Below are 144,179 nucleotides of genomic sequence, written 5' to 3' on the forward strand. Positions count from 1 at the left end.
TTAAAACATATAAAAGCTTTATCTGGATCCTATAAAAATTTACAGTGCATTGAAATTAGAATTCCACTTTGAAATTTAATGCACTTAAGTGGTATGTGCTGATGGTAGTGGTACGGGTTAATTCCTCTATGAACTATTTCATCTATGATACTTAACCTATTTTTCTGTATCTTCTGGAATCTGCCATATATTTTTCTTTAAAATTAACCACTTTATTTTGCTTTTTAAATATAATGGCATGGAATTGGACATAATTGTCTCCCCCCCCCTTTTGTTTTTGTTAGGGTATTGATTCTTGTATTTAATTGGCTTAGTTTCTTTTTGCACCAAAAAAAAAAAAAAAAAAAAAAAATCACCATTCAGGCTTACTTACTCTGTATCTTCATTTTCTTTTTTATTACATTAATTTATTTCCTATCAACTCCTTCATACTACTTAAATTTCTTCCATTTCTCTAAGAACAATGTTGAACACATTTGACTATTTTTGGACTAGAGTCCCTTGAAAGAATCAGAAGTGAGGAACATAGGAAGTTATGAAAACTGAGGGAGTTTGGCTATGAAAGGGAATAGAGAAGTGCATACTTAGAAGCGAACATTAGGTCTAAGTGACACTGTACATTTGGAATTGTTTTTAGGTGGGTAGAGTTCATCTTTTTGCAACAGGAGGCAGATGGCATGGACTGTCCAAAATGTGTACGCGGTCACTGTTAATGGCCCACTTGAGGTATGTGGTCATAAATCAAAAATGAGTCCAGTTAGCACAGCTGTTCTCCTCTGGTAACATTCTACAGCTTGGGTATACATAAGACAGGCACAGTAGGAGACTCGGGCTTGTCTTGGGTTGGGGTTCTGTCAAGTAGGTTTAAAAAAAAGAAAAAAGAGTGCATGCATGAAATTCTGCCTAAAATTCCATGGGGTTCATGAACATGTGGTAGATGCAGTTTTTGCAAGATAATCCAAGACCATAATACAAAACAGCACGAAGCAGGGAAATGGGTTTCTTAAATGCTACTCAGAATTTGATACTTGTGTATCAACAAACAACAGCTGAAGCTTTGCTAGGCAGGATAAAAAAAGCGATCTTTCTCACCTCCTTGTACTAGCAATAATTTCTTGTTGGCCTTTGGGGATGGGACCCTATTCACCTCTATTTTTCTCCTGTTGGAAGGTATATGAGAATCTCTCAGGGATGCAAGTGTAGTGGATTTCTTTATTTAAGCTTACAAAATACATGCTTATAGAAAATTAAAACATTATAGAAATATATAAAGCCAATCATGAAAGTTCTCCCACAATTTTACTCCCTCACAAAGCCACTGGTAACAATGTGGTATTACTATTCCATTATTTTTTATAGCATTAACAAGTTATTCTACAAAAAATGCTTCCACAACTTGTTTTTTTTACCTAAGAGTAAAGTTTGGACGTCTTATTATTAGTCCAGACATTCCTCACTCTTAATGGATAGAAATAAATTGCATGAAGGTACCATAATCTATTAAACCATCCCTTATTGATAGGACATTTGAGCCAGTTTTAATAATTAAAGAACAAAGGTGCAGTAAACTTGCTTGTGTACACTTGTCAGATTATTCCTATTAGGCAGTTTCCTAATCTTTTTAATGAAGAATTAGCCAAATGGTTTGAGCATTTTCAATATATTCTGAAAAACCCCCCTCTTAAAGGTTATAAACTTATACTCCCACCTACAGCATGCAAGATGGGATACTGGTATACTTTAGAAATGCTTATTCAAAATTATGGTGCAATTTTTTTATTTTGAAAAAAAAAATCTGTATCAATTGTTCTTGTCACTGTGTTTTCTAACTACAGAAAGTGCAGTTGGACACATTTTGTTGACTGACGGGGTATCAGGATCCTAAGAGCAGGGTTTCGAAAACTCGTATTTACCACAAGGAATAGGTATCAGCAACTTAAATAACACTTTTCCAGAAAGTCTTCAAAAAGGCTGCAGCCCTTGCTTGCCACAGCTGCAAATACCTCCACTGGTATCTCATTAATTCCTCCAGGTTTTGATACCTATATTGGTATCCTACTGCTTGGGGAATAAATCCAAACTCCAAATGAGCTTTCTCCACCACCAACCAGCTGTACTCGTTACTCAACTGCAGCAGACAATTCTTTGCTCCTAGAACACATCCCAATTTCACAGGTCTGGTTTCATTCACTGTTATGCCTCATCCTAGGTATTGATACCAGTTTCCCTCTCTGCCCTCTCAAGGCTCAGCTCAAATACCCCGGACTCTGTGAAGTCTTCCACAGTGCTCTCTGGAAAAAAGCGATGGTCTTTTCCTCTGTGATACTCTGGCTATTTGCCTTCATTTCTATTACAGCATTTCTATAATAAGCTACTAGGGTCTTGGAGGACATACATCTTATACTTGGCTATCTCCTGAACAGTATCCAGTGCAGAACTTTGTAGAACATGCACTCAAAAACTGTTTGTGGAATAAACATACATAAGTAAAACTTCAAATCCTTTAATCCCCAATTATTAGTCACAGATACTAGTTCTTAAAGGACTAAAACAAAAACAAAACCCCCCCAAAAAATGCAACTGCTCCCCTTGAAACAAGTCCTTATTATAGTAAGCAGTTTTGTAAGTTTTTTTTAAAAAGGTGTCTTTTAATAAAACTGTCAATTCTATCTTTAGAATAGTCATGTTCAACAAACCTACATATGCTTGATATCTGCATCTTACTTCCTAGGATCTCTATTTATTTTGGAAATAATAACACAGAGGGGCAGTTTATTGTAAAGTATGAAGCAGGAATCATTTAAGCATGTGAGTTTCTGCTTTATATTCCTAGCCAGAGCACAAAATGACTGGATATCCTCATCAATACCACGCTTTTTAAAAAAAAAAAAAAAAAAAGAAAAGGGAGCCACCATGAAGATAATGCCATATTAAAATCTCTTTCTCTTGATAATTTCTGGCTTCCAGCTGACTGGATGAGTTTCTTCTGTCTGGAAATAGAAAATTAAAGAAGTTAAAACAAAGTATTATTAATTTGCTTTATATTAATAACTCTCTTCCTAACAAAAATAGGCATCTATTCTAAATTACATTGGTTGGCATTACATATTTAGCAGTTCTTTAACAATTTTAGGAATAGCTGACAAACTTTTGACATCATCTGAACCTAATAAAGGATGAATGGGTTCACTACAAATTCAGTTCATGGTTTTTCAACTCTAATAAAATTGCTATTTAGGTACTCTAGTAATACCAAAGCTTATGATTTTAAAGTTAATTTGCATAGGAATTTATTTGTTTGTGGTTATTCTTGATGTAAGATTTTCCCAATAATTATAGTAAGGATAAAATTAAAACAGTCTATGGATTCGCTGGCATCAATGAAACCAATACAGAAATCTATGAGCAGACATTATTCGAGATGACAAATACTTAAATACTATAAAGATTATTTTCCCTTCTGATAATTTTTTAAATTTTTTTTATGTTATGTTAATCACCATACATTACATCATTAGTTTTTGATGTAGTGTTCCATGATTCATTGTTTGCGTGTAACACCCAGTGCTCCATTCAGTGTGTGCCCTCTTTAATACCCATCACCAGGCTAACCCATCCCCCACTCCCCTCCCCTCCCCTCTAGAACCCTAAGTTTGTTTCTCAGAGTCCATAGTCTCTCATGGTTTGTCTCCCCCTCCGATTTCCCCCCCTTCATTTTTCCCTTCCTGCTATCTTTTTTTTTTTTTAACATATAACGTATTATTTGTTTCAGAGGTACAGGTCTGTGATTCAACAGTCTTACACAATTCACAGCGCTCACCATAGCACATACCCTCCCCAATGTCTATCACCCAGCCACCCCATCCCTCCCACCCCCCACCACTCCAGCAACCCTCAGTTTGTTTCCTGAGATTAAGAATTACTTTAAAATGAGAAAGCACTTGCAAAATTGGTATGGTTGATTTATTTTACTTCAAAATGTATGTGAAATAGAAAACTTACCGCTGTATCATCCTCTTTATACACTTTAATGGTTTTATCAGCTTCAGCTGTTAGTAACCGACTTTCAGACTGATCAAAAGCACAAGCAAATATTCCTGATTCACTGTCCAAAGATCCAGGCTGCACAGCTGCATGAACTCTCTGGAAATTGTAGCCAGTTCTCCAGTCCCAAAGATGCATAGTGCCATTGTCAGCTTAAAGGAAAAAATCTAATTAAACGTGGTAGCCTTTCAACAATTCAGCTTGGCAAACATTTAAGCACCATCCATGAGTCAAGCACCATGACCATAAAGACTAAAGTTGTAAGACACAGGCACTCAAGCTTCTCTTAATATTGGTTTGTCTACTTTCATTTGTGCCTAATTCAGAATTTATTATAGAGCTCAAAAAGCACCACAAAATGCTATCTAGTTCTGGAATACACAACCAAAATTTAGGCAATTCTCAGCATGAATACATTAGATTTATCATGTGGGAACTCAAAGAAGACTAAACCATGAAATATGCTACATGTATTACAAACACACATGAACACACATAGGAACATCCAAATACACATTAATCAGGCAAGTTGTGCTGTAATACTTAGGTGGGATGGCTTAGAAATTTTACAAATGTTTACTCATTTACAAAAAGAAAAAATGACTAAAACACATTTATTATTAAAATCTTATTTTACCTCCAGAAACAAGCACTCCATCAGAATTCACTGTCAACGTGTTAATAATAGCATTATGACCAGAAAGATTTTGAATAAAACTTCCATCAGGGAATTTCCACTGTTTTATATTATCTGGAGAGCCAGATGCAAATGTATAACTGAAATAAGATGAAAAAGAATTCGTGATTAAGTAAACCAAGTTAAATAAAATGGTGAATTCAAAAAAGCTTTTTATGGTTGTATTCTACACATGTACTTATGGATCTACAGAGTTGTAGCAAAATATTATTGTCGTACCAAGAGGTAAAAATACAAAGACATTTGTTCCAAGTCAAATCTCAAATCAGATCTTCAAATTATTTTAAATATATTTTAAGTCCTAGATTAATGTTTCTCATTTCCCCAATGCTCTCCACTGAGCTAAAGCCACAAATGTACAAACCCCTAAACTCAGATTAAGGACAAGGGGTTATGAAACTATCCTGAACAGAGCAAGAGAGGGAGAGATGGGGCTATAGGAAGAAAGGAAAAAAAGGAAAGAAACAGAGGGCAAGAGGAAGAGAGAGAAAAAGGAAGTTAACGAGGGGCGCCTGGGTGGCTCAGTTGTTAAGTGTCTGCCTTCGGCTTGGGTCATGGTCCCAGGGTCCTGGGATCGAGCCCCACATTGGGCTCCCTCTGCTCAGTGGGGAGCCTGCTTCTCCCTCTCCCACTCCCCCTACTTGTGCTCTCTCTCTCTCGATGTTGTCTCTGTCAAATAAATAAAATCTTAAAAAAAAAAAAAAAGGAAGTGAACGAGAGGAAGAAAGGGAGTGAGGAAGACAGAAAAATGGAGGAAGAAGGAAATAATGGATAAGGGGGAGAGGGAGGACAGAAAAAAAAATCAATGTGACCAGAAAAGGGTCAGGGTGATGTGATTTAACTAACAGGTTGTGATCTTATGCCCCACTTCTATGGACACCCTGATTATAATGTTCAGGGTTCCTACTATTTTTTTCTATGTATACTACTTCCTCTTTAAGAATTAAACTATTCTATGTAGATCTCAGTATCCAATAACATTTCTGTCAAACACTAAATCCATCTTCTATTAGCCTCTACTTTGACACGCAGCTCTTAGCCATATTGTCTCATCTGCTATCATTTTTCACCTTGTGGAAAATTTTCCTCATCATACATAGGTCATGAAGCAAAATACTACATAGGAAAAAAATGAAAGAAATGCACGTTCGTAAGTGGCACAGGCCTGGAAATGACAATGGCTAAACGACTACCAAAGTAGCACTAATGTTAGTATTTCCATACTTACTCTAGAAATGGAAGAAAAAAGAGAAGCTAATTAATACACTTACTGTCTTGGATGTAAAACCACAGCCCTGACTGATTTTTTGTGATTTGTTAATGTGACTCTTGTTTTTCCAGCCACCAAGTCCCATAATCGTATTGTAGTATCATGGCTTCCTATAATGAAAACACATATCCACAAAATGCAGATCAGGAAAAATAATGCAAAAATCAAACATAAAAATTATGAATCAGTCTTCCATAGACACATACATACTAAATGAAAAGTCATACTAACTCCTGGCTCATTACTTTACAGCTCCAAACTTTTAGGTTGGTTTTAAATTTAACGCTAAAAAAATGCAGTAAATGCTTGAAGCACTGTCAACTGAACAGCTAGAACAAATGCAATTAACAAATACAGCAAATACATGATATTACCCCTCATGGAGGGGAAGGAAAAAAAACAAACGATTTTTAATTAACAAAATGCATCAAATGAAGAAATTATTTTCTACTCGTAAGGTCTATTATTAATCTTAACATTAGCAAAACAAGACTCAAACCAGCTCTAAAGGTTATTGGTCTCTGGGTATTTTGTCTTTTGGCTTCAGTTTCCTAGACAGTAATTCTGATACTATGAAACAATGTCTGAATCTATCTAACAGCACCATTTTCTAGTCAGACATTACATGATATTGGGTATGATATATTCTATGATACATAGAGTATGAGATAAAAACAATCAAATGAAATGTTACCATAGTAAATTTCAAATGCGCACAGAAACAATGTACCTCTGCAACAAAGCCAGAGTCACCGGTGAATATGAAAAGTGTAGTAAAATCATGATGCATTCTGATCAAATACACTGTAAACTTAGAAAGTATCAATCATACCAGTAATAATCTGTGGTTCTGCAGCTTGACACCTCACCGTAGCAACTGCATTTGTATGTCCGGATAATGTATGTACACTGGCTTTAGTTCTCACATCCCAAATCTATAAAAACACGAGGGACATATTGTCAGAGAGAACAGGTATTCATATCTCAGGCAGGTAACTGCACCAATTCAAAGCTGCGAATTTACCAGACAACTGTGCCTGAATAGAATGAAAAATCGTTTCAAAGAAAGATAATGATCTGTAAGCCAGATGGGGAATGTAGATAGGAGGCAGCTAACAGGAAAAAAAAAAACCTGAAAGATCAGGGTGCTGAAAGTATAAGAATGGGTATAATGAGACTACTGAAGGAAATAGCTAACAGAAACTGTTGCAGTGATGGAATGGAACGTGTGAGTGTCCCATTTCAGAGGCAGGGCATTCCCAATAATAAACATGATGAGGCCAGAGAACTGAAAATGAAAGTGGAAAAACATACGAGTCAAGAAACTGAGGGACAGGGCTATTGCTGGTCAAGGCAACTATCTTGAATTCTCTAACAAATAACATATGACTCCATGACCAAATATGCATAGTGTAAGATGCAATATATTTACAGAGAAACACAAAGCTCTATTCCATTTACCCGTGCAGTTGAATCACGACTACAGGTTACCAGCACATCAATTGTTGGGTGCAAATCCAAACCATACACGGCACTTAGATGTCCATGATAGTGCCTTATAACCTAAAAATAAAGCAGAAAAGTTAAAATCTCTATCATTATAAAGGAAAACGGTGGTTCATAATGTTTTAAACCCTTAACTCCAAGCTTACCTTATTATATTCAAGATCCCAGCATTTGACTTGTTTGTCTTCTCCACAGGAGAACAGGTAAGGGCTCCGCGTACTTACTATCACACCACGCACTGTACTAATGTGCCCAGTTAATGACAGTTTTAATTTGCCACTAGCCAAGTCCCAGATCTGCAATCAAAGAATATTTAATTTTCCTTCTTAATTATCCCAAAGCAAATATTTAGATTCTTAATGTTAAATTTAAATATTCAAAAAGTGAAAGTTATAAACATATAAAACTTTAAAAATTTGCAAAATAATCTCCCACCAATCTCCTCCCTTGTTAAGCAGGGGAAAAAAGAATTAAAAAACATGTTGAAACTGGGAAAATATTTGCAATAAATGACAAAATCTTAACATATAAAAGGATATCACAGATAAAGTATGAATACTATATTAACTTAGGCAAAGATGGCAACAACTTAGAAAAAAAACAAAAAAACAAAACCCTACAGAAACAACCTAAATGTCCATTAAAGGATGAATGGATAGAAAAAATGTGGTGTCTATATATATTTATGTATACACACACAATGGACTATCATTCAGCCATGAAAAAGAATGGAATCTTGCCATTTACAACAATATGGGTGAACCTCAAGTGCATTATGCTGTGGGAAGTAAGTCAGACCAAGAAAGACAAATACTATGTGATTTCACTGATAAGTGAACTCTAAAAACAAACAAAAAAAACCCAAGCTCACAGATACAGAGAACAGATCAATGGTTGCCAGAGGTGGGGGTGGGGAGTGGGTGAAATGGGTAAAGAGTCAAAGGTACAAACTTCCAGTTACAAAATAAGTAAGTCATGGGGATATAATGTTCAGCATGGCAATTATAGTAATACTGCACTGCATATCTAAAAGTTGTTGAGAGTAGATCTTAAAATTCTCACTACAAGGAAAAAAAATTCTGTAACTACGTATGGTGACATGTTAACTAGATTTGTTGTGGTGATTTCACAACATATACAAATATTGTATCATTATGTTGTACACCTAAAACTAATATTGTATACCAATTATACCTCAATAAAAAAATATATACATGTTGAAAAAACCTAAGAACAGCTTTATTAGGTATCAAAAAGTTCAACCCCACTAGAAATTTTTTATGGACAGTTTTTAAAAGATTAGATAACCATTTCTGCTTAACACGTTAGTAGATATTTTTAAAGATACACAATCAGTGTGTTGAAAAGGATCCTCTCATACACTGCAAATTATCAATTCACCCATTTTGGAAAATAATTTGTACTTTGGGTGTCAACTTCAAAAATGTTTGACCCATTAATTCCATTTCTGGGAATCTGTCATAACAAAATAATTTAAAATACAGCAAAAAGCTTTAGGCACAAAATTACAGCATTGTGATAGTGAAAATCAAGAAACTGAAAACTTCGATGTCTAACAATAGGAAGATTACAAAATATCTAAATGATATATCATGAAACCATTTAAAAAAAGTTCATTTTTTCACAATATGCCTCTGATATATTAAGTGGAAAAAAAGCAGAGTACAAAACTACATATCAATCATGATTTTTTATTTATGTATTTTTTTAATATTTGAGAGAGAGTGTGTGCGCACAGGGGAGGGGTGGGTGGAGCAAAGGGAGGAAAGAGTCTCAAGCAGATTCGTGCTGAGTAAGGAGCCGGAGATCAGGACCTAAGCTGAAACCAAGAGTCGGTTGCTTAGCTGACTGAGTCACCCAGGTGCCCCATCATGATTTTTTTAAATATATACATTTATACACACAGGAAAAAAGCTCAGACGGAAATGTAATGACACATACGCACAGAAATAAATACTAAAAAGAAATTCGTTCAAATTATCTGAGTGTTGGATTATGTATGGGTTTGTGTTCTTTTATACTTTTCTGTATTTTCCACATTTTTTATATATAAGCATGCTTGAATTCTGCAATCAGAGGAGAAAAAAACTTAAATATCAAGGAATTAGTGGTAGGTAGTCAGTATGTACTATTGGGAAAAACCTGTTATTTAAATACCACTTTCCAAACATATTTATTTGGAACAACGAACTGATAAAGATAGTAAGTTTTACTCCATACTCAGGTCTAAGAAATCAGAGGAACTCCAACAGCAACTCCCACCTAGGAAAATAAGATTAAATTTACGTAGCAAATAAAAAGTCGTAATTTTTTTTTCTTCCTCCTTCCTATTACCTTTATAGTTCTGTCAGCAGATCCAGTTACAAACCACTGATTCCCAGGTTCTACAGCAATACAGCGAACCCAGCCAAGATGCCCACTGATCACCTGTATAAAACAAAAGGAAGAATGGGCAGACTCATTACATATAAGTTAGAGTTTATTCAATTTCAATTTATGACACAGAAGTCAAGTTTATCCTCCTCATATCTTCAAATACATTTATAAAATTATTTGACAATTAGATTTTAGAATTACAAATATTACCTTCAATCAGTAAATAGATACACACAAACTATGATATAGCTATACAATGGAATACTACTCAGCAATAAAGAGGAATATATTAATACATGCAACGACCTGGAGGATTCTCAAAGGCATTAAGCTGAAGGAAGTCAGTCTCAAAAGGTACATACTGTGTAATCCCATTATATAACAAAATTGAAAAAAACACAACTATAGTATGGAAAACAGCTGAACAGTTGCCAGGGGTACGGAAAGGTATGACTATAAAATAATAGCACAGGAGTGCTTTTTGAGTTGATGGAACTTCTATATACTGATTGTGGCAGTGACTACCCAAAGTTCTACATCTATTAAAACTTATTAGGTCTGTACACCAAAAGAAAGTCTATTTTAGTGTATAACTAGAGAACTAAAATTCAACATACGTGTAGCTATGGTTTCCCTACCATATACATTTCATTTTAGATCTGGTACATTTTGAATTATTTTAATTTAATACAATTGAAAAGATAATCAATAGCGCCAAAAAAATATCGTTACATGTTGTTCTTCCTCCTGGCCTTCAGATTAAGTACTTCAAACACTTAGAAAATTTATTTCATCCATTCTCCACGTTTTAATAGGTTTCTGTCAACGTTTTATACTGTATCCTATAGTGTGTATATATATATATATATATATATATATATATATATGCAGTATGGTAGTATACTATAATATGGTATAATAGTATATATATATGTATGCATATAGTATATATATACACATGTATATATATATATATATATACATACACACACACATGCATATATGCACATGGTTTTTACTTAAGTCTCCTTCCTAAGATGTCTTTTAAGATTGTGCCTAAAACCCTTCCCCCATCCCATCTCAGATCAGTTCTCATATTCACTCCTTTTCGTCCTTATTCTATTCCTGAGCTCTCGGTAAGTGGAAAGCAATCATCATTCCTGCAGTGGAATAACATACAGATTCACTCACCCTGTAGAGTTTCCATGGTGGGTGCCACTGGGGTTTTGGCATCGTAGGGGCTTTTTTAGCCATCAGTGCAGAGTTCTTGGCATTGCCAGCCTCCATGACAGCCTAGATAGAGAACAGATTACATTATCATTAAAGACATCACACCTAACATGTCATGTTCATTCAAAAAAGAAAAATTCAGAAAGGAGATTTGTTTTTTCCTTAATTGAAGAGGAAAAGCCAAAATAGTTGCATAAATAGAAAATGATGTCATAACTGAGACTTCTAGTCAGAACTGTATTTTCCGTATGTTAATTTTAATTTTAAAAATCAATTAAAAAAATCTCAGAGGCAGAACATTAGAGTTAAGAGCACATACCACTGTGCGTGGGTTCATGAACGCCGCTCTGCTAATTACTAGCTAACTGGCTTTAGGTAAAAATTATATAACCTCTGTGCCTGCTTTGTAAAATGGAAAGAACAGTGCCTACCTCAGACAGTTACTGTGAAAATAGTGTTACTACTCTGTAAATGCTCAATGTAAGCTCCTATTATTATTTGAGTAATTGTAAGTGGATTAATGTCATTGCCTTTCATTGTTGTATTTTAACATTATCACTTAATAGCAAAAAGAGAAACTTTCTTCCAAAAAATATTTAGTATTTTATTTTTTAAATTTAAATTCAATTAATTAACATATAGTTTTAGTTTCAGAGGTAGGGTTCAGTGATTTATCAGTCTTATATAACACCCAGTGCTCATTACATCATGTGCCCTCCTTAATGCCCATCACCCAGTTACCCAATCCCCCCACGCCCCTCCCGCAACCCTCAGTTAAGAGTCTCTTATGGTTTGCCTCCCTCTGATTGCATTTTGTTTTATTTTTCCCTCCCTTCCTCTATGCTCCTCTCTCTTATTTCTTGAATTCCACATATGAGTGAAATCAGAGGATTACTGTCTTTCTCTGACTTATTTCGCTCAGCATGATACACTCTAGTTCCATCCACGTCATTGCAAATGGCAAGATATCATTTTTTTGATGGCTGAGTAATATTCTATTGTATTTATACCACTCTTCTTTATCCATTCATCTGTTGATGGACATCTGGGCTCTTTCCATAGTTTGGCTATTGTGGACATTGCTGCTATAAACACTGGGGTGCAGGTGCCCCTTCGGATCACTACATTTGTATCTTTCAGGTATATACCTAGTAGTGCAATTGCTGGGTCATAGGGCAGCTCTATTTTTAACTTTTTGAGGAACCTCCATACTGTTTTTCAGCTTGCATTCTCACCAACAGTGTAAGAGGGTTCCCCTTTCTCTACATCCTTGCCAACGTCTGTTGTTTCCTGCCTGACTTGTTAATTTTAGCCATTCTGACTGGTGTGAAGTCGTATCTCATTGTGGTTTTGATTTGTATTTCCCTGATGCCGAGTGATGTTGAGAATTTTTTCATATGTCCATTGGCCATCTGTATGTCTTCTTTGGAGAAATGTCCATTCATGTCTTCTGCCCATTTCTTGACTGGATTATTTATTTTTTGGGTGTTGATTTGATAAGTTCTTTATAGATTTTGGATACTAGCCCTTTATCAGATAAAACTTCCATAAATATCTTCTCCCATCCTGTAGATTGTCTTTTTGGTTTTGTCAACTGTTTCCTTTGCTGTGAAAACCCTTTTTATCTTAATGAAATCCCAATAGCTCATTTTTGCCTGTTTCCCTTGCCTTTGGAGAAGTTTAAGTAATATTTTAAAAGGTATTCCAGCTGATATACCATCTACTATGGTGAGCATCCATCCATCCACCCCAAAAATACTTAAGTCCGTAAGTTCCTACCATCAAGAAGCTTATATTACCTCCTCCTTAGGAGACAGAAAGCCTGGGCAGAGATCTATGAATGGAGGCAAAAGAAGAAATGTGGTGGGAAGACCACAAATTCATTCATTTAGCCTGCAGTTACTCAAGTGACAGCATGATAAAATAAACTAGATATTTTCAGTTATTCTTTTTGTTAATTACTTTCACCAGTTAACATTAGCTGCCATTTACTTACAAATAGATAAACTTCCGTATTTCTAAATGTTCATTTATAAGATACTACTTCTACAGCCTACGAATATTACATTACTAACAGTACTCAACTCAAACTGTGTAAACCAACTTAGAGTTTAAAAAAAGAGAGATTTTCATATCTAACACATACTAATACAAGTTTCACAATAGCATTCCTTGTATTTTTAATAGTGGACAATAAAACATCACACTACCCATACCAAAATACATATTAGATACAATGTGCAACAGACACAGAATTTAGAATTTTAAATTCTAAAAAATATGCAAAATCACTAGCAACTTAAATTTTAGGGCTATAAAACATTAACTGGCTCAGTCAGCTGCTATTTACTTAAACGACAAGCAAGGAGATTTTTCATTTATTTAACATTTAACCTCAGACTCTTGGAATAAAGGGAAATAAGGCAACGAGCTCCAAAAGATGGAAACCTGCAGCGCGAACGGACACAGAGAAACTTACTGAAGTCATCCCTGCAGGCTGTGAACGGTCAGAAGCTCCTGGATGTCGGTATTCACCTCCAGTAGGTGCACTACGATTTGCATCAACCCTGAGGCAAAGGAAGTATCACATTCTAAGTAATTAATTGTCTCCAGTCATGTGTTGTGCAGAACCAACTCTTTAAATTTTTGTAAGCAATGATAAAGGAAAATGTCACGTAACACATAATTATAAAGAAATCTTAAAAATGAGAAAAAAATGTAAACAACCAATTATGCTTTCAAAATCTCTGTAATTATACCTGGTCTGAGAAGAAGGTAATGCCACAGCTAAGGATTGTGCGGCTGATTCACTTGGCATTCTTTGGATCTTAGTATCTGCTGTCAAAGCAACCCCTGTTTAAAAAAATAAATAAATCAATTCCTTCTAGTAGCTATCTTTGATTTCATTTACATGGGTTTAAAATAAAATACTGGAAGAAAACATGTGATTATCTCCAGGTGGTAATATTACAAAAATTTCTCTTATGTTTTGTCTTTTATTTCTAACTTTTTTATAATAAATATAACTTAAAACCACATAACTCAAACTTGACTTAATCACAAGTAGCTTGGTCTTAACATACCCAAGATAGTAAAGTTAAATTTCTATTATCTCGGAACAATACCATAAGCAGTTCCCAAATGTTTTCAAGAATGAATGTAAATTACTAAGCAAGAGGCACCAATTTACCTGTACTTTCAACATGGTAAATCCTATCTTCTAAAATTACTAGAACCTAGATATACTAAGCTTTTTGTCCTCCACCCCATTATACTAGCCACTCCATTTATGTGCCAACTGTCTATACACACAGACATCTAGTAGACATTTCTATCATACCTGCTTCTATACTAACACTTCTATCGCTTTTGTAAGTTTAGTGATAATAACATGTCTGTTTAAACCTCCATATAAGCATGGTTTAGCCTGGAGCACTCTTACTAAGTCTGAATTCCTAGCATAGCACCTGAAAAAATGTAGGTGCTTAAGAATGTTTGCTGAATGAATGCGTATGAAACTGAGTATTAATTAACTACCATCTAAAAAGCTATGCCTGGATGCCTGGCTACTGAGCTTGTCTTGCATTTTACAGGCAATTAGAATCATATTATTGGTTCATTCATGGAAATGTCTGTAAGATATTTTCAGTATGTAATAGCTCACTTACCAGGTCCTGGTGGATATGGATGTGTACCTGTCACCAAATATTCAACTTCTTGTCCTTAAAAAAGGAAGAGGAATCATCATCAATGGCAAATTTATCATATATATATATATACACATATATATATATATAAATCTCTTTTAATGAGTATTAAATTACCAACTGAATTTCCCAAATTTTCCCAACTAAACCCAAACCTCAGAACCAAGATATATTGATTTTTGTTTTGACTTCTGAGGACCATGTACACAGCTATTTCCTTGACCATTTACTAATATGATGTCAAAAAAGCTGTATAATTGTAATGGTGTGTACAGAGATCATCCTATCAAGTAACAACCCACTCTCTGGTTTTTCTTCCAAGCAAATGATTTCTCTGTGGAATCTTAAGATTATCTTTATTCACTGCAGTGTCAGTGCTTAATATCACTTTTCTGAATGGTAGCCAAAATAGATGGTCTTTTCATGGATTAGAAATTTTTCTTTTAGTCTCCACTGTGACCTTCTCTATATCCTAAGAATTTCTGCCATTATTATTCTACCCCTTTTTTTTATTTCCTCTAAGAAAAAATCCACCAACCAATAATCTCAAATCACACTCCAATGAGAAAATCAACACTTCCGCTATAATACCGGTATAGTTGTTCAATAGGTTACGGCTCTAATCAGTCCTTTTGGGACAGGCACTAAAACATTTCATTTTTCCATTTTTAAAATATTAAAGTCCTGACATTTCTGATAACACATACTTACCTTGATTGGCAGGATACTGTTTATGACCATATGAATCCGATGCATTCTGAGGACATTTCTCTTTAAAATTTTCTTTTGAAGTAGGCATGTGCAACACAGGACCATACTCATTACGCAGCTTGATTGCCATTTTCCGTTTGTGACTATTTAAAAATTATGAACATAAGAATGTGTCTTTGAGTGCTTTAAATATATTAGCCAATGGAAATATATTCATAGATAGCCAAGAAACACAAGTACTTAAAAAGCTTAGGTTTGCCTAATCATGTAGAAAAAATTCTATGAAGTTTTTAAAGTTAAATAGTATTTTAAAAAGCTCGAAACTTCCAAGTGCATTTCCACACTTTTGTTCACAATCCACCACATAGCATCCATTAAGTCTAAGTAACATTTTAGTTTGTTAACCAATAAATATAAAACCTTTCATGATAAATTATCCAGGGTCTGACTTAAAAATATATAGAAACTAATATATCCTTTTAAAAACCTCAAAGTCAATATACTTTCCTTCAAATGTGTAAATATAAAAGTATAGTAAAAGCTTCTATCATAACCCTTACTGGATGTATCTAAAAAGATTAATTAGAACTAACCAAAGTACTTAATTAGTCCAGTATTTTTAAAAGAAATGCACTTATTATATTAATTTTAAGAACAGCTCACTTTATAAATTAAATATAGACGCTTGTCTTAGGAATTAAGTAGATTTTAAAAGGGTAAAGGACAAAGAAGGAACACTGCACATAATGCAATCCCAGACTGGAGCTGGAGATGTAGAACCAAAAATATGCCACCACTCAAAAATCTTCATCATACTAACGAGAAAAGATGGGAGTAGAGGTACTGGCCAGGTACAATTTCAGCTCAGCAAGGCTCTGAGAGCAGCGGGAAGCTGAAAGCACATACAAAGTGATTGATTATAAAATATAACACCTAAAAGGGACTCTCCTAATTACTGGGTATTTATAAATGCAATTAATTAATGGGTTTTTTACTGTGAAAGACAAGGCCAAAAAAAAGTTAAATCAGCTTAAATCATGCCCAAACACCATTCATTACTGAACAGATATCCTATGTTAGTACCACTCACTAATCTTTAAAGGTCCCCCTCTCCCTGCTCTCTTCCCCCAACATCAGAAGCTTAAATATTCTAGCAACTGAAAAGGAACAATACCTACCTCTCTTCATCCAAAGGCACAGGTTTTCCATTATCAGCTACAAACATGTCATGGGTTCTCTTCAATGACCTGAACACAAGTGTGTGCACAGAATGTTTCTGTACCTCCTAGAAAGAAAGAATATAATCACATACCTAGCTACAAATTACACATACCATAACCTAAATTAAAGTCAAATTAGTTATACACTTTACATGTTTAAATATGTAAAAAGCTTTGTACCACTCACCACAGCTATTTGTAGCAAGCTATAGGAGTCAAGTTCAGAGAAGAAGAGGAAACTCCTCATTGGCCAGAGTCCCAGGTATACCAATTAGTGATGCCTGAGCTTAGTCATTTATTCAACAAATATTTACTGAGCTCCTACCATGTGTCTGGGAGGTACTGTCTTAGAAGCTAACAAAAGAATGATGAAAAGGCAGCCATGGTCCCAGTTCTCAAGAGAAAACAAAAATAAGCAACACATTTTGATAAGTGCTATGAAGGAAACAAGCAAGGGGCTGGGGCAGAGAAAAAACTTAAGATAGTTATGAGAGACCTTTCTGAGGTGTTAGTTAAGCAGAGAGTTAGCCTTATGCAGAATAGAGGTAAGAACAATCCAGGCAGAGAGAAAATGCCATGTACACAGGAGTTTGGTAACTGCAATGATGGCGGGAGCTGCAAAAGAATTGTGTATGTTCGTAGGAAGGTGGACTGTGATGCTGAGATGAGGTTCCAAGGGTAGACAAAAGTCCAGACCAAGTTAAGGATTTTTTTTTTTTTTTAGGATCACTGCAATAGTCTATCCTTTTGCTCTAAAAAATCGGGCCAATAAAGGATTTTAAGCAGAAAAAAAAATGAACAACCTACATTTTTAAACAGATCAATTTACGGGGGCGGGGAGGGGGAGTGAAACAAAAATGGAAGCAAGAACACCAGCAGGGAGCAAATGCACTTGCCCGGAGGAAAGATGATGTTGGTCTGAATTAAGGTGAAGACAGTGGATATGGACAAGAATCAAGAAATATTTCTGAGATAAGACGGACAAGGCTGGCTAACAGAACAGCTGATGCAAAACTTCAAAATGGCAGGTTTTCCTGGGGAAGAGCTGAAGGAAGGCACAAAGTTAACACCAGAGAGGACTGCCAGTCTTTTAGGACACACAACCACTGACACTACTCTGCAGACGGTGAATTCCAGGGGTCCAGAAGCACTGCCTCCGGGGGCACTGCCGAGCTCAAGAGTCAAATAAGAACTGTAGAAATTCTCTCAGGCTTCTCGCCCCCGGGGGTAACCTCCAGCGAGTGCTCCCATCCGGCCTCCCTCTATCCCTGAAAACCTTAACAAGAGACTACCGGCCTCGGCCAGAGAGCCTCCCTTCGCAAGCCTCTACCTTCCTCAAACTCCAAACACCCTCGTTCCCCCACGCCAGCCGCCAAAAACATTCCAGATGCGAACGACCCCTCAGCGCTCGAGTACCACTTTACCTCCACCATGATGCTGCCGTGTAACGCGCCGCTCCACGAGACAAGAAACGCTAGTCAGCAACACAGAAACCGCCGCCACAACTGTGCAGTCCCTTCCGGAATCGAGTGCCCTGGCGCCGGATGTAACGCAATCCGCGCACGCGTACTGGTCGTCCGACGGCCTTCTGGGATCGAGGGGCGGGCCTTTTTCTTCGGGGGCGTGGCCTCGGCCCTGCGGTAGGAGGCTCTTACCACCTCGGACCTTAGGGTCTTTTACGGATCTCCGAGGAAGTCTTGAAATAACGTTTTCTGCCTTATTGTCAGACTGAAACAGTTTGGTTTAGGGATGTGGTTGTTTGCGCTGTGTTTCCCGAAATTAATCCTTTTTTTTTTTTTCAGCGAACCTAAGGAATCAGTGAGTGCTAGGGAGGGTCTGGTGAGAGCGAATCCCGGTCAGCCCTAAAACTCTTCAATCGTCCTGTCCTCTGGTGCTCACCGCTGTGATTTACGTCGCCTGCTTCCACTACTTGGCTAAACTTGGCTGGAAGCATTTTGACGCCTTTGTAGCCTTAGCTCCTAAAGGCAATTCCACTTATACTGTCCAGTTAACACTTGTTGAAGGAATATTGTAGAATAGTTTCAATTTGAGAAAGTTTGCAAAGATTTTTTGTTTTAGCATTATATGGCAAAACCCCAAATTTATTTTATGCTGCATAGATTTTTTTTTTTAATCCCTCAAAACTGCATAATTTTTGGCCACCTCCTACTTGTCTGCTAGTTAATGTGGCGTCAACAATGCCAGGGTACAGCTTTTCAAAAGCTGGTGGAAGACACAACTGAAGACTTGAGCCATTTTTATTTATACACATCCTGGTGCCAAAGTATCGGTATTTTATCTTGTTTTTTACTCAGGTAAAATGCAGTTTTCTATCAATCCTGCCCCATTACTTTTCTACGTAAAAAGAAAAACTGATAGAGATGGATACTTGTAAACTTGATAGACAAACATTTCACTGGCCTTGCTTGTTCCTTAACCTAATCAATTCCACTGATCTTCTCCCCAGAGCATATAGCATATGCTTTGAGAGGGGAAAAAAATCTTATCAAAAGTATAGCAATGTGAATTGATAATCTCATTAGAAATTCATTGATTTTTAATTAATCAAAAACATTAAGGTCATGTTTCTACTTGAAAATACAATCATCTTTGAATTTGAGTGTGAGTTTGACCTACTAATTAATTTTCTGTAACAGTGGCCACTGGTGGTAGGCCTTGCAAAGAAATTCCATAATTGTAAAAATATGTACTTGGGAAGCTATACCATATTATAACTTTCCCATAGATATAATAACTATACAAAACAATTTGATTTTAAAAGGCAATAAAATTATAGAAATGTAAACAAGATTCTAATATACCTATGGCAATATAATAACTGTCTAGTTGGACCTATTAACATGTTAATCATCCTGGAAAAATTTTATAAACCCAGACTCATAAAAGCATTGTAATAGTTGAGGTAAATTGCACTAGATTGTGCTTCTATTTTATTTTTTTTAATTTTATTGTTATATTAGTCACCATACATTACATCATTCGTTTTTGATGTAGTGTTCCATGATTCATTGTTTGCCTATAACACCCAGTGCTCCATTCAATACGTGCCTTCCTTAATACCCATCACCAGGCTAACCCATCCCCCCACCCCCCTCCCCTCTTAAACCTTCGGTTTGTTTCTCAGAGTCCATAGTCTCTCATGGTTTGTCTCCCCCTCTGATTTCTCCCCCTTCATTTTTCCCTTCCTACTATCTTCTTTTTTTTTTTAACATATAATGTATTATTTGTTTCAGAGGTACAGGTCTGTGATTCATCAGTTTTACACAATTCACAGCGCTCATCATAGCACATACCCTCCCCAATGTCTATCACCCAGCCACCCCATCCCTCCCACCCCCCACCACTCCAGCAACCCTCAGTTTGTTTCCTGAGATTAAGAATTCCTCATATCAGTGAGATCATATGATACATGTCTTTCTCTGATTGACTTCTTTCACTCAGCATAATACGCTCTAGTTCCAGCCACATTGTTGCAAATGGCAAGATTTTGGGTTTTTTATGGCTGATTATGCTTCTTTTAAAAAGCTCTGTTGAATCTATAGAATTATATTATCCACCTAAAAGTTTTAGATAGACAAACAGAGCTCAGTGACCCACCTATGTAGCTCATGGATCTATGAATTACCTGTTTTGTATGCAAATTTTATATTTATATCAGAACCTGAGATTTTGTTTTGTTTTGTTTTTTTTGGTGAAAGAATCCATAGATTTCTTTGGATTCCAAAAAAGATCTAGGGCCCAGGAAAGGTTAAGAATCTCTGTCCTGTAGGATTTTGATGGACTCCTGTCTCACATTTAGGTCTTTCATCCATTTTGAGTCTGTTTTTGTGTGTGGTGTAAGGAAATGGTCCAGTTTCATTCTTCTGCATGTGGCTGTCCAATTTTCCCAACACCATTTGTTGAAGAGACTGTCTTTTTTCCATTGGACATTCTTTCCTGCTTTGTCAAAGATTAGTTGATCATAGAGTTGAGGGTCCATTTCTGGGCTCTCTATTCTGTTCCATTGATCTATGTGTCTGTTTTTGTGCCAGTACCATAGTGTCTTGATGATGCTAAGCAAAATAAGTCAGAGAAAGACATGTATCATATGACCTCACTGATATGAGGAATTCTTAATCTCAGGAAACAAACTGAGGGTTGCTGGAGTGGTGGGGGGCGGGAGGGATGGGGTGGCTGGGTGATAGACATTGGGGAGGGTATGTGCTATGATGAGCGCTGTGAATTGTGTAAGACTGATGAATCACAGACCTGTACCTCTGAAACAAATAATACATTATATGTTAAAAAAAAAAAAAAAAGAAGATAGTAGGAAGGGAAAAATGAAGGTGGGGGAAATCGGAGGGGAAGATGAACCATGAGAGACTATGGACTCTGAGAAACAAACAGGGTTTTAGAGGGGAGAGGGGTGGGGGGATGGGTTAGCCTGGTGATGGGTATTAAAGAGGACACGTACTGCATGGAGCACTGGGTGTTATACGCAAACAATGAGTCATGGAACACTACATCAAAAACGAATGATGTAATGTATGATGATTAACATAACATAATAAAATAAAATTAAAAAAAAAAGAATCTGTCCTGGAGGACACCCAGGGCTGCCTTATTTGAGCAGTAGGGGTCACTGCTGCTCTTTAATAATGATAGGAGGATTTTTTCCCTAAGAAGGATTTTCTCTTATCTTTATAAGGATAGGAGGAGTTCACCACCTAAATTATGGTGAATAATTTATTAATGTAAATATGAAGTCTGTGTAAAACCAATAGTACAAATTTTAAGAAAGGGCCTCTCTTTATTAATCTAGTTTTTTTAACTCACCAGTATACGAGATACCTTCATTCTCTATCAGATATTTGCGTCCTTTGTTTGCCCTTAAGTAAGTGGGAGGAGGTCACATGAGTATAGATTTCAGTGTCCTTTTCATCTTTTCATCAGATTTTTCATTGAAAATGTTTTCTGATTTTTTATACTCATAAAAAGATGGATATTATTTCTTCTTGTTACTCTCAGTTTAGAGGGTTAAATATATATAATCTCTGTAGACACTACTCTCTTTACATACAATATTCTTTAGATTTGTTTGACTCAATATGTACTTTTCCCCATGAATTTCAGATTTTAGTTCTTCACTAATTCAAAAGGGAGGAATGGTGGACGTTATCATTTCTTTTTTAATTTCTAAGGTCAGAAACAGTTAAAAAGAATACTTGGACATTTCTTCCAGGAGTTTGGTCTTCGTTTATTACAATGCTAAGAATGGGCCCAAATGCTGAGGTAGTGTTAGCAAGTGGTTTCTAGAACAGAGTTAAGAAGAAAGCTTCTGGAACCACAGGAAACAGTGAGGGAGCTATTCTTATGAATAATGCCTGGAAAGGCCTCGTCCGTAATAAAGCTGCACTGTCAGTTATAAATATCTTAAGCGAGGGGTGTGTATGTGTGACAGAGAGAGAAGGGAAGTGTTGCTTATCACAGTTTTTGCTCCTACTTTGTGAAGTCCCATCCCATGTCATAAAAATAAGTGCCAAATTGAACATGATCATGACTCATATTTTATCTTTTCTTATGTTTCTATTTTGCAAAAATGTGTCAGTGTTTTTGCTGACACAGAAAAAAAATAGCAATGTGACATTTCCAGATTTCTCAGCTGAGTTCATATACTACCATGCTTGATGGTAATATTTGTTTAATTATCTTTGTTCCCCAATAGACATATGGGGTGAGTATGGTGTGATATTCATTATCACATACCCAGTATTTGGATAACTTGCAACTGGTAGACTTTCTTTTTTTTTTTATTTATTTTTTTTTATTTTATTTTTTTATTTTATTTTATTTTTTATTTTTTAAAGATTTTATTTATTTATTTGAGACAGAGAGAATGAGAGAGAGAGAGCACATGAGAGGGGGGAGGGTCAGAGGGAGAAGCAGGCTCCTCGCTGAGCAGGGAGCCCGACGCGGGACTCGATCCCGGGACTCCAGGATCATGACCTGAGCCGAAGGCAGTCGCTCAACCAACTGAGCCACCCAGGCGCCCTCAACTGGTAGACTTTCAATATTTGTTGAATGATTGGGTAAGTAAGGTGTTAAAATTTAGACACTTAAATGTGGGGATGGAAGGCTCTGAGACCTTAATTTTGATGTGGGGTTGCAGGTATGAAATCTGTAATGAAAGATACTGTGTGTCATTGTATGTGTATATTATGTGCTGAAAGATGAACTGTTTCAACTAACAATTAATTTAATATTAACCCTTTTCTGTATGAAAGGCAGAGAATTGCTTGAATGAGGACAGTCTATCTTTCTGGTCATTGTAAATTTTGTGAAAGTGAATTATTCTCCACTATATTTAGGTAAGTTAGTGCCACATTTTATCTAGTTTATACAGTTCTGACATTAAACTAAAAGATACTAATTTATTTGCAAAAATATATTCTTTTTCAAAAATGGGTTTAGTTGGCAGAAAAAATTCTTGACATCAATAAATAAGAAGATTAGGCATTTTGAGTGAACATTTTCCTACTATAATTTAGGCATTTTTAAGCTTTCTTTTAAAAATGAACTATCAAAAACTAGCATTATGTTTGTGGATAAACTTTAAAAACATTCTCTTAGTCACAAACCAAGAATTCCTGCTATCACTATTATTATCCACACCTATATTTTTCCTGAAAATATTAGTTATGAAGTTAGACAAAAAGAGAAATACATGTGTAACATGGGGAATAATGAAGTAAAGCTATCTGTATTTGCAAATGACATGACTGTATACCTAAACAAACAAACAAACAAACAAGAAATCAACTGGAAAAACTACTGGAAACAACAAGAGAATTCACTAAGAGAGCGGAGTACAAAGTAATATTCAAAAAATCAATAACTTTCATATATACAGTTAAAATATAATGGAGGAAATCATCTTATTTATAATAGCAATAAATGAAAAATGTGGGACACACCTCCCAAAAAAGATTTGAATCAAGGAAAATGGACAGTTATTCTTGGATTGGAAAAGTTAAAATTATAAATGTCTGCTATGCCATTAATCTAATCCTGAGCACATTTTATGGAAAATACTTTTAATTCAAGAAATAGTTATTAAGTAGTGAAAGATTTTTTAAATGAACGTTACTAAAATACCCCAAAATAAAATTAAAGTTTTTATTTTCTACAGATTTTACTGCTGGTACTATATACTTTAAGTATAAAAACTTTAGTGATTTATTGCATTGTTTGAAAACACAGCTTTTCCTTCTAATGTGAAATGTATGCTTAAAACATAGTCTGATTCCTAAAAATTTGATTTTAATTTTCCCTTGGGATTAGTTCAGCAAACTCCAGAAGCCATTTCAGCTGAACTTACCAAAAGATAACAGGGGAATGGGTACTATTAGAAGGATATCAGGTGTCTCACAAATTTGACAGAATAATCAAATGATCAAGTTTAGAGGTTTTCATTACTTCTGCTGCCAAAGTTGGTAGGCTCTCTCTCTGCTATGAATGTGACATCAGGTCAGTCAACGCAATTCTTTGCTTATTTCCTTTGAAAACATTAAATTGGGGGAGAGAAGCTGATAGGGCTACCTGAGGGAAGGAGTCTACCACCAGCTCAAGCATCTGTGGCTAGAGGGTCAGGGTATCACTCTACTAACAGGACCACTGGAGCCCTGTGTTTCAAGGCTCATTCCAGGAGAAGGGAGCAGCACTCTAACAGGTGTCCGTTATAGCCTTGTGGTTTTGAGTATCAATGTGACAGGAGCAGAAGAGCATCTCTGTCTTTTCTCTGGCTCTTCTGATTGGCATGGGGTGAAGAAAATGTGCTGGTGTTTCCCCATTGCCATGCTCTATACCAGCTTCCTTCAGGAAAGCAAACTGATACCTTTCAAGTCAATAGAGGGAGACTCTCTACAAGAGACAGTGCTAGCCCCTACTCTTCTTCCCTGCAATATGCTTTCCCATTGCAAATGGCTAACCAATTACAACTGTCACTGCAATACTGGTCTCAGGCTTGCCCAGCAAAGCTCTGGTCCAAGTTAGCCTCCAGCTCTTGCATATTAATTTTGTCTTGGATAGTGGTTCTCAAACTGTAGCTCAGGATAAGACAAGAAAAATACACAGAGATTAACAATGATTTAGTATAGTTTCTCAAAATGGCTATTTAGACAAAGAGAATCACTATTTTATTCATTTAATCATTCACTCATTCATACATTCATAAACTTGTTCCATAGATATTTACAAAATACCTACCATGTGCCAAGTGTTTGACATAAACCATACAGTCATTCAAACAAGTTTCAAGCCCCAAAGCCTTTTCCTTTCAAGTCCCTTTTCTCTCTGACAGAGGTTGGGTCCCTTAGTTACTATTCCCAAAGCCTCATCTTTCCCTGACTTAAGCTCAATACATGTTATTACAAGTAGTTCCTATTTTCTGTCTTCCACTGTAGACATAAAGCTTCATGATTAGAGGGCACTTGTCTATCTCGTTCACCAAAATACCCTTGAGCCTTGGCATACTACTTCCCACACAGTAAGTGCTCTATAAATATTTGATGAACACAAATTGCCTTGTGTTCTATAGACTGGGCTTGACATGAATTGTAAAGGTATCAACAAGTGCATTGACAGTCAGTGCCCACAAGTCTGCTCCTCATGCCAGAGAGCTGCTGGGCAGGACAGATTATTTGTAATCTCTGTCACTGATTTACTGGCCTTGACTTATGTAACGGTATCAGCTAATACGAAGAACACTGCACTATTGACCTGGAAATATAACTGAACAAATAGTACTCCCTTGCTCCTCCACCAATAGCATCAACATTTTAAAAAATTTAAGTATCTTTATAAGCAGAATATCGGCAAATATATTTTTTCTCTTTGAAAATATGGTAATTTACTTTGTAAGATTAGGCACTTTAGAGTGTTAGTGTGGCTGTGTATAACTCAGTAGGAAAAAATCTCTCACAAGAACTGGAATTTAAAAAACTCCTAGTCATTATCACTGCATTGGTCATGCCTTTGACACCAACAAGAATAGCCACACCCACACCCATAGATCAGAGTACAAATAAAGGCTAAGAGCGAGTGAGCTGGTCTGAGACAGGATAGCCCCAAGACATGGGCTGGGCAAAATAACAACAACAACAAACCAACCAACCAAAAAGCTCCTGGTAAATTCTTTATAATGCTTAGATTTTGTTGGGCAATAGGGCATAATGGGCAGAGAGCATGGACTATAGGCTCAGACAATCCTGGGTCAAGTCTTGGTTCCGTATTTACTACCTGAATGCCTTGGGTAGTTGCTTAACCTCTCGGAGCATCAGTTTCATCACCAAAGAACTTAGTGGTTTCAAGAATGAAGTACGACAAATGATTATCAGGACTTGGCTTCTGAGGCATGGTTCAGGGAAAGCTAGTCACTCATTCATTCTCCATTTTTTTATTGAATGCCTGCCATGTCAATCTTATGCACAAATGTGTCCCCAGCCCCTAGCATACTACCGGTCACATAGGAGGCTTTCAAGAACTGTTTGTGAAATGAACATTAAGTCTCTGCTCCTATGGAACATACATTCTGGTAGTTTCCGCCCTCTACCTTCCTGTTGAGGATGGCAAGAATGCCAGTCAGAGTAGGAAAAAGGTGGGAATTTAAAGGAATTTTCATTTTAATGTACAAGATTCTATTAAATGCCAGAAGAAACTTGAAAATCCATAAACTTCTGAAAGTTAGATAATGGTTCTATTACTAGTTTCAGTGCTTGAAAATGAAGTACTACTCTGATAATGTTACCTTAAAAGAAAAAAAAATTGTTTTAGTCTTCTTATCAGATAGTCTTTTCAAATCAGCAAGAATCTGAAATCATTAATATAAGACCCTGTTCAGATTATTAAAATGAGCTTTTTCTCAGTTACATTTTGAAGAGAAATGTTCTTGCATCTTTTTTAAATTAATACACACATGTATTTGCTTTTATGGTCAGATGTGTATTCTTCTAAGAAAAATTAAAACTAAGCTAATTTAAAATACAATATTAACTCAATATTGATTAATAGGACACAAATTTGGAAAAATCCAGAGAGGTAGTTTACTTAATTTAAACTCAATACTTTGCTTCTATAAATTCGAGCTAAAAGAATTTGGGGGTGCAATCTCTGCTGCTCAGAGAAGAGTAATTTAGTGGGTCTCATACCATTATCAAGAATCTGCTTCCAAGCATGATTTATAGATGAAGGGATTAAGAGGTACAAATTTGCATTATAAACTAAGTCACGGGGCATGAAAAGTACAGTGTAGGGAATAGATTCGATAATATCGTAATAACTGTGTATGGTGACAGGTGGTTACCGCGGTGAGCATTTCCTAACATATATATAATTGTAGAATCACTATGTTGTACACCTAAAACTAATATAATACTGTATGTCAACTCTACTTCAATTAAAAACATACTCTCCTGATTTAAACCTGGATAACCTGCTATCTTTCAAAAAATTATTTTTTAAATGTCACGAGAATGTTTTACTTTCCGTACTCAACACACACACACACACACACACGTACACACAAAAAATGCTATAAAGCAACACAGTTTTTGGGATTTATTTGTGTTGTTGACTTTGAGTTCCCCATTGATTCTTGTAGGAGTTGCTAATCCTGATTGCAACAAATAAATAAAAAAATGAGAGACAGGGATTTGGTGGCTTACAGGAAATAATGACAGGAAATGGGCCACATTTAGTGTCTGAGCCTCTATTTGAAATAGATGTATGAAGCCTTCACTAATGGTAAAATAACATTGTCTTTATAAACAATATAATATACTGTAAAATATATATAATGTAATATAAAAATAAATGTTAATTATGTGTCCAATCACAATAATGATGATTTTGATTTAGGAATCTGTGCTCTCTTAATTATTTTAACAGTGTTTGGAATTTTCTGAACACTTTAACTTACATTACTAAAGGACAAACTGTGGAAAGAAGTGAGAGCAAAAAGAGAGGTTGACATTTTCCTTTTGATGTTTGTCTATCAGAGTATAAGGCATGAGTTATTAATTTTCCTATTCTGATTAACGTCTAAAAGAAAGGTTAAACACATGGTGATATAATATTATTCTTAATGTATTGGCCTCTTAAAACTTAATTACATGATTGCCTCAAAGCATAAACGTTTGTGCTATACTTTTTGTGAACTCACAGTTTTAGTGGATTCCTTGTGAGTAGGTCCAAATTTTCGTGCTTAGATGAAAAATGTTTATTTCTTCACACATTCTTTGTGAGCATGTGCAGCATCTACACTAATTTACTGGAAAGGTGATACACATTTCTTTGAGGAATGTCCTAATTTTCCCTCGTATTGTCCAATTAAGAACTGTGGTGTTTCTAAATTCAGCCAACAGAGAATAGTTGTATGACAAGTAAATAAGTCTTGCTGGGAAGATGTTGCTTAAGTGATAAAATGGTTCAGCCAACAAGTGAACCAAAGCGTTAAATATTAACTAAGGAAGGTAACCATTTCTAAAGTGATATGTAACAAAGGACGCAGCTATATATAGGATTGAAGATCTCTCAGTGAAGTCCACAAGCAGAGGACGGTTTCTTGGAACTTCCGAAAATTTAAAACCATGAAGAATCTATTATTGCTACTATTGTGTGTTTTTATTGTTAAGTCACAAGCTCAACATTTTGACTATTTGGTGACTATTTTAAACTTATTATATTATTACTAATATTATTAATATAAAATAGAACAATGTAATCATATGAATATCTTAATGAAATTAACCTCGATTTTAGTTATGAAATTGAATTGTTAATCTCAGGGACCCATTTTATTTAAAGAATGTTACATAGTATTTCTTACATAAAAACAAAATAATAATTTCTTGTTTTCTGGTTTCTTACCTTTATTTTCCCAGGATGAAGGAGACGGAGCTGAGGTAAGATTGTTTTTCTCACTTGTTATCCTGAGTACTGTGATTTTCATTTCTAGCAATATGTTATTACAATTATGAGGACAAATCTGAGGATTTTGCGGACGATAAAATAATGAAAAAGCAGTATTTTAAGAGAAAAAAGCTGTGGTAGATTACTCTTTGGTGAAGGAGAGTAATACATAGCTCCTGAAATTACTGGTGACTTATGAATGAAAATTGTAAACTAATCTAAAAGCAGAATAGACCAAATACAGTGATATAAAATGAAATAATTGGGTTTTTTCAAGTGAGAAAATCTAAATCATAAGTAGTGTTTATTGTTATTAATAGTTATCAAACACATAGCTCAGTATAACTTATTCATTTGTGGAACAGTTTTTCATCAACTACTATCTTTGCTGATTTATTTCTCTTGGTTTGAAGATAACAAAATATAGAAATGTATTTAGGGAGATAAATACTTAAAGGATTTTAATTTTATTCTCAAATGAAACATGATCAAATTTCTTGTATATAACATAGTCTGTCACACTAGAAATAAAGAGTATACGATAATACTTGAAGGTAGTGATTTGTTCACATCATTTGTTGAATTTGAAGGGAAGCTAAGTTGTTTTAATTATCAAACCATACAGATAAAAAGATAGTTGTCTGGTTAATTGCATTAGGTAAGAAGAATGTAAAGAACGTGTAAGAGTAAACTTTTATAAATACTTGGCTAAGCACTTTTACATTTCTACTCACCAGCTAATCCTTACAGAGATAGTTTACTAGTTTAGGCTCCCAAATGGATTTTCTAGTTTTTGTTATTTCACTAAGTGATCTTCATGAAACTAAATATCCATAGAATTTCTTTAAATATTTTTAATTTCCCTTTCTCTGGTAGAGCTAGACCATCAATGCTACCTAATGGCACTATGAAATAGAAAATATTTTCTTCTACTGTAATTTGATTTGCCATAAAAGATGAGGCACATTTCATAAAATTCCTGGTAGAACAGACCAGGACCACAGGAAATATGTATATTTTTCCCAACTCCTAACACGTTATTATTTTTATTACAATTACACATATCCCAATACTATAGTGATTAAGCAGGGAGATCTGGAGCCAAATTGGCTGGGTTGGAAGCCTTGCACACTCTCACTAAATGTTAAGTATTATTATAACTTAATGAATAAATGACAGTAAAATTCAAAATAGAGTCATTGCATGACTTCTAGGCTCACAGAATAGCTGGAGAGTTTAGCTTCTGCTTCACATCTAGTCATTTGTTAATTTGTAATTAGTGTAATTTAAAAAAAAAGTGTAATTGCTAACAAAGACTGAAGGACAATATAGTTAATCCCAGCCAACACTTTTATATTGCATTGCATATTTTCCACTTCATTACCTCCAATGTAATATATTTTAAGTTAGCAAATAATTTTAACTGCATACCTTGAGAATTATTTTAGATATGAGAAAATTATGGTGTTTGATAAAGAAATCATGTAAGAAATTTCAAGAGAATGGTTTAAGCAATAATTTCGTGGATATAAAATAAGAATAAGATTGGAATTAGTGGAGAAGCCTTTTGAACTGTAGTATCTATTATGTGTTATTGCAATAAAATAGTGAGTACTTACTATGTGTCAGGTGCTCTTTGGAGGGTGTCACATGTGAAGTCGTTTAATCTTTACAATCATCTTATACAGCAGATACTATTATTATCCCTATTTTACAGATAAGAAAACTGGAGCACAGATACCATAACTTGCCCAAGATTTTGTAGATAGTAAGTGGTAGGGTCAAGATTTGAACCCAAGCAGTCTGGCTCCAGAGTACCTTATTCCTCTCCAAACATGCTAGAGTCAAAGATTGTCTTATTACAAATAAATCCCAAGTAAATTTCACTTTGAATAAATCTGTATTGCCTCTTAAATATTGTTATATAGGAGTAAGCAAATTAATCAATTCATGAAAACTGAAAGTGGGAAAATAATGAACAATGATTACAGGCATTTAGTAATCTGGATGGCTTGAGAATATTTATTCCTCCTGACAGTGTAGATGCCTTACTATTTTATGTATTCCAATGTATAGGTATCAGGAATCTAAGGTCCTTACTATTCACAATCTGATGTAGCTTTATTTTAAGGCTTCTTTTTAACAAAACTCCCTCCGGGGCAATAGCTTTCATGCGGTTTTTCTTTCTATGGTTACTGAGGAGACCTAAGCAGCCTATTGATTTACCAACAATGACTAGCCAGTTGATGGACCTTAAGCAAACCATTAATCGTGTGATAACCTAAATTATAAATAGAGTGTATTGGAGGGGCACCTGGGTGACTCAGTCGTTAAGTGTCTGCCTTTGGCTCAGGTCATGATCCCAGAGTCCTGGGATCGAGCCCTACATCGGGCTCCCTGCTTGGCGGGAAGCCTGCTTCTCCCTCTCCTACTCCCCCTGCTTGTGTTCCCTCTTTTACTGTCTCTCTCTCTGTCAAATAAATAAATAAAAATCTTTTTTAAAAAAAATTGAGTGTATTGGAATAGTTAAATGTCAAATCTTTGATAACACTTTACATTTTATTTCTGCCTGGTTCCCTGAAGGCCACTGTGAATGCCCGTGGTCACCGGCCCCTTGACAAGAAGAGGGAAGAGGCTCCCAGCCTAAGACCTGCCCCTCCTCCCATCAGTGGAGGTGGCTATCGGCCTCGTCCAGCCAAAACAGCAGCTGGCCAAAAGAAAGTAGAAAGAAAAGCTCCTGATGCTGGGGGCTGTCTTCATGCTGACCCAGACCTGGTGGGTGCACTGATGTTTCTTGTCGTGATGGGTCTCCCATGCAGAGAATGCTTATCTTCATCATGGCTTCCTAATGTTGTCTTGACCCACATCATCATCATTATTTTGTTTCTTTATTTTGTACATAACTACAAAACTTACTAGGCCTTGGGTTAAGGGTTCCTTTCTAGTCTTCTTTAGTCTGAGCCCAAGATTGTAAAAATTATTCTTAATTTTGTATTTTGCCCACCTCATTTGTTCAGGTGGTAAAATTTTCATAGTCCAGTTTTATTTATTCTATGCTAAGGACTAATTTTAATCTTCATAGGAATATGTTGAGGACTCTAGAATTTCTGGACCTGTATACAGAAAATCAAATTACAAGTTGTTATATTGGCTAATGATATCATTGAATTTTCACCGTGTACTATTTTCACAAATACCCATAATCTGAATCCTTTATCTAATGCCTGCTATTTTCTTTGTTTGCAGGGAGTGTTGTGTCCTACAGGATGTCAGTTGCAAGATACTTTGGTAAAACAGGAAAGGCCAGTCAGAAAAAGTATAGAAGAGTTAAGTAACGATGTGGAGTCCGTGTCCCAGTCCTCTGCTAACACCTTTCAGTATATGACTCTGCTAAAAGAGATATGGAAAAACAGGCAGAAACAAATAACAGGTAGATATCCTGTGTTTTATGTTTGATACTGCTATAAAATTGGAACTTCTTGAAATGCCATGGGAATGCATGATTCTGAGATCAACATTTCTAGATTAGCCTAAATAACATCCTACTGCTTTCAGTATGAGCCTGATTACCCTAAGGTTCTCACTTAGCCACCTTTAGCAGCAGCTTGCCATATAAGCACCATTTAGCACTTCTTCTCAGCTAGAATCATTTTCTATGAAAAATTTACCATGAGTCCTTATTTTCATTCTATAAGAAATTTGTGAATCAGGAGACAATATTCAGAGTCAAATTTAGCATTTATAGGTTTAATACTTCAGGTTTTGAATATAAGAGGGTAATCTATGATGTACTCAATGGTATTGCAGATAGCGCTACCAAATCTTTGAATCTTGAGATCTGAATGTTGAGTGCTATTGGGTGGGTGGTTAGGAATCAGCTAGTGAGTAAGCCTGGCATAGGCATTTCAGTGAGTAGCTTATCCAAATTTGGACATTTTTCAAAGGTATCATGACATTCTTCTTATAAATTTCAAGGCTCTACTGTCCTTATGTGAGATAAGGACATAAATAAGTAAATCAAGTGTATCCAATCCATATGATGTTGAACTTCTGAGGTGGAAGGCCTAAACACTGCTTTCTCCTCTTTTCCTCACCAGAGAAATAAAGAACATTTTGTATTTATTATTAGGCATAATTTTTAGCTTACACCTAAGGTAAATTACTAGTATAGTAGCTAGACTTTATGTTAATTTGTATATGTCACAGGCAAAATAATTTTCTCTAGTACAACTACATGTCATGATTGCCTGACAGTAACTCTGTGTCTATTAACTTATTCTCAGAAAATCAAAATCACGACTGTATGGTTGAATACCTGTAGTTTTTTTATTGGGAGAAAGTGCTTACCATTCCTTCATAATTTCATTTTTCCAGAAAATGAAAATGCAATAAACGAGTACTCCTCAGAGCTGGAAAAGCACCAATTATATATAGAGGAGACTATGGACAACAATGTCCCAACTAACCTTCGTGTACTCCGTTCAATCCTGGAAAACCTGAGAAGCAAAATACAAAAATTAGAATCTGATGTCTCGGCTCAGATAGAATACTGCCGCACTCCATGCACAGTCAGTTGCAATATTCCTGTGGTGTCTGGCAAAGGTAACTAGTTAATAAACGTATTTCTAGAGGCTTCCAGAACAAATACTCTCTAAAAAATAAGAGAACTTCGAAAAGCTTAGTGGCTCTTCCCCAACCAATCCTAATGACATAAGAGCACATCATGAAGATATCCCTAGCATGCTGTGTTCTGACTTAGCCTAATGTATTTGCCAGTGTTTGATGAACAGGATGTAGTGTAATGATGGTGGTCTCTCCACCTGGCTAATGCGCATGTTTGCTTGGGTAGGTGGCAGAAGCATGGGTGGGCGTAGGAGTTTCTCCATCCCATGTGTTCTGGCAGGTTATGTGTATCCTAGGACATGAAAGGTGGAGAAGGGCTTGTTTCATCCCCTTGGGAAATAGAACTCAAAAACTGAGTTTGATTTTCAGTAAAAGGATGATTCAGTTTCTATAATTTATTCTCAAATGTCTTAAATAAAACATTCCTCAGTAATCTGTGTCATCAGTTATCTTATAAAATTGATGACTAAAGATCAGGGAGTTATGTTGTGGTTCCCTGAATGTATGTTATCTTATGTTTGCAGAATGTGAGGAAATTATCAGGAACGGAGGTGAAACATCTGAAATGTATCTCATTCAGCCTCACAGTTCTATCACGCCGTACAGAGTATACTGCGATATGACCACAGAGAGTGGAGGTAAGTATTCCATAGTTGTTCACCTATTATGCTGTAATTATTTTGAAACCATACAATGCTAAAAAATAAGACCTAGCTTTAACATACCTAACAATGAGCCATTTGACTTGGAACTTAACCTGATATTTAAAAGGTTATAAAATATCTATGACTCACAATTCACAATTTGGGGGTAAGATAAAGCACTTGAGATCTCCAAAGATTTTAAGTTTTCCTTTCATATTCATTTCCTTATTGTATCCATTTTGAAGCACTTAACATAGGTGGGCATAAAATAAATTAAATAGGCGAGGAATTCAGACATTCTCCCCAAAGTGAGATTATTTGTTATTGGTGAATATGTGCCATTTTTGTTTCTTTCAACCAAAGGATGGACAGTAATTCAGAACCGTCAAGATGGGAGTGTTGACTTTGGCAGGAAATGGGATCCATATAAACAAGGATTTGGAAATATTGCAACCAATGCCGATGGGAAAAAATACTGTGGTCTACCAGGTAAAAAGTGGGAGTACAAAATAAATTATCCTGTTGGAAATTTTTTTTATTTCCATTTAAAAACCATAGTGCTGGGAGACTGTTTTTAGGAGGTTAAGAAGAGTTTACAAAAAGATTGTGAAAACTAAAGATAAGGCAAGGAAGGCAGTTTTTAATTTCCAGAGGTGTTGTTTTTGGAGAGACTTAATTTTATTTTTCCTTTAGGTGAGTATTGGCTTGGAAATGATAAAATTAGCCAGCTTACCAACATGGGACCCACGGAACTTTTGATTGAAATGGAGGACTGGAAAGGCGACAAGGTGAAGGCCCTCTATGGAGGATTCACTGTACAGGATGAGGCCAACAAATACCAATTGTCCGTGAGCAAATATAAGGGAACAGCTGGCAATGCCCTCATAGAAGGAGCTTCTCAACTGATCGGAGAGAATCAAACTATGACCATTCACAACAGCATGTACTTCAGCACGTACGACAGGGACAACGATGGCTGGTATGTATGATGTCTTTCACCCCTGCTTTAAAAGCTGCTACGAATGTTGTGATTGGGATCCTCAATGGCAGCTCATGTTATTGATAACTGTCATTTCTTGGGTGCTTCCTGGGCCCTAGCCACCATACTAAACTCTTCATGTGTCACTTTCTAAACCATTTCTGCTATAAAGTTGTCACTATTATCCTCACTTGATGGAGGAAGTTCAGAGAGACAAAGTAACTTACCCAAGGTCATACAATGATAAAAGATGGAACTGGAACTAGAGCACAGTTACCTTCTGTGTAGTGAGCATTTAGATAGGTTTCTCTGTCTGTATATTCTAAGGTATAGTACATTGGAACCTTCATTTTGTTTTCCAGGGTTCTCTAATACTAAAGGAGCTGAAAGCTGACTTGTCAGTTTAAAGAAACAAATGCAGATGAACTTGTCACCAGGCTCAGTTCTCTCTCTTTCTTGCTATAGGGCAGAGAAGGTCTTTTGTGTTTTAGTTTGATTTTACTTATAAAACCAGAGTGAAAGAGTACTGTGCACAGCACTCTTCTGTGGGTATTTTGCAAAGAATTAACTCAACAGCACTGCAGTTCTAATGACCCCAAACATTTCCTTTCAGGGTAACTGCAGATCCCAGAAAACAGTGTTCTAAAGAAGATGGCGGTGGATGGTGGTATAATAGATGCCATGCAGCCAATCCAAATGGCAGATACTACTGGGGCGGACATTACAGCTGGGACATGGCAAAACATGGCACAGATGATGGAGTGGTATGGATGAACTGGAAGGGGTCCTGGTATTCAATGAAGAAGATGTCTATGAAGATCAGACCCTTCTTCCCACGGCAATAACCCCCAAAACATAAATTTTTATTCTTCTATATGTAACACATTTTTGTATATTATGTCATTGGAATATTCTTTCACACACTGTATCCCTCTGAAGCTATCAAATGGTTGTGAGTGTGACTTTTTGGGAAAAGTATTTAGGCTAAATGACATTAAAATGGCACATGAGTTTCTTTTATATTCTTCATTTGTATTATCTCACTGAGAACTAACTGAAACAATAATTGTGGACAGTGTTCGTAATTTCAATTTCAGTTGATTGTAGAAAGTTTCAAATTAGGAAGAGGAATTTTCTGTCCTGGTTCAAAAGTCCGCTTTAAAGACTATTTATTTATGTAAGATCTGTCACACACAAAAAAACTTTTGAAAAGATTTATTAATTAAACCAGTCTCTGTTACAGTAAATTAATGTATTCTTATTTTGTAATCCACATGACCAATGAGTTAGGCTTTGAACTTGTGAGAAAAGAGGAATAATCACAACTTTAAGTAGCTAATAAACTAACACTGAACATATGAAGATTCAAAATCTCACTCTGCATCATGGGAAAACCACTAATCTGCCATTTAGCTAGACTTTGGGATCAGAAATCTCAATAGGACAATGAGGGTTCAGTCTTCATCATTTGTTTTTTGGGAGGAATAGTGGGGTAGGAAGCAGCAGTTGCCTATTTCCCGGGAAGTTAGGCCTATTGACCTCAACTGGATCTTTGGTTTTCACATAACACCAGAACTACAGTAAAAGTGGGTTTTCTGTTCTTTCCATTTCTCCCCAAGTAATGAGTATATCAACTCAATATTTCCTTTATCTTCTGTTCTCCCATCATTTCACTCCAACTGCCCTGGGCAACCCTATGCCCCCCAGACTCTCCTTCCCTAATGTAGCATCATTTCCACTCATTTTTATAGAAACTTGTAGTCTGGAAGCTCATCCTCTTACCCTTGCATCTAAGCAGAGGTTATTAATTTCTATCATAGAAATGCTGTCACTCTCTTAATTCCTCATCAAATCCAACTTCAACTTTTACCTGGTTTCCCTGCCATAAGTCCTGTCTCACCCCTACCTATATACTCTGTTACTCTGCCATCACATATATGGTCCTAAAAATAGAACATTCTGACCAAGTTATCTTCCTGCTTAATGTCAGCTTTTGTTACCTAAATACTAAAATCCAATTTCCTTGACTGGGAGTGAAAATGATTTGCTATTTGGTCCCAGCACCGTCTCCTGCCCCCTTCACTACACATCTACATTCTTGTCAGAGTGAATTTTCCACCATCTCGGAGAAGGTTAGGCCCTTTTATATGATGTTTCCATTGTTAATAGCATCTTTCCCCCAACACTATCTGACAAATTACTGTTCATTTTTAAGCCTCAGTTTAACTGCAATTTCTCTGTTTTACATCCCTTTCTCCTTTACTAATGACGAGCTCTTACTCATCTTTGATTCCAGAATTATCAGCCTGTCAGAAAACGTGACTTTCATAAGTTCATAAATATTGGATGACAAAATTCAGTGATTATCAAGATCTCGGATAGCCCCCCCCTTTTTTTATAGAACCCATTTTCCAATAAGTCACACACAGAAACTTAACACACAAAATACTTGAAAGTAGAACTTTTGCAGCAAGACTGAATATAGCAGAGGCACCTGGGTGGCTCAGATGGTTAAGCATCTGCCTTTGGCCCAGGTCATGATCTCAGGGTCCTGGGATGGAGCCCTACATCAGGCTCTCCGCTCAGCGGTGAGTCTGCTTCTCCCTCTCCCTCTGTGATCTCTCTTGCTTTTGCTCTCTCTCAAATAAAATAAAGTAAAATAAAATAAAATAAAATAAAATCTTTAAAAAAAAAAAAAAAGACTGAGTAGCAAATGCCCATGGAATCAAGGATGGGGAAAGGGCAGGAGCCCAATCCGAGGGCAGTATCCTGCAGACCTTTGCTCAACCCCTTAAGGACTCACGGAAGATCTAATGAGCTTAAAATAAAGCCACAGATAACAACAACAAAAAAAACATTAAAGTAGTCAATTTGATGGTCAATTCTTAGTTAATGTGCAAATTGCAGAAGCACAGAGACCATTCCTGGATGGTGTGTAATATCTAAGTTTATCTAGAAAGAAGTAAGTTTTCTTAAGTTATCATTTGGTAAGAAATCTTACATATCTCGTTTGGCCTATTCAAGCATCACAATTTTGAATATAATATAAAGGTAGTGTCCTCGAATTAGAATACATAAAACAGTTTCAAAAAAGATTAACTCATGACTTTTATGAAGATAATAAAAAGATTAGTTGGAAACGATTAATCCCACACTGTGGCATGAGAATCATATTTTATTATACGACTAAGACAAAGTATGTAAAAAAAAAACTAGAAAGGCTATATGTACTTGGGATATAAACTTCCAGTTCCTCTGCATCTAGGAACCAAGGAAACCAGCCAACCAATGTGACTAAGGAATTGTCTTTTAAACTGAACACAGATTTTTCCACATGGGCCAAAAATGTAGGGTTTGTGACGTACCGCCCACTGCAGTAGCTTAGCTGACATTGTTGTTGAACCATTGCACACCAGACATCGTGCATGTTGACTGTCTAAACCTGCAGAGCTTATTTACAATACGGATATCCCGGTATCAACCCGGATTTATTACATCAGAGGCTCTACATAGGAAAAGCCTCAGAATCTGCATTTATAAATAGATGTCCCCAAGAGACTCTGATCCGATCTGAGGTTAGTGAAGTTCCCTGGATGGGTCTTGTTCTGATTCACCAGCTACTAGAGGTTAGATTTTAGAATGACTGATACAAGCTACATTTACATTAGCCTGAGACTCCCATCGTTCTCATCCAGGCTTTCTTTCACTCAAATGGTGACCATGAGGCAACATTTAGGGCAAGTTGTCATCTTTGAAATGACTGTGATTTCATAGGCGACCACCTCCTATGTTTAACACTTAACTTGGGTTTAAACAACACGGCCTCAAAAACTGGAAACATTATTTCTACTCTGTTGTCTCTCACCTTATGTGATTCTCAAGGTTGTACTTTTAGTGTTTTTCAGTGTAAAAACAACTTAAAAATGTTACCTATCATTTGTCCATTGAGCTGAAATTGATTTCTGAATTCCATCCCTCCCGTTACTGGGGCACGTGGCTTGATGCTCCCTCCTTGAGCTTCCACTGTTCCTCAACTCAGCTCTAAGGCGCAATGTGTTGGTGCATAATTACAGCTAAACTAGCAAATGGAATAATTTCTGTTTGTTTTAACAACATTAATTGTGGTTTTAAGTAATTAAATTAGTACACATTATTTGCAGACATTTTGGGAAATATAGGAAAGTAGAACTGCTTATAATTTCAACCTTAACAGGAGAGCAGCTACCATCCTCGTTTATGTTTTTCTTGTGATTCTGTACATGTGTTAGCACTTGAATTTTTCACATTGTGTCATGGAAATGTTTCCATGTTACTTAATATTCTTCTTTAATGTTATTTTCTATAGTATTCTTTTTAATGACCATATAATTTTCCATCACGTGAATGTACTCTAATTTTTAGCAAGTCCCTGTCACTTAAAATTTAGATATTTCTGACCTTTTTCTAATAAAGATAATACTGAAGTTAGCATCCTTCTACATAACTTTATATATATATATATATATATATATATATATATATATATAATCTGTATTATATATAATATATAGTGTTATCTACTTTTTCTACAATAAATTTTTAGAAGCCGAGTATCTGGAGGAAAGAAAGGGGTTGGTGTTCTGGAGGTTTTTAAAATATATATATTGCCAAGTAACTCTCCAGAAAAACGATATCAATTTACTTTGGCAGACAGAATTACAGGTGTTTGTTTTTATTTTTCTTCTCCCTCACTAATGCTGAATGTTGTAATTAAAATTTTGACAACTGCTTTAATTTTCATAGCTTAATTACTAGTGCAAGTAAGAGATTTTTAAAATGTTTAATGACCATTGGTCTATCTTCTTTTGAGAGCTACTTTTCATGTCCTTTCGCTAGTGCTACTTTTCTATTAGCATAAATCATCTTTTATATGAATTCTTAACCATTCTTTATGTACATAGGATAGCAATCAGGAACATGATATTACCCTCTATTTATTCAAATATTTTATTTCCTAAGTGATTAGACTCAAAGAGTCATATGCTTACAAACAGTCTTGACTAGAACCAATACTAACCACTACACCCTGTCTCTCTTCCCAGCCAAGCTGTGACCAATAGGCGATAAGTTTTTTGTTTTTTTTTGACTGAATTATATTCATTTCTCCAACAATTTTTTTATTTTGAAAAGTTCCAGTCTTACAGAGAAATTGCCAGAAGAGTTTAATGAATACCTCTATGTCCTTCACCTAGATTCACCAATTGTTTGCTACATTTGCTTTATCTCTCAAAAGGAGATACTTTTAAGCAGTGTTGTAAGAGCTTATGTAGGCCTCTAACCTTGAGGTCACAGACCTATTGTAGGCAGAATCAAAGGTGGATTTAGCAAATATTTTTCAGAGTGCTATGTTGCAACCAGCACATAGCCACCTTCAGCAATGAGGTGAAGAATAGGCTGACCATCGTTTAGTAACTATTTCTCAGCTCAAACCTGGAATGTTATCTTAAATTTTCTTGCCTCCATGGTTTTGAAGAGTTGCTTTTACTATGTGGAAATGGAGGACATAATGTCCTGCTTTTGTATAAGAATTAATTTGAATCTCTCCTCCCCAGGTGCAAATTCCCCACCATACTACTCCCTTCTATGATGTTTAAGGCCCTTGCCATCCCCACCCCCAATTAATTAAGGACTTTTCTCCGTAAATGAGATTTACAAAGTACTTGAAATTCAGTTAAAAAGAGAATATAGATGAATTAATAAACGTATGAACAACAATAAAAAAACCATATGAATAGATAAAATGTGATAACCCCAAAGTGGTTTCTGTGCAGATTTTGTTACTTACAGGCAAGTTTTATAATACTCATAGCTACCAAAATCTGAATGTTGCTACTTCTCAAGCTGTTTCAGCAAATAGTAAATGTTATACTACTTTACTCAGGCATAAAAAATATTTAGTTTATGATTTTTGCATTCTGCATGTACTTATTCTTTCAGACTTTTCTAGATACGATTTGAGGTTAGTGAAGCTCCCTGGATGGGTCTTGTTCTGATTCATCAGCTACATCCCTAAGGTCTGCTAACTAAATTGGAAGTGTGTTTTATTGGTTATAAGGAGAACCCATGACAGAATGTAATTAGGTCAACAATAACACTGGGAAATAATTAAAATTAAATGGTATGGGTAATACAGTTGACTCTTTGAACAATGCAGGGGTTAGGAGTCCAGACCCCCACACAGTAGAAAATCCAAGTTTAACTTTTGACTCCCCCAAAAATGACTAATAGCCTACTGCCAACCAACTGTAACATAAACAATTAGCTTATATTTAGTATGTTAGATGTGTTATATGCTGTATTATTATAATAAAGGAAGCTAAAGAAAATATTACTAAGAAAATCATAACAAAAAGAAAATACATTTACAGTACTGTAAAAGATCTGCATATAAGTGGATCTGCTCAGTCCAAACCTGTGTTGTTCAAGGGTCAACTGTACTCTCACATTTATCTAAAACTATGGTATCATCATCCTAGAACTCATAATAAATGATGTGTGGAACTTACGGGGCTTGAGCCTATAAGAATATAAGAAGTTGTGAGCTTCATCCCCAGATGTGCTCCTTATCATCACATTATTTAACCTTCTTAAGCTGCTACTTTCTCACTAGAAAGATCAACCTATAAAATGTTCTCACCTTTATTAAAGAAACTCTAGTAATCATTGATCAAAAGTATTCTAATAATTTTTCCTGGAAATAATTCTTTATTCTAAAGGGTTTCCAGAAACTGAAAGCAAATATGTAAACAGAACACATGAATCAAAATGTGAATAATCTCTTTTAATAAAAATTGACTATGACATCAACAGATATAGAAGGGATTTATGCATTTAGTAGGAGGAGGTTGAACTGGATGACCTTTAAAGTTCTACTTAACACTTAGATTCCTTAATTCACAAGCATTTTATTGGGTCATCACTTTGTGCCAGACCTTGTGTGAAGTGGTAGAAATAAAATATAGTAATTTCAGTTAAGAAAAGAGCAGTTAATTAAGTTTCTTCATGTTTTCTTCAAGTACCATGCTGAAGGACAGCATCAACAGCTATGGGCTAAATGATGAAGACCCATCCATCTCGATGTCAAATTAAAGTGCAGTTGGACATTTATTCTATTCCTTACTTAGGATCTAAATCCCCAATTCATCATTTTTCTCCCTGGCAGAAATATTTAAAAGCCATGTGCTTTCATGGCAAAACTTTCAGGTTCATGTCCATTTACGCCTTCATTTACCTATTCGTTCATTCAACGAGGGGTTATGTTGAAATGTCTAACCTAAATAAAGCTTGCAGAGTAAGAGGGCATGGCATTAGATGGAGAAAAGCATCATGAGGTAGTCAGCAGCAGTTAAGGAAAGAAGAAACAAAAAAAATTTTAAAGGTAAATATAAAATAAAAGTGGTTTTTAAAAAGTTCATTATTTATAAGAACATCTTCTACATTAAGAAGTACAGTTTAAAGGTGAAAGAACCACAGGAAAAGAGTTAAAGAAAGGAGAAACTACAATAAAACAAAAAGTAAATTAAAAATAAAAATGTGTTTCAGAATTTATCTATTATTTCAGGAAAGGCTTCTAAACAAAGTGACATGTAAAGATGTAGGTAAACGCAAAGAAAAAGAAATTGGGAGTGATGACAATATTAATATTTGACAAGGTAGAATTAACTTCCAAAAGCATGAAATAAGTAAAAAAAAAAGACATTATCTAATGAAATACTTGGAAATTAATAGTTAAAAGATGACTCACTCATTCCACATGAGGTCAGGGTTGTAGAAAAAAGAAAGATGACTCACTCTAAACCTCTAAAAAAGTAACTAATTCAAAATTAAGAAAGACCTTTCCAAAACCCCTAGAACAAACAAAAGAAGTAAAAACTGAAAGGAAAATTTTTTTGGCTTAGAAAAAAAGTGGAGGGTAAGAGGGAGAATACTTCACTGAAAAGCTACACTTTAAAGATGAGCAAAGTGATATAAGCACAGGAGAGAGCATATGTATAGATTTGTCTTATTCAACAAAATTGGCATTTTGATTCCACTGGCAAAGAATACTTTAATAGCGGATCCCAGCATAACTGGCTATTCATCCACAAGAAGATAAAAGTAGACCGTCTCCATAACATGTTAAAATAAATTCTAGGTTAATTAAATATTTAAATGTAAAAGAAAAAAAAAAAACAGAAATATTTGAAGAAACTTTTAAAACCTATCTGTAGAATCCCGGGGTAGGTGAGATATTCTTATGAAGGGCAGAAAACACTATGTAACTGAGCTCTGGCCAGAAGGAGGACACCTAATGACATAAATAAATATGTTAGAGATAGGGATCTACTGTTATTTTGGGGATAGAAACAAGAACTTTGAGGGCCCAGAGAAAAATTCCTGGTTCTACGGTGGGCATTAGGGAAGGGTTCACAGAAGGAACACTACGGAGCGGCATCCTCAAGGATGAAGGGGACGCTTCTAGGCCGTACATGTAAAGGCACAGACTCATTAAAGGATCTGGTATTCTGATACTAGTGCGAAATTCAGTGCAATCCAGATGCAGTGAATGACTGTAGACGTTGGAAAGGGACCAGTTTGTGAAAGAGCTTATGTGCAAAGCTAGGAAGTTTTAATTCAATGTCAAGATACGCCTTAAGCAGGAGAAAGACATGATTGCTTAATCTTTTAAAAGGTAACTTATAGAGTGAGAAAGGATGTTCTGGTTCAGACTGCTAATTGCCTACCTCAACATGCATTCTGCTTCTCCTTATTAACAGAATCCTCATTTTAATTAGGATAGCTTTGTATTAACCTTGTATTGTTAAGGTGTCAGGGCCTCTCCCGAAGCCAGGTATGTCCATGTGGACTAAGCTGTGGCTGATGACACATAAGTAAAAGTGCTATCTGCAACATTTCAGAAAGTACCTTAAAAGAGAGAAGATACGCCATTTCCCTTCTGTCTTTCCTCTATTTTCCAGATTGCCACAGGACATGGTGTTTGATAAGACATGAGGTAAATTCGAAGATGAAAGACTTTTACTAGGATGCTGGCTTCCTGAAGACACGGAGAGGACATATTACCATAGACTTTTTTGTAAACAAGAAATAAGTTTCTGTCTTTTTTATGGCACATGCATCCAACCTCATCCCAACTTATAAAAATGAGTATTAATGTTACTGTAATGAGAAACTCCTACATTTAAGGAGTGGTTTAAGAAGGAACTGCCAGTTAAAAAGACCAAGAAAGGTGAGACAAATGAGAATGGTCTATCAAAAACCAAGAGAAAAATGCAGATTGAAGAGGTAGGATGGGGACCAAAGCAGCAGATTTTAAAAGAAGTCAAGCAGGAGGAGGCCTGAATGCAGGACGTTAAGTTTAGAACTATGAAGTTCTTGTTGACTTTAAAAAGAGAAATTTCAAGAGAAACTAGTAACCAAGTGAAAATCAAGTTAAAGTGGGCTTCCATCGTGAATGAGAGTCAGAGAAGCTAAATTAATATTTAATTTCAGGGATAAGGGAAATAGAGCAACAGGTTAAAGGTAAAATGGGAAAAAAAGAGATGTTTGGTGTCTTTTCTCAAAACTAAACTGTATCTCCAATGATCATGATCCTGTTAATATTGGCTTTTGTTTATTAAATGAAAAGAGGTTACCCATTCTTTGCCAAGAAACTCAAAGCCTTCAAAATAAATAGGAAATGAATGGCCTTTCACATTCAGACTCACTTTCATTTGGGGACCCGACTCTGTCCATAATAGTGCGACACTGGAAAATAAAATACTTCCTACTCCCAACTCAAATTCTGTGGAGGCATATATGTGTGAGTGCAAATGGGGCAGGCATAGAGATAACATGGAACTCCCAGGTCTGAAATAAATGAAACTTCTTTTAATTCTGAAGAAGTTCTTATTCAATTATTCAAAGATTTGGAGGTGTATTTGTATCAAGGATTTTTTAAAAAAATTATTTATTTATTTATTTGTCAGAGAGGGAGAGAGTGAGAGCACAAGCAGGAGGGAGCAGCAGAGGCAGAGGGAGAAGCAGGCTCCCAGCTGAGCAGGGACCCTGGGATCATGACCTGAGCCAAAGACAGATGCTTAACCGACTGAGCCACCTAGGCAAACCTATCAAGGATTTTCAATTGCACATAAGGAAATGCAAGAATGCTGGGGCTTCCTATGTAACTCATTTGCAAGCCCTTGTGTCCATCTTCTGTCTGCTCCCCCGGATCTGGCCCCTATCCTAAACTGCCTGCTTGCTTCCTTCTTTCTTTCCCTCTTTCTTTCTTTACTAGGATAAAGGATGCAGTTAAACAGGAGTAAAGACTACACAAATGAGAGCAATGTACCAGGAGCTTGGAATATTTTAATACATTTTCAAGCGTAAATAGCAGGTAGTTCTCACCAGCAAGAAATATGAGTCAAAAATTGGGGGCCAGAGCCAAGGCTTCCAAGATCAAAGAAGCAACATACATCAGATAAAATACTGACCATGTAAATATATTGAATTTATGAATTCAATATATAGTAGTAGTGTTTTTTGAATACTTGAAAATATTGAAAGGATTTTAAATGCATTTTCTCATGCCATGTGTTTTTGAAAGAAATTTGTTTGACTCTGTGGAAAAAATTAAGTGTGCATTATGGTCTTCACTGAAAAGCTTAAAGAACAGATTTCTATTTCTATTAGGAAAGAGTGCTTCTCCTGCCTTCTTGGATTTGCTGCTAACAGAAGAGATGAACGTACTTCATAATTTGCTAAGTTCCTCCATGAAGGCCAGCCATTGTTTCTATTCAGTGATTTGTAACTTAAAATATTGGCTTCAGGGGCACCTGGGTGGCTCAGTCGTTAAGGGTCTGCCTTCGGCTCAGGTCATGATCCCAGGGTCCTGGGATCGAGCCCCGCATCTGGCTCCCTGCTCAGCGGGAAGCCTGCTTCTCCCTCTCCCACTCCCCCTGCTTGTGTTCCCTCTCTTGCTGTCTCTCTCTCTGTCAAATAAATAAATAAAATCTTTTAAAAATATATATATTGGCTTCAACTCATTCAAACAAAATGGGTGAAATAACTTTTTTACTGTACAATGGCCTTATGACTGAGTGGTATGGGGAGAGAAGTGCTCAAAACAAGACCCGTAAGGGTTATAGAAGGAACATCCATCAGATTCCTTCTTCCTGATGTACTGAATGTTCCTTGGTGTAACCTTATAGAAATTTGAAAACCCACAGAGCTACTTTCAAGATAAAAAAAACTCACATAACTTTATTCTTTAAAGCAGTAATATGTCTCAGTTACATTTAGATACAGTACAAAGAATAATAAAATAGCACCTGTAAATTTCTTAGTAGATTGTAAAGAATCTTAACTCCTTTATCTTCCTCATCTTTTTTCTCCACTTCACTAAACAAAGAAAACAGATTACTCTCCCTTCCACTCCTCTTGGGTCACCAGGGGTCTGATTTTCATGCGAACAGTCCTGAGGGAATAATCTGCACCCCTGAAGGGGACCCAGACCACTCCGTTCTCAATCTCATAAGGACTGTTGTTCCTTGGATCATAAGAGCCCCCGGGATAGTAGACGCCATTGAGATTGGCCGCTTGGCAGCTGTTGTACCACCAGCCTCCGCCGTAGACTTCTGCGCAGTTCTCTTCCCACTGGTCTGCATCCCTGTCATAGGTGCTGAACTGCATGCCCGCGTGAGAAGTATACTCTGTTCCTTCCTCTGCAGAACCCTCAATCAGAGCATCACCTGCTGTGCCCTCATAGGAAGAGACCTGCAGGGTATAACCTTCTGCCTCAGAACCTACCCTCAAGTGATATTCTGCATAAGCCTGGTTTCCAGCCCAGTCCTCTAATTCAACCCGAAGGACAGAGCCCCTCAGGGTTAGTAAGTGGAGGTATTCATTGCCTAGCCAGAATTCTCCTTCCCCCTTGTCATCCAGGCTGCCGAAACCCTTCTTGTAGTCTTGCCAGGTCCGGTTAAAATTCAGTGATCCATCCATTCTTTGCTGGATCAAAAGCCATCCTCCCAAACTGGTCTCTTGATCACAATAAACAGAAAAAATCTTACTGGATCCCGGTAGCTTGATATTGAAAATACCACTTTGGGTACCTGAAGGATGTGTTTGGAGGACATCATCACAGTCTAAAAAAAAAATTAAGCTGGTTGGAAGAAGTTATTCTCATTTAACTTTACAAAGATAGGCATGGCCCAGATTAAACGAAGGCAGATACTGGCTTCCTTTTCCTTCTTTCCTTCCATCCTACCTTCCTTCCTTCCCTCCCTCCATGAGGAAAGAGTGCACTTACACTGGGATGAAACTTACGCAAGTGAGTGGCATTTATACCCACAAATTGCAGAGGGGATTTTCCTCAATGGATTTGAAATTTTACTTGCATGTACTGATAACAGCAAGTAACCAGCAAAGATATCTAAGTATCATTTAGTGGTAATATAACTTGTTTTTAACCTGATCTCAATGTCAACTGAGACACACACTAAAAATGTGATTAATAAATTGGGTGACAATTCCAAGAGCACACATTTTGAGTGGTGAAAGAATTTGGTTAAACTTAAAATCGAGTTTCAGAGGGATTCATTCATTCATTTAACACGTATTTATTGAGTGATGATTCTCTGCACCGCTAGGCATTTAGGAATACAGAGATGAACATGAGAGACAAAGTCCCCACCCTCATGGAACTTACAGTCTAGTGCCCAAACACAAACAAGCAAAGGGTGTAATTTCTATAAAGTGTAATAGAGGGCTAGGAAAGAAGTTCAAGGTGCTAGGGGAGGCATTGCAAGAATAGTGAACTTAGTCTAGGGGGTCAGGGAAGGCTTCCCCAAAGGAGAAGTGTGGATACCTCTGGCAGAGCGAACTTTATCATGGCCTCTTTTGGTGGTATATCCTCCTTTGAGGGTTACATGTTCCTCTTCAATTCCGGCCTCACCTGCCACTTTATAGCTCTTGCCTTCATATGTGGAGTCTCCTCTGTTGTAAGTTGTACTACTGCTCGAAAATTGTTTGCTGTGACTTGAAGTTTTACCACCGAGAGGGAACTCAGGTACCCTTAAGTGTGTGAATATGTCCGATTCTGAGCCCACAGCATGGGTCCTACTGTCAAACTCTCTGTGCGAGGGTAAAAGCCCACCAGGAAATGTGTTTCCAGTTGAGGCAGTGCCGAAGAAACTCCCCAGATCAGGATGCCTAAAACGGAGATCATCTAGGCTACCAGCAAAAGTATGGGGTAAGTCACCACAGTCAGAACCATCTTCGGAGTTTACCACTTCTTTGGTCGTTTCTTTGTGACCATCAGGACCTATAATAGTCTTAGTAACTGTTTTAGAGCATGAATGACGAGTGGTGGTGGCACTTCCAGAGGTGACCTTCTCATTACCAATAAGAAGCTCTTTATCTCCTTTAGACGTGACCAGTTTACCTGTGTGGTACTCTTTCTTTGTCCCTGGAGTTACACTTCCTGACACCTCCTCAAATTTGCCCCACTCTGGGTTGGTAGGCCTGGTGTTCCCATGCCCTAAGCTTCCAGACTCAGAACTTCCAGGTCTCCAAGGGCCAGTACTGCCAGTCCCCGTGCTCCCAGAGCTCCAAGAGCTGCTGCTGCTAGACTCAGAACTTCCAGGTCTCCAAGGGCCAGTACTGCCAGTCCCCGTGCTCCCAGAGCTCCAAGAGCTGCTGCTGCTAGACACAGAACTTCCAGAGCTCCAAGGGCCAGTACTGCCAGTCCCTGTGCTCCCAGAGCTCCAAGTGCCGTCACTGCCAGGCACAGTGCTCCCAGGCTCAGGGCTCCAAGGGCCAGTACTGCCAGTCCCGGTGCTCCCAGAGCTCCAAGTGCCGTCACTGCCAGGCACAGTGCTCCCAGGCCCGATGTTCCCAGAGCTCCAAGAGCTGGCACTGCCAGACCCGGTGCTCCCAGGGTTCCAGGTGCTAGAACTTCCTGGTGTGAAGCTCCCGGGGTTCCTGGGGCTTTCAGGCACTGATCCTGTTCCATGAGATGCAGTGTCTCCTCGGGTATTTCCATCTTTACCAGACCCCTCTAATGTCATTTTCATCTGTTGCATTTCCATGAGTGCCCTCCACTCTGAAGGGGCCTTCTGAAGCTGGCTCTTGAAGTCCCCAGGAAGCGTATTTGCAGTTGTGGTCATTTTCAGCCGTGGTAAGTATTGCCTATCTTTAGGTGGAAGTAAGTCTTTGGCAATGACTTGTTCAAGTTGCTTCTGCTGATCTTCATAGTACTTTAGATCTGTCCTACGTTCTAAAGCCCTATTGCATGAACCTTGGCAAGATCGGATCTTAATATCAATGTCCACCTAAGAGAGGGGGAGAAAGGGAAAGAAAAGAGGTTGATATAAATAAAGAAATTATGCCTATTCAGTTCTAAGCAGTTAATTTATTTTTTGGAAACTGAATTCATTTCTTTAAGGTGAAGACCTACCAATCAATACTCTATTATTCGTTTATGTCACACTCTCAGTGGAAGAGATGTTAGGTATTGTACGGTTAGCCTGGAGAAGCAATAGGAGCTATTTGGATTCATCTTAGTCTTAAAACATATCAGTAAGATGCTATTCCCTCTGAAAGGAAACACTGATGAATTGACCCTTAGTGAGACTGAGATTGAAGATCCAGAGGCATGGTGATGTCAGAGCTTTGAAACAAGACAAGCAGGGACTTAATATTTGCTCTTGAAATTTACTATGTATCCTTGGAAAATTTGCTTAATATCATTGAACTTTTTTTCTTCATTTGTAGAGTGGGGGAAATAATACCTACTTTGTAGGTGGATAATGGATATAACGCTTAGCTCTACATATAGTAGGTCTTCAGTGAATGACTATTGCCTTCCTTTTCCCTGCTATTCGAAAACAAAAAAATCTGGTCTTAGAGCCAAACACTCACTTACCTCCAGTCGTTTCATATCTACCAGCTGATCCCTGACATTTTTCTGTAAAAGGCGGATTTGCTGTACTTGTTCTATGACTTTGCGCCTCAGGATTTCAATTTTGCTTCTCAGATCTTCTGACACTTGGCTATATGTATTATCATTATCTGAAAAAAGCGAGAGTGAAGGAGCTGCTAAGTGATTTTCTTATCATAGCCAGCAAAAGAAGGAAATCTATTTATAAATATCATTTCCCTTTTAATAACAATTTGTTCTTTGGACATTTTATTTGTCAGTTCCAAATCTATTAGGCATTGGATATTTGAACAATGTCATGTCCTTTAGTCATCCATAGTTGTCAATTAAGATGCTCTACTAGCAATTAGTAATCCAAATAAATGCAGAAGAAATGTCTTTGGAATTTTAAAGGTATAATTAGGAGATTAAATCTGATCACATTTCAATTATTTCATCATATCCTTAACCAAGGGACTTAAAAATAATGTTAACAATATGCTAACATACTTAAATATATTCTTGGATTTTCTTACTGAGAAGTTTTCCCTCCTACCTATAGATTTGAAATTGTTCCTAAGATTTTTTTTTTCCTTAGGTCAACAAGAGTCTTCTTTATATCTTTAGGAGACACTTAACTAATTTAAAGTCAACAGTGCAACAGTAATGGCAAGTGAGTGATCCTGTTGACCTAAGGAAAAAAAAAATCTTAGGAACAATTTCAAGACGAACCATGAGAGACTACGGACTCTGAGAAACAAACTGAGGGTTCTGGGGGATGGGTTAGCTGGGTGATGGGTATTAAAGAGGGCACGTATTGCATGGAGCACTGGGCGTTATACGCAAACAATGAATCATGGAACACTACATCAAAAACTAATGATGTAATGTATGGTGATTAACATAACATAAAAAAAAAAAGATATAAAGAGTCAAAGCAAGGCTTCAGGAACTAGGGCCTCACTAAATTTGCTTCCCATGCCCAGAGCAAATCTAATGTCTCCTCGTCCTAGTGAGACTTAGTCATAGTCCTATGAGAATGTAGAACATAGCTCTATATTTTAAATTAAAAAACAAAACATAAACAGCTTGGTGGAGTTGGACTCTCAGCTCCATCACATGATAGCTTTGTGTCTTTGGGTAAGTCTCTTGATCCCTCAGTTTCCTCCCTCCTCTGTAAGACAGAAACAATATCTCCTCAAAAAGTTATGCTCATCTTCTTTTCAGTATATACTCTTTAAAAAAGAACACATTTAAATTCTAGTCTTCAATACAAAATTCTGACTTACTTTGTGACTTTAAACAATTCTAAGCTAACCTTTTTAATGTTACTTTTATAAAAAGCAAGCCCCTCCTTAAAATTCAGGGATATCATGAAGGCATGCATTTCTATCTTAAGTACTTTGGAATGAAATTGGAAGTTGCTATAAGGAGACAGCATATTTATCTGGGGCCTTTGTTGTTGCGTCGTTGTGTGCTATAAAGTCAAAGTTCCAAATATGTGGTGCTTACTGTTAGTGCTGGCAAAATCCCCTCTCACGAGTTCCATTATATTCCCTGTCAATGAACCAGAGTCCTTATTGTTCTTCTGATAATCAAATAATGAATTTTTGAGCTTATTTATTCTGTTTGTAAAATCTTGATTGACTTCATCAATTAACCCTTTCATCCTGCAGCCAGAAGGGCATTTGTAGTTCTGCAAGTGAAGAGGAAAAATTATATTAAGGGTCTATATCTTAGATCCAGTATAATTTTGAAGGTTTCCATGCAGACCCCCCCCTTGCCCCTCCCTCCCCCAATATGCTGACATCATCTATTGACTTAAAAGTAGTTTAAGAGGACTAGTCGGAGGTCATAGAGAGAAATTCTGGAATGAGGGTACACTTAATAATAAATTAGGCCCCACAAAATCTTGAGGCCATAATACTTAGGTTCCTGGGATTTGTCTGAACATGAAACTAAAATCCACACTGTTAATCCCATTAATGACCCAGAGTTTGGGAGGTAATTCAAATACTGCTCTCAGGGTGAGGTTGCTTTCCATTTGTCTTCTTGAATTTGGCATGTAATGAGTTATTAGATTATTTCCCAACTGAAAAGTTTTCTGTGACCTACTGGGTCAGCCTGTGTACAATTCTAGTACCACAGGGAAGGATTCTTCCATTCCCTCTGCCCACCACTCACCCAGTCTTCATCAGCACAGAAGGGCCAGTCTGTCTCCTTGCAGACAGATTGCTGTCTTTCCACGATCCTGGGGCCACGCACACCTCCTCCTTTGGCTAAAAATTCATCTTCCTTGATATCTGTGGTCTTTAGAGATTCATTCGAACACACAAAAGAGAACAACATTAGGCAGATGACACTGGCGTGCCTGCAAACCCAAGGGAAGGGGAGGGGGTGCTCTCCCAGAGATTAAGAGCACCTGCTTTGGGGCCTCTGCAAGCTTTCTGACATTTTCACTGAAAATCCTAATACCTATTTCATGGAGTTGTACGAATTAAATGAGTTAGGGTAAACACATTTTTTAATACTGTTGGATGTGAAACAAGCATTTAATAAATGCTAGGAGTTTTAAATATGGAAAATGTATTATGTACGGAAAATTATTTGAATCAACAAAATTAGTTAAAATTTACCTTTTCATTTTCAGTAATGTCTGGAGATAGAAAGGTAATTGAGAAGTTCAGAGTTCTTTCCCTTATAATTTCTGTTTCAGTAGGAAAAAACCTACACTACCTTAGCTTAATTTCTCTCTCCTTCAACTTTCTACTTCGATCTGATGGATTCGTAATTTGAGCAGGTACATACCAAGGGCACAAATGTGGCCAGATCAGACTGGGAAATGCTTTTTAGGTTACCCACTCACGTAATAATTTCCTTTTAATTGCAATGCAAAAGAGTAGACTGAAAGCAAAAATAATGGTCCATGACTGACAACTTTTTTTGAACACCTTTCTAATTAGAAATACAGATTTTTAGAAAGATTTCTATCGTGACCTATGAAGTGAAATAGGACATAGAAATATTCTTCCAGCAAGACTTTATAGCCTCATAAATCAAGATGGATTTTAAGTTTTAGTTATTTTTATTTTGTGCTACTAACTTACAAAGATTTTGCTATGACTATTTTAATCTCAGATAGTTTAGTCTTTTTTTTTTTTTTTTTTTAGTAATCTCTATGCCCAGTGTGGGGCTCGGACTCACAACCCTGAGATCAAGATTCACATGCTTTATGGACTGAGCCAGCTCCCTTGGATAGTTTATTCTTATAATTAGCTAATATTTGCTATCTCATTTTTTAAGAAGTACCCTAATAATAATAATAAGTATTATTATTAAAGCAATCAAGGACAGTTTATTTAAAAGAACAAGTACAATTTCTTTAAGAAATAAAATTATAAATTCAAACATACTTCAGAATAAAATGGCACAACAATAAAAACAGGCAAAAGTTAAATATTTATGCCAATAAGGGAGAGATAACTGAAAACTTATGCATTATCCAAAATATCGTTAGCAAATGATGTTAGTCTTATTTTCCATAAAACTTTTTTTACTTAAAGTTTACTATAAGAAAGAAATTTAAGTTAGAAACCCTCTTTAGTTTTTTTGCTCTGGTAGTAGGTTTTATGAGTGGTGAAGGGAAAGAAATAAATTGGAATAATTCATAGCCCAGGAAGTAACTGAGTTTCTTAAACATATTTGTCATGTTTTTATAAGATCTAAGTGTTTCAAAGGCCTGTTGAATTAAGTTCCTCTTCTTTTCTACAGGTCTCTGGAGTCAAACTTCAGAAATCATTGCGATATTTAGTAATTATTTTAAAAGATTGCTTCCCAAAAAGAATATTGCCTTCTCAATTAATCTCTCCTAACTATGTAATATGTAATAAAATATCCTATGTAATATGTTTTAAAACAACGAATTTGCTTTTCTTGGGAAAAAAAACACACAAAAACAACCTTTCAGGAAAACTACATTAAACCACTGTTCTGCGTATTATGGACAAGTAGCAATAAATTAATAATTAGATTTTTTAAATTCTTAGCAAAAGAATGCTTTGTTCCGTTAACTAGCATGAACTATCTCGAGGCTTTATTGGAACAAAGAGGGCAAAGATTTCTTCCCATAAAACAAATAAACAAATGATGTTGTAAGGCTGAATTACAGACACGGAAGCTTCCCCTGTGAATTTCTATACTTTAGTCCAGCTAAGTCTCCTCCTTACTCTTGAGGTGTCAGGCTCATCTAGGATCTTGCCTCCATGGCGTAGAGCTTATAAAGCTCGCAGTGTGTGAGGACGTAGGTAAGTCTCTCAGACCTGCAAGCTCTTTGCAGAATAAACACCAGAGAGAAAGCAAGAAGAGAAAATAAAGGCGACCGTACCCAGACTGTGCCTACCACACTCAGGACCAGGCAAAAGATCTTCGCAGAAAACATCTCTCAGGGTGGACCTGGCTCTTAAGGAGCACCCCAGCTGAAAGAGAGGAAGACTGCCTCCACTCCTAGTGCCCATCCCATTTAAATCTGCAAGGAGGTTTGATTAATCATTATCTTTGTCCTGTTTAGACAGTCAATATGCGCTCTACAACCCTTGCTTCTTCTGTAAGGTTGGTGTCCCCGAAGTTCTTGCTCAATTCCCCCAAGCTTGTGTGCTTTTGATAAGCTGTTGCAAAGGTAGCAGCAATTCTGGGACGATCTCACATTCCAGGAACAGGATGACTTTAGAAAGGCAAAAGGAAACATAGGAAGACAGACCTCTGCTTGAGTACTTGAGACAATACGGAGAGGGGCTGAGGCAGGCTAGAAACAGCCCACTGTAAACAGAGATCTGGCAAATGATAGTTCACTTCATGTAGGAATTATGGTTGGATGATCGGACTTTTAAGAAATGACTGTGGTGGGGGTGCCTGGGTGGCTCAGTAGGTTGAGTGGTGGACTCTTGATTTTGGCTCAAGTCGTGGGCTCAGGGTCCTGGGATCGAGCCCTGCTTCTGGCTCCCGGCTGAGTGGAGAGAGTCTGCTTCTCCCTCTCTCTCTGTCCCCCCACCCCCTGCTCACTCTCCCTCTCTCTTTCTTATATAAATAAATAAATAAATAAATAAACTCTTAAATATAGAAATAAATCTTTAAAAAATTGACTGTAGTGATAGGCTGACCCTGAAATCCTTCTATACGTTACCTTGAACAGATTCTTTTCCTCTATCCAAAATAGTTAAGACAGTAGCCCCTGGAGCCAAGCATCTTAGGTTCATAATCTTAGGTACACCATTTCCCAACTCTGTGCTTTTGACAAACTACATGTTTTTATGAAGCATAAATGAGTTAATCCTTGTAAAGCCCTCAGAGTGGTGATTCCCACATAGTAAGTACTCATTGAGTGTTAACAATTATTGGAGAACATAAAGTGCCATGAAAAATATTGTTTCTTTCCTGTGTCTATGCCTTTGGACATGCCAGTTTACTTTCCCTGCTCTTCATCTTCATATGAAAATTTTCCTTGGCCAGATCTAGCAAACAAAAAACCAGGATGCCCGGTTAAATTTGAATTTCGGATAAACAACAAATACATTTTAATGTAAGTATGTCCCGTGCAATGTTTGGGACATAACTTATACTAAAAATTTTTATCATAAATGCATATTAACTGGGCATCTTATAATTTGCCTGACAGACCTACCTTGCCTTAAATTCTGATTCGTATGTGAAGTCTATTCTGATAATAGTAATAGCTAATATTTATTGAGTGTTTGCTAAGTGCCAGGCACTTTGCTAGACACTTTACATCATACTTGATTCCATCTCTCCAATTAAAAGCCATCTCTTGTTCTTCCATACTCCTTTAGACCATGTACCTCTCATGACATTTATCACTGTAGGAGTGTTGTCCATTTCCTTCACTAGATCACAAACTGGAGAACTGACACATTTTACTGGTCTTTATGTGATCCCAAATGGCATGGGCCCTCACTCAGCAAGAAAACATGGGTGTAAAGTTGTAAAGTCGACCTGCTGCCTCCTCACACATTGTAGGCATGTGAAGCTTGCTATAAATGGATGAAAGCCTGGGTACAAGGCAGCACCTTCCTTCACTACTTGCTCTCTGGAAGGTTCTTTGATCAAGCTCACTCCTGATGTTGCTTTCTTGGATTTCTAGCTGCAGCTGCAAAACTCGGAGGGAACCCTAGAATCCAGCCAGGTTCTGGAAGGCCGTGATTCCATGGAGAGTTGAGTTATACTCAGTCGACCGTGACTAAACTGGCAAAATGCCAGGCATGGATAGAAACTTGAGGCTTGACCTCTTCAGATGATTTTGTCTGCTCACAAGAATTGTTCCTTTTGGGACGTGAACACAGTATATGGAAGATGTTTCTAGAGAGCAATCTAGGGGGCTGCAGGTGATTCAGTTGAACATAATCTAATTGAAAGTAAGTTAACAGAAAACAGTTTGAACAGAAAACATTCATTTGACTGAATGCCTCAGCTCTGGTTCCACATCGAGGCATTTCCAAGGTCCCACTTTTAGCCTTTAGCCCTGCCGTTCCGTGGTTCCCTCAAGAATCTGCACATCCAAGGCTTTTCTCAGATGGTATCTCCTCAGAGAGGCCTTCTTTGGCCAGCGCACCTACAGAGCAGTCATACCATGAACCTAGTTTTGTTTTTCTATTTTATCACTACAAGGTAATGTATATTTGGAAGGTTATCTGTTTATGTCCCCCTACACTGAGCTTCGTGAGGCCAAGGCGCACTGCCTTGTACAAGCTCAGGCATAGAGTGAACATTAGTAAGGGTTTGTTGGAAGAATGAAAGGCTGTCACAGTGGCGACACAGAACGGTGTAAATAATGGCCTTGGCAGAGAGTGAGATCTGGATTCTAGCTAAGTCACATGGGTTTAGTCAAACTCAATTCTCTGAGTTTACTTATCTGTCAGATGGGAATGGCAATATTTATCTTGCAGGGTTCTTGTGAGGATTATATAATATGGCCTATATAGCATGTTGGATATACACAATGAGGAGACCCAGAAATGGTCGCTTTTGTTGTTCCTAGAACGTCTCAGTGCCACAAAATTGAAAGTTCCCATGTTACCTCTCCAGTGCCCGAATTCCATAACCAGACAAGTTTGTGGGGCATTCTTTTGGCCCGACCCTGCAGGACAGAGCACCCACGAGGCTGGGCCCTCCCCCCCATGAACAAGCTGTATTATAACCTATGGAGAAGCAGGTTTTGTTTAGCCAGGAAGCCATGCAGATGAACAGGTGACAAATAATACAGGGAGTATCAGTTTTTTAAAGCACATGACAATAAGGATATTTTGACAAATAAAAAAATTGGGGGAGGGGAAGTCTGAGAAACTTCTAGTTTCTTAAACCACACCTCTGTAGAGTATTGTATTTTTCCCAGAGATGACCAAATCCTAATTTTTTTTTTAGCTCTAACGAGAGGGATGTTTCATTTATTTGTCCTTTTGAAATTAATAAAATATTCCACAAATTAAAATTATCTAATTGCAGGGATTCCTATATTTGCTATGCCGTAATATCTGGCAGGGCTGAAATGGTATATAATGTATGTAAAAAGAATAGAAATTCTATAGCTGTAATTATGCAAGATGTTTCTGGAAAATATTCACTATGTCTTCTAGCATAGATCTATATGGATCTGTAATTTTATTATTGTCCTAATAACAAGAAGATAAGGGTGCTTTGACAGGACATATCTTATCAAAACAGTATTAAATGCACAGTTAGAAAGTACTAAAATTAATTTCTAAAATTTGAAATGCCTGAATTATGAGAATTTAGGCAATTCTGGTACTTACGGTCTCTTTCAGGGCCTCTGCCTCAGGTTTTACAGCAGAGACTAATCTATAAAGGAGTCACTGGAAAACAATGGCAAGGCTACTTAGCTTTGTGTATCTGATTTTCTCTATTGGTCTCCTGCATTTCAAGGGTGTTGCAAAAGTTGGTTTTTAACCAAACTGTCTACTGTGAAAGGTGAATGAGTTGTTGATGATGTATGTAAGAGTAACTAATAGGACTTTTACTTTCAGAACTCATCAGTACCCTGATGGCTCCAGATGGTTTCCCTAGAAGTTATAGCTCCAGAGAAAAGATGGGAATTTCCTTAAACATATAGAAATGATTCTGAACTGGATTTACAAAACTGAGAAAGGGAAAAAAGAGCTTTTCTTGATCTTGTTTGCTTCTGTCACACTGCATTTCTCTTTAATCTACCTATGCAGGAAAGAAATCTACTTTGTTATAATTGAATGGTCTCCAAATTAATAACCATTTAATGGAATCATTTTTTAGTAATTTTAAAATCAAATTCTATAATATTCCAATAATACATTGATAGTTCTCTCTCTCTCTCTCTGTCTTGATACATTATTTTCATGGTCTTCTGCTTAAGCAATTTTTTTCTTTTTTTAAAGTAGGCTCCATGCGCAACATGGGGCTTGAATTCATGGCCCTGAGATCAAGAGTTGGATGCTCTACTAACTGAGTCAGCCAGGTGCCCCCACTTCCGCACTTTTAATCAAGTTTCCACTAAGTAGTTCTGAGTATGTGTGTGTGTGACATGTGAGTATGTGTGAGAGAAACAGAGAGAGGGAGGAAGAAAGAGAGAGGGAGGGAGGGAGGGGGGAGGGAGAGGGAGAAAAATGGGTGAAAGTGAGGTCCTTGAGTTTTTCCCATTGCTTTACTTCTTGTCATTTTTTTAACTGTGTCATCAATTAAATAATTCATTTTTGGGGCACCTGGGTGGCTCAGTCGTTAAGCGTCTGCCTTTGCCTCGGGTCATGATCCCAGGGTCCTGGGATCGAGCCCCGCATCGGGCTCCACATCGGGCTCCTTGCTCGGCAGGAAGCCTGCTTCTCCCTCTCCCACTCCCCCTGCTTGTGTTCCCTCTCTCACTGTGTCTCTCTCTGTCAAATAAATAAAATCTTTAAAAATAATAATAATAATAATAATTCATTTTCAAGATAAATTAACTTTTCTTATAATGTGCTTTACTAAATTTATCAAATTGTTTGTTTTGAACATGCCTTAAAGTATAAATGTTATTTTTGAAAAGTAAAACCATTGTACAGATGAATAATCAATTTATGTGTTAATATCAACAACATGGACTCATTCTAAAATCATATGCCTTAACATCATATACCATCCATTAAATCTGGCACACTTCTCTGCTGGTTTCACTGTGGTTCTATTAAAGATTAGCAAACAAGGTATATCAGTTGGTATTTAATTTAATAATGATATATTAAGATCTGGGGATTTTAATTTATTAAGATTTAATAATGATATATTAAGATTTGGGGAAATAGCATTTTTTAAGTAACTTAGACTTTCCACAGCAAGAAATTTATTAAAAGTATGAGTAAATTTAATAATCAAAATAAATTTAGTTATTTGTGATTTTTATTGGAACCTTTTTTTTAAGATTTATTTTTTTTGAGAGAGAGAGAGACAGCTGGTGCAAGTGGGGGAGGAGCAGAGGGCGAGAATCTCAAGCAGACTCCCCCTCCCCATTGAGCATGGAGCCAGAATCCTGGCTTGACTTCGAGACCCTGAGCTGAAACCCAGTCAGACACTTAATCCACTGAGCCATCCAGGCGCACCTGGAACCTATTTTAAATGGGCCATTCCATAATAAAACCAAGGCAGTTTAAAGAACACATTTGGGTAAAATTTTTCTTAGATAAGCAAACAAACAAAAATGCTGAGAATAGCAGCAGAGAAACCCCAGTTGGAGGACATTTTACAAAATATTTGACCAGTATACCAGAATATATGCCTCTCAGCTGTCAGTGTCCTGAAAAACAAGGACAGACTAAGAAATTGTTATGAAAGTTGAGGCAGATGTGGCAACTAAATGTAATATTGTATCCTGGATAGGATCTTGGAACAGAGAAAAGACATTGGTGTAAACACTGGTGAAAGGGAATAAAGCGGGCTGATTAGGGAATAATAACTACTAGAGTTGCTTTCTTGGTCTTGACAAATGAACTATGGTAGTTATAAGGTGTTAGCAGGAGAGGAAACTGGGTGACAAGTACAGGGAACTTCTGGAGTATCTTTATAACTTTCCTGCAAAATACATACATACATATATATATATATATATATATATATATATATATAATAAAAATGTTATTAAAAAATAAAAACAAAAATGATTAAAGTTTTAAAATTATATTGCCAAACTTAACTGACATTGGATTCAAATCCCATGCAGCAATGCCAGTCTTAACAGCAAAAAATCAATTTATTTTTGTTTTTATTTCTGAAGCAATTTCATGTGTTCTCTCGTTTGACCCTTATCACAGCTTTGTGATGTAAGGAGAGCAAATTAGGAAGGAAAACATTACCAGTCCAAGGTCTTTTAAAGTTAGGTCAGATTTTTTAAAGTCACACTTTAAATATTTGCCCCTGAGGATTTGAAAGAGGCCACTTTCATCATAGAGTGGAATCTGGCCTCCTGTGTTTATTTACGGGGAGTCAATATTTAGATTTATTTAGGGAGGTTTCCCATCTACCAGGGTCATTTTGTGCTTTTGAAGTTGCCAATAAAAGAAAACCTGGGTGAGGACTTGGGAAATGGGAGTTAGGGCAAAGAATACTGGATTTTGGATTTGGGAAACTCATTTTTGACCCAGTGGTAAACCTGATTAAATGTCATGATCCAGAATTTATCTCCATTTGTACCTTCAGATATTTCCCAATTAAATTGAAATAAGCAAGAGCTTGAAACTGTGCCTGCCAGCTTTCCCAGAAGTCTTTCAAACCTGATGCCGAGGAGTGTTCCACAAGTCAAAGGTCAAACCTACTCTCAGTACTTGTAAGGGGCCATGGCTACGGGGCCATTTGGACCAAAGCTCGTGTTTATCACTGTCTATCTTTAGTTTCTTTGTTTTCCTTCTTAAGGGAAAAAATATTAATTGTCTACTGATATGTAGATCGTTGGAGAGTGATTATGATTTATGTGCACTTTTATGGGATCGATTAATTCTCTGATAATTCCTCTGTCCCAGAATATCTTGTGAAATCTGCCTCTCAAGAACCAATATCGGGGGCGCCTGAGTGGTTCAGTCGTTAAGCGTCTGCCTTCGGCTCAGGTCGTGATCCCAGGGTCCTGGGATCGAGCCCCACATCGGGCTCCCTGCACCGCGGGGAAGCCTGCTTCTCCCTCTCCCACTCCCCCTGCTTGTGTTCCCTCTCTCGCTGTGTCTCTCTCTGTCAAATGAATAAATAAAAAATCTTTAAAAAAAAAAAAGAACCAATATCAAGGGGCACCTGGCTGGCTCAGTTGGAAGAGCTTGGAACTCTTGATCTTGGGGTTGTAAGTTCAAGCCCCACGTTGGGTGTAGAGATTACTTAAAAATAAAATCTTAAAAAAAAAAAAAGAAAAAAAGGAACCAATATAAGATTATGTTCTCTGATCATAATGCAATAAATTTAGATGTTAATTAAAAATAGTTTTAAAAATCACAAGCTTTGGAACCAAGTAATATTCACTTTTTTAAAAAAGATTTCATTTATTTATTTGACAGAGAGAGACACAGTGAGAGAGGGAACACAAGCAGGGGGAGTGGGAGAGGGAGAAGCAGGCTTCCCGCGGAGCAGGGAGCCCGATGGCGGGGCTCGATCCCAGGACCCTGGTATCATGACCTGAGCTGAAGGCAGATGCTTAACGACTGAGCCACCAAGGCGCCCAGTTCACTTCCTTTTTTTAAAAAATAATATTCACTTTATAACCCTTGGATTCCAAAGAAAATCAAGGGAAGTTATAATGTACGCAGATTGTGGGTCGATCTTAACATAGTGTTGAATGAAAAAAGTAATAAGTACAATGAAGACCTTAGCAGTGTTTCTCAAAGTATTTGTGGTAAAGAACCAGTTTTGTTAAATTTCTAAACAATTACAGACCTATAAATCATAAAATGAAATAAAAATAATTACTAGAAAAATAAAAATTTAAAAAGTAAGGATGAATCAAATGTAGGCCCTAATATTTATTATTAGATTCCAAAGACATAAAATTACATTTCAGTGAATATAATTTGAGCAAAGATAATATAGGAAAAAATGTTTCTACATGCTAATCCTCAATTTTTCTACCTATCTTAACACAGACCAGTAACAAAGAATTTAGGAACCAGCCAGATAACACTGATTTATAACACAATGCCTTTTATATAACTTAAAAATACATAACAAAACATATCAATTCATGATTTATAAGAATGCATACAAATAAACACATCAAATCTATTGGCATGATTGTTTATTAAGGAGATAGAAGGAAGAAAAGGAAGTTTGAATAAAAGAGAATCAATCAATCAAGAGAGTGACCCAGCACAGTTGAATGAAAATGGTGTTACCAGGTTTTCCATTAACTCAACCTCTGTCTCTGAGGGACACACACACACACACACACAGATATATAAAACAGTCTTTTCCATATTCTTGGTCTCTTTATCAACAACTTATTCTTATCCATCTACTTTATCTCTTCTTACTATCTTTTTTTTTTTTTAAAGATTTTATTTATTTATTTGAGACAGAGAGAGAGAGCACATGAGATGGGGGAAGGTCAGAGGGAGAAGCAGGCTCCCTGCTGAGCAGGGAGCCCGATGCGGGACTCGATCCAGGGACTCCAGGATCATGGCCTGAGCCGAAGGCAGTCGCTTAACCAACTGAGCCACCCAGGCGCCCTCTCCTCTTACTATCTTTAACTCTTTCCCTGCACTCTTTTAGAGCTACATCAAAATGATAAGAAATCATCAGGGAGGGGTGCCTGGGGGGCCAGTTGGTGGTTAAATATCTGCCTTTGGCTCAGGTCAAGATCCCAGGGTCCTAGTATGGAGCCCTGTGTTGGGGTGGGGAGGTGTCCCTGCTTAGCGGGGAGACTGCTTCTCCCTCTCTCTCTTCCCCTCCTCCCCACTTGTGCTGTCTCTCTCTTTCTCTCCTTCTCTCTCTCAAATAAATAAGATCTTTAAAAAGAAAAGAAAAGAAATCATCAGGGAGATATATTTTCTCCAGGGTTAAGTGTGTACTTTGTTTTTCACTCTTATCAACTGAATAAACCAAAGATATCTACCACAAATACCTTGGCTAGTTTATACTGGATAGAGTACGTCAAAAATTTTTAGCTCTTGTAATGTTCTCAACTGTGTTGTCTATACTTATATTCTCCATTTCTCACTCATTGCAACCCATCCACAAATCTGAAACATAATCTTTATAACTACTAACCATAAAGGGAATTGGAAAAAAAAGCTACAGCCCTTCAGGGGTATATTTTAAAATCTTGATATTTGTTCAGTAAATGATTACTCCAGCCTGTTGATTAAAGAACTCTGCCTTGTAGTTGCATGACCTGAAGTCATGGCGTCAGTACCCCCGTACAAGGACCCTCCTCTTTGGAAGCTTCCCTCGGTAGGTTTTTCAAACTGTGGGACCATGCCCATCTGCTTTGCACTTAGCCTTCCTATTTTGCAGTGACCTTAGTTCTTTATATCTGGGAAAGGGTTGAGTAAGTTATCTATGGTTTGAGCTGTGAAGAAAAATAATCTGTCTCTATGAAGACTCAAACTCTTTGTTTCACTTAAAAGTAGGTTTTTAAAAGTTTATCAAGATAATCTTTTCTATTTGTATTTTATTTGTGGAGACATGATCCAACTGGGTCTAGAAGTATTTCTCATGCTTTATTTCTTAAACTGTAGCCCTTTGATATTTATCACTGAATATTAGTAACTGAACAAATAGAATTGCATAGTTCATCTGTTTTTCTCTCATTGGGTTTTAAAATTAACTTCAAATGTAATATAGCATTATAGCAAACAAAACAATACAGAGGTATATAAAGAGAAAGTTAGAAGCTCCTCTCTACCAGTCAGCCCCCCTCCAGCAATAAACGCTGGATTATCCAACATGCAGACCAAATACGTATTCAGGACACTTATAAAAACAGGGAGCTCCAAAATGTTTTTGAAAAAATGTTATAATTGATATTTTAGAAGAAGCACCGGACTAGTGATGATGAGAAAAATCAGAAATTTTTGGATTTCTTTATATTTATTTTGTGGTTTAGTATTAAATTTTACATTAGATTTATTGGGGAGAATAAATGTATACAAAGAATGTATGCATGTCAAGATTGCATTTAGTTCAAAATGTATATGCATACATAATTTTTTTACATAATTATCATTGTAGAATTGTTTTTCATCTTAAAATTTCACTTATGATTTTGTAAATGTTTCCATGTTCATATAGAGATATTATACTCATTATGTAACCACTGCATCTATTCCATTGTACTAATAAATCATCTTGTTTGTCCATTCTTCCACTGTTAAATATTTTCTAAATTTTTCACTTACTAGACATATGGCTATAATGTATTTCTGTACATAGCTGTTTTCTTTTTCAAAAATAATTTTCTTGGAATAAATCACTGAAGTGATGTTATCACAACAAAACTTTAAGAATATTAATACAACTCTTCTTACCTATGACCAAATTGCTCACCCAGAGGATTTTATAAGTTCACAAAGGGTAGACTGTATGCATTCTGAGTTTAAAAGTAGTTTGAAGCATGACAAGGTGGGAGCAGGCAAGGTTGAAGGCGACACGGAAGACAGGAAGGAGATGATTGCCAATATCCTGACAGGAGATGCCGTATATCCCAACAAAAATGGTAGCAGTGGATATAGAGAAGGAGAAGAATATAACAAATATTTAGCAGCTGGGCTTGGCAGGCTTGATGATATGGGGAAGGAAGGCTAAGGAAGACTGGAAGATGAGCCGTTGGGTTGTTTGATGGAATAGAACAGGTTTGAGAGGAAGGAGGATACTGCTCTGTGAACTATCCCACAGTCCAGCACAGTGGCTAGTACAATGAAGGCTTTCAGTAAGTGTTAGTTGAATGAACGCTTCACGCATACATAAATGAATGAGTACTACAAATAGTAAATCAATGTTCTTATCCCAGACCCTCACAGGTATTTGGTTGTATACTTAGAAGTTGATTTAATGCTTTTAACTCCTCATTAGGGTATTTTAAAATCAGGACTCATGACAACAAGGAAGTGAGAAAATTAGGGAAAAAATTGTGGAAAGGAAGACAATCCAAAGCCAAAGCTGAGGACTATAAAACAACCGATCCTCCGCTCATGAAATCAGTCAATTACTTTACATAGTCAACTTTATGCCAAATTACATAGACTTTGCTATTCCTTACAGAAAGTTGCCAATTCCTATCTCTGGCTGCTAAAATCTCAATATCCCTGGATTCAGAATGAAGTTATGGTTCCATTCCACTCACCTCATCAGTTACCAGTGAGAGAGAGAGCAGATTGTTGCCTAAGGCTCGCTGTTCTGAATTGCGTACAGTCCTCCCAGGGTGCCCACATCTGGCTACAGGGGTCTGGAGCTAAAAGGTTTTTCTGAGAGAATCCCCAAACAACCCTATAGGTCCAGTTGTATTTTGGGTACCATGAACCTTGGTTATGTGATTGTGACTTGTGTTTATGTTCTTATACCAAATTTTGTCTCTTAGGCCTAAACTGTATTCTCCAGTATTTGTCTTATATCCCCTGGAGGACAAAAGCTGTGATTTCCATTTTCTTTATAACTCCCTCAGAGTCAAGTATAAAGTTCAGTATAAACTAAGAACTCAGCAACTACTAACGATTGCCCACTTGGAATTACTGAATTGAAGGAAAATGATGGTTTTTAATGATCAATAAAAGGTACCATGTATCTAGTTTTAGGAAACAAAATGTTTATTGAAATGGCATGTAGATAAATTATCACGAGCATAAAACTGTTAGTGGAGTTCCCAACATGGGTTCTTTTTACTCTTAAAATGAAGTGAGGCTTTGTAAGTCCATTGTCCCAGAGGAAAAATATTATATTTCTCTGTTCAGATAAAGTCCTCTAAAAAAAAGCAGATCACTTTTGAAATGGTCTTTTAAATGTCTCCAGCCTATGACCAAAACAAAAATAAAAAGATATAATTCTCTCAGTTTAAAAAGAAGAATGAAAGATGAATGACATGGAAAAAATACTTAGGCATTTTTAATGCTGGAATTTACTCTGAGTTTATTAGTTTAAACTAAAACATTTAAGAAATAATATAAACAAATAAATCAGCAAGACAAAATTACATGTTATCATTAAAATGCAAAATATGGCAACACTTTTATTATTATATATTTAAGAAATAAGCTAAAATGTTCTTTTCTTAAATAAACAAATTTTAAAAAACTCTGAGTTCAGTAATTTGGAATATAATCCAAAGTGAGTTTTAGTTTCCATATAAGACTAAATACTCTTAGTAAAAGACTTAAAATTAATAAATATAATAAGAGAAAATGAAACTTTCAGAAAAATGACTGAAACTTTGTGGACTAACAGAAATTAACAGTTTAATTCTCAGGGTAAAATGACTTAGTCGTATTCTATTTCAACATGGTGTTCTGGTCCAACCTGTTTGGCTCCCCCAAGGTGGTGCTGCTGTCCTTCTCCAATGGCTAATCTGTTGAATGGGATTATCTTCATGGTAGTTTTCTTCATGGAATACCACCGGGATTGCCAAGTGGCCCAAATAATGCCATTATCATAACCATTAGGAGTAGATGTTTTTGAGTAAGTGCCACCTGAAACAAATTTTAGATGTACGTATAATTGCTCTTGAATTTCCTTACCTCAGGAAGTCTGTAAAGAATGGCCTGTTTGTTACAAAATACATTGTCACTTACCTCAAATTTATCATTACCTACTATCTGAAAAATCCCTAAAGATTCCTAAAATCCTGATTTACAATTGAAGTACATTTATTATGAACCAACCTCTTATGTCTGTATTATACTTCTTGATCACATCCATACTTAAATGTGTTCCCTACTAACAGGGCTAGAACCCCAAATTTCCCCAATCAGTCTCTCTTCCTGAGCTTAGTCATCCTGGAATCAGCTATTATGGACCATCTGTCCACAAGCAAGTTAGAATGGCAGGAGTCACAATTCCTGATCATTTGACCTCAGGTCACCTAAAAACACAATTTCACCGAAAAATATAGGACTTTAGAAAACAGTTCTGGAAAGTTATTTTACATTTCCATTACATACTGAAAACTATGTTGATTTGCCTTCTCCTTGTCCTTGGACACCAGATCTTACGTAATTTTGTAAAGGATTGTCTAAGTCCAATACTGGAGTGTACCATAGGCTACCAGCATGGCTATTCTGAGTCGTGGTTTGTAGGCGCAAAGATATTTTAGGTTTCTTAAAAAAAAAAAAAAAAAGAACGTTGTGAAAACCAAAAGGTAAATTTAAAAAGCTTTTAAGAGGATTAGAATCATCTATTGGCTAGCACAGTACCCTGAAGAGGTAAGATTGCTTACCTTAATGGATCTTTCAGAATCAGTAGAGCTTCCCCAACACATACTTGTTGGGTAGTAATAATCGTTTGTCAGTAAGTTTACTGTTTAGAAGTATTCCTGCCTTAGAGCAAACTACAGCTTGCTACCCCCCCTCTCTAAAATAAGTGCCTACGCTTTTCAGGCTGGACTCCTTTTCTCTCAAGCTTTTTTTTTTTTTTTTTTTACCATTACTTCCCTGCTCTTAACTCTGCTCCTTCACACTGGTTATATCTGTCACATAGCTCATGGGAAGCTGCACAAGGCTCATGTGTTAACAAGCATAAATATGATAATGTTAGTCCATCCAGATCACACATAAGTGTAGAAGTCTAGAAGAGATACCATAACCGTACGTGGTGGATTTCTTACAGAGGGGCCAATTTATGTCTAAGTTTAGTATCCAATTCTGGTTTAAAATGAAGAACTATATAATAAGCCCCCAATCTCTGTACTAATTATTTCTCATTTTCTTATATTATTTTTTACCTTTCATAAAAATATAAACTATACACTCGTTCGTGTATGTAAGGAAGAGAGCCATACCTTGGTAATAAACTCCATTGAGGTGGCCTGCGTGACACTTGTTCATCCACCAACCAGACCCATCCTGTTCGGCACAGTTTCCTTCGTACTTATCGTTGTCGTTGTCCCAGGTACTGAACTGCATGCCATTGTGGGATGTGAAAAATTTGTCACTAGGGTCATCGCCAAAGTCATAGCCATCAAAGGCATCTCCAGCCTCTCCACCAATAAAGTAGGCATACGTCAGGCGGTATTTGTCAGCTTCAGATCCCACCTTGAACATGGCATAGTCTGCAGTACTATAAAGAAGGGAATAGAGACATCATATCTTGGCCCTCATTAGGGATCTCAGAAGTTCCCTTTTCCACAGGAAAATTGTTTGGAATTTTTAACTTCGCTTCTTAAGTCTGAAATGTGCTCATTGAATCGAATTTCCTGCAAATCTGGCAAGAGGCGATGGATGTGTGAACCAGTTCAGAACTCATCAACACCACCCAGAATTGGTCTAGAAGCCTTCAGGGCATCCCAGTGAAAACTAAAAACATCAGCCATTTTAATGCTTTTTGCCTGTAGAATCCTAATATCAAATCCAGGTGTGTGGATGAATCTGACTAATTTCGTATTTTCCACCTTGAACTAAGTGTTTAGCATTGCACACAGAGTTATCATAAACCACAGCAAATGACGCTGAGTGATCATTAATTAATGCACCAAACTTGAAGGAGCTCAGCTCTATTAGCCACTCGTGGCATCTTGAAGGATGAGGTCCGAAAGGGATTTTTCTTTCCCAAAGCAGCATGATAGTGACAAGAAGGAGGGCTTCCTAGAGCATCACATAAAAGAAATGGTCCCTGTGTGGCCCACAAAATATAAGCTGTCATTATATTTGAGAGATTCTTCCCTGGGAAAAAGCTGTGAATAAGGGCCAGAGAGCAATTCTTTCCTGGGAAAAAGTTGTGAATAAGGGCCAGAATTCTATGGAGTGCAGGAAAGAATGGGCTTTGGTGTATGAATAGAAATTTTCAGAAAATATTTAGCCTCTTCCTTAATCTCCAGTACTTGGAAATTGGGAAGTGTTCTCAGAGGAGAAGGTCTACTGACTATGGTACTTTCTGATTAAAAATACATGTTTGGAGACAATATATTTCATTATTTCATAAACATAACAAAATGATTAGATGTCTTTCTGAATTTTAACTAGGAATGCTATGCTCAAACCTCCCAGGTAACTGTGAGCATAGAGGGGACTTTATCTCACCAAAGGAGCTAGCTGATTTAATTTTAGGGTAGCTCATGGATTGACTGAATGAATTGTCATTAAAGCACCAGGGAATTTGAAAAGTCTGGATTCACTTTTCAACCAGAACAGTCATTAAGAGGACAGGCTGTGGGGTCAAACTACCTGAGTTCAAATCCAAGTTTTACTGTTTACCAGCAACATGACCTTAGGAAAGTTAATCTCTAAAATGAGATTAATAATAGTATCTTCCTCATGAAATAGTTAATTGGATTAGATTAAGTTTTAATTTCATGCTCATTGTCTGGTACAAATTAAGTGCTCAGTAAATATTAGCTATTAGTCTATATGTTTCCAGGGTAAGCAGACTACACCAAAACATTCTCCATCCTGGATGGGACCTATCTCTTTGAACTGCCCAAGAACCAAACCAACTCCTGGGGAAAATAGTTGGATGTGCCTTTTGCATTTGTCAGGCTGTCTTTGCTATTGGCCTATTGATAATTAGAAAGTGCACATTCCAGACAGTGTCTACAACAAAAAAAGCAGAAGTCCTTTCTAAACAGTACCTGGTTCTGCCATTCCAGTCCTCCAACTGTATTCTTAATGCGTACGGTATGGCCGACTGTGTGCTGATCAAATGAATCTTCTCATTTCCCAGCCAAAATTCTGTGTTTCCAGTAGGAGACAGATGTCCAAATCCTTCTTTATATTGAATCCAATTTTTCTTGAAATTCAAACTGCCATCAAGCCTCTAAGTACACAATCGTATGGACAAAAGGAGAGAGTGGATTATCAGTGCACATAAAGAATATGCTATAAATATCTTGTTGAAAATCTGGACAGTATGATTCCACCACTTACTAAGTGAACTTGGGCAAGCTGCCTTAGTTTCCTCATCAGTAAAATTGGAATAATGATGCCTATTTCTTAGGGTTGTTGCAGGATTACACCAGAGAATTAAGAGAAGTACTGAAAAGAGTGTCTGGTACATAGCAAATTCTAAATCAGTGGAAGTTTTAAAAAGGCACGTAGAGGACTTCGGAACCCCAACTTGATATTGCTGATTTTTATACTGATGGTGGAAAGGTTAACTCATTGCTCAATCTGTGTTTGCCAAACGGCACTTCCAGCACTCACTCTTTCTGAGCGCCCCCTGCAGGATTAGTTGAAACAGTGATCAAAGATCAACAGATGGTTAAAGGATCTGCAATGGGTGTCTGGCTCTGGGAGAGGCAACAGAGGGCCCTTGTCTTGGAATAGCCCAACTGTATCCTCTGGGGGACTTTGTCTTTTCGTGATGGGCAGCCTTAGATCTTGATCTACCGGATGCAAGAGGTCCGTTTTAGTTCTTTGCCATTCCGATACTGTGATTATATGCTCTCATGAATCTAGAACATCAGTGCCAACATAGTGTAGAGTCAATAGCACAGATTGGAACAAGACTGCCTGGGTTCCAATCTGGACTCTGTTACTTATTATGTGACCTTGGGCAAGTTGCTGAACCTCTTGTGTCTAAATTTCCTCCTCTATAGAGGTAATGATTGTACCTCATAGGAAAATTGGGGAATTGTGAGGACTAATTGAGTTCATGTTCACAAAGTGCTTGCAAAAGTTTCTGGCATAGGGCGGAAGTTGATCTGAGTGTTTATTACATACACATGGGGAGGGGAAATACCTTCTGCAGCACTGTCCATCCATTTCCAGATCCATCAATTTCACAGTAGACTAGGAACTGCTGCTTAGCTTTCAGAGGTTTGATAAAGTAAAGCCCACTCTCCTTGGCCCCCTTATTGGCAATGTCTTGACAATCTGAAGGAAGCAGAGAAGGAGGAAAAGAAGGAGAAGAATAGTTTTACTGTGGTTTGAAATCCACGTTAGACTGTACCAGCCTTCATAATGAGCTTTTCACAGTGTTGCAAACTATTCACATCCCAAGAAGCATTTTCTTACTTCTCACATCATCATTCCTTTCAAACTAGTTTTAGCTACTCAAGAAAAGTCTAAGCAATTGAACACTTTAGATTTAATTGCTAAACATTTCCAAATTATTCCTATACATTCCTAAACATTCTCCTTTGCTTTATATATTTGCTGTGATAAGAATCATTCCAATATAAGCCTTTCACTTACCTTTCCCAGTTATATCATGTATTTGTACTGTGTCTCTGCAAGGTTCCTGACACTTTGCTTCAAGCTGGGCTACCTTCTGTTTCAAGTTATTGATCTTTTGGTTATTTGAGTTATATATTTCCTGTAAAAATCTACAAGCAGAAGAATAAGTTAACGGAGTATTCCTTTCAGATGAGTAATTCTGTATTTTCTTTACAAAATATGTTCTCAGGAAGTAATTGCTGATAAATTACTTCATTCTTGGAAAAGTTATAAAATTATGTTACTGAATTGAGATGAATTAAAGTTCTAAGCTTTTTGGGAAGGAAAATAACAGAGTCCTGGTCAATAAACGATGTCATCTTAAGCAGTCATCCCGACTTTTTTTTAAGTAGGCTCCACGCCCAGCATGGAGCCCAACGTGGGGTTTGAAACTCAAGACCCTGAGATCAAGACCTGAACAGAGATCAAGAGTGGGCTGCTTAACCAACTGAGCCACTCAGGTGCCAGGGTCATCCAGATTTTTAACATTCTGCATAAAGGGCAGCAGATAACAACCTACGGAGTGAGGAACCTGGTTAATAGGAAGACCACCTGATGTTTCTTAGGACAGAATATTCACAGGGAAAGAAAGATTCTGCTCAGTAATTCACATGGGCCAAAGCTATTCCTTTTCACTGTAGATCTCCTAAGGATCTATTTATGGACTTCAGTCTGTGACTTACATGGGAAACGAATCTGGGGCATTATTTTACATAAAATAAAACAACAGACACTTTCTCTTTCTTTTTAATGTTTCCATTTACATAGCTTTGGAAAGAGTCTGAGGGAAGTAAAAATCTGTTTTTGTAGTTTCTCACAGGGTTGCTTGTACATATTCAGAAATGACAGAAAACTATCTACAACGCATGCACCATTTTATCTTTCTTTGAAGTAAAAGAGAATAGAAAAACTATTTGACCACTTTTTTTCTCTCCTCAGCCTTAGAAAATTTCTGCACAATAGTCTCCTTGAACTTCAGTGATGGGCAATAATAATGCAAATTATAATGTTAATAATAACCCCCAAAATAATAATGGCCTCTGATACCAAACAGAAGATAGATCCCTTCTGGATCACTTCAGCCGCCATTTATCTCAAATTTCTTACACTACTTTGAGAACAACTGAGGGGGAAAAATTTGAGTAAGAAACTAAACTGTATCTGAGACCCTATGCTCAGAAAGTCTGTGATTCCCTGGGAAGTTGTCGACAGAGACATTTTACTTTAAAGTGAAGAGAGAATACAAGACTCCAGGTTCAGTGTGGTTCACAATTTTTGTTATGCTTGGCTTCTTAAAAAACGTTTTTTTCTGCTCTGCCTTCAATATAATATACTACTGTAGCCAAGATCCTCCCTCTACCTCTGCTTACTAATTCCCCACCACCGATTTGTTGGCATTTTTATTAAAAGAATTTCATTTTCAACAACCAAGTTCCTATCAGTTTGAATTCATGTTGTAAGTCCAAGATCGGTGAGGGGTGACCACTTTGATAATTCTGGTCAACACAGCATTTGAGAACATCTAGAACACCTTTCTCCCATATGATTATTAAAAGCAGTTCTAACCCCATGCGGTTCATAGTGCACTAAAAACTCCTACCTCCACTGTGTTCAAGGTGGTCAGGCATAATGCCAATTGGATTTCGTAAGTGTGGAAAAATAAAAAGGTTACTTCCACTGAAGCTTGGAATATTGAAAAAAAACTAAGTCCACCTTGGAAAGTAAATGAAAACAAAAATGGTTACCGAATATTCGATTCGTGTGATCCAACCAATGCCTCGTATTTTATAATTTCTTCCATCATTTTCTTGGAATCCTTGGTAGCACTCACGATCCCGTCTGTAATATGGGATCAGAGACATAAGAAGATGTGAGCAAATGGAGCCACTGAAGCAACAGCAAAGGAACGTCACAAAACATTGTCTCAGCAGTATTTCGTTTCTCACTTGGCTTTGGTGGCTCATTGGGGTTATAGGTGACTTGGATTGATTTGATCACTTCTTTAGCTTCTGCTGTTTTGTTTTCAGTTCGTCTGAAGATTTCTTCCAAAGACTGCAGATCCTTGTCTACCCCGGTTTGGTAAGTGGACAGGAAGTCTGCAATTCCACAGGTAGTTGGGCAGTAACTACCCTGAGAATACAACAGAGTGATTAGAAATCTTGATTTAAGAAAAGACTGCATAAAATCTACTAATAAAAACAGGTAAGACCTAGACGATGTTTAAAAAAAAAAAGTTTTATTATTTATTTATTTTTTAAGATTTTATTTACTTATTTGGCAGAAAGAGACAGCAAGACAGGGAACACAGGCAGGGGGAGTGGGAGAGGGAGAAGCAGGCTTCCCGCCGAGCAGGGATCCGGATGCGGGGCTCGATCCCAGGACGCTGGGATCATGACCTGCGCCGAAGGCAGACGCTTAACGACTGAGCCACCCAGGCGCCCCCCCCCCCCCCCCCGGCTCCAAAAACCTTAAAATGCCAAATGATTTTTGTGAGAGAATCCCTTCCTTGCTCCGCCCCTCCCCACTTGACACACGGTGAGAAACATGAAAACTACTTACAAATCTTTCATCTAAGATGCAGCAGTTGTCTCTGGTAGCAACGTACTGGAGGAGAAAAACACAGAGATGTCACTAGTGTATCATATATTTTCTTGCTTTTCAGCTGTCCGTGTAACACAACGATGTTCTAGAAACAGCATACTTACTGCCAGGCATGTCGAAGGGAGCAGTAAAAGAGTATAGAAGTAGAGAATTAAACCCTGGTGCTTCAAGGACCAAGTCATGGTGTCGGGGCGCCCGGTGCTCCCAGCCCTGTTCTGTCAACACTGTGGCCTCTGGGGCTCCACTTGTCCCTTTATGTAAGCTCCAAGGGTGGCCAGCACGGCCAGTGGCTGGGGTTGATCACGGGGCCTTCTTTCCAGCACGGCGGGGAGGTCTTTCCCGGCTTTTTCCTCATCCTGGCTCCCACCCCATACTCAGTCAGGTTCCCAGCTTTGGCACACGGGTGTAAGCTCCTCCTTTTTGGCTCGGCTCAAACTTTCTCCCCCTGAAGTGCACATGCATCTGCAAAGGCTAGTGAAGCATTAGCCCTTGCTGTGCGGAGGGAGGGGGCCGGGAAGCTGCGTGTTGCAACCTCTTCCAGTACGGGGCTGAGAGCAAATACGGAGGGCTGACCTCGACCAGAACAAACCCGCCCCAACCTGAAGATGAAGCCTGGTGCCATAATCCTATTTAGCGCAAGTCCTTTCTTGGCCAAGGGAGGAGGTAACATACCTATTTTTAACCTGGGGCTGTGGCAGGAGGAGCCTTTGTCTGCCTGGTGGAAGCAGCAGGTCCCAACTGGGCAGTATTCGTAGGAATGAATGAATGACCTGGAAATATATTCCTGCCCCTCTGTATTGACCATTTTCTTTGTGTTTTTTTTTTTTTTTTTAGTTGAGATGTAATTGATTGATAACATTACATTAGTTTCAGGTGTACAACATGCTGATTCCATAGTTGTATATATTGCAAAATTATCACCATCATAAGTCTAGTTAACATTCACACGTAGTTACAAAATACTTTTTTCCCCCTCGTATCAAGAATTTTCAAGATCTACTCCCTCAGCAACTTTCAAATATGCAGTGCAGTGTCATTAACTATAGTCACCATGTGGTACATTATATCCCCAGGTCATGTTTTGTTTTTTTTTTTAAGATTTTATTTATTTATTTGACAGAGAGAGACACAGCGAGAGAGGGAACACAAGCAGGGGGAGTGGGAGAGAGAGAAGCAGGCTTCCCACTGAGCAGGGAGCCCGATGAGGGGCTCGATCCCAGGACCCTGAGATCATGACCTGAGCCGAAGGCAGACCCTTAACCACTGAGCCACCCAGGCGCCCCCCGGCCCCAGGTTGTGTTTTATAACCAGAAGTTCGTACCTTTTGACCACTTCACCGGTATGTTGACCACTTTCACAGGCTCTCCCATTTGCAGTGAGCATTGAAGCTCCACTCTTCCCTTTGCCTGGAAGAATGAGCTGGTGTGGCACCACATCTACCACAGAGTGGAGACTGGAGCCTACTCTGTTTTCCCTGAGGATCCATCTTGTCACCTCAGAGGAAAACCTGGATATAGGGGCTGGGAAACTCCACATCCCATATAAGTGACTAGAAGCATAGCTGGAGGAAAAGGGCAAAATGAGATATTGAGGAGGGGCTGTCCCTTTTCACTCTGCCCCTAGAGTTTCCTTGTATATTGGGAAAACATGTTTATCTTCATCTCTTATTGATAATTTATAATTGTGCATTACCACTATTATTAATACCCCTGTTTTTTATTATCCCTCATTTTGTCCTCTGAAACCAAGCTTAGTGCAAATTTTCATTAAATATATTAATGGAAGAAATACATCTAGATTGAAAAAAATACTAACACTTCGTTGTTTAATCCTTACAAAGGAGTATTCATTTTGACTTAAAACAGATAAATGTTCCTACTCGGTAAATAATCCATAATCATCATAACAAAGTGAATATAACAAAATCAAGTGTGTTGCCTTTTCTTTCCCTCTTACTAGCTGTCCTCTCTGACTTACCAGTTATTGCCAAACACATCACCATACCTCCAACCCATCTTCTTCACCCTCCTTCCTTATCACTCATCTAATTTGTTGTCAAAACTTGCTATTAAAACTATTTTCCCACTGTCACTTCTACTTTCTTTCTACTTTCTATTTCCACGGCCAACACCATAGAGGAGGCTTTTTTATTTCTTGTCTACACTGCTTGTGTAGACTGCCTGTTAACTTACTTCACTTCCAACATTCCAGTCACTTCCTCCTCCAAACCATTTGTCACACTGTTGGCAGATTCCTCTTCCTATAAATGTAGCTCTGATCCTGACATTCACCTGCTCAAAACCTTTAATGACTTCCTATCTTCTATCGTAGTGAATGTAAACATAAGAAATGTCCTTCCTACTTTCACTGCACTTTCTCTCTTGATTCTATTTCCAATACCCTTTAGTCCAGCCAGACTGAGTTGTGTAACATCCCCTTAGGATGCACCATCTAGTCCTACCTTTCACATGGTGTTCTTCCTATTATATGTCACTCTGTCTGCCTGGATTGACTTCATATACACTCCTGCATCCTACACAACCTTAAGGCCCTGTTTTATGATTCCTACCCCTCCAAAACTGAAACCCCAATTCTGGAGGCCAGCTCTACCTCTTTCATAGCACTTAGAGCAATTTTCTGTTGTATATATACATGCTGTGGCTGCCTTATTAGATTGTAAACTTAATTTCATGGGTATTGCACCAAGCAATATTTAACACTCAGTAATGACTTGATGACATTGAATTGAAGTGGGCTGAAAGTAAGCCTTTAAAATTATTCAGTTATGGCATTAGCCTGGTGTTAGGACAATTAGGAAGCTATCTGGGGAAAAAAATTAAGTGTCATGTGTACCTAACTTCTTAAGCCAAAAACAAATTCCAGATTAATGGGCACCTGGGTGGCTCAGTCGGTTAAGTGTCTGACTTTTTTGGCTCAGGTCACAATCCTGGAGTCCAGGGATGGAGCCCTGCATTGGGCTCCCTACTCAGCAGGTAGTCCACTTCTCCCTCTGCCCCTCACCCCGCTTGTGCTCTCTCTCTCTCTCAAATAAATAATAAAATCTTTTTTTAAAATTCCAGATTAAATAAATATTTAAATATAAAAATACTAGAGCACTGTGAATTGTGTAAGACTGATGAATCACAGACCTGTACCTCTGAAACAAATAATACATTATGTGTTAAAAAAAAAAAAAGAAGATAGTAGGAAGGGAAAAATGAAGGGGGGAAATCAGAGGGGGAGACGAACCATGAGAGACTATGAACTCTGAGAAACAAACTGAGGGTTCTAGAGGGGAGGGGGGTTCGGGGACGGATTAGCCTGGTGATGGGTATTAAAGAGGGCACGTACTGCATGGAGCACTGGGTGTTATACACAAACAATGAATCATGGAACACTGCAACAAAAACTAATGATGTATGGTGATTAACATAACATAATAAATTAAAATTTAAAAAAAATACTAGAAAAATAATGAGAGAAATCATTCATAATACTTGAGTATGGAAGGTCAATTTAAATATGGCACAAAACCCCAGAAAAGGTTGTTGAATTTTGACTACATAAAAAAACTTCCTAGCCAAACAAAACAAAACACTATATACAAAAGGCAAAATACAAAAGACAACAGAATATATACACATGCATGTTAGCATATACACCAAATATCATTTAAAGATTATACACTAGAGTCTACAGAGGTAGAAGAATGAAGGACAAAGTTGGGGAAAAGGCTTCATTTTTTCTGTATACTCTGTCTTTAGAATTTTGAATCTATGCACATTTTACTTCCCCAAAGTACATATAATTAAAACATGTAATTAACGATCATTCACAATGATTTATTTGTTGTATTAGTAACTATTTCTTGATTCTTAAAAAGTTAAATATAAAAGATGACGAAAGGATTGCCTTCTAAGGAGAGTGTAGCCCTATTGAAGAGAATATGCATACGCAGTTGTTAAGAGCTCCGGAGTCCATCTGCCTGGGTTTAAATCCCATTTCTACAACCCACAAGGTATGTCACTCCGTACAAGTCACTTAACCTCTCTCAGTTTCAGTATCTGTGTTGATAAAATAGAAATCATATTTATAATATAATGCCTACTTCATAAGATTGTTACCAGGATTCAATGAAATAATGTGCTGAGCACATTGCCTGATTTATGGAAAGTGTTAAGTAAATGCTTATAAGGATTATGAATTACCAAATGTTTTCAAGTGAAAATTGGAACTTGTAAAAATAAGTACTTCATTTCATAAAATTCTAAGATTGACCATTATTGGTAGATTTGGCTCATGGGGAGCAAGCTTTGTTGTTCAGGCTATAGAAAGTTTTCTTTAGTAAATGACCTATTGTAACTAACCGCAGTTTAATTCTGTAATGCTCCCTGAAGAAGAAAGCATCTGGTTGTCTAATTTAGGTGGAAATTCCATCAAAATTAATTCCGTCATTCCAAGATGAAATGCTAATGGAACTGGACTGCATGCCTTGGGAGAAGGTGTACTTCCTATTAGTACAAGAGTTCATGCAGAATGTGTTCTGACAGAGTCTGTTGTCACAGTGGTTCTCTTTGCTGAAGACCATCAAGTGTTGCTTTGTTGAATTTAAGGTAACAATTCATTACTTTGTGTTAAATTTTATATTTATACACACACACACACACATATAAAATCTCATAAGCACAAGGTTGATAGACACTTAAATTGAGGAAACTGGACATTCGTTCATATCCAATTTTTTTAAGTAGGGCTCCACTCTGGGTGTGGAACCTAATGTGGGGCTTTTGAATTCACTACCCTGAGATCAAGACCTGAGCTGAAATCAAGAGTCAGACACTTAACCGACTGAGCCACCCAGGTGCCTTGTATCATATCCAACTTGAGAAGTATAGTACTTGTATTTTTGGCTTTTACTGACTTGCATTGGACCTGAAATGCATAATCATACTTTTAGAGAAAAGGCTTGCTTTTTGCCACAATCTCAATCAGAATTTTATTAGATAAGATGCTCTTTGAGAGGAAATGACCAACAGTGATTTAGTAGCCTACATTGGCCCTGCATTCAGTCTGGTATCTCTTAGGTTTGTTAAATTTTAACTAGTTATTCTCTTCCACATTTGGGCCATTTTTTTTCTCTGATAAATTATAAATGATTAATGAATTCCAGGAAAGAAGAACATTTGTTAAGTCAGATTTCTTCTACTTCTAGGTCCATTTTCTGAGGAAATAGCTTGTGTAGTGTTTAAGCCAAAATTATCATTTCATTTAGTTCAGAGGTCAGTGGGTCTGTTTATTGAAATAATAATCTCCCAAATTGCCTATTACCCAACTGTTTGTGCTCTGATTTGAAAATACAACATCTACTGCTAATGGTCTTCATATATTGATAATTTACTCTATGAACCCCTTGTCTGTCTTGTTCATCTGTGCTCCAAAATTGTTTGCTGAATTTGTATTTGATTATGTAGAGTTAATTTAAGACTTCTTGACCTGGTGACAAGTGATAAGACATACAGGAATAAAAAAAGAGCCACAGATTTTGACCATCTTCTTTACACTTGATGTCATGCTGTGGTTTAGCTGTTGCCATTTTGTATATTCTCTCATTTAATCCTCATAACAAGCGGAGGAGGTAGATATTATTATCTGCACCTTTTAAATGTGCAAAGAGAATCTTTGAGAGGTTGTGGTGGCCTATGCAAGGTCACTGTGCCAGAAAAGAAATTCAAATCCACGAGCCCAACAACTGAGCTCTTAACCATGACTCTAAATAGAATCATGAAGCTCTTCTTAACCTAAGGTAATATTCAGGTACAAGATGTTATTTTGAGAAGCAAAGTTATGTACTGACAGAATGGGTTCCTAGTGAAGTTTATGGATTAAAAAAAAAATAATGTGTGTGCACAAATATCTAAGTATGTCCGTGTATGGTTGTAGGAACATATATTTACCTCTATCTTATCTATCTAATCTGCCTATCTTCTCTGAGTTAGAGACAAAGTTGGCTAGGCAGTCTTTTATAGTCTTTCTTAAACCTGGATTTTTATTGTCTTATGATACTTGAATTTTCAGTCCAATTTTAGATGGAAGCCTTTTTTCAATGCTGACTACATCATTCAAGTTGAATAAAACTTGATGAATTAAATTCTCTCTGTAGATTAAAGGAAGATACATCCATTAGGTGGTCCAAGGAAGCTCAGATCAATGCTAGCAATGATATTTCTTATTTTTTTAAGATTTTATTTATTTATCTGACAGAGAGAGACAAAGTGAGAGAGGGAACACAAGCAGGGGGAGTGGGAGAGGGAGAAGCAGGCCTCCCGCTGAGCAGGGAGCCTGATGCGGGGCTCGATCCCAGGACCCTGGGATCATGACCTGAGCCGAAGGCAGATGCTTAACAACTGAGCCACCCAGGCTCCCAGATATTTCTATTTTTCTAATAAATATACTATTTTTAGGTACAAGCTCAATTTATAGCCTCCCTCCACAGAATTGGATTTCCTCGAAGTAGGCAGAAAGAAAATGACCTGTTGACATGTTGAAAATCAACCCAGCCAAATTGTAAAAATATCCCATTAAGGGAAACAACCTCATCAGTTAGTATATTTGCTTTGTTCGTAAAAATAGCCCAGGGAAAGTGAAAATGAAAATGTTTTCTTGATAGGCTCTGAACAATGTGCTTTTAGTTTCAGTATGTAAATCAAAGTCAGAAAAACAACATGGGACATGCAATATGGAGTTCTCACTGGGGGCTGGGCAGCAGGCACAGGTTGGGTTTTGAGCTTCATAACTTCATCAAGCTACATCACAAGTATCAGTTAGGACATCTGGCCTAGGGGCAGGGGTGTTCAAAAGTGCTATAGATGGGATTTTAGAAAATTAAGCAACTTAGAGAAAGAAGGATTATCCCAATCAGAATTGCATTCAGAGCCAAATATGGCCAAGAAGAAGCCATTTTTAATACCGCTGGACTTTAAGAAATGTTCTGAGACTGCCCTGAATTGAGACAAATCAATGTTAGGTTTAAGTGCCAAATTGGTCTCTATTACTGAGTTCCTGGTTTGCTGCTTTCTATCTTCATGTAATCTACCATAATCTGCCATTTGAGATCCCTCACCCTTTGAAACAATTCTCCCCACTGAATGTGATCAGCAGAAGATAGCAAGAACAAGTGAGTATGGTTTAAAAAAAAAATGACAAAGGGGCCAAGTAACATTCACAAAAATATGCTCTAGAGAGACAGGACCTTTTAACCCTCTGAATAGAGATACCAGCCTATGGTGAAAGGGACAGCACTATGTTTGAGGAGAACTCTGGTCATTTTGTCAAATAAATTATCTTTGTAGAAAAAAAATTATATATTCCTGAAGAAGGAGGGGGGGTAGGGAGAATAGAAAATGCTATCAGAGAAATGAAATGATTCATCTTGATCTTGCTTAATGCTCGCATTTGCTCTGACCTTCAATCTTGAATGAGAGCAAATAAAATACTGATTAGACTTGTGTCTTTGTTTTAAATTTTAACTACTTGTGTTAGTTTACTACCTGAATGGGATTGCACTATAGTCCTTTCAATTCAAAGTTAAGCCCATAAAGAATATGCTGTCTATAAAGGGTAACTTTGTATTGACACTTGGAAGGACCTGGCTTCATCTATGAAAGGTGACATGCATTGCCCTTCTTTAAACATAGATTGCTGTGTATGCTTTACCTTGAGTGGTAGAACAGTGACCTCCACTTGATAAGCAAAGATACGATTTGCAAAAGCCCAAATATTTACTGAAGGTTTTGCAAGGAAGACCAGAGTGTAAGCTACATTCTTGGTTGATAATTACTGTGCCAGTAGGTTACTGAAAAATGACCTGCCTTCAGGGCTAACTAGGACAAACTCATCCATAAAGACACAAAATCAGTCAAAATTCAGAACACTGTGTTTCATCTTTTATAAACAACACAGAAGAAATCCTATTTACCAAGATCCAGGGAACCAATTGCTTAATCATGCATTCCTCTGGGTTAGAAAGCCACCTGATATTCTCCTATCAGTACTTCTGGATCTCACCCAATATGCTTTTTTAGGTTAATTTCCCGACTAGCACTTCATCAATATATTGAATATGTTGAATACTGCATCATCTCATTAGGGGTGTGGAAGGCCTTGTCCTCACACTCCTCCTATCTTCCTGATATGGCTCTGACCAGATACTGTATAGAATTATCCTAGGAAAATTCTCAAAGCAATGCTTAATCAAATATGCAAAATTTGGTTAGAGAGTTAATGCCCACTGTCCCTGGATGATCCTCCACTGGCTTCTCAGACCAAATGTTTATTGAGCGTGGACTATTTGCCAGGCCTTCCTTGTTCAATACGATGAACAAAACAGACCACCTCTGCTGTCAAGAAGTTTACACTCTGGTGGAGAGAAAGAGGCAATAAACAATATATTATATAATATCGATTGGTGACAAGAGCTGTGAAGGAAAATAAAGAAGAGCAAGGGAATGAGAGAGGCTGAGCCAGGGCTAGTCCGATAGGGTGGCCTGGGAAGCCAGCTGTGATAAGGCCAGGTTGGCTGGGGTTGGGGCGGAGCTGGTTGCAAAGCTCGTGGCTGGCTCACCATTGCCCCCTGCAAGCCCGCAGGTATTTGCAGGGTGAGTGGTTCAAAGCTAACATCCGTAATTTTTTTATTTGGGGTTGCGAGAGATTTGCCCAGCCCAAGGAAGTGACAGAGTGAGAAGAACCCTGTGAAACATGATGAAGTCTATCGACATCCTACTGTCATGTCTGGTATCCTGTGATGGACTCTGATCATGTCATTGTCTTCATCGAAAACTTTCTAGGACTCCCTACCTCCTATCCAAGAAAATACAAGCTTCTCAGCCTTGCATTTAAGCTTCTCCACAAAAATATGCTCAATGTAGCTTATCAGCCAGATCTTCTAAATTGGATTAAGGTATTACAATCCCATAAAGTTTTAAAACAATATTAAGTCATGTAATAATAAATTAATTAAAATAAATTTTATGTAAGCTCCATGAAGGTAAGGATTTTTATCTGCTATTACCTACAGCACTTAAAACAATGTTCTTCCTCAATAAATACAAAAAAATGCATGTTTAATGAATAATATTAAAGTGCAGTTTGAGGGAGAGCATATGAATATAAAGGGGTTTACATTAGTCAAGAAAAGAAAAGACAAATTACCCCAGCCTCGAAAGTATCTGTCCCAGAGCAAAATGTGTTCACAAATGTAGCCAGGCAATCAGACCACAGGCTGGATCAGAAATAGTGCTGGTGGACAGTAGCTGTCCCCTGGACAAACCACAGTAGTTCTTCTATGACCGCATCTGAGGTGGCATCAGGCCAGAAGAGAGATATTCTCTGTGACTTTTTGACCAAAGGAGACTTTGCATGTGTTTTATTTTTGGAAAACAAAAGCAAAACTATGTAACACTTGAAAACCAATCCAAGTTGGAATGATGTCTGTTAAACAGGTTGGACAAATGCCAGTGCCAAACACTGGGAAGAATTTCCAAGAGCCACTGGTCACTGCTTCTCCTGATCCAATCTATGAGGTACAAGGAGAGAAGACTACACACAGGCCTCTGAGCTACTCCCACTGAGAACCTGCCGGGCGGGGAGGGGGCGCTGAGCAACAGTACAACCTTAACAAAGTTAAATCAAATACTAGGAGGTGGGAAAATAAGGGGATGTACGAAGCATTGTGTGGTGGAGCTCTGTCAGGCATTTGCACTAACTTAAGAAGAATGTCTACCGCACACAGGTGTAAGGTTCATGTGTGTGGTAACAAAAGCCAAATGACCTTTATCTGCCCCTTCCTTTAGGCTTGTCTGTCCTGATCCCAGGCTTTAGCCCAACTTACCCAACTATGCCCCAAGCTAGCACCAATAAGAGGAGTCATAGCCAACATTTGAGAAACCCTTGCAGGGTCTTGGGTCCCCCAGCCCACGCCTCAACCACAATTTGCGATTGTGCCTCAGATCACCACGTCTCTGAGCACTGTGAGGAGTCATATCGGTGCCTCCCAGCCTGGCCCCAGCACCTTGCCCTCCTTGGGTGTGTTGTGGTACCTTCTTTCTCCTTTCAGGAATCCCTACCTATTTCCTGTTCTCCCCAGAGCAGGCTCTGATAAGCACATATGTGGTAAGGTGTGAATGACTGATCCAGACTGAAGTGTTACTTCTACCAAGATGGAAATTTACACCTGAGATCAAACTAGAAACTGAAGATATGAACTTCTAAAGATAGAATTTTAGCAAACAGTCAGCTATTGAGAGAGAATTATGGGATCAAATAACACGAATTAAGTGACTAATTTAAAAGTAGTTGTATAAAGCAATTTAATGATGTCAGGACAATGTTTTATTTCTGTATTAAGTACTTAGAGTTTCTTCTACATGACGATTTCTTTAAAATGCTCCTCAGATTTTTGTTGTATTTTATTTAAAAAACACAGATTCCTCAGCCCTTTTCCAGATCTACTGAACAGAGTATCCGGGTGTGGACCCCAGGGAATGTGCATTTTATTAACAAGCTTCCCTAGCTCATTGCTCTGCTCAGGAACATAGGAGAACCAGTGTTGCACACTGTACTGAGGAGTGATCAGACCTGCTTTACATAAGGTGGTCTGATTTCTGCTCAGCAATCTCAAAGCTCATATAAATCCTTTGTTATGTTTTCTACCAAAGGCCCACTAGAATCATTTCTTGTTGCAAAAAGAATAAGAAAAAAAAGTATGAGTTTCTTCTATTTAAGTTCAAAATTAGACTTCGGTAATTTGATTTATTGATACGTATTGCTTTATGAGTATTGCCTCAATGCTGCCAGAAGAATGAACGGTAGGCTGGTTCAATGCCTTACACACTGAAGAAGTCCTTGCACACAGCTGATGTTCAAGAAGCAACTTGGAGAGATTCAAGCACTTTACAAAAGTACACTAGAACAGACTCAGGAAAGGATTAAGTTGGGAGGAAGAGATGGGGAGCAAAGGGCCAAAGATAACTGAGGAATAGGACAGGTGGTGACCACTAACATAAATGGAGGAAAATGAGGAGAAACTGGTTTAGGGGAAAGAGATGAGTCCAATCTCCCACATTTTAAGTTTGAGCAGTAGTAAGACCTATATTCAGTGATGGCGTCAGAATGCTGGAGACAGAGCTTTGGGAATGAGACCTGATGTTGAGTCAATGAGAGACAATGAAGAGTTTCCAAGAAGAAAGTATGTTGTGAAAATGAAAGGGCTTGAGGATAGAGGTTGGACCTGAATTTCGGGCTAACAGAACAGAGAATGGAAGAAAGTCTCTATCCCTGCCTCTCGCCCAATCCTACAGACATGCCAGACTTTCAGATCTCTAGAATGAAATCCCGTGCACTTACGTTCACCTATTTATCTGGGCCTCGAATGCTTTTGAGGTAAAGAATAATCACCAATATAAGAAAGAGAACCTTTGCTGTTGGAGAATATGTCCAATGCAAAATGAGTAGTGGAGTAGTCATTTTACTTATGTCATGTTCTATGGAGCTAGAAGCAGGTAGACTGGCTAGTAAATTGCTTTTGTTCATTAGCATATTCTGTGAAATTAGTCTCCTAATTGTGCTGAACTTCCTGAAGACTTGGGCAAATCTGTTGGATTGAATAGTGAATAGGCTTAATACAGCATATGTCATTATAGATATCCCGGATTACATAGGGCTTACTAGAGCTAGCGGCCAGAATATAAATGCTTTATTTTAAGGTTCTATGTTGGAAGAGCGATCCCCTCTGATACGTAATGCAACAGAGCCACCTGCTGGTGAACCTATTTCCCCATTAGGCAGCAATAGGCACACTTGTATGGATACCTATTCACTCAAACTGCCTCATACATTCTTGTAGGTAAAATAGCCTCCTAACCCATTCCTTTTGTATGTGTGTAATTTGTTGTCTGAATGTTAGATTTTTCTGCTTTTCTGATTATGAAGGGATGGTAAGGTAGGAATCAGTCATCAGCCATTGTCCCCCACCAGCATTCAAAGTGGGCTTTCAGGTCAGAACACTGAACTCAGAATTTGGATGTGCAACGTGCCTGGGAGACCCTTTGGTATCAGTCTGGGCTCAGCAGAGCTGTGGATTCTAGATGTGTGTTTGGCTGTACTTCCTAAGATCCTTGTTTTAGCATGTTACATAAACAAGCCAAACATGGCCCCCATATACTCGCCCCTAGTTTGCTTATTTCTTTAGGACAGGCTGTGGGATCCGTGAACTCAAAAGTCTATGGGCACCAAAGCCAAATTTTCATACTTAAAACATATTCAGCTGTGGGCGCCTGGGTGACTCAGTCGGTTAAGCGTCTGCGTCTGACTTGCTCAGGTCATGATCTCAGGGTCCTAAGTGTGAGCGCCGCATTTGACTCCGCGCTGGTGTGGAGGCTGCTTTAGATTCTTTCTCTTCCTCTTGCTCTGCCCCTCCCCCCACCCCCACTTGCATGTGTTCTCTCTCAAACAAACCAAAACAAAACAAAACAACATATTCAGTTATTTTAAATACAGCCCAAATAAGCATATTTTAAAACTTATTTAGAACTAGCCTGTTTTGCATATGCCAAGAAACTGCATCCAGTATCTGCTAGCCCTAGATAAGATAAACTTTGTAGCTATTAAAGACCTCTACTCTGCTGCTGCCCTTTGGAGTTCCCTCATCAGAAACTCCCAGAGGGGCTGCTGAGCAGCTCACCTAGACCTGTAAGTCCCCTCTTCCATCATCCTCTCCCCTGGGAGTTCCCTTACCTTCCTACTGTTCGGGGAGGAAGCCTCTGTGCTGCCATAGCATCCAAATGGTCCTATACTGTGTTGGACTCCCTTCCCCACTTCCCGCACGCAAACCTGTCAATGTGTTGCCCGAATAGAGCTTGCTGTGTGTTACTCCCACCTCATGGTCTTCTCTTCTTCCTCAACCAGCCCCAGATCCCTCCAACTCACTATATTAGGCAAGATAGGTCTTGCCTCCAAGGGGAGAAAGAAATGAACTTCAAAAACCGAGAGAAATCAAGTTGTTCATATGGTGATGGCATTATACATCCTCTGTGCCTCCTCTTTGATGGCTCTTCTTCCCCTGCAGAAGGCAACATTGTTTCCCAGGTAGGGCTTGGAGGTACTGATGCCCGTAGTTGTCCCTTCCCAAAGTGTCCTGGAGGCCTGGCCATAAACGGGATGAAAGCTCACACTGTGTCGGTCCTTTAAATATGCTATCCCTCCTCAGGGAAGAGTTGTCCCAGCTGTAGGCAAAATGGCTAGTAGTCTCCCTCTGAGTCTGGTCAAGGACCCAAATGCTCTTGATCTCAGTAACAGAGTACAGCAAAGGTGGAGCGACTTGGAGAGATATTGCAGCCGAGTTAGTCCTGAAAAAGGACACAGAGGGACTGAGCCTAAAGCCCAGGGGCTCAGTATTGGAAGCTAATAAAAGTTTCACACACTTTCTTGGTAATTCCTTCTCCCTCTGTATGGTTGAACGTACGAAAAGAGCATCTCCCCTCCTGTGGTTAGTTAAGGATCAGACTGACTCTCGCCTGCGCCACTCACTAGCTCTGCTATCTTGGACAATTATTTAGCCTCTCTGAGCCTAAGTCTCCTTGTCTGTAAGACGGAGACAATAACAAAACCCACCTGGTGGGTTTGTTGTGAGGAAAAAAGGAGATCACAGTTAATTTTTTTCTAACAGAGGCAGTATAACATAACAGCTGAGAGTATGCACACTGGAGCCAGATTACCTGGGTTTAAATTCCAGCTTTACAGGTAACTTCTAGCTGTGTCACCTCTATATCTCAATTTCCTCAACCTTAAAATGGGGATAACTATGTTATCCATCACATAGGATTGTTTTATTTAATGTGTTAATAAATATACAATATTTACAGCATCTTATAAGACCCTATTTTTGTTATAAAATAAATAAAGCTCTTAGAACAGCTTCTGGTAAATAGTAAGAACTCCATAAATATTAACTATTTTACTATTAGTCACGTAACTTCTCAGATCCATAAACTTTATATTAATTATTCAATAACAAAGAAAGTCCTGGTTTCTGTTTTCTTCCTTTTATTATAAAATTTTACTCCTAACTTAAACTCTTGCTTTGTTAAATTCAATCTAGGAGGTGAGCCAGCACCATGGGACTTGAAAGAATGATAGAGCGGGCGCCTGGGTGGCTCAGTCGTTAAGCGTCTGCCTTCAGCTCAGCTCCCTGCTCATGGGGAGCCTGCTTCTCCCTCTCCCACTCCCCCTGCTTGTGTTCCCTCTCTCGCTGTGTCTCTCTCTCAAATAAATAAATAAAATCTTAAAAAAAAAAAAAGAAACAAAAAAGAATGATAAGTGCATTAATGGAAACAAAATGGCTCAAATATTAAGTATAAAAAGGAGACTAGCTCCTCTTTCTGTCCACCAAAATTTAACTAGCTTGTAAACACCCTGTGCTACTTCTTTTGCATCCCTCTCATACTTACGGAAGAATGTGTGCACTGATCCTGTGTTCCCAGCAGGCCTTGCTCAGATGGTACTTGCAAGTATAGGAAAACCAGGTTCTTCACGGACCTGGCTGGAGAAACAAAGCTGGCCTGGATCAGTTCTCTAGCTCCTTGGAAGAGAAGTTGGGGGCTGCCATATTTTTGTCTCGTTGGATTTTGCCTTCTCAAACTCAGAATTTGGAAGGGGGTGGGGAGTGCGGGAACGATCTTTAACTCCTTGGCACAAACTCCAAAATCAGAGGAAAGGAGCCGAGCCAGCAACCCTAAACCGTGTTTCGTGGTCAGGCTTGTTGAAATCGCTGGAGCCCGGCGTGGCTGGCTGTGGGGCACTCAGACCCCGGGCTCGGCGCGCAGGTGCGGCCTGGCCAGCAGGGGGCGCGCGCGGCGCCGTTACCCAGCCAAGCCGCCCCGCGAGCGCGCATGGGTTCTCGCACTCCCGGCTTCCTGGAGCAGCCTGCTGCAGTCCCGGGCGCGGCACCTGCGGCTGGCGACTCTCCCGCTAGGGCGCAGGGCCCTGGCTACGGGGCACCCCAGCCGAAGCCGGCGCGGGTGACGGGCCGGGATGGGAGGGCTGCGCCTCCGCCTTTGGGGGAGACTCCGCGTCATCAGGTAACCGAGCGGCAGCCTGTGCCCCGGGCTCACTCCCACTGATCCCCGGCACCCTGTCCACCCCGCGCTCCTTTCTGCCCTGCGTTCTCGGGGGGAAAAAAGGCGGGAAGGGAGGCGCGAGGCGTTGACTGCAGCCCTGGAGGGAGACCTCAGGTGTAGGGGCCACAATCGAGGGATGGCACTTGGACTCTGTAAAGTTTAGAGCTGCCTAACCGTGCTTTTCTCCACCACCCGTCCTGGCTTGGCACCGACCGTTCCCCTCTCCAGAGAGTGGGCAGGGCGCCGGCCTTTGCTCAACCCCTCCCTCGAAAAGTGCCTGCCTGCCTCCGTTTCCCTGCCTGTCCTGCCTGCCTGTGCTAGTCGGCCCCTCCTTCCCGGCCCCGCCCAGGCCGGCTCGGCCCGAGTAGGCTTGTGTCTTCTTTTCGTCCATCCCCCGCTTTTCCTCCCGTTGAAAATCTTCTACAAAATCCTTCGGCAGACGTTGCCAACACGGTGGACTCGGTTTGTTGGCGGCTGTGGATTTGAGGTTAGAAGTGGGGACTGTTAAAACTGTGGCTTTTGTACCTCAATGGTTTAGGGCTTCATTGTGCCTTTGCCCCCTGTCCCCCAAAGATTTGTTTCATTTATTAAAAGTAAAATTATGTTCTCCCTCTCCCCCTTTTTGGACCCCTTTATAAGGAGGAAATCAAGTGAAGAAAAGGGTGGGGAATCAGATCCCCATTATTCAAACCCGGTCTATACATACACATTAACGTAGGGTAATCAGGCCTGGGGTTATTTATCTATTTATTTACATGGAAATCATCTAGTGAAATACAATGAACAGAGAATTCATTTTGGGGAGATGTAAACCTTTTTTTTTCACCGAAAGGTGTTTTGACACTTGGGCATGCCCTGGTTGCAGAGTCTGTATCATTTGATTTGAGGGCCATTGTCTCTGGCATGAAATACCAAACCATTGTCTGTCATTATGCCCCCCAATTCTACTATTGATGTTTATTTCCTTTTGTTTACAGTCTTAATGTTCTTTAAGTGTCCCCCCTCATGAATCGCAGTTACCAAGGGAAGGATGAGATCATAATATGTTATTGAAGAAGAGCCTGCTCTGGGATTCAAGAAACATGGCTAACTTCTGAAGGCCTGTGTTCATTATTTGGTTCTGGGCCCAGTTCTGGTGCTAATTGACCATGTGACCTTGATTGTTCAATCTCTTGGAACCTTGTTTATCTCACTTTGGGAAAGCTGGAACTAATAACCTCCATCCACTAGCCAGTGAGTGCTAAAAGCAGTGGTCAGTCTAGGCCCTCATCTTCCTGGACCTATCAGAGTTATTGGAGCAAACTGATCACTTTCTCCTTAAATACTTTTTTCTTGAAGTCTCTTGAAGTTTTCCTCCTTCCTCCCTGCCCACTCCTTCTCAGTTTCCTTGACTGTCCCTCTTCATCTCTAAAAGCTAAGGTTTGCAGGGCTGCAGGCCTCCTCTTGGACTCACTCTTTAGACACTCTCATCTATGATATGTAACATCAGTACCTTGATATAGACTCCACGCTTACACCTCCAACATGGACTTGTCCTCCTCTGAAATCCATATTCCCATAGCCGGTTGCCTTCTTGACATCTTCTCAGAGATAGCATGTTTAAAGCTGAACTCTTGATCTTGATCTTGATCAACTCTTGATCTTCACCCCCAAATCTGCTGCTCCCCCAGTCTTATCCATCTCAGCCAATGACAACCCCATCTTTCTACGCTCTCTACGCTCAGGCCAAAACCCTTGCAGTCAAACCTGTCTTCCACCTTCACTCTAGTCTAAACTACCGTCCCTCTAATTGGACTCTAGTATATAACCTCCTACCTCATCTCCCTGGTTTTTCCCTTGTCCTTCTTCACAGTAATCCTGCAAGTCAGTCATGTTCTGTGTTGGAAGAGAACTGTCCAATGGCTCATCGCATTCAGCGTAAAATCCAAAGTCCTTACAGTGACCTAAAAGTGTGACTTAGTCTCAGATTCTTTTCTGGCTTCATCTCTTCCTTGCCCCCCACCACTTCCCCACTGGCACTGCTGACACACTGATCTCTCAGCTCTTACTCCAATATGCCAAGCACATCCCTTCCAGCACATACTCCAATATGGGGGACTTTACACTTACTAGTCTCTCCATCAAAAACGTTCCTTCCCCCAGACAACCCATGGGCTGGCTCCTTCACTTCCTTCAGGCCTCTGCTCACTCAAATATCATCTTATCAAAGACACCTACCCCTGACCACTCGATAGCCAATAGCTGCATTCAACCCTATCCTTCCTGGTACTTCCTCACCCCTTACCTTGCATTATCTTTCTCCACAGCTCTTGCCAGTTGACAGATATTTGTGGGGCTTTTTTTTTTTTTCTTTTCTTCTTCCATCCCCTCTCCAGAATGGAAACTCCAAAGAGGACAGAGATTTTGATAGTTTTTTTTTTTTTTTTTAAAGATTTTATTTATTTATTTGACAGAGAGAGACACAGCGAGAGAGGGAACACAAGCAGGGGGAGTGGGAGAAGGAGAAGCAGGCTTCCCGCCGAGCAGGGAGCCTGATGCGGGGCTCGATCCCAGGACCCTGGGATCATGACCTGAGCCGAAGACAGACGCTTAACGACTGAGCCACCCAGGCGCCCCAAGATTTTGATAGTTTTGACTGCTGCTGTGTCTCCAGTGCCTAGGATGGTGGTCGGCACGTGTCTTAGTCCCTTTGGGCTGCTATAACAAAACACCACAGACTGGGTGGAGAAAGTTATTTCTCACAGTTCTGGAGGCTGGAAAATCTGAGAGGCTGGAAATCTGAGACCAGGGTGCCATTATACTTGAGTGAAGGCCATCTTCCGGGTCATAGACTTCTTGTTGTGTCTTCTCCTTTTGCCGGGGACTGGGGAACTCTGTGGGGTCTCTTTGATAAGGGCACTAATCTCATTCATGACCTAAACACTTCCCAGAGGCCCCACCTAACACCATCACATTGAGCATTAGGATTGAACATACAAATTTTGTTGGAGGAACAAACATCACAAGGAAGGTTATTGATATATGTTTATTGAATGAATGAGTCCAGAGGGTGATATTTATATTTGGATCATAGTATAAAAGTGAAGATGATGTTGTGAGGCCATTTTGTATGCTGGAAAGAACTTTGGCTTTGTAGTTAGAGAAACTTGGCTGCCAATCCTGGTTACGTTCTCACAAGTAGTATGAACTTCTCAGAAGGTCCTCTTTCCACATTTGTGGGATGGACAAAATATAATACCTCAAAGGTTTATTGTGAGTATAAGGCAAAACATAAACATACATAAAGCATTTGGCTATGAGGAAGCTAAAAAACAAGCAGTTTTGATAACTTTTGTGTGAATGTGTTTTGTAAGCTATATAGCCACCCATATACATAAGGCACGAATATTACTGAAGATATTGTGTACAGTGTACCAAAATAAACTTTTCAGAGTCAGTGATTTCAGGGTTCATAACAATGCACTCAGAAAATGAGAAATTAGTGCCATTGATACCTCATATCTATAGATTCTAATGGAAGTGATTATCTGACAGCCTATTGTTCCTGAATAATTTCCCCGTGTCCTTTGGCCCTGCTATGCCTAAGAAGGCAATATATATTCTTACTATCTCAGTCTCTCACAAAGCCCTGTGCACAAATTCAACCGATTAACTCACTCACTGGTAATCCAAGTAATTATCTGGTGAGAAGCTGTCACACTGTCATTTCTTCAGCATGGTCTTGCCCTCTGAGTACTATTTACTTTAGTTCAGCACACAGTGACAGAGCATAGAGATTCAAAGGGGAAGATGACATGCCTTTATCCTCAGGAAACTCAGTCTCCTGTGTTATAGTGTAGGCCAGTTTTAGGAGGTGTATACAATGCAAACTGAGGACAAGAAGTCAGCCCCTACTGCAGTTAGGAGACACTAGGAAGTCAGATGGCATACTGATTATTTTTTTCATCTTGAGTTAGTTTTTCTTGAAACTCCAAAGGTGTAGGCCATATTCTTGAAACTGAGTGAGTTTTAAGGCCTCTAGGGCACAGAAGGTTGTGAGGTGAGGGGACCCTGAGTCCCAGGCCCAGTTCTATATTCTTGTTGTTCAGATTTATAGACTTTTAACCTCCCTGGGAGTTCCGAAGCAGTCCTGCTTTGGTATGTACCCTTTCCCTGGTTTGCAACCCCCTCCTCAGTAATCATGCAGGCTCAGAAGGACTTCAAGAACCCAGGTAGTCTTTTGAGCTTTTCCTAGGTCCACACCCACACCAACATGGCAGCCCCGCCTCCTGGCAGCCCCGCCTCCCTAGAAGCCCCGCCCCTCCATGGTTGGGTTCCTGAGTGGATGAGCTCAGTGCACCACGCGGGGTGAGAAGATGATCCCAACATGTGAGGTCTCAACAAGGTTAGAGTTTTCCTAAACCTGGAGAAGACAACAATGTGCTTGACCATGGAACATTATATTTGAAGAAACGGCTTCTTCATTGAAGTTGGCCGTGGCCAGTAAATGTCTTTGTTTTCCAGTGAAGTATAATGGCCTTGTAAGCACCCACAGGACCAGGTTTTATTCATCTTTGTCCGGCACAGTGCCTCTCACACACAATATTTCTGTTATTTATCAATTGCACATAGGTTTACTCTTTGGGAATATTTATTAGTCTCATATGTAGTCATCAGGAATTCTGTAATATCAACATAATTTGCACTATTTTAGTTAAACATTTACTCGTCAATATTTCTTGAGCACAGTGCTGGGCCTTGGGAATACAAAACAGAATACTACCTATATCCTGAACCCAGAATAATTTTTATTGATCTTTATTTATCTCCAGATTTATACCAAATTCAACATGTTGTTTACCTTTGTTTAAAACCCAAGACTCCCAGGACGCCTGGGTCCTTGCTCAGTGGGGAGTCTGCTTCTCCCTCTGCCTGCCACTCTCCCTGCTTGTGCTCTCTCCCCCTCTCTCTCTCTGACAAATAAATAAATAAAATCTTAAAAAAATAAAAATAAAACCCAAGACTCTCAACAAGAAATGAGAACTTTTTTTGTAAATATAAACTATAGAGAAATAATTTAAGATGATTATTTCTATCTTCTCATCTCTATTTACTTTCTTAAAAAAGTTCTGATGAACACAGTGTACAATTAAGTTCATTCATTTAATTCTTCAGGAGCCCTCAGGCTCACAGTTTGAGGGGACAAAATTGGTTCAAACTCTGTTCCCACAGAGGGTGACTTGAGTGAGGACACCTTGCAGCCTTTGGGAGAGGGTCATCCTTGCACCTTCTCTTTGGGCTTTGGGCTCCTTGCAGTTCTCATCACTGAAGGGAAGGCAGACTGACAGCCAGTTCTGCTCCTTCTGGAGATTTTCTACTGTGTCTTACACTTGTTCAGATGACTATTCTCAAGAAAGCAGATTTCATGAGCCTCTCCGTCTACTCTTGGGCTATTGAAACACTGGCAGATATGATTGAAGAATCTGAACAATGAAACATTTAAAAATACATGACACTAATTTGCAATGCAGTTTACATCTCTGTCTTGGATTTTACATTGTCCCTGAAGCCTACAGTGGTCATTTGAATTATCCATCAGCGACAAAGCAGGCTTTGTCTGATTTTTGTGGCATCCATTTGTTCTTGTCTTCCTTTTCTCCCTTACCACAATATTCCCACGATCACAAACACAACCACTGGTGCCCTGTTTGAATTTCACACTTCTACTAAACATCTTGACATGAAATCACAAAGTGAGATTTTTCTTCCTTCTCTGAAATCAGTGATGAAAAGATTCTGTTCTGTGTGTGGTCTATAGAATGGCTCAATTGGAGACTGACACCTAATGTTTCAACCAATGGTACTGCTCCTCATCTCAAAGCAGTTGCTGGTGACTTTTCTGAGCTCAAGTGTCCTGGAGAAATCACACAGAATTAATTATTGGACCATTTATCTTTCATCAATTTCTTCATTTATTTTAATGGGTTTTCCATACATATATTACATCATGTCTGAGTTTACTCTTTTATGGTTATAAAATCCATCCATCTCTCTTGCATTATAGGGGAAAAAAGTATAAATGAGTATCTCAGTAATTAAGAAATACTTCTTAATTAACTCTATTTATTTTATGTATTGACATAAGGCTTTGCTGTGCCAATGTCTCTGACCTAGTGGAAAAAGTTTCCACCTGTGAAAAGCCTTTACATAGAGTCTTTACAGTAGGTTGTAGGAGTTTCAACATGACAGAATAAAGGATTCTATGGCAGCTAATAAGAAATTAGAGGCTTACATAATCCGTGGGTATGAAAACTGAGAGATGTGATGTGAAGAAACTTTTAGAAGAAGAGTTGTTTTGAAAAGTGTTTCTTGTTCATTCAAACATTAATTCAACCAAATTTTGCTAAGTGCCCATTAGGTACAGTGCTGGAGACTAGGGACACCACATTAAGATAAAGCCCGTACCTTTAAACATACCACTGCTTAGGAGGAAAAAATATTTTATGGTAGTATTTTTCTTTAGAGTTTTATGTCTCTTGTTTTGTACCTTGGGCATTGCCTTTGAACGAGGTTTTTAATAAGGGAGTAACTTGAAGTCAATAAATTATTTTAGAATGAAGGAAGGAGGAAACCCAGAGGCTTAGTAAGAGCAGACTTTCTCTTTGGCTTCTCATATTTACATCATACCAAAAGCTGTGAAGGGCAGAGTCGGTTTTTGCTTAGAATAGAAAAGAGGATTTTACACCTGATGAATTGGCAATATATAATTTCTTTTAGAAAGAATCCTTTCCATTTGAAGGAAATAATGTCTGGAGAGCACTGGGAAATGGGAAAATCTACTACTGCTATAGATATTTTTTCATTTTCTTGTCTTTTCTCTAACTCTATAATAATTTACTTTTCCTTCAGTTAGCAAGACTAAGTACGTGGATTATCACCCCAATATGGCAGTGTTTGAATGTAAAGTACAATGGCAAAGAAAGCTCAGTAAGGTAGAAAGGGTTTCCAGGGGCATATCCCCAAAATGCATAAGCATGTATCTACAGATTCAGTATTTGGGTAATGTAAAGGAAATAAAATTTTACTTATGCATTTTTCAATTTTGATTAAATTATTATTAAATTTTTACAAAAGTAAATTATACTTTGTGCTTTACTTCTAGTTCCTCAGCTACTATATGGAGAGAAGCTGGATTGTTTGGTTTTTGCTTATCTCTCAGAGATAACTATGTGCCTGCTAACTGCTGCAAAAGTAAAACCGTCTATAGTCATTTTAATAACCATGTAACCATACTTTAAAGGATAATTACACAAGACAATGTTTACGTAAGTGACTTATTATAAAGCTTTACAGTGTTAGGCCTTCTCATTATTAGAAGAAAATGTAAGTCACTTGGTTAGTTACTAACTCTTAAGGCAGAAATATCTTAAGGAAATACAGCTAACTCTGTAAGAGCTTTGTTCACATAGATGGGTAATGTGGCCTCATTTACAATATACACAAAAATCTAAAGGCCTAAATGCCCAACAATAATGAAATGGTTCCATAAGTGATGAGACATCCAGCAACTAAATCTTATGTAGCACTAAAATTATACATATGAAAAGCTTTATTAACAGTAAGCTGTCGGGCACCTGGGTGGCTCAGTTGGTTAAGCGACTGCCTTCGGCTCAGGTCATGATCCTGGAGTCCCTGGATCGAGTCCCGCATCGGGCTCCCTGCTCAGCAGGGAGTCTGCTTTGCCCTCTGACCCTATCCCCTCTCATGTGTTCTCTCTCATTCTCTCTCTCTCAAATAAATAAATAAAATCTTAAAAAAAAAAAAAAACTTATAAAAAAAATAGTAAGCTGTCATAGATAGTACATGATAAATATCTTAGTCCTAACTTTGAAATATTTGTTAGTTCCAGTGGATTCGATTTTTAAATTTTAATATTTAAGGCCTAGAAATTGGCCTGAAGCATGGACTATATCCCAACAGAAATTCCATTTAGACAAGAAAATCATTCAAATTATTTAGCTTGTTAGAGAATATGTAAAAGTCTTAATATACCTATGTCATCAACTTTGTGATATTTAGCTTATGTAAATAGCTGTTTTTACTTGGTAGAATTAATTTAAAAAATAAACCTATAGGAACACAAGTAATTATCTAATTTGTGCTTTAAACTACAGTTTGACTGCAAATGAGGTACTTTGGAATAACTTCATCACCTATGATAACTTACTCCAATCTACCCTTTTGGTTTCTTGCATCTGTTTTTATAATCTCTCAAGCGAAGGAGACACCATTGGCTTCCCCTGAGAATTAGTGTAGGATTTTAGTGATGAATGCTCAGGGCATGGATCGTGTTGAGAATTTTAGGTTTTAATAAAACTTTGGATTTAAAACTGCTAGGAGATAACAAAGAGAAGTGATAAGTTTTGTTTGATCCTTATTTTATAACTTTGGGGATAATGAAAGTTCAGTTTCTATGGAACATAATGTTAGACCTTTACATCGATTGATTATATTTTCAAAATCACATGGCATTGGTTCTTTCCAAACAACATAAATATTGTTATTAATGTAACCTTGCTAGTAACTAAAGGATTGATTTGTCTGCACTGTTACCTTTGAGTTAACTAAATACATTTTAGAGTGGTTAACACATTTATTGTTATATTTTGAGGATCTTGGGTTATGTTCCTGATTTTATGCAGATGCCATGGCTCTGTATATAAAAGACATTCACTAAAAAGGTAATTTGAAAAATATCATTAAATCATCTTAATTTCCTATATTCAGCAGCATGTCATATTTTAAGAATGAGAGGATATAGATAAATATATATTTATATCTACAGCTATAACTATATATAACTATTTGATATAGTCACTAAAATAATTAAATAACTCAACATTTGAGAGGGCTTTATTAGTAACTTTGATGTAGTTCTGAGGAGAGAAGGCAGTTGTCATTAGATGAAAGAATATTTTAAAATATAGCCACTGTTAACCCACTGGCATATTTGGGTAGATTTCCAGTGAGAGTTAAGATTGTACTGGTTTTTGCTCTCCTCACCCTGGGTCTTCTGTGGTACAGGGCAAATCTTATTAGAATATCTTCCTTGAGTCAGGATGAAATTTATAGCTGTGGAACCATATAAGCTGCTGACCATAATTGAACCAAACCCAAGACTCTGGCCTCATTTTCATAGTGCTATGATTTATTGGGCTAACCAGGAAAGCCTTTTGCAGTTAGATACTGAGGTAACTTGAAGTGACATTACTGAATATCTCTCTTTTAATTATTAAAAATATATCTCTGATTAAAAAGACTAAGTCCCTTAGAAGTGTTGTTGTTTAAGATCTTTAAGCTGAAGAGCTTTGAATGATTAATAGTCTGCATGTAGTTATTATGTGCACTTTAGTTTTATTGTTGATGCATTTCAGAATACATTAAGAGTTAGGAGATCTGTATTTTTCTTTTTAAGTAGGCTCCAAGCCCAGTGTGGAGCCCAACACGGGCTTGAACTCATGACCCTGAGATCAAGACCTGAGCTGAGATCAAGAGTCAGATACTTAACCCACTGAACCACCCAGGCGCCCCAGGAGGTCTGTATTTTAAAATATTATTATCCACTAGGAGGAGCTGTATTCCCTTTGAAAAAATTAGTTACCCAGAGAAAATAAAGCAAAAAAGAAAGCAAGGTGTCAGACTTATCAAAACTTCTTATGAACCCCAGGTATTAGTGGTAAATATGTTATTTGTACGTTATCTTTCACTTTGGAATCATGAAATGTCAATTACACACACAAAAGTTTGTACTGCTCTTGCTGAGTGGCAGACATAGAGCCAGATATCACAGGACAAACAAGGTCCAAGACACTAATGCTTCTTAGATGAGAGGGTGCAAAGAGAGAGGTTTGGGGGAGGGAGTTTCCTTCAATAGAAGTAACAGTTGAGGGGCGCCTGGGTGGCTCAGCCATTTAAGCCTCTGCCTTTGGCTCAGGTCATGATCTCAAGGTCTTGGAATCAAGCCCCATGTCATGGGCTCCCTGCTCAGTGGGGAGTCTGATTCTCCCTCTCCCTCGGCCGCTCCCTCCTGCTCTCTCTCTTGCTGTCTCTCAAATAAATAAATAAAATCTTTAAAAAAAAATTAAAAAAAATAGAAGTAACAGTTGAAGCTATGACTGGGAAGGATTTCTGTACAAGGGGTGGGAATGGATATGAGGGAGAATTGGGTTAAGTTAGGAAAAAGGAAAGAGAAGGGGTGGTGGAGGCAAAGGAGGAGGGGTGAGGGGAAGGGAAGGGGAAAGGGGGAGAACCTGGGTAGTGCAGTGTCACCAGAGCCCAGGGAGGGAGGACTTTTAAGAAAGTGTTGGTGGAGTTGGGGAGGAGGACGGGGCTGAGTTCAGATGTACTGGAATAGGTAGAGAAGAGTGAAAACAGAAAAAAATGTTGTGCTTGGTTAGAAAGAGGACTAGTGGGTATACATTCTAATTATGTACACTTAATAATCATTCTTTGGCCAGTTAATCGGAGTGGTTTAGCAGAGCTTTGCAGGTGCTGTCTGATGACCTGTGTCATTAACCACACACACAAATCCATGTAGAGTGTGATATTGCAGATGACAGCCGGCAGGCAAGGAGTGGAAAGAGCAGGGTCTTCATCCTGCCTCCGTCATTAATAAGCTGCATGACCCTGGACAAGTCACTGAGCCTCTCTGTACTCTTACTTCTTCTTCTGTAAATGAAGTGGTTGGATTAGGTCAAGATTTTCTAATCTGGTGACCAAAGATGCATTTTAGGGAATCTGAGATGCCCCTAAAATTATGAGCAAAAATCCTTTTTCCCCCTAAGAGAGGATCCATAGTTTTCTCAGATTCCCCAAAGAATATCTTAAAAAGATAAGACTCGGGGCGCCTGGGTGGCTCAGTTGGCTGAGCGTCTGCCTCGGGCTCGGGTCGTGATCCCGGGGCCTCTGGATCAAGACCCGCGTCGGGCTCCCTGCTCAGCGGGGAGCCTGCTTCTCCCTCTGCCGTTCCCCTACTTGTGCTCACTCTGTCTCTCCCTCTCTGTCAAAATAAATAATTAAAATCTTAAAAAAAAAAAAAAAAAGATGAGACTCACTGGATTAGGTGATCACTAGAGTCCTGTCTACTCTAGAATTCTAGAATTTGGAATCTCTAGCTTTCTCCACTCTGTAGTATTCCACATGGACTGTCTCAGCAAGACACCATCAGAGATGGAATTAATTAGAGTTTCTGAAAGTTAATCGATTACATCAGTCCTCTCTAGAGGATTATTTAGAAAATCCAGCGAATTTTGAAGATTAAAACTAATCTTTTCTTTAATAGCCCACAGATAGTTTTATTAGGACCCAACTGTTAAATCTCTGTTGACATCGGTTATTAGCCATGCATCTGATGGGTGCCTTTTGTGTACCTCCCTCTAAAAGGAAAAAAAAAAGGGATCGTTGGATGTAAACTGGTGATTGGACTCACGTCGGAGCGATGGCCGCGGGGCGTGTCTTCTGCTCGGGCAGGCGTGCGCATGGTCAGCGCTGCTGGGGGCGCCGTCCTCTGGAGTGTGTCGCTGCCCTTGACAAGATAGCCAGGGAGACTGGCGTTGATTTGAAAAGAGCAGTTGTCACTGGAGATGACATAATGGGAGGTTATTGACATTTACGCGATCTGTTCCTAAGCAAGAAGCCCGCGTATCATGTGATAAACAGTTAAGGCGGTTTAATTTGGTCTAATTAGATTTTGGTATAACTCTTAGGTTGATCTGTGTTCGGTATAAATCTGCTCTGTCAGCTGCCTCAATTAGTTATCTATTTATGTTTATAAACTACTTTATGTGTGTGGTAGTAAAGATCTATTGACTAATGAATCAAGGCAGTGTTTAAAATTACTTTGGACCCTGCTTTGGACATGGAGGTTTACATTGAAATTGTGCTTCTTACAAACATGAAGTTCTTTAGTACAAGTCATTACCTACCTTTCTACTCTTACCCTCATTTGGGTTCCAGCTGATGGATTTCGCTGCAGGTGATACATTCTGTGTCACAACGGGAAGGGAAGTGAAATGAGTACATTCTTTTATGAGCCTTTCAGTTTGAAAAGCTCCACGTTTCAGGCAAACATCCTGCTTTTCATTGGCGCTGTTTCCTTTGCACTGTCTGAGTTTGGCTCCCTGTGAAATGTGAAAGACGTTCAATCCCACTTTTGAAATACAAACACTTTTGCAGGTCCCTGGATATTTGTAATATCAATACTGGCTGCCAGGAACACACAAAAAATCAATTGACTGTTTAAGTGTAAAGAACAGATCTGCTAATGAACTTTATCTTCCTCGAGCCGTTGGCATCCCTCACGTGGGCCTACTAAATGTGCTGTCTGCACGGGCTCAGAGTTATGATTGGTAACGACTACTGTGGAGATAACTTTTCAGGGCTCTTATTTCTGTGCAGACAGTGTATTTTTATTCGTCTGTATCCTTCTTCTAAAGAAGAGGTTCTTATTTTTACACTACCGAAAAAAAGTAACTGCTATGAGTGATTTGCTGCCATAATTATCTGTTGATATATTTTAAATATGATGTAACCTTAGCACGGGGCAGACTTCAGCCTCAGCGGTCCCCGTGTGGTGACAAACATGCTAACTCTTTTTTTTTTTTTTTTTGAAGATTTTACTTATTTATTTGAGAGAGAGAGAATGCGAGCCCAAGTGGGTGGAGGGCCAGAGGGAGAGGGAGAAGCAGACTCCCCGCTGAGCAAGGAGCCCGATGCGGGGCTCGATCCCAGGACCCTGGGATCATGACCTGAGCCAAAGGCAGACATTTAACCAAACGAGCCACCCAGGCGCCCCCAAACATGCTAACTCTTATCCAAGAGAATTCCGCTGCAGACCTGTTTTTCTCTTACGGAAAGGAAAACAGCCCTAGGGAGATTTTAATTTGTTTAATTTGTTTATTAGAAAACAAATATGGAAACCATAATACCTTGAGGAGCACGTCCCAGCCTGGGAATATCAAAGTTGGGCCTTTATAGCCTAAACCCTGTCTGCTCCCTGTTGGAATAGTAACTGAACACAATATAAAACATACTTGTCATAACACATAACCTGTTCTTAGGTGTTATATATTACAAATATGTTTTAGATTACACATACCATAGTGTAACACCAAATTTCATATTGGCGAAGTTGCTTTTTGGCTTTGGTGCCGCTGCGTGCCATGGAGAGCCTTCAGATTAATGAGAAGTGTCCTCGGCAGCTTTAGGGCCTCTGCAAGCTGATGACATGCTCTTTTTATGAGTAACCATATCTAAGCAGCTTCAGCTGGTGCTATGGGAGTTCACACAATTTCAGGTGCTTTGTCCTATTTTCCACAACTCGAGCCTGACCTCCTTTTTTGGGAGGGCATAGAGATCACCCTGTAACCATGTTCTCTCCAAGTGCTTCGGTGCTTAGCTGGAGAGAACATGCCCACATCAGGAGTCCCTGAACACAAAACTTCATGATCATGCAGGGAGACAAACAAAACAAAACTCATGTCTTTCAGGGAAATGTATTGGCAACTTTTATTTATTTTTTTAAAGATTTTTATTTATTTATTTGAGAGACAGAGAGTGAGCGAAGAGAGAGAGCACACGCTGGGGGGGAGGGGGGAGGGAGGCAGAGGGAGAAGTAGACTCCCTGCTGAGCAGGGAACCTAGTGTGGGACTCAATCCCAGGACCTCACTCTATCCCAGGACCCCGGGATTATGACCTGAGCTGAAGGCAGTTGCTTAACCGACTGAGCCACCCAAGTGTCCCTATTGGTAACTTTTTTTTTTTTTTTAAAGATTTTTTATTTATTTATTTGACAGAGAGAGACACAGCGAGAGAGGGAACACAAGCAGGGGGAGTAGGAGAGGGAGAAGCAGGCTTCCCCGTGGAGCAGGGAGCCCGATGCGGGGCTCGATCCCAGGACTCTGGGATCATGACCTGAGCCGAAGGCAGACGCTTAACGACTGAGCCACCCAGGCGCCCCCCTATTGGTAACTTTTATTCTTAACTTTGATTTGATGGGAAGCATGACTCTTTACTGGAAATAAATTGCTCGAGGACCTTTCAAATTTGGTAAATCACTTTGCAAGAACAAGAAGAGATTATGTATTTGCAACAATCCTATGAGATAGATACTGTCAGTGTCCTGTTTTAAAGATGAAGAAACTCAGAGAAGCCAAGTGGTTTGTCTAGGTTCAAAAGCCCACACGTTTCACTTCTAGGCTTCACTCAGCCTTTCTTTGGTTCAGGTTCCTTGTCTATAAAATGGGTATTATAATACCTGCCTTACAGGGTTGTTTGGAAAACTAAATGAAACATTGTGTGAAAAGTGCCTGAAACAGAACACCTTTTTCAATGCATATTAATTTCTTTATTCCAATAGTGAAAGGTATAGGATTCTACTCATATATCACACATGTTTCTTGTTTTAGCATGTGTAATCAAAAGTAAACTCTTCATGAATAAAAGTTTAAAATATTTTCTTTCAAAATATTCATAGAAGGAGACTCTGCAAGGATCTGCTATCACAGATATGGAGGGTGGGAAGAATTGTCCAGACACCATTAAAAGCATGAATGTGTACCTTTGGTAAGGTCTTTTCTTTTATGTTCTTTATTCTTCCCTCCCTCCCTCTCTCCCTTCCATCCTGTCTTTCTTTGGCATGTAGTTGGACACATGTGGTTTCAAAGTGTTGATCATTTAAAAAGCCTTTCTTCCAAGTGCTCAGTAATAGCAGAAACTCTTAAGAGTAGCAAAAGGACTTTCTTAAGAACCACTGTGGTTGTTAATGTCCAGGGCCTAGAGTAAAGGAAGCAGAAATTCTCTGACAGCCATTAGCTGCTACAGTGGTGTCCCCTTGGTATATCTAAACCAATAGCAGGACAGAAAAAGGAATTCAACTTTAACCCTTGGGGGTTAAAGATTGTTGGTCGTAAGAGGTTTGAAGGTTCCATGTTCTTCATACTTCCGTTGTTTTACTGAGGACTACAAGGTACAGGTGTGTGCTGTGGGCTGGGGACACACAGGTGAGTAAACATCTGGGCCGGCCCTGGAGGAAATGATCATGTAGCTAAGGGAGATGTGCTGCGATCCTCTGTCTGCCTCTCCCTGCACCATGAGCTCTTTGTGAGCTGGGGATTCTACTTTTTACCTGCGAATGCCTCGTGTCTGTCTATCACAGGGCCTGTCCACAGAAGGCTTGCAATAAACGGATCCTGATCAAAACAACTGACTGTAGCGAGTTAGACAGAAAAGCCAAGAGTAGATTTTGGAGTAACAAACACTTGTTTTGTAGAAAGCCTGCGGCTGTTTTTCAGTGCCATTCATTTTAACCTAACACACATACCCTACCTATTTCTCTCTCTGCTTAACCACAGATGTTACAACGTCTAGTGGAAATTCTTCCTCTTGCACCTCCTCTGAATTCACAAGCACTTAGTTCATTCCTGGGGCACTTGGTTCCCAGCTAGGTGACATAACGAGATACGCTCCCTCCACCTACGTCCCTGGCTCCTGGTCACAGCGTATTTGTACTTCATCGGTGCACAGGACATGCTGAGTCTAATGAAAGATGGTGGGTGGATCATGGAGATATGACATCAAGAGCCGCTGTGGAAATGCAATCAGGCAGGATTAGGATTGAGCTGAGAGCAGACAAGCAGGTGTTTTTGAGAGCAACAGTTAACTTCATTTTACATATAGGAGCTCCTTCGAAACAGCAGTGGTGAGCTGACAAATAAAATGGTATCTGAAATAAGTGGACATGTTAGTTCTCAAAAACAGAGACTTTAATTTTTTTTTTTAAGGAAGGAAGGATCACAAGGAAACCTATCTGTCTCAGCCTGGGGTTCATTGTGGGGGAACAGCCTCTGCCCTGAGAATCTGTGATCATAGACCTGCTTTCACACAGGTCGGTGTTCAAATGTATACTACTTCTATGGTTTGGGAAAACTACAGTCCAAGTAATTTATTCGGCAATTTACTTATAGGCGTTCATGGTTGCTAGTATCACCAGGACCTCTTATAGAAGCAAATGCAAATCCAGGATGTTTCCTTAGAAGAGGCTGCTCCATGGATAAAGCCTCATCAAATCTAAAAGGAGTCCAAAATTTCAAAATATATGTAAATGTCTATGGAAATCATAAATTGGAATGATTTGATGCAGAAGAGAATAAACATGTTAAAGATGTTTAAAGAAATAAAGATGGAATAAAAACCTGAGTTAAGAACAAGAAACGTCCAGAGGTTTAGATGGATTTGAATAAAAACCAAATGAACTTCTATTAATTAAGCATATAGTCATTGAAGTAAAAACTCAGTGGATTGATTAAACAGCAGATTAGATACAATTAATGGAAGATTAAAGAACTGGAAAATGGATCTGAGAAAATGATCTAGAATGCAGCCCAGGGAAAAGAGATGGAAAGTTAGAGAGAAGTCAGAAATATGTGGATAGAATCATAAGGTCTAACATTCTATCCAGTTAAGAGCTCTAGAAGAAGAGGATATAAAGAATGGGGGGAGAAGTAATGTCCAAAGAGCATTTTTCAAGGTTGATGAAGCATATATAGCCACAGAGTTGAGGAGAATCGATCACTCCCAAACAGATTAAACAAAAAGAAATCCATACGAGATATATCACAGTGCAACTGTCTAAAAAGCCAAAACTAAGGTCATAAGAGCATGTAAGGGAAAAGACAACACATCAAGGTTCACAATTAGACTGATAGCAAACCTCTCAGTAGTAAAACTGGATGCCAGAAGATTGTGAGATAGCATCCATCAGGTAAATGAGTGTCATTCTAGAATTGGGTGCCCAGATAAACCAGCATTATAGAATGAGGGTAATGCTGACCAAATACTTGATGAACAGACCTATAAGAAAAGATGATTAAGGAAAAAAAAAGAAAGAAAGGGCTTTATTTAGGAGAGTGTTTTTACCCACATTATTTTTTTAAGATTATTTATTTATTTAATTTGAGAGAGAGAGAGAGAGCACTCTGCCATGAGAGGCTGCTTCTAAAGCCAGATCCCTTCATACTGATCCTCAAATCCATGTCCCCTTTGGGGCTTAGCTCTTCTTCCCAGCGGACTCTGCCTTCCCTTCCTTTTCAGATCAGTTTATCTCTTATAGCCTAGCTCTTACTGAAATTGACCTATATTTTCTTCTTTTCTTCCTCCCAGTCATGAAGTGGTGTCCTTTGTAATCTTGGTTGGCTAGTATTTTGAGCAAATTGTATCCTATGGGTACTCAAGAAATTTCCAGTATTTATCATTATTCCTTACTGCTTATGTGACTTTGGGAGGTTACATGATCTCTGAACATCTGCTTTTTCTTCTTTGTATCCACATAGGTTATTATGAGGTTTAAATAAGAGAATACAAGGGAAACACTTGGTACAATGTCTGGAAGGCCCCAACAAACATGTTACTTGAGATATGATGAATATTAGGAAAGGGAATATTCAGGGAGCCTAGGATTATAGCTGGGGGCCCTCACCTGTGCTGAAGGGGACAATGAAGGTCCTCCAGAGGAAGTGACATTTAAAGTTGAGATGTTCAGGGTTAATATAATTTGTGTTCTGGAAAAAAGCAAAGGTTCCAAGTAGAAGAAACTACAGCGCACATTCCTGGGCCTGAAGGCATATTCCTGAAGGAATGCAGGAACTGAGAAGTCCCAAATGGGGTGGAGAGAAAGAGCTGCAGGATGGTGAAGGGTGAAACTTGGAGAAGTAGGCAGGAGCAAGAGGGCAGAGGACCCTGAAGGTCATGGTTAGGATTTTATACTTTACCTGACCACAAATTAAAAAAAAACTAAAGAAAGGTAAAAGAAAGGAAATGACATGATCAATGTAAGTTGTAAAGAGACCAATCTCCGGGCACCTGGGTGGCTCAGTCCATTGGGCATGTGATTCTTGGTTTCCGCCCAGGTTATGATCTCATGGGTTGTGAGGTCGAGCCTCACGTCAGGCCCTGGCTCAGTGGGGGGTCTGCAGGAGATTCTCTTCCTCTGCCCCTCCCCCACTCCCGCCCTCTCTTTCTCTCAAATAAATAAAGAAATCTTAAAAAGAGAGAGAGAGAGACCATTCCCCTTTGCATTTGGACAAGCTGATAAGAAAGACCTATTTCTCCCTCCTTTAGCTACAGCAAGAAGTTCAAAACACATAAGTTCCGGTCCACATATGGAAACCCTCACCCCAGCCCTGCCCCTTAATTATAATAAAATCCAAGCCAGTCTCCTTTCTCCACTCTCTAAGCCATTTTTGGACCTGATTGAGAACCTTCCCTGCTCTTCCAGAAAGCCTCATTATGTGAGCAATAAACCTTTTCATATGCTCTTGGTGTGTGTGTGGCATCAAAATCAATCTCTACATCTGAGCCAAAATCAGATGGTAGGGTCAGCGTTGTCCATCATGCCTTCTGTGGTAACCACAACAATATGGATTATAAACATAAAAACTTTAATATATATATATCACAAATGAGAATGAGATTATACTATGAATGTCTGATTTTTTGAATAATGTACTTTGAATAATGATGTCATTAAATGTTTGTCACCATATCATTTTCAGTGGCATACTAGTATATGGTACAAACCAACTTACAATTGATATATATGTTGGTTCCAATAGTTTTACTGTTTAATTAATTTTTTATTTATTTAGTATTTTAGTTTTTAAAGATTTATTTATTTGAGAGAGAGAGAGCAAGCGGGGGGGAGGGGCAGAGAGAGGGAGGAAGAGTCCCAAGCAGACTCCGCACTGAGCTCACAGCCTCACACAGGGCTTGATCCCAGGACCCTGAGATCATGACCTGAACCAAAACCAAGAGCTGGTTGCTTAACCAACTATGCCACCCAGGTGCCCCCCCTTTTTTTACTATGTTAAATAAGCTACAGTGGATATCCTTATAGCTAAACCTTTGTTCATTTTCTTGGTTACTTCTTTAAGATAAATTCTTCTAGTTTTAAGTATTAATGAATCATAAACACATTCAGCTCATTAGAGTAACATTATGGAGCACCTGCCATGTGCAGTTATTGGGGACCCTAAATACAAAAGACACTAAAATTGCTTTCAGAGAAGTACTATTATAATAAGGGATTCAGAAGAATATTTGTAGATTAAAAACTGTGAATTGTTTTTTTATTTTATTTATTTATTTATTTATTTATTTATTTATTTATTTAATTCTGCTATGTTAGTCACCATATAGTACATCATTAGTTTTTGATGTAGTGCTCCATGAGTCCTTGTTTGCATATAACACCCAGTGCTCCTTGCAGCACGTGCCCTCCTTAATACCCATCACCAGGCTAGCCCATCCCCCCACCCCCTTCCCTCTAGAACCCTCAGATTGTTTCCTGGAGTCCATAGTCTCTCATGGTTTGTCTCCCCCTCTGATTTCTCCTCCTTCATTTTTCCTTTCCTTCTCCTAATGTCCTCCATGCTATTCCTTATGTTCCACATATGAGTGAAACAATATGATAATTGTCTTTCTCTGCTTGACTTATTTCACTTAGCATAATCCCCTCCAGTTCCATCCATATTGATGCAAATATTGGGTATTCATCCTTTCTGATGGCTGAGTAATATTCCGTTGTATATATGGACCACATCTTCTTTATCCATTCATCTGTTGAAGGGCATCTTGGCTCTTTCCACAGTTTGGCTATTGTGGACATTGCTGCTATGAATTGGGGTGCATGTGCCCCTTCTTTTCACTACATCTCTCTCCTTGGGGTAAACACCCAATAGTGCAATTTCTGGGTCATAGGGTAGCTCTATTTTCAACTTTTTGAGGAACCTCCACATTGTTTTCCAAAGTGCTGTACCAACTTGCATTCCCACCAACAGTGTAAGAGGGTTCCCCTTTCTCCACAACCTCTCCAGGGCAGAAGACATGAACAGACACTTCTCCAAAGAAGACATACAAATGGCTAACAGACACATGAAAAAATGTTCAACATCATTAGCCATCAGGGAAAATCAAATCAAAACCACATTGAGATACCACCTTACACCAGTTAGAATGGCAAAAATTGGATTGTTTTTTTAAACGAAGACAGCTAAAGCCAATAAACGGAGGCTCTTCAGTTGTACAAAATTTTATAAAGTGTGAGGTTTGCCACAGGGTGGCACTAATACATTTCTACTGAATTGTGCTATGTTAATGAGAAGTTTTTTCTCTGTTGACCTATTTTGTTGGTGAATTATAACTGGAAAAATATTTAGGTTTAGTTTGACATTTGAAAAATTGGGTTACGTTAAAAAACACAAGATAGGATTTTTATTTAAGAACACAAATATTATATATTCTTTCATAACCGCAGAGCTTGACAGGTGATTTCCTTTTTAGAAGAACAAAAATCCATTATTGAATCCAGTGTATACACACACACAAACACATATACATATACATATATATGAATGCTTATAAATATTATAAACATATATAATATTTGGTTTCTGAAAAATCCTGTCTTGTGTTTTTTAATGTAAACTAATTTTCTAAATACGTGTGTGTGTCTTATTGTGTGTGCAATAAGAGAGTGAAATACACTTTGCAGAGTTGGGTTTGTTTTCTGATCTTGTGTCTAACAGAAATTTTAGCTTTTATATTTTAAATTAGGCATCCTCAGTAGTCCATTTCTCCTCTCCCCTGCATCAGAAAAATTTTAGGGGCAGGGAACTTTTATACAGTATACTCTACCATTTACTCCTGCTTCTTCCCATTCCAGCCATTCTGAATGCACCTAGAGGGTATTACCTCCCCTCCTTCATAATTAGTGCTCTAGTGAGCTTCTGTTAATGACAGTTACACTTACATAATTAATTATTATGCGTTTCTGATGAAATAACTTCTTTATCATTATGAAATGAGCTTTTTTATTCCTGGTGGTAGTCTTTGCTCTGAAATTGACCGTCTGATGCTGAAGTAGCCATGCCAACTTTCTTTTGAGTCTTCCTTTTTTATATAATATGACAATCTCTGCCTTTTAATTGAGATATTTAGACCATTTACTTTAATATGATTATTGATATAGTTAGGTTTAAATCTGTCATCTTGCTATTTGTTTCCTATTTGTCTCATCTAAATCTTTGTTCCCCTTTTTCTCTTTTTCTGCCTTATTTGAAATTAAGGTTTTTCTTTTTTTAATGATTCCATTATATCTCAATTTTTGGTTTATTAGCTATAACTCTTTTTTTTGTTGTTTGTTTTTTTATCTTAGTGGTGGCTTTAGCACTTTTATACGTGTTTAACTTAGCAGTCTAGGGATGCCTGGGTGGGTCAGTCGGTTAAGCGGCTGCCTTTGGCTCAGATTATGATCCCAGGGTCCTGGGATTGAGCCCCACATTGGGTTCTTCTGCTCAGCAGGGAGCCTGCTTCTCCCTCTCCCTCTGAAGCTCCCCCTGCTTGTGCTCTCTCTCTCTCTCAAATAAATAAATAAAATCTTAAAAAAAAAACAAAACTTAGCAGTCTACTTTCAAGTGAGACTATACTACTTCACATATAGTATAAGAAATTTACAATCATTACTTCCATTTCTCCCCTACTGTCTTTTGTGCTTTTTTTTTTACATTTTACTTCTATATATTTTATAAACTCAACAATACATCATTATTATTTAGTTTTATGTTATTATTTATTACTTATATTTTATTGGTATTATAATAATAAATTACTTTTTAAAGTGCTTTGAATGTTAAGAAAAAAATCTTGTATGTTTACCCATGTAGTTGTATTTCTGGTGCTCTTTAGTCTTTTCTGTATATCAGTGTTTCCACTGGTATAATTTTCCTTTTGCCCAAGGGACTTCTTTAACATTTAGAGTGTTATAATACAGGTCTACTGGTGGTGAATTCTTTCACTTTTTTATGTCTGGAAAAATCTTTATTTCACCATTGTTTTTGAAAGGTATTTTCCCTGAGTATAGAATTCTAGGTTGACAGTTTATTTTTCTTTCAGTACTTTAAAGTTGTTGTTCTACTGCCTTCTCACTATTCCTTCTGATGAGAAATCTGCTGTCTTCCTTATCTTTGTCTCTTTACAGATGACATGTTTTCTTGTCTGCTTTTTTTTTTTTAATATTTTATTTCTTTTGAGAGAGAGAGAGAGCAAGCACAAGCAGGGGGTGGGGGGCAGAGGGAAGGGGGAAGCAGACTCCCCACTGAGCAGGGAGCCTAACGCAGGGCTCAATCCCAAGACCCTGAGATCATGACCCAAGCCAAAGGCAGATGTTTAACAACTGAGCCACCCACGCAGCCCTCCTTGTCTGCTTTTAAGACTTTCTTTTTACCATTGGTTTTGAGCAATTGTATTATGATGTGCCTTTTCTTCATGTTCCTTGTACTTGGTGTTTGTGATCTTCTTGCAGCTGTGAATATATAGTCTTGTCACATTTGAAAATATTTTAGCCTTTGTTTCTTCAAATACTTTCCATGACCCTCTCCAGTCACTGGGACTCCAATTATACATACATTATGTCACTTAGTTTTCCAGAAGCTCACTGATGCTTTCTTCATTTTTAAAATTCTTCTTTCTATTAAATTTTTGGAGAGTTTCTATTGCTAGCTCCTAACTTTAACTAATCCTTTCTTCTGCATTGTTTATGCTGCCAGTATCACAAGCAGTGTTTTATTCATCTCAGGCTTGTAGTTTTCTTTAGAAGTGCAAATTCAGATCATTTTTGTGTTTGGGTTTGAGATCTGTTTTTTGTGTTTTTCAACACATGGAATACAGTTATAGCAATGGTTTTAATGTCTTTGTTTGTTAATTTTAACATCTCTGTCTGATGTAGGTGTGTTTTAATTGACAGATTTTTCTCTCAATGTGGGTCATCTCCCGATTTTTTGCATGCCTGGTAATTTTGGATTGGATGTTAGACATTGTAAATTTACCTTGCTGGTTGCTGGATATTTTCGTATTCCTGTAAATATTTTTATTATCTTGTAATGTGATAAGTTACTTTGAAATTGTGTGATCCTTTTTGGTCTTGCTTTTAAGATTCGTTAAACAGGACCAGAGCAGCATCTAGTCTAGGACTAATTATTTCCCACTATTGAGGCAAGTCTTTTCTGAACACTTTACCCATTTCCTATGAATAATGAGATTTTTCCAGTCTGCTGGTGAGAATAGTCACTATTGCCAGACTAGGTAGCCTCTTCAGATCCTCATGGCTGGTTCTCAGCTGAGTGCTCAAGAGAGACCCTATGCAGAGATTTAGAGTTCTCTGTCTGTACAGCTTTTTCCCTCTGTGCTCACCTGCCCTGTGAACTCTAGTCAGCTCAGTTTCCCTAGACTCTCAGGTTCTCAACTCAGGGAATCTGCCAGGCCCCCTGGAATTCCCCGTCCTAGTGCGTAGCCTAGAAACTCAGTCATAGGCTCATCTCATTTGTTTTACATCTCATAGGGACACTATTCTTCATTGCCTGATGTGCAGTGTCTTGAACACTATTGTTTCATATATTCTGTCTGTTTTTTTGGTTGTTTCAGGCAGTAGTGTAAATTGGGTCCAGGTTATTCCATCTTGTCCAGAGCAGAATTTCTACTTCCAAGTTTTTATGAGAGGTTTTTGTTAATTTCTTTGTATAATTTTGTATTTGAATCTATGCAGTAGTCTTGATTGGTACTTTAGATTAAGTAGGGAATTAATTACTTTATCTCAAACAGATACTATGTGAAGATTCTACCTATAAATGGATGCATTATAAAATAAGTAATTAATTTTTGTGGGTTTTTTTTCTCAGAGTTTGGTTGGAAAAGCAATGGCTTTGATTTATTAGCACCTGGAAGGTAAGTCTAATAATAATGCTAGTAATAATTTTACTCTTTAACAACATGATAGTGAAATTTACTTAAGCTTTTCAGAAATTAAGATATATGTGTCTGGTAGGTCATCTTCAATACATTTTAAACTGAACATAATTGAATTTCTTTAATACTGCAGAATTTTAAAGCTAAAGAAATATGTCTTATACAAAGATTCAAGACATTTTATGAAACAAAGTAACCATCATTTATTGAATGCCTACTATGTGATAGGCACTTCAAAAAATTATTTTTTATTCTCACAATTCATTTATTAGGCAGAGGTTGTTGTCCCCATTTGAGAGATGAGGAAATTGATATACAACAGGGTTACATAACTGGCCCAAAGTTACAGAGTGAGTTAAGTAGTCACACAAGCTGGATTCACACAAGCCAAACAACTAAAACTCAAAGTATTTTATTATCCCATGCTGATTACAGCTCTTAACTCTATGAAGAGCTTCAGATCTAGATTTTTGAAGCGTGAGTTTTAATAATAGATTTATTGATAACTTTTAGTCCATTAACTTATCGAATAGGATAGTCATATTTTATAAATTTTCTCTCCTATTCTATAAATAACATAATGACAAATTCATGTCATACTTCCAGTCAGATAATAACCTACATTTTGAAGCACTTTGCAATATTCATGGTACTTTCACATATTTTTATCTCAGTCAATTCTCACAACCACACTAGCTAATGCATTAGCCCCATTTTGCTTCAAGTTTATCATTTGGCCTATGTTCCCAAGATTCTTAGACCAGTATTTTTTCTGTTATTCCAAACTAGATTTTCTGCATCATTGGCTTACTTTATTAAAACGAAAACAAAATGACACCCACATAAAGTCACCAAGTTTTTTCCCCACTCTTATGACAATACTTCTAAGAAATAAGGTTTAATTTTATATTTGGGTGGGTATTGAAAATTTTGGTTACCATATTGTCATTTTTGTTTCTTTTGCAGCCTTGCAGGCCACCTCACTGAATGTGGTGCTCAGAGTATTGATGGAAAATTCATAGATTGGTATTTGATGCCAGACAGGTAGGAAAGTTTATATAGCATGGCATATAGTATCTATGTTTTAGAAATTTTATTATGTGTTTATTAAACTGTATTTCATTATTGTTCTTTTTTAATTTTGTATTGTTTCTTCATTTGCATTATGTACTGTTTTTGTATTGTGAAACACAAACTTTATATCTTAGTCATCATTATCTTATTAGGATCCAGAGTTAAGTTTCAGGAGAATTCTTTTTGGCACCTTAAAAATCATACTTCCCTAAGATAATATACAATATTTGATATTCCTATTTTCATGTTCTATAGATGTAGTTTATTATTAAGCTGACCTTTGTACCTGTTATGAGTTGAATTGTGTCCCCCAAAGATATGTTCAAATTCTAACCCTCAGGACCTTAGAATGTTACCTTATTTGGAAATAGGGTCTCTACAGAGATAATCAAGTCAAAATGACATCATTAGGGTGGGCCCTAATCCAATACGATTGGTGTGCCTATAAAAAATTAGAAATTTGGACATAGAGAAAGACACACACAGAAGGAAGACAATGTGAAGACACACAGAGAGAATAGCACATGAAGACAGGATTGGAGTGATGCATCTACAAACCAAGGACCACCAAATGGTGCTGGCAAAGCACCAGAAGCTAGGAAAGGAAAGGAAGGATTCTCCCCCAGAGCTCAAAGAGAACATGGCCCTGCTTGTCCACACCTTGATTTCAAACTTCTAGCCTCCAGAACTGAGATTATAAATTTCTATTGCTTTAAAACACCCATAGTTTGGTACGTTGTTATGACAGCCCTAGGAAAATGATATAGTACCTAAATAGAAATAGTCTTTCTCTTTAAGAACTAAATATACTAAATGTAATGGAACGTTGAAATACAAGGACCCCATTCCATCCAGGGCTCTGTTGGGAGAAGGTTCTTTGTCCTGACTCCAAGAAGCTCCTCCAGCATGAGCCAGCTCCACCAGTATGAAGCTTACAATACATAGGTTTTGCCTCCAGTGTAAATTAGGAATCTATAGATGGCATTCTAGACCCCTCTCAATCTAGACAGTGGTCTTTCCAGTCTTGTTTCACATTCTTTTTCTGATCCTTGTCCAGAGCCAGGCAGGTGACACACACTCTTCTTTCTAACTCTTCCTTCTCCTCCTTGGCTGTCATATGGTACCAGACAAGTAGGAAGCCATAAGTACATGAGGGTTATAGCACCAACGGGAAATGTGTCCTCAGCCCTTTGCTCTTAGACCTATGTATTTTATCTCTCAGAATGATCATCTGCTTTTGCAGTGGTTACCCTTACTTGGGAGCAGATGACTTATCCAAATAGATTTGTTTTTATTTATAATTTTATTCTTACCTCAAATTCATCAGTCTCTATTTAAGACGTGTACATTTTTGATGGTGATATGGTCAGTCTCCCACAGACCTAGCTTCAGGTGATCTTGGTTCTCTTCCATATCTCACTTATCTCATCAATCACCAGTAAGGTCAGCTTTCACTCCATAATATCCTTCATTTGCTTCATTTTATATTCATCCAAATTTGCCAGTTTTCTTATCTAGATTCTGAGGGCTCTTATAGAATCTTATCAGGATTCTGAAGTCTTGTAGTTAGTTTCTTTGCCTCTTGTTTCCAGTGTAACAGCTTTGCAACTGTAAAACAGATAGTTGACGGGCCAGAAATCTGACCTCCTAGATTTTATCATCTTGCTCTTCTTATCTGTTCAACAAGACTGTAAACTCTTTGAGGGCATGGATCTTTGCATTTGTACAAATTTATCGGATGTATCACTTAGCCCAGAATAGCAATTAAAAAGCACGAACTCTCGAGATATTGCCTGGAATCCTGGTTCTACCACTTACCAGCTCCATGAGATGGGACGAGTTACTCAACCTTTACGTTCCTCAATTTCACCCATCTGTAGAGTAAGAAAAATGGTAATATCTACTCTCATTGGGTTACTACGGAAAGGGAGTGAATAAAGCACTTAGGACAGTACCAAAAATATATAGTAATTTTTCAACAAGATGTTCATTATCTTATTGTTTTACATTTCAATGTTCATCAAATATTTGGAGACTAGTGAAAGATAAATTGTGTTAACACAAGAGTAGAAGCATGCTTTGATTTTATCTGAACATGTGTTGCACCTCTCCATTACAGTGACGTAGTCCTGAGTCTTACTGAGTTCCTTGAGTATAAAATAAGGATAATGGTACCTACTCATAGGGTTGTTGCAAAGATTACTATAAATAGGTTGCTATTGGTCAGGGCTGAATCCAGTGCCTGACACAGTGAACGCATCAGTGAACGGTACTCAGGAGACACAGTAACGATGGTAGTATTAATAGTGGTGAGGCAGCAGTAGCAGTGATGCTAGTGGTAGTAATAATAGTAATAATGGTAGTAACAGAGGCAGAGGTAGCATTTCATTTAGGTTTCTGTATGCATGGAACATATCAGCAGTTGAAAACAGCTTGGGGGTATGTGAGGGAAAGACATAAAGTTTTTCTTGACAATCTGCGAGAGATGATAGTTGAAGTCTTGGTAAAGGATGAGGTGGCTTGGGGCGCCTGGGTGGCTCAGTCGTTAAGTGTCTGCCTTTGGCTGGGGTCATGATCCCAGGGTCCTGGAATCGAGCCCCGCATCCTGCTCGGTGGGAAGCCTGCTTCTCCCTCTCCCACTCCCCCTGCTTGTGTTCCCTCTCTCACTGTGTCTCTCTCTGTCATAAATAAATAAAATCTTAAAAACAAAACAAAACAAAACAAAAAGGATGAGGTGGCTTGGAATGGGAGGAGAACCGCCACGGGAGAATCAAGGAATGTCAGGAAGGCAAGGGGAAAGTTGAGGGTAGCAGAGAGAGTGTAGTTCAAATTCTTACCCATCCAATCCAGAGTGGGAAGAAGAAAATAACTTCTGAGATGGAAAGCTGTGATTAGAAAGCAGCAAATAATAAGCGAAAGTGGTCAAGGAAGACAGTGATCTGCCCCACACCTCATTACAGTCATTACATCTTACTCAGAATTCCTTTCCTTCTTTTTTTAAAAAATTTTGTTTATTTATTTCAGAGAGAGAGAGAGAAAAAGAGAGAGCACGCGCGTGCAAACACACACACACACACATACAGGAGCGTGGTGGGGAGGCAGAGGGAGAGGGAGAAGCAGATTCCCCACTGAGCAGGGAGCCGTATGCTGGGCTTCATCCCAGGGCCCTGGGATCATGACCTGAGCCCAGGGCAGACGCTTAACCGACTGAGCCACCCAGGCACTCTACCTTTCCTTCTTTAACAGCTAAAAAAATTAATTTCATTAGATACATGTATATGTCTAACATGTATATGGTTTAATGCCATGAATAATGCTATGGTCCATTAAAACCAGTTGGCAATACATCATGAAGAGAATATGGACATGCTGGAGAAAAACAAATATGCTTTTCAATTTGAGGAGCCAAGTACAGACTGCAAGTTATATTGTGAAGCTGAGGACATGCATTTGACAGGAAAGAGTGGAATGCACCTTTACTCCATATATTTAGAATCCTTTGCTGAACTCTCGTATGTACCAGTATGTTAGAGAAAGAAAATTTTTTAAATTGGTGAACCCAGAAGCTATGTCCTATATTTTATATATATTTGAAGATATATATATGTTCACTGTTACTTTCCCTGAAAATTATATTCTTCTAAGCATTTTTTAAAATATGAAGATTTTATCAAAAAGCAAATCTTAATTTTTGCTCCAGCAATTCAGATAATATTGACTAATGTCTATTCGATTTAGATTTTTTTTTCAATGACTTAGTCATTTTTTTTTCCAAATGAAGCATATTTTTCTTGGCTTCCTACTTTTGCTGTAAGCAGCCCACAAACTATGTACCGCAAACAGCATTCTTAGCAATTTCAAATTAAAAATCATCCCTATTCAGCTACAGTAAGACTATATTTATTTACTGTTTCGATGTTTCTTTTTTCTGTCTCTATGTACTGTTTTTTATTTTATTTATTTATGAGAGGGAGAGAGAGAGAGAGAGCACAAGTAGGGAGAGGGGCAGAAGGAGAGGGAGAAGCAGACTCTCCACTGAGCAGGGAGCCTGATGCGGGGCTTGATCCCTGGGATCATCACCTGAGCCGAAGGCAGATGCTTAACTGACTGAGCCACCCAGGCAACCCTGTGTACTATTTTTAAATATGCAGTTTAAACAAAGTATTCGGTACAATGTAAAATATAGCAACTGTTGTACTTTAAATAATACGTAGAACAACGAAAATTGATCTATAGTCTCTTCTCTAAGAAGAATCCCAAGGATACTATCTTAGGCACTTTCCTTATAATTGTTGTTATTGCCATTAAGCATTGCACATGGCCTTTTAAAATTTATAAATTCTATTTATGATGTTTAAAAATGCAGTGGTCATAATGCAATGTAAAATTGCTTCAATTAGTATATTTATTCTTTTTCCACTTCAATCTTTAAAAAAATAATAATAAACTCTCAGTGAACCTTTACCCTGCAAATGACCTGATATGACATATTTGAACTTACAGTGAACTTTCACATGAACTTTCAGTTATCCTCTGAGAAATATAACAGATGGAAAATAGGCAGATTTTTCAAATATTTTCAGATGCAGTACTTTGACATGTTTAACAGAGACAACAAGGCCAACTATCTCTTTCCAGTGTTTACTTTGCTGACTTTATTGTACTGCAGGCTGTTTTGCTACATTATATGCCTGAATTAAGGGGTTCAGCTACATTTTTGTTGACTAGCATCTTGATTTTAAACCAGCACTTGTATGTATGTTTAATTAGGTCATAAAATATAACAAATTTTAAGAGAACTTTATTGAACTTAATGAAATAATATTGCTTCAAATCATTTAGATAGGAGGGGCTTTTAAAGACCCATTTCAGATTTTAGAATATGAATCAGCTATAATGTCTTTCACTTTGAATGGTTTGCAGCTAGAAATTCAGTTCGAAATGCACATGGTTTTTGAATGGTCATTTGGGAAAAGAGGAGGGGAAATTAATGGAGCACCAAGTAGTGTTTACTATTGCTAACATATGAAGTAGGCTCCTCAGAGGTATTTAATCTTTGCAACTCTCTTCCCCAAGTAGTTATCTCACTCATTTTGCACAAGAGGGAAGGGAGACAGAGAGGTTGAGTAATTTGCCTGAGAAGACACAGATAAATTGGGGAATTAAATCTGGGTCTCCCAGACTTCCAATTCCTTTCTCTTGTAAGAAGTTCATGCTCCCAGAACAAGATGTTTTGTTTGGTCAAATAAATGCTAAAGATAAAAGCATGATAATGCTGTAATATTTCTAGAATCTTTGTTTTGAGAATTTAAAGAGTTTATTTCTTTGTATTTGTTGCATAATATTATTAAATAGGTTAGATATAAAACTTTCAGAATGCTCTCAGTGACATGAAGATAGTAACTGAGATTTTTGCTTCTCTTGAAAATTTCCTATTGTTTGCAAAAAACTGTACATCTATTACATTTACCAAATAATGCAGGCATGTATATTATTTATCCACTGATATGCATCTCCTTGCTTGTATCAATTCTTATTAACACCCACTTTATTCTCAGACCATAATTTCTTCATGCTGAGTAGTGTTTTAGATGTTGTTTAGTTCAGAGAGAGATTATACTTAATGGACATAAATATGTATAAAATAGCACACAACTGCATTTATAAGATCAGAATGTGAACTGTATTAAGCTGTAATTAGCCCATCTTTCCTGACACTCGGTGAGGCAAATAAAGATCTTTCCATTTCACAAGGATGTACTCAGAAGCCTAAAAGCCTATGGTGATCTTGTCAGTGAGGTAGTGTAAATGGACAGCAAGTTAAAATAAGTTGTCACTCATTTTAAGGGAATTTCTAATATTCTCCTTTCTTTAACTTTTTAGTTCATTTTTAAAAACAGCTTTTTTTTAAAGTAATGAACAGGCTTTGTATTAAAATAAGTGATTCTGTTTTTCTCTCCAATTTTTAGGTATTGAACATGGAGCAGTGTAGATTCAAGGAGCAAAAGGTCTCTTCTTCCTTTCACAGTTGACCTTTGAACAACACTGGTTTGAACTGCACTGGTTACTTATACATGGATTTTTTTTTTTGATGAATACAGTACAATACTGTAAGTAGATGTTCTATTTCTTATAATTTTCTTAATAATATTTTCTTTATCTTGCTTTATTGTAAGAATATATTATACATATAACATACAATAAATGTTAATTGACTGTATATGTTATTGGTAAGGCTTTTGGTCAACAGTGGACTATTAGTTTAGTTTTTGGGGAGTCAAAAGTTCCACATGGGTTTTTTTTTTCTACATGGATTTTTTTTTTTAAGATTTTATTTATTTATTTGACAGAGAGAGAGAGAGAGGGAGAGAACAAGTACAAGCAGGGGGAGCGGAAGGCAGAGGGAGAAGCAGGGTCCCCGCTGAGCAGGGAGTGTGATCCAGGACTCCATCCCAGGACCGAGGGATCATGACCTGAGCCAAAGGCAGATGCTTAACCAACCGAGCCACCCATGCGCCCCTCTACATGGATTTTTGCATGGGGGATCAGTGCTCCTATCCCCTTGTTGTCCAGGAGTCCACTGTATAAGGTCTTTTCTCTTGTGTTATTTTGTTACCTGTTTAGAGGTCTGGGGGAAAGCACATAAAGTTCCCTCTGTATGATAGGGTATTTAGTTAGGAATAAAGTTATGATTTCCTGTAGAAAGGAGGTAGAAAACATGGTAGGGAGATAAGCCCACAGACTCTCTTTGATTTCTTGATATTGGTTAAAACTACTTGGTATATGTAAATTATAATTTCACAATTCCTTAGATTTAGGGTAGTCATTATTTGTCCAAAACTAGGTGTGTATGGCGGCACCACAATCATAAAGCATCATAGAGAAGGACTGTGGAATCGGTATTGAAGTATCAATACAGAGAAAATATATCTGTATATTAAACATAATGTTCCTTTTTTAGATATGATATGTCCATGACAGAAAACAGAATTTAGGCATAATGCATTTTTATCTTATTGCTTTAAAACAGACTCTGAAAGCTATGAATGATACTGCCTCTCGAAATAAAGTGTCAGTTTTAAAAAGCATACTGTTAGCATAGTTATAAGTATACCAGTTAGGATTTTTTTTATCACAAGTGACAGAAATGTAATTCAAACTAGCATAAAAAAGGGTGGCAGTTACACGCAAATGTAAACACACATATTTAGATTATATTGTATACTATTTTTGCATCTTTTTAAAAATACAACCTTAGGAGCATTTCCTCATGATTAAATAATTTTACTTTTCACTTTTTTTTATTATTTACTTTTTTACATTATTTCAAAAGTGCTCCACAGCATTCCATTATCTGCATATATCATAGTTTATTTAACCATTCCATTCTTATCTAACATTTAGATTGTTTCCAGTAGAGTGTTTCCAAAGTCTCCGCCCACGTAGAAGCAAAAGCTTAACTGGAAGCTTAGACAGAAGTAAACTTTAAAGCCCCCAAAATATTTCTGTATATTCAGAAATATAATCTTATACCCACACACACAGTTTATTATTAATGCTTTCATTTTACCTCCATGAAGGTCATTATTTCATTTAAGAAAAGATAACTTTACTTACTTATACACTTAGAATAGATAAAATAGTTTCTGATCAATAGTTATGTGATCCAACTGGTCAGAATGGCTAAAATGAACAACTCAGGAAATGACAGATGTTGGTGAGGATGTGGAGAAAGGGGGACCCTCTTACACTGTTGGTGGGAGTGCAAGCTGGTGCAGCCACTCTGGAAAACTGTATGGAGGTTCCTCAAAAATTTAAAACTAGAACTAGCCTACAACCCAGCAATTGCACTACTAGATATTTTTCTAATGGGTACAAAAGTAGTGATTCGAAGGGGCACATGCACCCCAGTGTTTATAGCAGCAATGTCCACAATAGCCAAACTATGGAAAGAGCCCAGATGTCCATCAACTGATGAATGGATAAAGAAGATGTGGTATATATATATACAATGGAATATTACTCAGCCATCAGAAAGAATGAAATCTTAACATTTGCAACGACATGGATGGAACTAGAGGGTATTATGTTAAGTGAAATAAGTCAGTCAGAGAGAGACAAATATCATATGATTTTATTCATATGTGGAATTTAAGAAACACTCAGATGAACATAGGGGAAAGGAAGGAAAAATGAAACAAGATGAAACCAGAGAGGGAGACAAACCATAAGAGACTCTTAACCATAGGAAACAAACTGAGGGTTGCTGAGGGGAGGGGCTGGGGGATGCGGTAACTGGGTGATGGGCATTAAGGAGGGCACTTGATGGAATGAGCGCTGGGTGTTCTATGCAACTGATGAATCACTAAACTCTACCTCTGAAACTAATAATACATTATATGTTAACTAAATTGAATTTAAATAAAAAATGAAAAAAAAAGTTATGTGATCCATTCTAGGGCATATTATTGTTGGCATGGATTAATATCATTGTTTATATTTGTAACCTCATGTTGGCAGGTAAGTGCTTGTTACCGTGATGATTTTGGAGCAACTGCTGTCTGCACAATGGGAGGTCCAAAAGCAACTGAAAAGGGAAGGAGAAAAACTGAACATATTCTGAAAAGGTTTGTACATGAAACAAAAAGATGGGTTTTCCCGTCTAAATTTAAAGCATGTTAATCATCAAATTATTTCACAAGGATCATTATTGTAATGACTTCACATTTTCCTCTAATGTATTTATATATCCACTCAGTACATTGTGTGGTAAATGGAGGGTGCTGTTGACAATACAAATGAGCCCCACCCCAACAGTTCTACAGTTTAGTATGCTCAGATAAACAAGTAAGTATTAGAAAAGTTCTATGGATACTAGCTTCTACTTGAAAATCTCTTAACCTAGAGATGATGTTTGGAAAGGTAACAGGTGATAGAATCAAAGCAATAGACCCTTTGACAGATCATATGGTACAGCCAACTGTTTTTGCCTCTGGAGATCACTTAGTGTGTCCCAGAAAGTTCTCTTTTCTTTAAACATATCCAGATAAAGAAATGTCATATTTTTGTAGCCAAATTTAATTATTTAATAACTTTTATAGAATTTCTGATGCTAGAACCAAATCATTTACATCTTACAGTAGTGATGCTTCCTACCATGTCATGTGGTTAAAGATTCAAGCCCCTATTAGTAAAAATAAGTGTTGGTGACAGATATGAAAAGACAAACTAGTGCTAATATTTTCTTAATAGGGAGGGACTCGTGTAAAATGATTTCAGTCTTTATCAACAGTGGTGATCAAAACATTTAAAAGTACAAAATATATAAACAGGAAAATGAGTGAAAGTAGTCTGTGATCCCATCACTTAGTAGAGAGTCACAGTGTCTATATATTAAAGATTTAAGATAATTACAATCTGTTGGACACCTGGGTGGCTCAGATGGTTAAGTGTGTCTGACTTTGGCTCAGGTCATGCTCCCAGGGTCCTGGGATGGAGTCCTGCATCGGTTCCCTGCTCAGCGGGGAGCCTGCTTCTTCCTCTGCCTCCCTCCCCCCAACTTGTGCTCTCTCTCTTCGCTCACTCTCTCTCTCTCTCAAATAAATAAATAAAATCTTTAAAAATAATAATAATAGGGATGCCTGGGTGGCTCAGTCAGTTAAGCTCCCTGCTCAGCGGAGAGTCTGCTTCTCCCTCTGCTCCTCTCTGTTGCTCGTGCTCTCTCTCTCTCTCTCTTGCAAAAATGGATAAAATCTTTAAAAAAAAAGATAATTACAATCTGCACTTTTAAGACTACCTACATTATTAATTAATTAATTAACTCTCTCTTTCAACCTTTGCATCCCTTACTACATGGCAGTGACTTCTGGGTCCTGGGTGTATAGTTATCAGTATGTCAGACAAGGCAGCTATCCTCATGGAGTTTGGTATATGAGTAGACATTAAGCTGATAACCCACAAATAAAGAATTGAAAAATACTGTGAAAAAATATTAAAGGGTGTTATGGAAAAGAATAATGCAGGAGCATAATGTAATTTTAACAACTAAGGAAGGCTTTACTTAGTGATGTTTGAACAAGGAAACCTGAAAAATGAGTGCCTTCTTAGGCACCTAAATAAAATAAAAGCCATGAAAACATAGTTCTAAGTCACAATATCTAGCACATATTATTCAGTAAATATTGTTGAATGAATGAATAACTATTCCAAAAATCATAAAATGAAGCAAACATTAAAACAGAAAGCATAAAACAAGATTTCACAAGTTAAGTCAAAATCATTAGTTGTGCAAATAAACGTAAATGCTATATACTGCTCAGTTGAAAGATAAAGTCTCTTAGAATAGGTTAAAATCAAAGTCCAACTATATGTTATGATAGACATTGAAACCAAACAACACAAGAAAGTCAGAAGAATCAGAGTGGGAAAGGAACAAGAAGGAGAAGGACAAGGGGATAGAAAAGGAGAAGGAAGGGGAGAATGAAAAGGGAAAAAATAGGGGACGGTGATATTGAAAGGAAGGTAGAATTCAAATGGCATAAAATGTATCATTCACAATGAAGATAATGTGGTCATGCACTTTCATGTGCTAGGTAACATAGCGTTAAGCGTTAAGACATTTAAGTCAGAGCTATTAGATACCTAAAGAGAAAGCGAGAAATATCATTGCTGTGGAAGATTTTCACAGATCTTCATATTTAATGAGTTAAGTAATAATGATTACTTATTATTATTATTTATTATTAAATAAACAATTTTTTAAAAGATTTTATTTATTCATTTGAGTGAGAGAGAGAGACAGAGAGCACAAGCAGGGGGCAGGGGCAGAGGGAGAAGCAGACTCCCCACTGAGCTGGGAGCCTAAACGTGGGGCTCAATCCCAGGACCCTGGGATCATGACCTGAATGGAAGGCAGGTGCTTAACCACCTGAACCACCCAGGCACCCCTTAAATAAACAATTAAAAAGGACATAGAATATTGGAATAATATAAAAGTTGAATTAATAACTACAGATAGAACATTCTTGCCCACAAGACAAGTATGCACCTTATTTCCAAGCATCCTCAAAGCTACCTTAATCTGTTTCAGAAACTAGACATTTTATAGACCACATTCTTTGATCTTATGTAATACACTGAATGAATAACAAAACTTTCAGAGACAACAAAACCCCAAAACTCTAGTATCTAAGATATGTAAAAAGTACTTGCACGTACGTGTAATTATCGTATCAAAGAGGAAATCTTCAATTTTAGACTGTTTAGAAAATAAGGACATTGAGGCTATAACATACCAAATGTGGTTTGAAGCTAAAGCTCTATTCAGGATGACTTGATAGCCCTCAATGCCCCAGATCGTCCTAGCCCTTTAAATGTAGTTGTTGTTGACATCCAAAACAGGTGATCTCGATCAAGAACGACAACTCAGGGAATGTTGGAATTGATCCACTGTAAATTCATGAATATTTTTTTCTTTTCTTTCTCTTTTAATGATTCTGATTTTAGGAGAAAAAAAAAATCTCATTTGGTCCTTGAACACTTGCCAACCTCCCTTTCTTATCATGGAGACAGCCAGCTAGCAACAGGCTCAGACCATTCCACAGGGAACAGTATTTGGTTGAGTCTGGTAATGATACTTGCTTATACTGTATTTATTTATTTATAGATTTTTAATTACTGAAGTATAGCTGACACACTCTGTTATATTAGCTTCGGGTGTACAGCATAGTGATTCAGCAATTCTAGACATTACTCAGTGCTCACCACCATAAATGTAGTCACCGTACATCATTACAATATTATCGACTACATTCCCTATGCTGTACTTTTCATCTCCATGACCTATTTATTTTATAACTGGAAGTTTGTACCTCTTTATCCCATTTGCTTTTTTTTTTTTTTTTTTTCTTATCATATCCTTTGCTGCAGAACTCATCTTATATTTGAAGATCCTGGTGTGGAAGATTATAGTGAGGTTCACCTTCAAATTTTAAGATTTGAAGAAACATATGGAACACAAGCTAAAACAAATGTAAATGGAGTAAGTAAATTATCAGGTTTTTTATTCCAATGTTAAAGAATTGGTTGGATTATTCTTAATCATTTATGTATGAAAGTATTTATTATAAAGGCCAACCTAGCTAAGTTATAATGGGTTATAAATTTTGGGTTACTACTATTTGATAGTGTGTAGTTAAAAAAAATAGTCAATAGTTCTATAACAAGCTTGTTATTCAATTTGAATTTTCTGTATGCCTGTGGCAAAACTCGTCCCGATTCCATTCCTTTCCTTTCTTGGCCACCTTTAGTATTTAAGTTATGTTTAGGCTCTTGGGTGTCACACGTATGGTTTTCTTAAAAAGTTTTTAGAGAGCTGTGGATATTTAAATTTTTAACTTCTAACTATGTCTTAATATATATTGTTCTTTAGCAGTAAAAACAGAAATAACATTTCTTCTATTCTTGCTGGAAAATTTCTGGCTATTTCCTAGAAAAGGAATCAGAGATTCAGAGTTGTTTTTGCTTACATTAAAAAAAAAAAAAATCAACACAGGGGCACCTGGGTGGCTCAATCAGTTAAGCATCTGACTTTTTTTTTTTTAAGATTATATTTATTTATTTGAGAGAGAGAGAGAGAGAGAGAGAGCACAAGTGGGGGAGGGGGGAGGGAGAAGCAGACTCCCCTGATGAGCAGGGAGCCTGACATGGTGCTTGATCCCAGTACTCTGGGATCTGGACCTGAGCTGAAAGCAGATGCTTAACTGACTGAGCCACCCAGGCACCCCTAAGCATCTGATTCTTGATATCAGCTCAGGTTTTGATCTCAGGGTCATGAGTTCAAGCCCTACACTGGGCTCCACACTGGGCATGGAGCCTACGTAAAAAATAATAAATAAATAAATTAATTAATTAAATAAAATAAAAATAAATCAACATATAAAGTATGTCAAAATCTATTATGACCACCCATTAAAAATCAATTTCATTAATCTAATTTAATTCAAGCCATTTTGAGATTATTTTTTAAAATGTGAATGGCCACATTAAACAAAATGCAGTATGATCAATGTCTCATTAAATTCTGGATAATTAATTTGACCTTATCTCGGTACTTTCTTTCCCTATCCATATATTTATTCCCAGCAACATTTTATAGGTGTGTCTCACATAAACTTTCTATTTACAAATTTAGCTCTTTGAATAATTTCTTAGGACATTTTAATTCTGACAGCCACACTCACAAAGGTTTGACCGTATTATTGTTCTGGATTATTTGTAGATGTTTTGGTACACAGTGATTGCTTTCATTTAGTAAGCGTTAATAAAAGATGGAAACGTGTATGTGAAATAACGATGACAATATGTAACAAGGGCACTGAGAGGGTGGTGTGTGCCAGGCAATGTTCCGAGTGCTTTGCTTGGGTTTTCCTTTAGCCCTCACCACAACCCTTTTAGGTAGATCTGTTAGTATTTCTATTTTATAAGTGAGGAAACTCAGACACAGAGAGGTGGAATAATTTGTCTGCGGGCACACAGCCAATGAGGGGCAGGGCCAGATTCTGAACTCCCTACGGTCCAGTTCTAGCTTCTGAACTTTTAACCTGTGGGAGCAAGAGTTTTGTTTTAGTGTAGAATCACTGGGAAAGATCTGCAACCTTTGTAACTGAATTATTACAGCTTGAATAACATAAAAAAAGATAACTTATTAAATTTTTAAAAGAGAAAAACAGTATTATTAGTTATAATCCCAGATATGTTAAAATAAAATGGCTCTGTTTTCTGTGTCATAATCTTTTTTTTTTTTTTTAAAGATTTTATTTATTTATTTGACAGAGAGAGAGATAGCGAGAGCAGGAACACAAGCAGGGGGAGTGGGAGAGGGAGAAGCAGGCTTCCCGCCGAACAGGGAGCCCGATGTGGGACTCGATCCCAGGACCCTGGGATCATGACCTGAGCCGAAGGCAGACGCTTAACAACTGAGCCACCCAGGCGCCCTGTGTCATAATCTTTATTGACACTCTTTTCTATTTAGGAATTTTCTCTTCTATACAAAATAGAAAGCTCAAGGGATATTGGCCAAATATTTTATTTTGACAAACTTTTTAGAAAATTCTTGGTTTCTGTTATTCATTTCATTTTATGAAGTGCCCCCCCCCCCCAAATGCCAAGAACGCCTGTATTTTATTTTGTAGACTAGTGTGTGGTAAGGTGAGGATTTAAACTTAGGGGCTATTTAGAATTATATGAGAAATTTTAGATTTTATCAAAACCCAGAAACAGGAAGCAGGTGTCAAAGGGTAGATATTTCACTCTACAGAGAAATATGTGCTCTATTAGTGGCTAGGGTTTAATTGCCATATTTAATTCACTGAATGGAATTAGTGAATGTAGAACTTAAAATGAAAGGTTATTGCGAAAGCCAACTTTAACATTGTTTTTAATTAATTAATTTTTATTAATTTTTTTTAAAATTTGAGTATAGTTGACATACAATGTTACATTAGTTTCAGGAGTACAACAGAGTGATTCAACCCCTCTATACATGATGCTATGCTCGCCAGAAGTGTAGCTGCCACCTGAAAGCCAACTTTTATTTTATTTATTTATTTATTTACTTATTTTTAAAGATTTTATTTATTTATTTGACAGAGAGAGACACAGCGAGAGAGGGAACACAAGCAGGGGGAGTGGGAGAGGGAGAAGCAGGCTTCCCGCGGAGCAGGGAGCCTGATGTGGGGCTCGATCCCAGGACCCTGGGATCATGACCTGAGCCGAAGGCAGACGCTTAACTACTGAGCCACCCAGGTGCCCCTGAAAGCCAACTTTCAGTCTGTTGTTTGGAAGGCGCTTTGTATTATAGGATGCTTGAAAACAGTACCTGCGTCTATTTTTCATGGTGTTTCCATGAAGCTCAGTTTAGTCACATAATTAAATTGTCAAATAGATTTATTAAGTTGGCTTTAGGCTGAGAAATTTACAGTAAACATAATGGGAAAAGTAGAAGTTTACTTTAATTATTGGTCATTAAAATAATTATGTTTCATATTTGTCCTTGAAATGTTTCACATCTGATGCCATATTGTTTCATCATAGTAGCTCTGCAAAGCAGTTAAGAAGCTGATATGATCTGCATTTTACTAAAAAGGAAAATTAAGTTATGGGGAAATGAACTGACTTAATGCAGGACAAGCAGGTCTTTAGAATAACAGGCAGAACGAGACCTTAAACTTCCACTTCTTTCTAGTGACCTTCCAAATGACCACACCTTTCAAAGAAGGTGATCGCTAAATCCTTAAAATTCTCAACTAAGACATTGTTATTTACATACTTATGTACTTAATTCTGTTTCAAACTAGGATAACTAACTCATTCTATAATAAGTTATCCAATGGCTATAGGTCATATATGATGTAGATGTTCTTTAAGAGAAATTGAGCTGTAGCCATGAAATACATATCATTTAAAATCATCTGTCATATGAAGAAAATAGTAGGCATCAATTAAATAAAAGAGGGAAAATGGAAAAAAATGAAGGGATTTTACAAATACAATTTTAGTGATCTTTTCAAGCTGTCATTACCATGTGTCAAGTTGTATTCCTCAGATAAAATTTATTATTAATTTATGAAGGACTAAGAGTGTTATCCCTTTATAAGGTGTTTATTTTTGTGACCATGCATGGCACAATTGGGAAAACCTATAATAATAAACTCTTTATAGTGATCATGCAAATCAGAGATAATTATATGGTCCAGAAAAATATCTTCTTTCATGGTATGCAAATACAGGCTTGTGTCATATTTTGAGGTATGCATTTGTTAATTTCTACTCTTTGTTAATAGGGTCCTTGAGAAGTAGTCCTTTGACTTTCAGTACATCATAAACAGAAGGCAGCAGTGGAAATTTTATCAGGAGAAATTGCACAAGCAGGGACTGGAATGGGTAAATAGGCATATTTTTACAGTTATAGCTATAAGAATCCCTTACTTTCTTATCACTATCATCAATTATAATATTCATTAGTTGGCCCTTCTGAACTTGGCAGTGTGTGCCAAGGGTCATGCCGTATTCACAGCCCTTTGCCTTTCAGGATTTGAATACCTTTAAACATTTGTTGTATATATACTCTCTCTCATAATATTTATTTCAAATTGACCAAAAATTTTAAAACATCTTGACGTTAATATGGCCATATATGTTTGCCCATTACGTATATGGCAAATGATGGGTTTAGGGAATAGTCCCAAACAAAACAACCTGGTAAAGTTTGTTTTGGGTTTGCTCTGCCCATGTCATCACCTGCATCCTGTGTTCCATTACCCCACATTAGGATCCCATTTCCCCAGAGCAGTCTCTTCTTTCTTAGTGTCCTCTGAGCAGGTCTCAGGGTGTGCTGTGCCTTGCCACCTCCAGGCACACAGGATTTCTTCCCTACATTGCTTTTGCTCTCCCCTCACAAATGAAATGGACCTGCCATGATCACAGGACAAGGCCTCTTGAGGCTTCTGTTCTGATAACCCAATGAGTTCATTCACTCATTGGGACATAACATTTGAAAGGCTTTAAATTCCTACATTTCATACAGGGAGAAATTGAGGCTGAGAGAGGTGAAGTGGGTAAAAGGAGAGAAAGTAAGAACCCTCCTTTGGTTCCCAAGAACAGTAGTAAAACTTTCTAGAAATGTTCGTGTCATGGGGAAAAGTTCTGTTCTATTTCCACTTCTTTGCTCTTTCTCTACCAATGTTTAAAAATGGAGGGAGAATTGAATTTTGACTATACAAGACTTACATCTTAAAATTAAAACAAAGCCAAAATCAGTAATTGGGACTACATTAAACTAAAAAGTTTCTGCACAGCAAAGAAATGATCAACAAAATAAGAAGGCAACCTATGGAATGGGGGAAGATATTTGCAAGCCATCTATCTGATAAGGGGATAATAGTACAAATATAGAAGGAACTTTCTTCAGCTCAATAGAAAAAAAAACAATCCAATTAAAAAATGGGCAGAGGACTTGAATAGACATTTTCCCAAAGATGACATATAAATGGCTGATAAATATATGAAAAGGTGCTCAACATCACTAACATCAGGGAAATGCAAATCAAAACCACAATGAGATATTACCTCACACCTATTAGAATGGGTATTATCAAAATGACAGGCGATAACAAATGATACAGAGAAAAGGGAACCCTTGTGCGCTGTTGGTGGGAATGCAAACTGGTGCAGCCACTAAGGAAAACAGTATGGAGGTTCCTCAAAAAATTAAAACTGGAACTACCCTATGATTCCGCAATCCCACTTATAGGGACATAGTCCAAAATAAAATCCCTATCTCAAAGAGATATCTGCACCCCCATGTTCATTGCAGCATTATTTACAATAGCCATGACATGGAAACAATCTCAAGTGTCCATCGACAGATGAATGGACAAAGAAAATGTGGTATATATACACAATGGAGTATTGTTTAGCCATATAAAAGAAGGAAATCCTGCCATTTGCAACACCATGAATGGACCTTGAGGGCATTATGCTAAGTGAAATAATTCAGATTGAGAAAGACAAATACTTACATGTGAAATCTAAAAACACTGAACTAGAAACAGAGAATAGAATGATGATTGTCAGGAGCTGAGGTGCAGGGGAAATGGGGAGATGTTGGTCAAAGGGTACAAAGTTTCAGTTATGGTATGAGTAAGTTCCAGGGATCTAATGTACAACATGGTGACAACAGCTAACAATACTGTATTGTATACTCCAAAATTGCTATGAAAGTAGAGCTTTAATTTTCTCACCATAACAACAACAAAATGGTAATTATGTGAGGCAAAAGATGTTCTAACCAACCTTACTGTGGTAAGCACTTCACAATATATACAAACATCAAATCATCATATTACCTTAAACTTACACAATGTTATATGTCAGTTCTATTTCAAAAAGCTGGATATAAATTAAAATGAGAAACACATTATGGAAATAGCAGAGGCGTATTTGCCATAAAACTAATGAAGTTTAACCTCCAGGGCTCTTCACTTATGTGGGCACCTTCCAAGGCACTACCGTTGTGCTCACATAGTCAGATATTTTTGTAAAGTTGGTAAGAGTAAGATATTTTATCTGGACGACTATTATCTCTTTCCACCTTAGCTACCCTTTTGCCAGACTTTTCCAGATATACTTACGTGCCTCCCAGGCTGTTCTGTGCGTGTTATTATTAGCCTTCTTGGTGGAGGCTGTGCTACCATAGGAATATCTCTACCTCAGCCACACCAGCTCACCTAATTTCATGATATTGAAGGCGGGACCAGAAGTTTGGTTGCTGTATGAATGATCTTTAGTCCCGAGCACCAGAAGTATATAGGCACTGGAAGAGAAACATGTTTGAAAGATATGAAGTCAGAAGCCAATCCATTTGTGGAAAATTCTTCCAATCTTTAGGTGTGTAAAAACTTATTAAACACAAAATTCATTAGCCATGTAAGCAGATGTTTCAGTTCTCCTTGTCACCCAGTGAAAACAAGAAGTGCCCTGTCACGAATATAGTCGACAATGAAGCATATTAAATTATAATAGCATCCCAAAGTAAAATTATTTTTCGTGTATTTCTACATGAGATCAATAGATATTTTTCTATCAAGAAGTAAATTGTAACAAATTTTCAGATCACATCAAAAGCAGTAATTCATCGAGAGAGATAAATTTCAAATAGAAAAGTTATGATAAATTGAGCCCAATTAATGAAGAGTAATAAATTATATGAACACATTGGAAAAAGATAGAACTTTTTGATGATTTGACAACAAATACTGACATCCACAAAATAGCATAAAAGTCACCCCACTACAATGAATCATCAATGACAAACTGATGGAAGGTTGTCATAAAGTATTTAAGATCAACTTGCACAAGAAAATTGAAATGCCCTGAAATCTTACAGCTCATGTATGGAAGAAACTTCTTCCCAAACTTACATGCGATGAACTTACAACTTAAAAACTTACATGTGATAAATGAGTGGTGAAGCTAAAAACATTTTTCAAAACTCTCCATGATAAAGAATACATTTCAACCTGCTGTGCTGAAGAAATGACTGAAAATCTTACTATCTCTATAGAAAAGTGTATTTTAAAAATTATTTGCACTTGAAGAGACAAGCAGAGTATGCAGCCTAGAGAGGTAAGAAAAGATATTAGAGAAGGATGTCAGGCCGTTTATTAATTAAAATGTTATACTGTATTGCTAGATTCTGTGACATTCGTGGTATTTGTCAACTTTATAGAAATTATAATTGGTTGTGATTTTTTTTCTCATTCACTTTCCTGATTTTGTATTTTTAATTTTTATGATTTTTCTTAACAAAGTTTCTGCAAATTGTACTAACTTCAGGCCTCATGAAACCTAGATCTGCTTCACTTCCGATTAATACTGTCTTGCTACTTGATTTTTAATGTTGAAGACCTTACACAACTTTTCAAAGCCAATCTCTTCTCTTCTGCGAGAAGAATAATGAATACTGCCCCATCGGGTTATAGGGTTATAAAAGAATGACAGAGGGAGAAAAAGACAGGAAGGAAAGGGACAGGGAGAAAGAATATGTGGGAGGATGTTTTAAGCTTCAAAGCAATAGATGTGAGCAAAATAAAAGTGATCTCAATGAGATATTTCTATGATATGTGACCTCCTCTCTCTTAGCCTATTGCTCACCATTTTACTTTTTTATTGATGATTTGAGATTGTGATTTTGAATGTATAAACTGCATGGACTGACTCTCTCTTAAGTGTTTATTAATCTTCAAGTGTGAGAAAAATAAAATCCCCCCCCTTTTTTTTTAAGATTTATTTATGTGACAGAGAGAGACACAGCGAGAGAGGGAACACAAGCAGGGGGAGTGGGAGAGGGAGAAGCAGGCTTCCTGCCGAGCAAGGAGCCCGATGTGGAGCCCGATGCGGGGCTCGATCCCAGGACCCTGGGATCATGACCCGAGGCAAAGGCAGACGCCTAACAACTGAGCCACCCAGGCGCCCCCAAAAATCCCCCATGTTTAAGTCACTGTTTTTTTATAGTTTCTGAGGCAGCCGAAAACCATGTCGGAGTGATATTAAATTTGGGAAGGAGTTTAGGAATTCTGGGGACTGCTATTAAATGTCCCCCTTCTATGCCAATTTTTTTACTCTTCTAATGCAGAGTAGCACATATTGTAGTCTACTTTCCAAAGTACAGCATGGGACAGTTTGACAACATTTTATATCACGCATATGAAGAGTTCCCGGCTTTCTGCTTTGAGTATCTGTGCCTTCACGGCTCAAAGTCCATCTTCAGCAATCTGGTTCCACATGTGAGGTTGCAGCACTCCATGTCCAGGTACCAAATTCTGTTTAGGTCAAGGCTCTTTGTTTCAAACAGAACTCTAGCTCGTTTAAGCAGAAAGAGATTTACTGAAGGTTCTTAGTAGCTCCCAGAATCTTGAGAGAGCCATAGAACTAGTTTTGGATCTCACTCGGTCAAAAACAAAGAAAATAGAACAATCAAGCCAAAAAACAGTGGTTCCAAATGATTGATGAATGGTTAAAAAAGATGCAGTATATATACACAATAGAATATGACTCAGCCATAAAAAGGAATGGAACCTTGCTATCCGCAGTAACATGGTGGGCCTACAGGGAGGGTATTATGCTAAGTGAAATAGGCCAGACCAAGACAAATACCATATGATTTCACTTATATGTGGAATCTAAAAAACAAACAAATGAACGAACAAACAACAGCCACAAAAGAGAGAAACAAACTTATAAATATAGAGAAAAAACCGGTGGTTGCCAAAGGGGAAGGGGTGGGGATGAGTGAAATGGGCGAAGGAGATTAAGAGGTACAAATCTACAGTTCTAAAATAAGGAAGTTACAGGGATGAAAAGTACAGCATAGGGAAGGAATATAGTCAATAATATTCTAATACACTTATCGTGGTGAGCATTTCATAATGTGTGTAATTGTGTAATCGCTGTTGTACACTTGAAACTAATTTAATATGATATGTCAACTGTACTTCAATTAAAAAGAAGAACAGTGGTTCTAGGGAGCCAGGAGTATACCGGGCAGGCAGGACCCTATGCACCAGAGACTCTACCTTCCTTGTCTCAGAGGAGCTGCTTGGCTGTACCACCGTGCTCCCCAAAAGGGACAAACTCTGAGCATGCAGTGGCCCCCTCTCATTGCTCATTTCTCATCCAAATCCTGGCTGATGTCTCTGCTTGCCAGGAACTTAGGCCAGCTGCCTGCAGCCTAGCTGCAGTACTGGGGAATGTTAGTGTCAGAGTGAGTGAGAGTGAGCCAACCCGGAGGATCTGCCAGTTTCCTGCATCCTTACAAATTCACTCTGAGACTTGAGGCAAGGTACTTAACCTCTCTAACTAATCCATCTTCTTAATACTTAACGTGAGGATTTTGGATGCCATAGTAAATTCCCAGAATCCTTATGGTAATACAAATCTGTGTCTGCTCTAGTTAGAACTCTGGCTTCTAGTGATGGAACCCTTACATGAGCTAGTGAAAGTAAGTCAAGGGTATTTATTCGCTCTTATAACCTAATCGCGGGAAGAGTAAAGGTGCCGCGAGGTGTAGGGGTGTGGGCTCCTCTGACCTCTCACTTTCTCCCCTCTGCTTTCAGTGTGCTGACCAGGAAGTCCGCTTTCTTTGGGAAGCTGGAGAAGCAGTCCCTGACAGCTCCAAGGCTACTTGTAGCCAAACTATTCCAAGATCATAAAGGAAAAGAAGTCCTCTCTCCCAGAATCGGTTTCTTCTAAGGTCCAGAAGGCCCTTTTGATTGGCCAAGCTTGGCTTGTGTGCCGACTCCTGTGGCCAGAGAAGTGGAGTCTTTAACCAGAGAAGGGATATCACACAGGTATGGCCACCAGAGAATTGTTGGGAGGCAGTCAAGTGCCCAGTGTGACCGGTGCAGATTTGAAGAGCTAGGAGGCCACAGTATGTGATGTGGGATTTATTCATTGGTTTTCATTTCAGATATTTCAAATGAAATAAACTTCAGTTAGTTTTGTGAATCTCAGTGTTGCATGGGGCTTAGTAGGAGATACAATTCCACATATGACTCAGTGCCTGCATTCGGGGAGCTTAGAATGTAATGATAGAGATAAAGAGGCACCTGAAGTCCCAGCTGTAAACAATACAACGGTTTTAGAGTAAGAGTTGAAATCCTAAAGCTGATGAGTATGGAACTTGAAGGGTTACATTGATAACAGTTTTTGCCAGGCATTTTGCCCCAAATCATATTCCCAAGCCAAATACAATTGGTATTTGTATTTTAAGATCAAATTATCTTAATGATCAAAATGTCATAGATAAAAGAGAAAATTGATACTTTTTCTTGAACTTTTGGCCTTTATCTTTTTTTTCATGGGTGTTGTCTGTGTTGGTATATACATAGACAGCCTTTTCCTTTGGAAAGTTACATTATTGTGCTGAAATATATTTTACTTTTAGCAATAAATATGACAGTATGGTTCTTTGGTCTTATTTTCTAGACATAGCTTGTATAACAGAAAACAATTATTTTCTCCTTCGAATCAAGGAATCGGTAGCTCACTCTAAAATTTATCTGGACGGAATTTTGCATATTAAGTTATATTCTGTTGGCAGTTAGATTGTTGGAAAAGTGTGAAAAGTTTCAGTCAGTCTATGTTTTGCTTCGTCATACAAATTAGCTTCTTGGTTTTATAATCTGAAGCACATGCATATTAAGTAGAGGAAACTAATTGCAGTAAATCCTGGCAATAATCCGGATGTTTCAATAATATCACATTGTTAATTCTGAGTTTACTTGTAACACTGTTGCGTAAGGGTCTTATTTTTAAATTGTTTTAGTCTTGTTGGCCTCGGCTTCTCTGATGATTAAATTAATTGAATTGATTAGATTTTGTTTAATTAGATTTTATACTTCGATGTCACGTCATGGCTTTTGAAAGCATTTTGCACCCTCTTCATCGTGGGCAATACATATAGATTTAGCTAGTGGTTCATATATACTCTGTTTCTTTCTTTTGTGGAATTTTTATTGCAATAGGCAATAACCAATTTACATACTTCGGGGATGCTAGAGGATCACTCCTTGCTTTTAAAAGTAGGATATATCCACCTGAATAATATTTTTAGTGACTGCCAAAATGACTGTTTGCTCCAGCATTTATGCCCCTTTTTCATTGTAGGGTAAATGGCCCTTCAAACTAAATGGGGATGTTTAATATTCCAGGGATTTAACCCACAATCGTTGATGAATGCCAGTGCTGTTTTAAAAAGAATTGCTGTCTTGGTGTAAATAAAATCAAAATCCTGGCATTACAATCTAATTGAGAAATCTATTTGGAATGTCGGGTCACTAGAGATCATAAGTGACCTCCTGGAGCAAAAGAAAATGCAAACGATGATGGCAAAGGGTATAGGATGTTGAGGAAACACAGATGATGTTGAGGAAACACAATGATGTCAGCGCTAAGAGGTTGACATCACTGCATCCATCTTGGCCTTTTCCCCTCGTGCCCTAATCAAGGCAGGAAAAGGGGAAAAAGGTGGTGTGGGCTGCACTTGGTCCTTTAATCAGGAAGCCTTGCCAGCAGTTGCCAGGAGACTTCTGCTTCTGTCTGATTGTCCGGCGCTGTGTGGGAGGCTGAGGAAGCTCTCTGATCCTCATGGTGGGAGAAGTCAAGGGACACGGGACTTGGGAATGGCAGTTAGACCAGCCAAATGGCAGCATCTACCACACACAGCAAGGGCAGATTTTGTAAGCTTGGCAGCATGCCGGTGAAGGATTTCCCATCTGAGATTTCTGTTTTCTTTGGAAGTTGGAAATAAGCTCATCTGCTAAGAGAGTAATGGAACATGTGAAGGTAGTGAAAATCAGAAATGGCCTTTTTGGAGACTTGGAGAAACTGGGAACTGATGAAAGACACTAACTGACTTCTTCTGAGCAACGCTGAGGTTCGACTGAAATTAGAGATCATGGATTCAGAGGGCACACGACTAGAGGAATGCGCGGCTACGCAAAGGCTGCTCAGGACGTGACCACGGGACAGTGGAAATGCTATGCGTCACTATAGGGTACACTTGCTGCGATCGGATTATATAATCACTTTTATCTTGAGTTGTTTATATGAAATTCATATTGTTTCCTTTTTAAAAAATTTTTTTATTCATTCTGTATAAATCATTACCTGCATGTTTTAGGTATGTCTCCTATAGAGTACACAGTAATGTTGTAGGAGATGGATCACTTTGAAAGTCTTCAGATCTGTAGGGAAATTGAAAGAGTAGTAAAATAAACAGCCTCATGGCATTCACGGACATTCAGTAACTAACATCTTCCCACATTTTCTGTCTCCTTTCTCAATCTCTCCCTCTCTCTCCACAAACACACACACGTTTTTTTATCCCGAACCCCTTGAAACTTTAAGTTGTAGACAATAAGACACTGCAGCGCTAAATACTTCAGCATGTGTCTCCTGGTAATTGGGACATCCTCCTATGCAAACACAACCGCATGGATTTTTGCTCCTTAGAGAATCAACATTAATCTCACCAACGAGGCTTCAGTCCATCTTTGTTTCCCACTTGTCCCCAAAGTGCCTTTCAACCCAAACAGTCTGAAGGAGAGAGTATTTGAAAACTATGTATGTTTTGAAATTAATTTAGCACATTTTGAAGTGCCCTGTAGCAGTTGGCTTACTGTTGAAATTTTGTTGCCTTTGTCAGGGCTTTTCCAATCTCTAGGTTTTCATTTTGGATGCACACAACAACATAGAGTATCTTATATGTGTGTCTACATCTAAAACTTACATTTGTATTGGCTTTTGTTTTCCTGATACACTTAAGCAGTACCTTTTCCTCCTTCCCAGTTTAATGACCAGCCTTTCCATCCTTCATTTTTGACTCTAGATTGGTATCGTGTGGTAGATATAAAGTATCTGCATTATTTCTTCAACTACCAATGAAAGCCTGTATTTGAATATATATTATATACTATTCCTTTCATTGTTCAAATGGTAAATGTGACTTAATATTTGTCCAGGTGAATAAAGTGGCTATTTTATGGGTATATTACAACTGTTAATTAATAAAATCTAACTCAGTGACTGGGAGGAAGGTATTTCATATAGAAATTCAATTTACCTTTTGTAAAATTGGAAATACTAGTGATTAATGTCCTCTAGATGAAGAACACTCTAGGAAACACTGGGTGTGCCTAAATATAATACAAACATAACTCCTTATCAAGGAACTGGAATTCTAAAACAACATGGAAACAGACATGTAAATAAAAGAATTGATAATGAAAGGGAGCAAGTACATTGAGGCTGTTTGCCAAATGCAGGAATAGGATTAAGGATATTTAAACAGGAACAAGTTCCTTGATTTATACAGTGTCTTTTTAATTTTCCTACTGATTTAATCTATTAATAAAAATAGGGTGATTGCAACTTGAGTAATTTTCCGGGCATTTTCACCATCATGCAAATGTATACGGTATGATGTTTGTTCCTGCTAGAATGCGTTGTCTTGTGTGGGGTGCTGGACGGGCCCCAGGCATTTAGGCCCATGCAGCTCCCCATTAGAACTGAAACTTCTCTGGTCCCACCCACTCTCGGCAGCATCAGCCACAGGAGCCCTAGATGCACAATTTCCCCTGACCTGGGCCCCAGTCCCTAGCACTGACCTTCAGGGCTCCCATTGTACCAGTGAGTTTCCAGTGTTTGAATTATTTATAATTAGAAAACCTACAGACATAAAACTACACTGAAGCAGGTATGGCTCAGCATCTTTTGTTCAGGGCCTTTTTGTGATGAATGTACTGGTATTAACTCTGGTTGAACCTAAATTGTCTGCCAACTGTGCCTACACCTGAGCGGCCAAACCCTAACCGGCTTTATTTTAATTCATGACCACCAGCCCGTGCGCCCAACAGGTCTGACTGTTTCTCTAGTCTGTTCACTCACCTGCAGGACTGGATCACTATTTCTCCCCTTCTCTCCATGCCCCTCTTCACTCACTCGCAGCTGGTGGTTCTGCTTGGTATTTCACTGAGGAAATGGAAGCGACGAGAGAGTTTCCACATTCTTCCACCATCATTTCTTCAAACTTAATTCAATCAAGACCCAGAAAACTAATTGTTTTCCCTCCTTTTTAAGTTAAGCATAAATGATTCAGGCTCCCTCTGAAGATAGCCCTTGCACCTGGGCACTAGGGTCCATCCCTCTCACCTGTTCAAGGACAGTAAGCTGGGAATTGTCCCTTTTTCTCTTGTGTTTTCAATTCTCCCCTATCTCCTGGATCTCTTCCACAGCCTGTAAACACATGTAATATCTCCCATCATAAACACACAACAACAAAATCCTCCCTTGACCCCTTCCTTTGCTTACCAGTTCATAGTTTAAAAATTCATGTTACGGCAAAAATTCATGTTACGGCAAAAATCCATGCTGTTGAACTTCACCTTTTCTCACTCACGTCCGAGTTCCCAGTAGACAGGCTTTTGTCCCCACCCCTGAACAGAAACAGCTCTTCTCAAGGTCATGAGTCCTCATCTCTCATCTTATTCAACCATCAGCAGCATTTCTTGTAGTTGGTCACTCGGTCCTTCTTCCACTCTTCTTTTCCCCATTTTCTTTGCTGGTTCTCCTTTTCTTCCTGCCCCTTCATGTTGGAGAGTCCCGGGTTAGCCTCCTCGGCCCCCCTCTTCTCTGGCTGTATTCATCCCCACATCAGAGATTCTTAACCTGGAGTCCACAGACTGGTGTCAGTGACCTTGAAAGAGAAACATTTCTTCTTTATTTTCACTAACCTCTAAATGAAACTTTGCATTTTCTGCAAATATGAACAATAATATTTGCTATATCTGTGACTTTATCTCTAGTAAAAAATTACAGACATTTTCATCTCATTACAGTGGTTACAGATATCTTGAAATATTGATGCACATAACTTCTTTAAAGTTACTGTAGTTATTATGCTTACTGTTAGTTCTTATTGTGTAGTGTATTAATAAAAAATATTATGTTGCCATAGTATAACTTTTAAAATATTTTGATTCTATGTTTCATTATAATTGGTTTTCTTTATACTCATTTTATATAGCAAAAATATTTCAAAGATATTTTATTTTATGCATTTAAAATATCATTCAGGGAAGGAGCCTGAAGGTTTTAATAGACTTTCAAAGCAGTTTATGCCACAAAAACTTTTAGGAGCCCATACTCAAAATGATCTTTAATCTCACAGGTTTAAATACTGTTGAAAGTTGTATTTCCAGCCACAACCTCCCTTTTCAGCTACTAAACTCATACATTCAACTGCCTACTCAACATTTCCTCTTGGATATCTCATTAGCACCTCTGACCTACCGTATTAAAAACCAGGGACCTGGGGCACCTGTGTGGCTCAGTCTGTAAGAGCCCAACTCTTGATTTTGGTTCACGTCATGATCACAGGGTTGTGAGATCGAGCCCAGAAAGGGGCTCCACGCTGGGCATGGAGCCTCCTTAAGATTCTCTCTCTCCGTCTCCCTCTGCCCCTCCCTCCCACAACCCCACCAGCTCGCGCATGCGCACGTGCCCATGTACTCTCTAAAACAAACAAAACAGGCTCCTGAATCTCATCCACTGCCCAAACTTGCACCTCTTACAGTCTTCTCCCGTCAGTTGGGCAACTCCATTTTTCTAGTTGCTCAGGCCAGAAACCATGGAGTCAGCCTTGACTCCTCTTTTTCATAAGCCACATCTGATCTAGAAGCAATTGCATTGGCTCTATCTTTTGAGTGTATGTAGGATCTAACCCTTCTCACCGGTTCCACGCCATCCCTCCCGATCCAAGTGATCAGCTTCTCTTGCCTGGATGTTTGCAATGGTGTGCCAACAGCACTTCCTCCACAGCCTCCCACAGCCCCCAGCACAGATGTGTGCACACGCAGACACACACGTACACTCACCCGCTCACAATGAGCAAAGCAGCAGCCAGAATAATGCTGTTAAACCTACTTTAATCAGATCAGGCTGCCCCTCTCATGGAGCTCTCCAAAGGCTCCCCTACTCAAAGTAAAAGCCGAAGTCTTTACAGTGGCCCAGGAGGCACCCATGAGTAAAAAGTCTGGAAAAAGGCCAGAAAGAGATATTGGCCAAAGATATATATTATTTTGGGGTTAAACAATAAACGGAGAGAATAAGCGTTAGAAATAAATAATCTATTTTTAAAGGCCAACAATTTAGCAAAATTCGGAATGATCTTTACAGTGTAGTTTCTGAAATGAGCGATGAAAAAGCGATTAGGCCATCTTATTTTAGGTACAGAGAAAGAATTGAAAAAAAAATTGAATTTGCATTATGTGTGTGTTGGATATCAGTCCTAGATATAAGTGTTTCTTAATAATCAGTGCCAAACTTTTAGAGACCATACTGATTGTCTATATTTTGAGTTGTTGATAATACTTTAAATGCTAATTTGACACTTTCACTTTTCTTCATTTCTATATATTTTGTTTGTGAATAATCATAAAATCCCATGTGACCTAGATAACAGGAATATGCAATAGGGACTTGCTGTTGGGGGTTTAAGCACAGTTCAATAACTATAAAATATTTCACTAATAGGAAAAGAATAAGACAAACCCTCTGTTGACCTTTGTTTTACATTAAAATGACCGGAGTTTGACACCAAAGTGACAGCTGGTTAAAACAGCTTGAGATTTCAAAGTGCTTGAGTATATATAAATATTATGACTGATCTCATAAGTGTGTTGGAAAACACTTAAGAAAGGTCCTTGGCTTAATTGTTTGCTACATTCTCCCCTGTTGCTCGGAGGGAACTATCACCACCCCCTCCCAAAGAAAGTTTTATCTTCTGGATTTAAAAGAAATAGAAAAATTAAAAACATGTAGTTGAACTCAACAGAACCAAGATTGGAGGTTAATACTGCGAATGTAAATTACTATTTCGTGCACAAACCTAAGGCTCATGTTCCTCTAGTTTGATAACAGGACAGATACTGCTCCCAGTGAACCCTATGTGATGAGATACCAGTGGTAGAAAATTCATCAATAAGATTTATTTTTTCCACTTCCTTTTCTACAACAGAACATGATAGGGCAAGGAGAACTCGCAGGGCTGAAAAGATGTCACAGATAGACCATTCCTACACACAGGTCTCACAGAATTCCGAAAAGGCACATCTACTGTCAACCCTCCACTCCTTAAAATTGTCTCAACCTTATTTTGTAAAATCTCATCCAAGTTATTGTTTATCCTAAACCTTATATCATAGCAACATGGATCCTTCTGTGCAGTTTTCTGTGAGCAAGGAAAACTCGGGATGACAGAGAGGAAAGACTAGGAAGAAGAGTGATAAACAAAAGTCAGAATGATATAGTTTGTTAGTGGACAGAATAGATTAAGATTATCAGCAGTGCAGAGTTCAGGCAGAAGCTTTCCCATGAGGCTTGTAATATTTCTGAAAGGCACTAGTGTCAATTAGTGAAGAATTAATTCAGAAAAGTGGAGGCTGACCGGGGCCATGCAATCAGGGGTTGGGAGTGCAGGTCCGAGGCACAGAGAGGGCTGTACAGATCTCTGGCAGGCAGGTGAGGGAAAGAAGAGGCAGAAGGCGTGGTTGCCGTAGGGTGAGATGAATAATTCCATTTCTGTGTTTATTTTTTAATTTTTAAAAAGATAATGGATGCCTACCAAATTCAAACAGTACAACAGAAAATTGAATGAAAATTAAGTCAGCTTCCTATCTCAGCTCCCAAACCCCAGTTCCCCTCCAGAAGGCCAATGGTTTCTTGGAAATTCTTCTATGCTCTATGCACAGACAAGCATTTATATATAACTCCTTTTTTTTAAATGCCAGCACTACTATTACTCACAGTACCCCCATTCTTCACACAAGTCATATTATTCTAAACCTTGCTTTTTTAACCCGATAGATTATAGCTTCATTCCTCCTAATTTCCTCAATTCCTTTTAACGGCCACATTATATTCTGTCCTATGGATGTGACAGTCTCGTGTGATGGACATTTAAGTTGTTTCCAGTCCTTTGGTCCCATAAACAGTGTTTCAATTATAGCCTCATACATATGAGGTCATCTCCTTTTATATTTCTGCTCAAAGATATTCGAATGGGGCTGAAAAGATCAGAAAATAAAGCTGTCCTAATTAGA

General features: G+C 38.0%; 4 protein-coding genes and 1 long non-coding RNA gene across 8 annotated transcripts; 2 read left to right on the forward strand and 3 right to left on the reverse strand.

Annotated features, from left to right (window-relative positions):
• Positions 1–1,192: 1,192 nt before the first annotated feature.
• PLRG1 (pleiotropic regulator 1) lies at positions 1,193–18,342 on the reverse strand. Of its 2 annotated transcripts, none has more exons than XM_036086977.2 (15): positions 18,207–18,342; positions 16,741–16,847; positions 15,563–15,705; positions 14,813–14,866; positions 13,904–13,997; positions 13,624–13,711; positions 11,106–11,207; positions 9,873–9,965; positions 7,664–7,813; positions 7,473–7,574; positions 6,844–6,946; positions 6,013–6,121; positions 4,682–4,821; positions 4,003–4,196; positions 1,193–2,990 (listed from the first exon to the last, which is right to left on the reverse strand). In XM_036086977.2, the coding sequence occupies exons 1-15, from the start codon at positions 18,213–18,215 to the stop codon at positions 2,931–2,933; spliced, it is 1,548 nt and encodes a 515-aa protein (XP_035942870.1). In that variant the 5' UTR covers positions 18,216–18,342; the 3' UTR covers positions 1,193–2,930. The 2 variants fall into 2 exon arrangements, with proteins under 2 accessions (XP_035942870.1, XP_077925465.1); XM_078069339.1 differs by lacking the exon at positions 18,207–18,342 and adding an exon at positions 16,383–16,454 and having other exon boundaries at positions 16,741–16,808.
• Positions 18,343–28,370: 10,028 nt separating this feature from the next.
• FGB (fibrinogen beta chain) lies at positions 28,371–36,242 on the forward strand. Its single transcript, XM_036086983.2, has 9 exons — positions 28,371–28,499; positions 28,722–28,742; positions 31,333–31,524; positions 31,996–32,179; positions 33,124–33,351; positions 33,897–34,010; positions 34,380–34,505; positions 34,710–34,995; positions 35,609–36,242. Exons 1-9 carry the CDS (start codon positions 28,428–28,430, stop codon positions 35,838–35,840), a joined length of 1,455 nt encoding a protein of 484 aa, XP_035942876.1. The 5' UTR covers positions 28,371–28,427; the 3' UTR covers positions 35,841–36,242.
• Positions 36,243–46,244: 10,002 nt separating this feature from the next.
• FGA (fibrinogen alpha chain) lies at positions 46,245–54,454 on the reverse strand. The gene is made up of 6 exons (XM_036086988.2): positions 54,315–54,454; positions 52,115–52,240; positions 51,443–51,626; positions 49,937–50,082; positions 47,879–49,343; positions 46,245–47,156 (listed from the first exon to the last, which is right to left on the reverse strand). The coding sequence occupies exons 1-6, from the start codon at positions 54,366–54,368 to the stop codon at positions 46,429–46,431; spliced, it is 2,703 nt and encodes a 900-aa protein (XP_035942881.1). The 5' UTR covers positions 54,369–54,454; the 3' UTR covers positions 46,245–46,428.
• An 11,252-nt stretch (positions 54,455–65,706) lies between these two features.
• Positions 65,707–74,130, reverse strand: FGG (fibrinogen gamma chain). The gene is made up of 10 exons (XM_036086987.2): positions 73,986–74,130; positions 73,840–73,884; positions 73,227–73,410; positions 73,026–73,119; positions 71,260–71,390; positions 70,805–70,938; positions 69,696–69,880; positions 67,911–68,188; positions 66,434–66,603; positions 65,707–65,930 (listed from the first exon to the last, which is right to left on the reverse strand). Exons 1-10 carry the CDS (start codon positions 74,061–74,063, stop codon positions 65,916–65,918), a joined length of 1,314 nt encoding a protein of 437 aa, XP_035942880.2. The 5' UTR covers positions 74,064–74,130; the 3' UTR covers positions 65,707–65,915.
• A 38,683-nt stretch (positions 74,131–112,813) lies between these two features.
• Positions 112,814–140,918, forward strand: LOC118532399 (uncharacterized). Of its 3 annotated transcripts, XR_013446528.1 has the most exons (7): positions 112,814–112,863; positions 113,851–113,928; positions 119,928–120,068; positions 122,479–122,585; positions 125,887–125,998; positions 135,633–135,866; positions 137,818–140,918. It is a non-coding gene; the product is annotated as an uncharacterized LOC118532399 (long non-coding RNA). The 3 variants fall into 3 exon arrangements; XR_013446529.1 differs by lacking the exon at positions 137,818–140,918 and having other exon boundaries at positions 135,633–136,465; XR_013446527.1 differs by lacking the exons at positions 135,633–135,866; positions 137,818–140,918 and adding an exon at positions 129,801–129,886.
• The last annotated feature ends 3,261 nt before the right edge of the window (positions 140,919–144,179 follow it).

This window comes from Halichoerus grypus, chromosome 3, assembly GCF_964656455.1.
Source record: "Halichoerus grypus chromosome 3, mHalGry1.hap1.1, whole genome shotgun sequence".
NCBI classification, from domain to species: Eukaryota; Metazoa; Chordata; class Mammalia; order Carnivora; family Phocidae; genus Halichoerus; species Halichoerus grypus.

Excerpts from the sequence above, each read along its gene's own strand:
- FGA (XM_036086988.2), bottom strand. The coding sequence starts at position 54,368 with ATGTTTTCTGCGAAGATCTTTTGCCTGGTCCTGAGTGTGGTAGGCACA. Across the intron at positions 49,344-49,936 it reads TAGATATGAAACGACTGGAG|GTGGACATTGATATTAAGAT; the intron begins GTAAGTGAGTGT and ends CCCCTCTCTTAG. Across the intron at positions 47,157-47,878 it reads TAAAGTTCGCTCTGCCAGAG|ACTGTGATGATGTCCTCCAA; the intron begins GTATCCACACTT and ends TTTTTTTTTTAG.
- FGB (XM_036086983.2), top strand. The coding sequence starts at position 28,428 with ATGAAGAATCTATTATTGCTACTATTGTGTGTTTTTATTGTTAAGTCA. Across the intron at positions 28,500-28,721 it reads CTCAACATTTTGACTATTTG|GATGAAGGAGACGGAGCTGA; the intron begins GTGACTATTTTA and ends TTATTTTCCCAG. Across the intron at positions 33,352-33,896 it reads TCCTGTGGTGTCTGGCAAAG|AATGTGAGGAAATTATCAGG; the intron begins GTAACTAGTTAA and ends TTATGTTTGCAG.
- PLRG1 (XM_036086977.2), bottom strand. Across the intron at positions 11,208-13,623 it reads AGCCTGCAGGGATGACTTCA|GCTGTCATGGAGGCTGGCAA; the intron begins GTAAGTTTCTCT and ends TTCTCTATCTAG. Across the intron at positions 4,822-6,012 it reads GTGGTTTTACATCCAAGACA|TTATACATTTGCATCTGGCT; the intron begins GTAAGTGTATTA and ends ATCTTATTTCAG.
- FGG (XM_036086987.2), bottom strand. The coding sequence starts at position 74,063 with ATGACTTGGTCCTTGAAGCACCAGGGTTTAATTCTCTACTTCTATACT. Across the intron at positions 73,885-73,985 it reads TCCCTTCGACATGCCTGGCA|TACGTTGCTACCAGAGACAA; the intron begins GTAAGTATGCTG and ends TTTCTCCTCCAG. Across the intron at positions 69,881-70,804 it reads GATGGACAGTGCTGCAGAAG|AGGCTTGATGGCAGTTTGAA; the intron begins GTATTTCCCCTC and ends TTGTGTACTTAG.